This window comes from Talpa europaea, assembly GCF_964194135.1.
Source record: "Talpa europaea genome assembly, chromosome: 4".
Taxonomy (NCBI): domain Eukaryota; kingdom Metazoa; phylum Chordata; class Mammalia; order Eulipotyphla; family Talpidae; genus Talpa; species Talpa europaea.
In genome coordinates this window covers 49,195,019-49,304,562 of record NC_140070.1, presented here as the reverse complement: position 1 = coordinate 49,304,562, position 109,544 = coordinate 49,195,019, and the positions used below count along the sequence as shown (strand labels likewise).

Genomic DNA, 109,544 nt, shown 5'->3' with positions numbered 1-109,544 from the left:
AGCGAGAGAGCAAGGCCCACGTGTTTGGTTTTTATATCCAACCTGGCTGCCCAACTCCACCCTCAGGTCCCAGCCACCCTCCCTTGGTGGTGATGGGATTTGTCTTTCCCAATGTCCTGATGGCTTTAGTCTGGAGTGGGGGTGGAGTCCACAAAGCCTGTATGAGATTATCTCAGGACATCACTTCCCCCTAACAAGAGGAGTCTCGAGACTTAGAAAGTATGGCAGGTTTTCAGGAGGGAGGGAAGGGGCAGAGCGCAAGAGAAAGACAGTCTGGCCCTAAGGATCTTAGACCATTTTCCATTGCGGTGACAGAATTTTTAGGTCTGTAAGGACCGAGAAGTCAAAAGTGCCATGTTCCGGCCAGTGGGAGCCATTGTTCAATTGATACCGAGGCCGGGCCTCCCCGGTGGCGCAGCGGTTGAGCGCTGGGTTGCGAAGCTGCCCGCGGCCTCTGCTGCACCGGTTCGATCCCCGGCTGCTCCCCGGCCACCGGAGGAGGGTCCCACATGGCGCGCAGACCTCTCCTGCCGCCCGCTGCTCCCCTCAGCAGTGTACTTCGGTCCTTCTGCCTGCTCTGCTCCCCGCTCTGGCTCTGGTGAATTCTCTCACCCTCCCGCGCTTCTGACTGTACCCAGTGCATGTATAAACAAAAAACAAACAAACAGACCAGCAAACAAATAAATAAAGCATGCCTCTATACAAAAAAAAAAAACAAACAAAAAAAAAAAACAAAAAAAAAAAAAACAAAAAAAAAAAAAAACAATTGATACCGAGGCCATGCAGTGTTGCAGTAAAAGACCAGACGCTTAGGGTGTTATGTGGCCTTAGTCCCAACGGACCGAGGTTTGAGAGAAGGCATCCCAGTGGGGTGGCCGGGCTCGGCTTGGAATTTGCGGACCCCATGACTAAGTCGGCTCCTTTCCCAACTAACGGGAGCACAGAGTCAGGACGCAGCTTCCCACGAACCTGAACTGGCCGTCGGGGGCGCAGGCCCTGAATTGCGGCGTCCCCCGATTCGGTCCTGGCCTTCGGAACAGAGGCAGACAAGCGAGGGGGACGTCTCCATCGCTTGGTTGTGCCTAGGATTCAGGTACCTAGTATGGATGGGCGTCCCCAGATCCAGGGTCTAGGTGTAACGGGAGTTGGCTGACGTGGGCCCACAGATTACGGAACAGTCAACCAAGGTAGGGGGTCAGGAGAGGAGTCGAATAGCCAGAGGCGAGGGCCTCCCAGGAAGGAGGGTCAGGCAGTGACTTACCCCAAGGATTAAGGCCGGTGGTGGGTGTGAGGTGTCTGCAATGGAGAGGAGAGGTCCCAGGGACGAGAAGGCGGCCCCAGTGCCAGGGGACACAGCCTTCCCGGGTTTCGGCACCATGATGAAAGGTTCGGCACGGTAAAGAAAAGGAGAGCCAGGCTAAATTTCTCAAAGGGAGGGAAAGTTTATTGCGCTCCGGTAGGACCTCACGCACCCAAGGTGTGGGTCAGTGAAGCTGTGCACGTTGTTAGGGGGAAGCAGGGTTTTATAGGGTAAGGAGGGGTCAGGTGGGAAGTTGGGCTCCTATGGGGGGGGGGGCGGAAGTTTTTTGGGCGGGGGGGAGTTTCGTGGGGCAGGTAGAGGTTCTTTTTCTGAGAAGAGACTCTAGGGGGAGTGGGGAGGCTCACTGCCTGAATCCTCCAGGCAGGTATCCGCATTCCTGCCCCCCAGGTGGGCTTCCTGGTTGGCTTCTGCATTCTGGCCTCCTGCATGGACCTTTCAACAGATGAGACATTCTAAAAAAGCCAATGGAATTTTAGAAGAACAGATAAAGGAACAGAAGAGCAGACCAGTGGAACAAATGAGAAACCCCAGAGACAGATGTCCATATATGTGGGAACATACATATGGTGACTTGATTTATGATAATGCTGGCACTACAACCCAAAGAAGAAAGCACAAACTGTCTTGTAGATGATGCTGGGGAAACTGGTTTGCTATAGTGAGAAAAAGAAAAATCAAGCATGTACTCCAGATGGACAAATAAACTTAATGTAAACTGTGAAATTATCATGAGAAAAAGAAAAACATGTAGATTATCTTTGTGATTAGGGAGTGGGGAAGATCTCCTTCAGAAAGACCCCCCAGAGCACAAAGTGCTCAACAAAGTAACTGTGATATTTACCACATCAAGATGAGCATATCTGTTAGAGAACACTGAAGACAAATTAAGCCAGATGACATATTGGGGAAAGACAGTTGCCTTCTTAAATGGAGGGGTGGAGTGAGGACCCACCAACTGGGTCATCCCAGTTCTCTTGGTTTTGCTACATTTCACTTCTTCAGCCTGAAAATGGAGCCAGGGTCACAACTGCTTTATTGAGAACAATTATTTACTCTTTTCTCCCTGCCCTTTCTTTATATATCCACTTCCTTTATTTTATCTTCAAGTAAATTTAAAAAGGAGCCAAACTACATGTGCGAATATGGTAATTTTCAGAACAAATACAGAAAAACATTCTTCATAGCCTTGTAAGCATTTGTAAATAGGACCACTTTGACTGGCATGACTGAATGGAGAACAAAAAGTTGACTGCCAGAAACAGGAGGCTACAATCATTTTTTTAGAAATGTAGAACTATTTACATTATTGCCACAGGACAAGGGGATTTTTACTCTGGTGTTAACTCACTGATTTTTAGCAGATTATTTTTCAGGATTTAATGTTGATAATGTCACTTTTGCCATGCTTCAATTATTTTCATACTAAGCCATGGATTATTTCTCATTCTGCAGGAAATTGCCTCTGTCCAGCTATTTTCTCTCTGTTCATGTAAACTCAACACTCCAGTCTTTGTTCTAAATTCAGAACAGTGGTGAAAGGAATTGGCAATGTGATAAGATATCATTTTGTATATTGGTTTTCCTCTGTTAATAGCTGAATGCTTTAACAATTTTATCTGTCCCACTTACTTAATAAATATGTTAAAAGCCGGAACTATGGTTCCAAAGACTCCAAAGTAAATAGGTTAAGTATTGTTGACTTGAATATTTCCTTCTTTCAATAATTTCAGTTCAAAGAAGTTAAAGAATTAAGAGTTAAGCTGTTCGTGTATAATTCAATTCAACAAATATTTATTGTTAGAAATTCCTTTTGCTTTTTCTTCTTGATATAGTAGATCCTTTATGGCGAATGGACTTTAGTTCCAAACACTCAGCTATTTCCAACTGAGGCAACCAGATGTATCCATAAGACTGGTGAGTTGGGGATTTTACTGTCACTAGCTCACTGATTTTTTTTTTTAAAGATTTATTTACTTATGGATACAAGAACTGGGGTACAGGCTGTGTGTTGGGGGGATGAGAGGATTCACCAGAGACAGAGTGGGGAACACAACAGGCAGATTGACTGAAATACACTGCCGAAGGGAGCAGTGGTGGAGCCAGGAGAGGTCTGCTGCACATGTGGGTCACCTCCCTGGCTGGGGATCAAACTCGTGCTGCAGTAGCTGCAGATAGCTTCGTAGTATTGAGTCTTAACCTCTTGCGCCACCAGGGAGGCCCACTAACTCACTGATTTTTAGTAATATCCCCTCTAGGATTTATTGTTGATAATGTCATTTTTGACATACTTCAGCTATTTGTCCATGGGTTCTACTCTGGTTCTGTGGTTTTCCTCCCTTGGTGGCCTCTTCCTTTTCTCCTAACTTCCAGAGAACAGCATTGTAAAATAGAACACTGGATTCAGAGATTTTTTTTTCCCCACCCTGTTCACTTATTTGGGGCTACACCAATCCACATTTCCTAAGTTTTCATTAGTCAGCAACAATTACCCAACTCCACAGACCACTGCATTGACCAAGGCCTGCTTACATTATAATGGAGGAAGTAGGAACTCTCACATGAAGCAGAAACTCCCAGGAAAGTAGACATGCACATGTGGCTGTCACTACTATATTTAGACTCATCCATTGCTCAAAAATAAATAGCTCATTGTACGTTTCTACTCAGATGTCTATGTTGGCACTTCCTTGGGGGTGGCTTGACTGGTTGAAGGCCTGAGATTGGGAGATGATAACACTTGGAGAAATTTTGAATAGTTAATGTCATGGAGAGTTGAAGAGCAGGAACATTCCTTAAGGAAGGTGATATGTAGGAGAAGCTGTGGGTAAGTGGCATCCAGGGTAAAGGTACTGACTCAAGTGATGACTCTGGGTTCAGGGTTTCCTGAAGCCCTTCTTTGGAGGCTGTAGGGATCTGTGGAGTCCAGGATAGAAGCTGCTGTTTTGGCACCTGCCCACACAGACATAAAGTTATTGTGGTATGGACCAGGCTAGGCAGAAAGAAGAGCAGAAGGAAGTGGAGATAGTTCTTTCTTCACAACAGAGAGAAGGCTGAAGGGATGGCTCTGAGAACGCTTGCGGAGTCCTCACACAGAGGGTCAGATGACAGGAGTCACTGTGAGAGGTTCAGGAAAGACAGCAGGTGTGATTTCAGGAAGACTCCATTCCAGTGAACTGCTGCTGGCTTCTGCACAAGTCTCATCAGCTCTCACAGGGAACTGGGAATTCCTGATTAAAGTTTCACTAAGAAATAGATATAACTCATCTGGAAACAACAACAAAGTAATGTTTGTCATCAGGGAATACAGATACCACCTACAATAATAATATAGCGGGTCTTCAAATCGTGTTGTTTTGCTCAATGGCATTTTGTAATAGTGTAGATGAGGGAAAAAATCCCAGTGCACTTGAAGAAGTGACCTTATTTTGTTAGTTATTTTGCTTACAACATTTCTAAGAATTAATTGACAATGTTAAGTGAGGACTTACTGTAATCTACTTTCCCTCTCTTTTCCTTGGTGGAAAGCGAGAGTTGCCTTTCTGGTTTACAGACCCTCATTCTTACAAAGGTCAGTTAGTATTATTCTGAGGTCAGTTATTTCCAGTGTTAAGGGAGGCGAGGCACAGTTTAGGGTCTTGTTCTGGTCCCTCAGCCCATGCTGAGTAGAACCTGATTCCAGTTCAGTGCTCTTTATATCATTTCTTCTACTTGGTTCTTGGGCAGACACGTTCTACTTTTTATTGTTAGGATGTTACTGCATCACTTTCATCCCTTTCATTAATACCACCAATTACTTCCCACTGTCTGTCTCCAACTCTTGTTTAATGAATTGGTAAGTGACCAAACCAGGGCTTCTGCTAACTGCCCAGAAAGCCAAACTGTTAACCATGAGAATGTCTTTTGACAAAGAAATTTATTTGAAGTGACCACCAACAGAGTTGGTGGGACTAACACCCTAAAAGCAAGCTCCAGAATGGTGGGATTGCTATGATTGTGGGGGGAGGAAAAAAGGGAAGGTGTAGGACATGAATGGAGTAAGAGACTTCACATTCTCAGGTCTGAGGAGGTGTAACTAGAAAATGCCAGGGTCGGGCTTCCTGTCAATGCCAGAAGCCAACCTAACAGAGACAGGAATTGAATCTATAAGGTGTACTGTATTGTCAGAAAGCTGTCTGAGAGAACAGGGATATTTTACCCCCAAAACCTATTCTAACATCGCATCTCAAGCTGACCTTTTTCTAGTGAACTAAACAGTTAACCATAAGCAAACCTCCTATAGCAGCCTATCACAGTTGGAGCCCTGGTCTTCGTTGCCACCAGAGTTTGCTGCCACCTCCTTGGTCATCTTGACCCAGGTATATCCTGTTTTCCTGATGGCATCAGCATCCAGCACTTTTGATGGTGTCAATGTCTGACACTTCAAGTGTCACTGGGATAGGACTCTCTGTTCAAAACAAGAGTTTTAGTTCAAAGAAAACAGATTATTAGTCACACAGTGTTTGCACATAGCCTATTCTGTGTGTATATGCAGATGCCTATAGTAGGTATGATGACCTTCGCTTTTTCCCTAGCCCCTATCATTGGCACCAGACGACTGGGCATTATAAGTCACAGTGTTCCTTTGGTGCTAATCATGGGTCATCAAAAGGACACAAGAGATTTTCTGTTAGAGATGCAGCACAATCTATCATCAAGTTTCTTGGGAATGCATCTGGAGAAAAATGCATTATTTGTGTGTTAAAAGTTAATTGCAGGGAGGAGATTGGGGAAAAGAGAAAAAAGGGTGGCTAGAAATTCTAGTGAGTTTTACTTTTCTAATAAAAGTTTAAACTATAGGAGGGGTGGGGGAACTTGGCCACAGTTTGGGCAATTGTCAACTAGTTGGAAGTCATTAGAGCATGCAACTCAGCTGAAAAGCAGGTACTAGGAGCCTTAGCTGCCCCAGAGCAAGAAGCAGGAGCTATGTTCTCTCCTCCCCTCTGCAAGGAACAGCCAATGTATTCAGTGCCAGGGAACTTTGGAAAGATGCCAAGGCATCCTGAACCTAGATCCGATGAAGTGTAGAGACGAGGTTCAATTCCAAAGAGAAGTGTATGTGGACACCCGAGCAACTGTATATGGGGAGACTCTGGTACACAGAAAACAAGAAGACATTGCTGGGGTGGATCCTGCTATGTCAGGGTTCAAAGTCTGCTCAGGACACCATAGCACAGGGGGAAATGAGAATACTGTTCATGGCTGAAAGTAGGCTCTGGACTGAAGGTAGGTGACTCTCTTAGCAGAGGATGACCCCAAAGAGGATTACAAGTGCTCCTGTGAGGGGTAACAGGGAGCAGACCACAGGAGAGTGACTCTCTTGGGAGATGTGGGATTGCCACATTGCGGAGAGAGATAAAGTTGACCTCAGGATACCTGAAGGAAGCTCACACTGTACAAGGGGGACTTCAGGCAAAAGACTCTTCTAAACTGTAGCTGACATCAGGGAATCAATTTTTGCTTTGGAGCACCAGGGTCTTGGTCTACCTGGGGTTTGTCCATTGTTTATTTGTGGTGATGAATTTTCTTTTTTAAAAAAATCAAAACTTGTGTTGGTGAAGTTTGGGCCAATTTATAGGGTTGCCTGGTAAAGAAACTTTCCCAGATCTCTTTCCCATTATTTTGATTGAAGCTATTTTGTTAAGATGTGCTATCTGTTGCCTTCAGAGTTATGATACAACAGTTTTCTTTAGGAGTTTTCTTACAGTGCTATAATAGATCCACAGACTGGCAGGATTATTGTGTAAAACTGTGTGAATCCTTTACTGTCCCTGAGTCTCTGTGTTTTTGGGGGACTTAGTAAAGGGAGCAACTTCCTGGGAACTTCTTGTTTTCACATTAATCTGCTGCCAGTAATTTACTTTCCCCAGGGTTGCCGGATTGGAAGAGATTAAGTGGTGATTTATCAGAAAGCATAGCAGGAAAAACTTGCTGTCTTTACTAAGACCTCAAATATTGGCTAATGGCAAGTTTCTAGCTAGAAGGTAAGTGCTGATGTATGAGTTTTTTTTTCTTTGTATTTTCTAAAAGAGTTATACAAAATGTGAAAAATAGACCAGAGATTTCTGGCCTTATGGAGTTAGCTGGGACTAATGTTTGCAGAGAGGGAGTACTGCAGCTAACGGTTCAGAGCCTGGGCTTGGTTAGCAGGTAGATTGTAGTTAGTCATGGCTTTGCTACTCACTAACTGCATTATCTTGGCAAGTTGCTTAACTCTAACCTTTAGTTTGCTTCCTTGGTTGATTTCTTAGTTCTATTAGGTTTTTGTTTTTTTGTTAATTATCTTGGATTTTCTAGGTAAGCAATCATTTTTCCTGATATTTTTGCCTCTTTCTAATGTGTTCAGTAGAAATACCCTTTTCTTATTTCATTGCATTGGTTACATTTAACAGAATGATGTTGAATAGTAACAGTGAAAATGGACATACATATCCAATCACTGGTCTTCATGGGGATTTTCAAATATTTCATATTCAGTATGACGATTGCTATATGTTCTGGTAGACATCATTTGTTAGCTTAAGAAAATATCCTTGAGCTTTTTAAAAATCACGAATGAATATCAAATTCAGCCAAAATGGTCGTATGGCTTTTCTTCTTTACTCTCTTAAGATTATGTATTTCATTAATGGTTTTCCTTTTAATAATTTTCCTATTTTGAATCATCCTTAAATTCCTCAGCTCAACCAAAATTAATGTGTTTTTCTCTTTAATGTTGTGGGACTTGATTTGATCATATTTTATGTAGGGTTTATAAAAATCTAAGCTTCCAAGTGAATTCATTATTACCTTGTTACGTGCTGTCAGTTTCTGTGAATGTAATTTCTAATTAATTGTGTTGATTTAAAGGAGTAGTCCAGGAGAGAGAAATGAACTTGCTGAGGGAGTTCCACCTCTCCCTGTTGGTCTTCCTGCTGCTTGTGTGTGGCTTCCTATATCAGTTCAACCTGAAGTCCAGCAGCCTCTTCTCCTACCTACATTCCTACAATAAGCCCCAGCAGGGACTAGAAGCCATTCTGAGCCAGGGGCATGGCATAGTGTTCCTAGAGACCTCAGAGAGAATGGAGCCATCCTTACTGGCCTCTTGTGCTGTGGAGTCTGCTGCCAAGGTTTATCCTGAGCATCCTGTGGTATTGCTTATGAAGGGGCTCAACAATTCCACACAGCTGCCCCCAAACTCCAGTGATTCAGCCTTTTCTGTTCTCTCAACAATGGACAATGTTTTCTTCTTCCCATTGGATATGAAAAGACTGTTTGAAGACACACCATTGTCTTTGTGGTTTGCTGGTGTAAGTATTCAAAGTCTTAGAATGTTAGTGTTGGAAGGAAACACAGAAAATGGGTACAACCCATTTATAGGTGGGTAAACTGAGGGCAAAATCTCAGTGTTAGAGAGGGGACTGGACCTCAAATACTTTGATTCTTACTTGAGCTTCTTTCTACTGCCGTAAATGCCAATTCTAGTAAATGGGAGAGACTTAAATTATGCTTACCTGTAGCCTGGTATCTTTTGCTTTCAGTCTTATTTCTCAGGATTTAGGTTTGTTTTGAAATGATTCTTAACTGAATGGGTTTCTATAATTTTCCTAGATGTAAAACCACTTAATTTCCACTGAGTTTTAAAACTTATCTATGTTGGGCCTCCCCGGTGGCGCAGCGGTTGAGCGCTGGGTTGCAAAGCTGCCTGCAGCCTCTGCAGCCGGTTCGATCCCCGGCTGCTCCCCGGCCACAGGAGGAGGGTCCCGCATGGCACGCAGAACTCTCCTGCCACCCACTGCTCCCCTCAGCAGTGTACTTCGGTCCTTCTGCCTGCTCCGCTCCCCGCTCTGGCTCTGGTGAATTCTCTCACCCTCCCACGCTTCTGACTGTACCCAGTGCATGTATCAAACAAACAAATAATAAATAAATAAATAAATAAGACATGCCTCTAGAAAATTAAAAAAAAAAAAACAAAAAACAAAAAACAAAACTTATCTATGTTAAGTTTTTTTTTTTTTGCACGTGAGGGGAAACTAGGCAATATTAACTTGTAAATGATGTAAATAGAAAATTCATGAAGAATCAAGTGGAGGTGCAGCAGACCTCTCCTGTCTCGCCTGCTGCTCCCCTCAGCAGTGTTTTTCAGTAGATCTGCCTGTTCTGTTCCCCACTCTGTCTCTGGTGAATCCTCTCACTGTTCCTCTGCGCCCACCTCTGGCCTGTACTCCAGTTCTTGCATGCATAAATAAATAAATATTTTTAAAAAAGGACTAGAAAATATACAAAACAACCATAGGTATTTTAGTAGGATTGGATTTGGAATGAATTTAGTGATGAAAGTATGTTAATTTTATAAATAAAATTATTTTAAAAAATAAATAATTTAAGAATTGACATGAATTTAATGCCATTTGCTTGCCGTGTAAAGTCCTATATAAATTCTAATCATAGGCTAAACCAAGTGTTAGCAAAATTTTTCTTTGTAAAGGGCCAGACAGTAAATACTTAGGACTTTGCAGGCTAAGAGGCAAAATTAAGAATATTTTGTAGGTATTTATACTAGTTTGCTATGACTGCCATAACAAATAATCACAAACCTGGTGACTTGAAATACAGAAATCTATTCTTTCACAGTTTTGGAGGCTACAAATCCCAAATCAGTTTTTCTGAGTCGATATCAAGGTTCTGACAGGGCACCTTTTCTCTGAGAATTTTCCTCTAATCTCTGCCTCCATTTTCTCACCTCTTATTCCTTTGTGTAGGTGTTTAATCCCTTCTAGGTGTGCGTTTGTGAGGGTATGTGTTTGTGAAATTTCCCTCTACTTCTCTTTTTAAAGAACACTGGTCTTTAGGTCTAATCAGGGTAATCCAAAGACCTCCCACCTGGAGATCCTTAATCACATCTGCAAAGACCCTTTTCTCATATGAGATAACATTTACAGGTTCCAGAAATCAGGACCTGTTATCTTCAGCCTACTACAGTATTCAGATATTAAAAAAGAAGAAACTTTCCCTGCTGTCCCAATCTTTTCCCTGCTGCCTCAATCTCCTCGTGTCTGGGTGGGCTGTCCTTGGTGAAGGACACACTTAAGCCTAGTTGCTGTTAATTGGAGATATTTTTTTTTGATCAACTAGCAGGACAAATGGGGTGAGGACACTCACTGATGGAGGTTCCACCTGCCAGGTCTTGGCTGTTCCAGCACAGGGTTCCCAGTAAGTAGGTGGTTATCAGCATGGGCCCTGGGCAGTGGCAGGGCAGACAGGACCAGGATGGCAGGCGTGTGAAGTGGGGAGGGGGACACACTGGCATGGTCCCTGTGGCCCTCAGCACTAGACTGCTAGAGGGTGCCCAGTGCTGTACCACATCAGGTAGTGTGCTGGCTCTAGGCCAGCATGGGGGGTATAGGGGCAGGAATGGCCACTGAGCAAGTTTTCTGATCCCATGCAGACTGGGTAAAGGAGGAGTCAGAGTCCTCAGTGGTTTTTTGCAGGTCTTTTATTGGGGTTCACCAGGCATATGTCAGGCAGGGGTGCTGGGGGGCTGGCCGTCTCAGGGTTGAGAGAAACGTGCAGGGTGGTCTGGGCGTTGGCGAAAGAAATGACAAACAGACACACTTCAAGAGAGAGTGTAAATCTGAGTGTAATTTTCTTTGAGTTTGTGACCAGTATATATATGTTTTCCAAAAGCACAGGAACAATGAATATCAATGAAATCAGCTTGCTCATGGGCTCAGCCTATCACCGACAGGGCGGTGATCTACATCTGGACCCAGCCTCATTCCTAAGTAGATAGACCATTAGTTTTGTTTTTAAACTATATAATCGCATTTTTTACTAACTACTTTTTTACCTAAACTATATTTTTATTATTACAGGGTTTAGTAATGTTTCATTTGAGTCAGCCTTGTTTTAAGGATTTCAAATGATTTTTTAATTAACAAGCAATGACCTTTATAGAAGAAAGAAGGAAGTTTAGAAAGACAATAAGGGATTAAAGTTTGTAGTTCTAGAAAGACGGGATAAGGTTTTTTAGCATTCTTGTAGTGGTTCCTGGTGGTTGTTATCTTTTGATAAGCTTCTGTCTTTTCAGGGAACTTCGCTGTACTTCCCCTGCTTCAGGGTGTTTTGCTGTTCTCCCCCTGCGCACTGGTTCCTTGCCCAGCCGGACATAGGGATGGTGGCGAAAGCCATTAGCCCTAAAGGTCACTGCAGGGGGAGGTGCAGCAAAGAACTCTCTGGCCCCAACTCTCAGATGTTTCACCCACCCACTTTGTTTAAGTTTATTTCTTCATAATCCTTATCAACACTCATCATGTTATATACTTATTTGTTGATTGTCTGTCTTCTCCCAGTAGGAATTTTCATCTGTAGCTCACTAATGTATCCTTACCAGCTATAGCAGAGGTTGACCCACGGTAAGCAGGCCCTTAATGAATGCTATTAAAGGAATTAGGATAAAGAAAAATACCGATGATTTCACTTATAGTTGGAATATAGAGGAAACAAGCAAAAGGTGAGACAAAGAAAAATCTTGAAAGCTGATCATAGATCTGAGGCATCCAGGAGGGGAGGTGCCCTGGAACGGAGGGGTGGGAACAGAAGGAGCAGAGCACATTGGATTATGACTGAAGCTTCCAGAAGGGGCATGTGGTAGGGTGGGAGCAAAAGGGAGATGGGGTTCCAATGGAGGATTACTGGGGTTTTGGAGGTGGGTGTGGTGAAACAGCATACATTTGTAGAGGTGTAAACCTAGACCCATAAGACATGTATTGTGATGTAAATAAATATTACCTTAATAAATGTAACTTTATAAACACATACACATACCCACAAAAGTGTGATCTCAATAAATAATTTTACATTGAAAAAAGGAATTAGCGAATGAAGGCATGTAAGCATGCATACATTTTAAGAGTCTGTTACTAATTTCTCAAAGAGCATACATATTAATCTTTTCTATAGTTTCCTAGTTTATTTTTTCTTTATCAGCTTTTAGGACTTTGAGGACATTAAAAAAAACTCCTTCTGAGTTTCATGTTTGTAGTTAACATATGCCTTGATGAAAATGATTTATACAGTTCATAGTGAAATTCCTTCTAGGTTTCTTCTTTCATCTTTCCAATGATTTATTATTACTTTTAAAAACAATATCATGAATTCTTTAAAAACTGATAAGTTCTTCCCATCGATACTGAGTTCTATAAACTTTAGAGGCAGCTATAAACTTCTATAAATTCTATAAACTTAAAGGTCATTTTTTGATTTGGAGGTAAATTTGGTAAACTTGCTCAATTGGGTGTTTAGCAAATAGATTTTGGAGAAGCTGATTTGCTAGTTTGGGCCTGGCCCCCTGCTGATCCCTGATTTTTTTCCCCCCCCTTATACATTCCCCCAGCTGCTCTGACTGACTTACACCTGCTTCTGCAGGTCAATGTCAGCACACAGAGCAACTGGCTTCACGTCAGCTCGGACGCCTGTCGCCTGGCCATCATCTGGAAGTATGGCGGCATCTACATGGACACTGATGTCATATCTATCAGACCCATTCCTGAGCAAAACTTTTTGGCTGCACAGTCTTCTCGATTCTCTAGCAATGGAGTGTTTGGATTCCTCCCACAGCACCCCTTCTTGTGGGAGTGCATGGAAAACTTTGTTGAACACTACAATTCACGTATCTGGGGCAAACAGGGCCCTGATTTGCTGACAAGGATGTTGAAAATATGGTGCACACTTACAGATTTCCAGGATGTGAGTGACCTGAAGTGCTCCAATTTGTCCTTTCTACACCCTGAAAGATTTTACCCCATCTCCTATAGGCAGTGGATGCGTTACTATGAAGTCTGGGACACAGACCCAAGCTTCAACAACTCTTATGCCTTGCATCTGTGGAACTACATGAACCAGAAGGGGAAGACTGTGGTAAAAGGAAGTAACACACTGGTGGAAAATCTCTACCGTAAGTACTGTCCCAGGACTTACAGAGACCTGATTAAAGGCCCAGATGTGTCAGTGACTGGAGAAATGGGTCCAGGTGAAAAATAGAACCAATGATGGGTTGCTGCTGCTACGTCATGAAAGGGCTACACTTTCTCTTGATCTCCACTTTCCCCAGAGGCGTGGGGGCCTAGTCACGTATCAGGATCAACTTTCTCTGTCTATAATAGAAAAATCCCAAAGAACAATAGAATATAAAGTACAGAAGTTTATTTCTTTCTCATATAAAAGAAATCTGAAGGCAGGCAATTCAGAGTGAAAACAGTTGCTGCAATTATCAGGGCCTTAGTCTTCTTGTATTTTTCTTTTGTCATCCTTAGTATCCATAGCCCATGGTACATATGACTGCTTGATCTCCAGTCCATCATGTCTGCATTTCAGGCAACAGGATCAGTTATGAAAACTTCCTGCAAGTACCGTGTAATACTATTCCTTACATCTTATAGGCCAGAATGTACCTGTAAGGGAAGCTGGGAAATTTGAGCAAGATAAAATGGTTTTTGGGGTTGATAGCTAATAGTTTTGATACATGTTCTATATACAACTGTAATATTAATTCCAGGACATGTTAGAGAATTGAGGTGGGGAAATGGATTTGATTATTAATGCTGATTTTGATATTCATTAGTGCATTCAGTCGATAAACATTTAGCCCCTTGTATGTTCCAAGCACCGATGTAGGTGATAAAAATATGACTGGTTAACTATTTTGAATATCAGCCTTGAATTTCTCAGATGTATAGTTTTAAAAATCATAAATGGAATCCTATGATGCGTATTATTATGTCAGTTGTTTTTCACTCTAACCATATATTATGTCTTGGACACCTTTTTTCATTAGCGGATCAAGACATACTTTATTTTTCAAAATGGCTGCAGAGTATTTCATTGTAGAATATATTGTAGTCTATTTAATCTCATTTCAATTGGTGGACCTATAAGTTGATTCTAATTTAATAGTACAGGTAATACTCTAGCATTTTGAGGATTTAAAATTTTGATATGTGCTGTCAAATTGTTTTTTAAAAAGGCTGTTTGAAATTGCCCGTTTACCTATCCTTCACCAATGCCAAAAATCTATTTAATTTTGGTTATTAGCATAGTTTAAAATGTACTTAACTGTTGTGTTACTTTTGGTGAGGTTGATTGTTACATATGTCCAATCAGTAAAATATTTTTTCTTATTCTGTAAATTGCCTAGTATCTTTGGTCCAATTTTCTATTGGGTTGTCTTTTTTAGTTCTAATTGATTTGTAATCACTCTTTGCATATTAAGGACACTAACATTTTATTATTTGGTTGCATTATTTTTCACTCTGACATTTGTTTTTTAACCTCATTTGTTATCTTTTCTTTCTTTTTTTTAAAAAATGTTTTAAAACTTTAGATAAGCTAATCTGTCATTTTTGCTCATGGTTTTAGTGTTCCATTCCGTACTTTCATACCCTTTTATTATCCCTCACCCTTAAAATAATAAAATTTGGCTTTCCCAACCGGATAACTGAAACCATGAGGCTTCAGGTGTAGTTTCTAAGCTAAGTGCCATTGTTAATGTGCTTCTCTTGGTGATATTGGGCAAGGAATCCTAAATTGGGGGCTCTGTGAATAGATTTTGGGGATCTATGAACTTACATCTTAATTAAATTACATGTTAATTAAAATCTATTAACTCCTTCAACTATTAGTATAGGCCACAAACCACAGTAGTATTAGTAATCTCTGTGACTTTGTCATTTTTAGCCATCACAGATATTTCTATATCATATTAAGGTGATATTGCAGAGGAAAGTCCTTCAAAGTAATTTACTACATCAATGAAAGGATAGATAAAAAACATTTGATCATTTTTAAAAGAGATTTATTTATTTATATAAGCACTGGTGTATAGGCCAGAGGCATGGGAGGGTGAGAGTATTCACCCAAGACAGAGCAGGAGCAGAACAGGCAGAAGGACAAAAATACACTGCTGAGGGGAGTAGTAGGTGAGACAGGAGAGGTCTGCCGTGCCATGTGGGAATCTCCCTGGCTGGCCAGGAATCGAATCGGCACTGCAGAGGCTGTGGACAGTGCTGTGCTCAACCCGCTGCACCACCGGGGAGGCCCAACATTTGATCATATTAATAGATGCTGAGAAAGCATTTGATAAGATTCAACATTCATTTATGATGAAAATTCCAGAAAAACTAGTGATAGATGGAACATATTTCAACATAATAGACACCATAATGACAAAGTTACAACTCACATCACTCTCAGTGGTGAAAAACTGAAAGCTTTTCCATTAAGATTTGGAACAAGGCAAGGATATCCACTTTACTACTACTATTCAACATAGTATTGAAAGTTCTAACTAGAGTAACCAGGTAAGAGAATGGCATAAAAGGAATCTAAATTGGGAAAGAAGAAGGAAAGCTATCATTATTTCCAGAAGACGTGATAATATATAGAGAGTACCCTTAAGACTTCACTTAATAACTAATTGGAACAACAAAGCAGTTCAGCAAAGTGGCAGGTAACAAAATCATCACACAAAAATCAATTGCCTTCCTATATGCAAACAATGAGTTGGAAGAGGAAGAAATTAAAAAGAAAATCCCATTTACAATTATGTAAAAAAAAAATAATGAAACACCTAGCAGTATATTTAACAAAGAAAAGTTCCATAAAACTCTGAAACTGAATGACCTATACAAAGAAAACTATAAGACATTGTTAAAATAAATAGAAAACACAAAGAAATGGAAACCTATTCATTTTTCATTGATTGGAGGAAGTAGCATTATCAAAATGGCCATCCCAGCAGATCTTAGATCAGAGACATTTAGGAGTGGGAGGAGAGAGGTTAGAAGAGAGGAAGAGTAGAGAATGGGGGAGGGAGAGTGTGGTAGAAGACTGTGGACACTCTGGGAAAACTATAATGTGGAAAAAATAAACAAGGATGTTTAAAAAATAATAAATAAACAACATCCCACTGAAAGCAATCTACAGATTCAATGCAATGCCTATCAAAGTTTCAATGGTATTCTACAAAGATATAGAACAAACATTACTGAAATTCATATGGAACCACAAAAGATCCTGACTAGCCAATGCAATCCCAACAAAGAAGAAGAAGAATGGATGCACCCTATCCCCAACTTTAAACTATACCACAGATCTATAGTAATCAAAACAGCACAGTACTAGAACAAAAATAGACACACAGGCCAAAGAAATAGAATTGACAGCCCGGAAATAAATCCAGTCATATCTAGACAGTTAATTTATGACAAAAGAGCTGGGAGTATACACTGGTGCAAGGAAACTCGTCAATAAATGGTATTAGGATATTGGACAGCTGCTTGCAAAAGAATGAAACTAGATGACTATCTCAAATCAGACACAAAAATCAACTCAATATGAATAAATGACTTGGATGCAAGGCCTGAAACTGCAAAATACATAGAAGAAAATGTCGGCAAACCACTTCATGACATAGGCTTCAGAGATATCTTTGTGAGTTCATCTCCAATAGCAAGGAAAACAGTGTAGAATAGAAACAATTGGGACTACGTGAACTGAGGCTACCAGTGGGGGTGGGGAGGAAGAGGATTGAGAACAAAGTGGAGAGGGCTCACAATAGTGGTGTACTACAAGGGGTACCTTGTGGTAACACCACCTGAAGGGGGAGATCCTGAATTTATAAAACACAAACAATGTTGGAAACCAATGTTATCTCAATTAAAAAAAAAATCATGCTTGATATGTTTAAACATTTGTAAGTCAATATTGAGAATTTCAGCAGAAAAGTAGAAAATACAAGAAAGGAAAATTAATAAACAGCACTTAGATTATTTTGATTATAGAATATTGTTACTATAAAACCAATTTGTATCATTGGTGATAAAATAATTGCTATGCCTGTAAAACTGTGCCAATCAAATTGAAAATACTTCAAGAAAAAGAATAAATGAAATGTTTTTAAAAAAAGGTTATTGCAGAGATATTAAAACTTTGTTTACAACTTTACTATTTTTATTTTATTTATTTATTTATTATTTTTTTATAGAGGCATGTTTTTATTTATTTATTTGTTTGTTTGTTTGTTTTGTTTATACATGCACTGGGTACAGTCAGGAGCGCGGGAGGGTGAGAGAATTCACCAGAGCCAGAGCGGGGAGCAGAGCAGGCAAAAGTACCGAAGTACACTGCTGAGGGGAGCAGTGGGTGGCAGGAGAGGTCTGCGCGCCATGTGGGACCCTCCTCTGGTGGCTGGGGAGCAGTCAGGGATCGAACAGGCTCCGCAGAGGCTGCGGGCAGCTTCGCACCCCAGCGCTCAACCGCTGCACCACCGGGGAGGCCCCAACTACTATTTTTAGATTAGATGGTAGATTCTGCTATTTAATGCATTAATAAACAAAATGTGATTATCAAAAATCTTAATAATAATGTTTTGATAATCATATTTTCAATATATTGATGTCTGCTATAATCCTACATTTTATTTCAAGTATTTATAAAACATTCTAAGAAATCATAGGTTTCATCAAATTGCCTAAGAGGAATCCCACATAAAAAAGACAGAGCTCTAGGCTGGAAATCCTGGGGCAATTGGTTACAGATCTCCCTTATCGCTGCCAGACATAGAGCAGCCAGGTCACAGCTCACCTGCCAGGTCTTGAATTTGTGTCTAGACTCAGAAAGCAGCACATAGTTAAGCACATGGTTTTGCAGGACAGAGATTTTTCCTGAAAAGGAAGACTTTAATGTAACTGTACAGATTTCATTCAAAATGATTTTTTTCAAGGAATAGGCTCTGCTTAGGGCAGAGGTGCCATCTTTTCTCCAGACAATTCTTATGAGAGTGCAGACCCTTTGTTGCCAGAGTCTCAGAAATTTTGAGGGAAATCAATAAACCAGGCTTTTGTTGTAAACCCCCCCTCTAACTCCATGCCTGTCTACCTATACGTCGACTGGGGAAAATCCAATATGCCTTTGGCCTAAAATCACCTCAGGGACCCTCAGCACTAGGAGACCTGTCCCTCTTGCCTCAGTTGCCCTTCAGGAAAGTGGAACCTGGAGCTGGCTTCCAAGGTGTGATGTGAGCAGTTGGCAGCAGAGGGCACTCCTATTGGCTGAGATTACAATCCATCTCCAATCAGCAGAGGAGTCCCACTGTTTCCTGACACATCCTTGGAATAAGACCAGTCATGGTGGTGATACAGAACGCTGGCTTCAGTTTCTCTCATCCAATAAAAGGAACCAGAGTTTGAGGAAAAGGAAAGTGGTTTAATTTGTTGACAAATGCAGACTCATGTCTGAAAGACAATTGTCCTGCTCTTTGGCAGAGTTCAGCGGTATTTATACAAAGGGGAAAAAAGGGGAAGATGGGCAAGGGTCTGCAACAGGGAGGTGGAAGGGATTGGCATGGAAACAAATAGGCACCAGCTTGCTTTTTTTCAACAACTGCCCTTTAACTCCCTTTTCCTTGGAATGCAAGAAGACAAACCTGTTAAACAATGGCGAAATTGCAAGAAACATGGGAAAGACAAACTTGTTAATGCTTATCTGAGAGACCAGTCATTTGTAATTGCATCAGTGGTGTCTGCTACCGGGCTGAGGAGGGGTGGAGAGGCTATAGATTAGGTGAAACTGCAGATATTGACAGTCCACACTTCAGCCTCCACCCAACAGTTATGGCCTAGCTGCTCAGGGTGACAGGAAAGTGTTCTAGACAAGCCATTTAGCGTCAGCTCTGCTGGTCAGTTGCTACCAGGGGGGCAGTATCCAGTGCTAAAAGATCTAGTCTTCTGTAAATTTCGTTTCCTTGGGACGTAGAGCTTGGCACAGAGTAGGCACTCCATGACTCTTGACTGTGTTGAATGTTGAATAGTGGCCCAGGAAGGGAAAGATGAGAGGATTCCAGGCATGGAAGTGTTATAGGGTAGCCCCGATATTGATCGGGTTGCCTGGCTGTGGGTCCTCACCCGCGCGCTTAAAAGGGACTTATTAATACTCCACTACAGGCATACACAAAAGGTTAATAAAAGGTTTATTTACAAGGGAAAAGGAAATAAGGAAAATGTACAACTCAGGGAGAAAATAGGGAAATAAAGTCTTAAATGCGTCCTACCCGATCCGCAGACCTGGAAACCCAAAGGCACTCTCAGAGCTGGCCAGCCACTGCGAGCTGGCGGAGAGCCAAAATGGGGGAACCCCCCCAAGCCCACATGTCTGGCTTTATATCAACCTGGCTGCTTAACCCCACCCTCAGGTCCCAGCCACCGTCCCTTTGGTGGTGATGGGATTTGGAGTTCCCAGTGTCTTTGGCTTTGGCCTGGGGTGGGGGTGGAGTCCACAAAGCCTGTATGGAATTAGCTTTAGGACATCCTTTTCCCCCTAACAGAAGGTCTGGGTAAGCTGAAGATGGAGTCTTTAACTTTTGGTGTTATCGACAAGGTGGACCTGGGTGCACATCGAGCTCACTTTTTCACAATAATCCTGAGTAGTATACTATTTACACATGGGGAAATAAGGTCTAGAGGGTGTGACAAACACAGACACAGGTACCCCCAGAGCTACTTTCTGCTGCATGTTTCAGTGGGGAAGGCAATAGAGAAATGAATTCTCCAAGCCCCTCTCTCTACTTCCCCCAGATTCTACCCTAGACTGAACCTGGACTATCAGTGACTGCCAGGCCCCAGCTGAACCTTGAGAGGCTTTAATTTGGTTCTCATAATAACCTTGCAAGGTAGAGTTTATTTTTTCCCATTTTACAGAGAGGTTAAATGATTTTTCCAGATTTACACAACTTGGGAAGGTGTAGTGTAAATGTGTATTCACTCCCAAGCCTGAACTCTTCTCTCCTCTTTAGCCGGTGGCAGGAACCCTGGGGAGAGAAAGATTTCCCTGACCAGGAGAGGAGTGGAAGGATAACATTACCCAGCTGAGAAGAGGATTCACAGGCATGCCTGCCCTTCCACTTTAATTTTTTATACATTTAAAAAATAGTCATAAAATATACACACAAATTTACCATTTTAACCATTTTTTTAAAAAGATTTTTTTAAAAAGATTTATTTATTTATTTATACAAGCACTGGGTATAGTCAGAAGCGCGGGAGGGTGAGAGAATTCACCAGAGCCAGAGCAGGGAGCAGGGGGACCGAGGTACACTGCTGAGGGGAGCAGCGGGTGGCAGGAGAGGTCTGCGCGCCATGTGGGACCCTCGCCCGGCGGTGGGGATCAAACCTGCGCTGCAGAGGCTGCGGGCAGCTTTGCAACCCAGCGCTCAACCGCTGTGCCACTGGGGAGGCCCCATTTTAACCATTTTTAAGTGTACAACTCAGTGGCATTAAGTACACTAACATTGTCGTACAACCAGCACAACATCATCCCAGAGTGAAATTCTGCACCCATTAAACAATAACTCTCTATACTTTCCTCCTCCTGGAAAGTGCCATTCTATTTTCTGTCTCTATGAATTTGAGTATCAGAAGAACAATATAAAAATTTGTCCTTTTGTTACTGGTTTCTTTCCTTTTTTTTTTTTTTTTAAAGATTTATTTATTTATGCATACAAGAGCTGGGGTACAGGCCAGAGATGCGGGGGGGGGGGTGAGAGGATTCACCAGAGACAGAGTGGAGAACAGAACAGGTAGATTGACTGAAATACACCGCTGAGGGGAGCAGCGGGCGAGACAGGAGAGGTTTGTTTCGCCATGTGGGTTTCTTCCTGACTGGCCGGGGATCGAACTCATGCTGCAGAGGCTGCGGATTGCTTCATAGTGTGGTGCTTAACCCCTTGCGCCACCAGGGAGGCCCTGTGACTGGTTTATTTTACTTAGCATAACATTTTCAAGGGCCATTCATGTGGCTTATATCAGATTTCATTCATTTTTTAAGACTGAATAATATTCCAGTGTATAAAATATACCCAACTGAATGGGATAACATATTTGCACACCATACATACATCTGATGAGAGTGATATCCAAAATATACAAAGAACTCATACAACTTAACAAAAAGAAAACAAATAATCAAAAAATGGGCAGTAGAGCTAAACACTTCTTCAATGAAGAGAAGCAAATGGCCAATAGTCACATGAAAAATAATCATTATCACTTATTATCAGGGAAATGAAATCAAAACCACAAGGAGATACCATCTTACATGTGTGAGAGTCATCCATATCAAAAAGACCAGAAAACAAGTATTGTGAAGATGTGGAGAAAAAGGAACCCTCTTACACTGTTGGTAGGAAAGTAAAATGATGTAGCCTCTATGGAAAAGAGCATGGAGGTTTCTTAAAATATTAAAAATAAATCTACATGTGATCCAGCAATTCTACTCCTAGGTATCTCCCTGAAGAATGTAAAACACTAATTTAAAAAGATATATACCCCCCTTTGTTCACCGTAGCACTATTCATAATAGCCAAGTTATGGAAACAACCTAAGTAGCCAAGGACAGAGGAGTGGATTGGAAAAACGTGATACATATGCACAAAGGAATATGACTCAGACATAAAAAAGATGAACACTTGTTATTTGCCGCAATATGGAGGGAAATGGAACGGATAATGCAAAGCAAATAAGTGAGAAGGAGAAAGACGAATATGTGAAATACAAAGAAACAAAACAGAGAAAACCAAACTGACTATGGAATTGAGGCTATAATTGTGTGTGTGTTTGTAAGAATTGGGGGCATAGTGGGTGGAGGACTATGGGTGTCTTGGTGTTGGGTGTGGTGAGAGAACATGCAACTGAGGAGGTCTGATCTTATGCCTCAAATCACAATGTTGTAAACCAATTCTACCTCAATTAAAAAAAATATTTTCGAGTCCACCACATTTGTTTATCATTTTATCTGTTGATGGGCATTTGGGTTGTTTCTACCGTTTATCTTTTCTTTTTTATTTTTTAAAAAAGATGTATTTATTTATGTGTGCAAGAGCTGGGGTGCAGGCCAGAGGTGTGGGGTCAGAGTGTGAAGATACACCAGATACAGAGTGGGGAGCAGAACAGGCAGATCCACTGAAATACACTGCTAAGGGGAGCAGCGGGTGAGACAGGAGAGGTCTGTTGCCCCATGTGGGTCACCTCCCTGGCCAGGGCTTGAACACTTGCTGTACTGGCTGCTTATTGCTTCAGAGTGCCGTGACTTAACCTCTTGTACCACGAGGGAGACCCCTGTTTCTACCTTTTGGCTCTTGTGAATAATGCTGTTATGAACATGTGTGAACAAATATCTGAGTCCCTGCCTTTAAGTCTTTTGGCTACATACCCAGAAGTGAAATGACTGGCTCCTATGGTAATTCTATGTTTTATTTTTGAGGAACCGCCGTTCTCTTTTCTACAGTGGCTTTGCCATTTTACATGTCCACCAGCAGTGCACAAGGGTTCCAATTCCTCCATCTCCTTGGCAACACTTGTTCCCTAATGCTTGGCCTGCCCCAAGATATAGCCTGGCTATTGAAGCTGGGGTTGGGGGAAGGCCTGAACAACACCAACAAAAATTCCCGGAAATCTGAACATCAGTAAGGGAAAGACTGACTATGGGAAAGGATCAGGGACTGCTATCAGGAAAGAAAACCCTTTTGGTTCTGGGTTTGTTGGAGGTATCTCATCTCACCAGGCCAGGGACTCACCCAAAAGAGTAATATGGGCTTCAGTCCTTAACCAGAAATGTTTCATTAATTTAAGCCTAGTGGATCAGCGGCTGTGTGTGTGTGTGTGTGTGTGTGTGTGTGTGTGTGTGTGTTTCTCTTGCGGGCTAGAGAAAGGTTCTCAGGCATGGAATCCCGCCTGGCAGGCTGCACTGGGGTGGGCGGGTCGGTTTTGTTTCCCCGCCCCGCAGCGTCTGGGCCTCCCCCTGCTGAGGAAGCATCCCCCGGGTGGGTGAGGGTTCCGGGAATGGCCTCGCTGCAGTCCCGGGTGGTGCAGCCAAGTCGGAGGCGCAGCGGGGGCGACCTTGGGACCTCTGCCCACAATCCCCAGGCTCCGGGGCCCCCAGGTGAGCCGGGCAGGTGGGGAAACTATGCCAGGAATTCGATCCAGGAGGGGCGCAGTGGGGAGCGACCTTGCAGTCCAGTGATCGCGGGCCGCAGGAGGTTAAATGTTGGCAGCTCTTGACGCCCACGGAGGTCCAAGCCCGGGAGCTGCGCCTGGGCTCGGCCTCCAGACATCGGTTCTTGTGCCAGGTTGGCCTTCACTCTCAGCGCCTTCAGCCTGCGGTGGACTAAGTTCCAGGGAGGCGAGCAAGGAACAAGGTAAGACTGAGTTTCATTGGGAAGACAGCCGCGGTGGAGTCTTACTTTTTGAAAAAAGTAAAATGATCTGAGGGGAGGAGAATATGATACTTTGAATTCTGCAGGTAAAGAGGGAATCTTTTAGTAAGGAGATGATTTAAAAACAAAGGCACAGGCATGTGCCGTCCATGAGACGACCTACTCCTGGGCTGGAGTTTAGCGGGAGGCAGAAAAAGTATTTTTTTTTTTTTTTAATAGAGGCATGTTTTTTTTAATTAATTTATTTGTTTGTTTGTTTGTTTTTATACATGCACTGGGTACAGCCAGAAGCGCGGGAGGGTGAGAGAATTCACCAGAGCCAGAGCGGGGAGCAGAGCAGGCAGAAGGACCGAAGTACACTGCTGAGGGGAGCAGCGGGCGGCAGGAGAGGTCTGCGTGCCACGTGGGACCCTCCTCTGGTGGCCGGGGAGCAGCCGGGGATCGAACTGGCGCCGCAGAGGCCGCGGGCGGCTTCGCAACCCAGCGCTCAACCGCTGCGCCACCGGGGAGGCCCAGAAAAAGTATTTTCATTTTGAGGTGGCTACAGATGAAATTTCGTGGGGGATTTGCTTTACCTGTCGAGGGCCCGGGAGAAAGGGACAGAGAAGGGTCTCCAGAAGGCCTGGACTGGGAGCACCTGATACTGGAGGTGTCAGGCCTCAGCTCTCAGCATTCCATTGGACCTGCTACCCCTGCTGATGGGTTGTCTCCTGGATGTGATTCCTAACAGAACTTTGAAGTGCGGTCTGGTGAGTGTGAGAAGTGTGGCTTCCCACACCCCCATCTGCAGACAGGATGGTTGGACTCCCTCTTCTGCACTATCTCCCCAGCAGCCCTGCCCCTCCCACCTCCAACTGGGAACTGGTTAGTGAGACCCAGAGCAACCCCACCAGGTTAAACTTTGTTCTCCAGTAAGTGGCTGATAAGCAGTCTTTTGTCCATCTTTGTTCACACACGAAACATCTGGAGTCATCTTTCTCATAAAGAAAGTTTTTTGGACACCATTTAACTTGATAAAATGGCCCCATGAAAATTATATGCTTCAAGTTGAACAGAAACCTGAATTCATTTGTGCAAAGTAATCAGGTCCTTCCAGGGAACTGGTATTTGGCCAAAAGGCTTGTTGCTTAACTGGAACTGACAGGAGCAGGGAAGGGGACCACTTGGGGGATTGTTCTGAACTACCTCTGTGTCCCTTGCAGGTCAGCAGGGTTAACCACCTGCCACTAGGCCTGACACCTTCAGGGAGGGTTTTGTGGGGTCTGATGGCTCAAGCACTGAAACAGAGAGATTTTACCAAGAAGCCATGATTCTTCCATGGGAGGGAAACACCAGTGTATTCTAAACCGCTCTTCTTTTATTTTTATTTTTATTTATTTTTTAATTTTATTTTTATATTCTCCATACAATTGCAACCCCCTTATTTTGCCCCCAATCCCTCCTTTCCCCGCCCCCCAACCCCCATAGAGTGTCTCTGGTTCATAGTTGGTTGTTGATTTGATATTTTCTTTCTTATAGTTATTCTTTTTCCTGGTCCCTTATTTAGGTTTTCTAGATTCCTGCTATGAGTGAGACATCCGGTATTTTCCTTTTTTCTTTCTGGCTTATTTCGCTGAGCATGATCCCTTCCAGCTCCTTCCATGTTGCTGCAAATTGCATGTTAAACTGCTCTTCTTTTAGATGTGAGAAGCAGTTGTGATTTTGACAGTTCTGTACTTGGGAAGACAGGTCATGTCAGTACATAATTTTCTCCACTTAATATTCCTAAGAGATGCTAATCAAATTCCTACCCTGAATTTTTATTTTGAAGAAAGTCCTTTTGTGGTAAAAATGTAAATTAAGCTTTTTACTGAAGGGTGGACACTGTCTTAAAAAATATCTCTTTAAAGTTGCTAGGAAAGTTGTGTGCTTGGTGCTGTGGTTCTCTTTCTCTTGTTACTTGATGGTTCTGGAAGTGGGTCCAGCCTCCATGAAAGATAAGAATGGAAAGGGGGATTCATTTCTTTAGCACAATCGAATTAGAGAACAAATTCTAAGTCTGTTATGGTTGAGCTCGAGGAGAGCTCCTGGGTCACTGTCATCTCTGTTGGGGGTTCTAGCACTCCCTTGCCTACTGTGTAAGAGCAGCTTGTTTGCAAACTGTGCAGGGTTTCCTTGGCAGCCACAACAATTAGCACTAATGACACACCTGAGCTCCCCTGGGGCAGGCACAGCCGAATTTAGCTTGGGAGCCAGAACACTCTTGTAAATATCTAGCTGCCTTCTCGGAAGCTTGGCCCCTCCAACTATTCCTTTTATCTGCATTCTGTGGGAGCAGAAGAGAGTGAGGTTAGCGGTGGTGGTGTAGTCTAGCTGTCCGTTTATATTAAAAGATCAGGCACTATCTGTTAAAAAATCAGTTGCTTGGCAGGCTATGTGGAAGTTATCCTTGACAAATTATAGGTGGACAAGGTTTCAGAAGAACTGTAGAGTTCCCAGGAAATGTTTCCAGTGGATGGATGCCTTGTGAGGTGGTGACTACCCCATTGCTGGGGGTGGGCAAAGCAAGGGTGGTAGACAGGCTTCCTCGCCTATCTGAGATCGTCCCAGGTAGAAACTACCTCTTCAACAATGAAGTAAGTTTGATATGCTACCATAAATATTCTTTCAGGTCCAATGTATTTCATGACATTGGTCTAGGAAAGGGAAGTTTTCTGAGACCCTCATCTCATGTTAGAGAAGGTTAACACAGCTGCATATTTTCTAATGACAGTAATTTCTTCCTTGTGTTTATGTAAGAAGAACAGTGAGGATCAACCTCGGAGCCAGCTGCTGGTGCTCCTCAACAACAGAATGATAGAAGGTGGAGCTCTCCAGATTCCGCCCCCTGAGTGGGGCCTGATGGGTAAAAGGGGCAGAGTAGGGACTTTGACAGTGAAGCTTACTGGGGATTTGGTAGTTGAACGGCTGGTACTTTGGCGGTTGTATTGCTGAGGCATTGGCAGTTAACCACTGGTGAGGAGTAGTGACCATGGAGAAGCCGCCAACTTACCACATTCAGCTTTGGCTTGGCCTTCAGTCCCTGTGCAGTGGACATCTTCTAGGGTAGGACAGATAGCATCTGGTCAGGTGCCAACAATAAATTCTCTCTTCTTCTCTTTCTCTCTCCCTGTGTAAATAAATCCTGTTTTTTTTTTTTTCTTTTTCTTTCTCACCACTGCCTGCTTTTTGGTTGTATCTTGCCTTTGTAAATGCATTGGTGAAGACCCACCATCTGGGTCCAACCCTGTCTCCTGCATTTGTCCTGTTTCATTTATATTCCCAGAAGTGGGAAAATCAGTCTGCTGATAATTCATTCTGGAGAAAGCATGGTGTCCCTGCTCCCTGGAGTATATGGTTTCCAGGTAACCGCAGTACTCTCATTTGGCTTTGTCTTCTGCCTATCTTAACCAGAAGAAAACCATGGAGTGGAGTCCAGTTCAGCTTAGCCCTGCCAGGATGGGGGAAAGCTTAGTGTTTCCAGCACTGAACCTGTTGTGATTTGACAAATGCTTCAGTTCTTGCAGTTTGTTCAAGAAATCTCAGGTACTGTAATTTCTATAACGGGCAGTAGTTTATATTAATATGTCATCATCACCATCATTGGAGGATAGTTTAGCAATATTGAAAAGCTCTGGAGTCAGACAACTTGATTTGAACCCTGACTTCATGATGTAGTTGCTGAGTGACTTGGGGCATATGCCTAGTTTTTCTGACTCTCAGTTTCTGCATCTATCAGATGAGGCAAATCATAGTTACAAACAAGGCTAAATGACAGCTATAATAGAAATAGCACTTTTAAAGACCGGTATTGTCCTGGCACATAGATACTCAATAAGCGGTGTCTGCTGTCATCATCATCATCTTCAATTCCCACAGTTTTGCTATCTTTTAATGTCAGAGACCCATGACTTCTGCGATCTGGACCCTTAGGGTTCTATTGGAAGATGGGAGTGATACTCTGGAGTTCAGCAAAAGCTTATGAACTCAAGCTCCCCCTCCAATTCAGAATTCCATATAATTGGGAGCGGGGTGGCCACTTTCAGTGGTTAGAGTGCTCAGAATGTAAACTTGAAGGTTTAAAGGCTGCTGAGGAAGCAAGCTCTAACACTGCAGCCACATGTTGATAGTGGGCTCCCTCATGTGTCTGAGCCTGACCTCAGGGCCCCTGCACTCTGCTTTCATTAGTGGCCTGCTGATTGAGCTGTGGATATGGAGAGTCAGCCAATCAATGATTTTACTAAGTCTGAATAACATTTCTCTCTCATGAGTCCAGATTAATGACTTCATTCTTTTTCTTTATCCTAATTCTTGCTGCTCATAGCCTTACTCCTCAAGACCCCAAGAACATAGAAACTTGAAGCAGGTATTCTAAGATTTTTGACAATTCAGTTCAGTAGCAATCTGGACTGTAGGTAACATGTATGGAATGTAATACAAAAGATATGAGTAAACCACAGTCTTACCCCTTCCGGAGCTCCTAGCTGGGGGAGTGTAGAAGAGAAAGGAGGCAGAAATGTCCTGGTGTGGCACCCTTCTACCCACAGCACCCTGCCCTAGCTCCTACGCTGGTATTTACTTCTCTGCAGGGGGAATTTCTGTATTTTTTTTTCTGTCTTTTCTAAAGAATGTTGTGGACCAGACACCATCATTGACTAGTTAAACTCAACTAGTCACTTAAACTTTATCCGTATATGCTTTCATTATGATGGAAGAACTTGTTGCCTGGGTTTTTAAACTTTTTTTCTTTCTGGCTTATTTCTCTGAGCATGATCCCTTCCAGCTCCATCCATGTTGCTGCAAATTGCATGTTAAACTGCTCTTCTTTTAGATGTGAGAAGCAGTTGTGATTTTGACAGTTCTGTACTTGGGAAGACAGGTCATGTCAGTACATAATTTTCCCATAATTAGCACTAAGTGCCACTCTCAGTGTTTGGCACTTGTGGGAATTTAGTGGTCATTTGTTAATGGATGGATGCAGATTGCATAGCCACCCCAACGCAGACCAGAGTTTGGTGAAGGTGACCAAAGGAAGGTGTGCTCTGTGTTCTGGGGAACCCAGAGGAGGGTAAGAGCACCCTGGTTGTGGGCCTGGGAGGAATTTATTTTAGTCCTCATGTCTGAGCTGGACCTTGAAGTATGTTTTCACCTTGAGGAGGAGCAGAAGGAAGTGGCAGGGAACCATGTATTCCAAGAGGCATTATAGGCTTGTGGCAAAGAGCTCAGGCTCTATAACCAGGCTCCTGCCTTCTGCACCTTGGGCAAGTCTCTTCACTTTTTTGTGCCTTAGATAATTGTAGTACCTCTTCAAGGGATTGTTCTAAGGGTGATGTGAATTATTCTTTGTAAAGCACTTACAATGCCTGGAAAGAAAACAAACAGTCCAGAGATATGTAAGTATGGACAGCAAGTAACATGGTAACTGAGGATGCAGTTAGAAAGGTAGTTTTGAAACAGTTCATTGAGGTCTTTGATTATCTTCTTAATGAATTTGGAACTAGCCCATGAGGAACATATATAAGCCATTCCCTTATAGCTGAAGTTCAATGGTGTTACCCCTTTTAACCAGGGCATATTCTCTTCGTTTTGCTACAACCCGCAACACTCCCTACTGCTGTGCTTCGGAATCACTAAGTCTGGAGATCTGCATTTCTGATGAGTTTCCAGGTAATATGATATTGTTGGGACCCAACTTTGAGAGTCGCTGCCTAATTATATCTTAGATCCCAAGACGGGGAATCGGTTGCTATTTTTCATTAAACTTACACTGTGGCTTCTCTTATCCTTGACATGCTTCCTGTATTAACACTATCTTCCTGGTCTTGATGGAACTTACATCTGTAATTTATGATGTAATCACAATGCAAGGCTCAGTCTACAGGCCCCAAGAGATGGATGGGCCAGAGAAAAAGAGATAGGGGAGTGGCTGAGGCTTAGCTGAGGTTGTGAGCAAACAGCATAATATATGGGGTATTGGCGCTCTGTCTTAAGAAATAAAGGATATAGCTGTTAAAGAGAGTTCAGAGAAGGGGCTTCCCTGGTGGTGCAGTGGTTGAGCGCTGAGTTGAGAAGCTGCCCGCAGCCTCTGCAGCGCCGGTTCGATCCCCGGCCACCAGGTGAGGGCTGCTCCCCTCAGCAGTGTGCTTCGTCAGTCAGTCTGCCTGCTCTGCTCTCCCCTTTGACTCTGGTGAATTCTCTCACCCTCCCGCACTTCTGACTGTACCCAGTGCTTGTATAAATAAATAAATAAATAAATAAATAAATAAATAAATAAATCTTAAAAAAAAATAGAGTTCGGAGAAGGAGTGTTCAGAGAAATGGGGAGAGAACTGAGAGAGTTGCTGATAGAACGTTCTGGGTGTTATCATTACGGAGGCCTGTGGGCAAACATCTGAGACCAAAGCTTAAATAGTTAATCAGTGAGTTCTCAGGCCAGCTCCTGGTCTGTGGTCAGGCAGGAGTCAGGTGTTCTGTTACATTTAGCACGCCTGGTAACCTGCTGTTGCTCTAAGGCACAGCTTGTTGTGGCAATTGTCTCTGAGGCTCTGGTGATATTGTTGCAATGTGGAGCTCAGCATAGTGAGTATCATGTCCCCTACCTCCTCTTTTTTTTTTTTTTTTTTAATAGCTTGACACCTTTAGTAGAAGTTGACTGACCTTCTCCTCTTGGTGGTGGTAAGGTGCTTGTGGCTAGACGGTTTTGATTTTGGAGAATGTTTTGGGGAAAGGAAACTGAGGCAGGGAAGATAGGATCTAGCCTGAGAAGGTGGGTCAGTAGCATTCCACGCTAAGGGGTTTGGACTTGTCCTGTAATGGAGCCATGCTGAGCTCCCTGGTGGGGGTGGATGTGATCTTACTACTCCTTGGTAGCCCTCATGCCAGCCACCAGGCCTGGCCCAAGTAGGCAGGCTGTAAATGAGGGGGGCGGTGGGATGGGGGAATGAGTGAACAAATGAATGAGCTTAAGGGATAAGGGGCGATGATCTGATGAAAGCAAAGTTTTAAGACAAATGGCCTTAAGGATCAATGTTGTATAGTTCACAAGATTTGGACCAGATGCACCTCCAACTATACTTCTACTCTGGCATTCTTATCCCCCCAGGCAAGCTATTTATTCTCTCCAGACATGAATTTCCTTGTTTGTAAAATGAGAATGGCAATAGTTGCTTGTAGGTTTGTATTTAGAGTTTGTGACTGGCACAGAAGCTGGCACCCACTGCACTGCAGCCAGTGTTATTACTGCATGCCTTCCCTTACATCTACAAGTCGCACTGCACCCTGGGTGTAGCTAGGGCAGGCTGTCCCTGCCCGTCACTGCCTTTCGCAGATGAAGATAGACTCAGCTGGGTAAAGGGCCTTTCTTAAGGGCCTTGTCCTTCTTTTTCAAACCCAGCCCTACTGTTTCCTCCAGACCTTTTTCCTTCAGGAAGTTAATAACCTTTTTCTTCTCTGACCTATTGGACTAAAATGTCTGAATCACACATATATAAAGGAATGTAATTAAATAGGATCACATGTATGTCTTGTTGCCCTAGGCAGAATCTAAGTTCCTAAGGGCAGAAACTGTATTTTTTTAAAAAATTTTGATGAAAGTAATAGATGATGATGCAAAGAACTTTGAATAGTACAGAAGTAGCATAATGTGGAGAATAAAGTTCTATAACTTCTTTTTCCCAATGGTAACCATTACTAACAGCTTGTTTGTGTTTCTAGAAATAGTCTAAGCTGTTGAGATAACATATATAGTGAAAATATACAAAAAGAATAAATTAGTAAATTTTATTTATGATTATATGTGGAAAAAATGTAAATTATTTATTTATGTGTATGTATTTATATATGTGTGTGTCATTATCACCAATGGTGTAAGGCCTGTCTGTATATGTCTGTCTGTCCATCCTTCTCATACCTGTGCATATCTATTCATTTATTTATCTCCATTTAATATCGCCATTGTCTTCCTCCCTCATAGACAGCCATTGTAATATTGCCATTGTAATATATATATATATATATATATATATACACACACACACACATATGTATCCATATATATACACACATACATACACAGGTATATTCAGATATATAGATAGATAGATCTCAGTTTCATGTTGTGCTTGTGTTATTATTAAATGTGATTATATTAATATACCCTTTAAATGGAAATGGAATATGTATATGTGATCATTTTTCTATGTCAGTACATGAGATGTTTGCAGCATCATAGGATTCTAGAAGTGTTAATTGCTTACATTATGATGGAAGAGCTTGTTGCCTGGGTTACCATTAACACTGAGTGCCACTCTCAGTGCTTGGCACTTGTGGGAATTTAGTGGTCATTTGTTGATGGATGGATGCAGATTGCATAGCCACCCCAACGCAGACCAGAGTTTGGTGAAGGTGACCAAAGGAAGGTGTGCTCTGTGTTCTGGGGAACCCAGAGGAGGGTAAGAGGGTAATTCTTAGTAGTGGAATGCTCATTTTTAAATTCCTATTTGCAATTCACAGAAGTCATAGGTCTCTGACATTGAAAGGTAGCAAAACTGTGGGAATTGAAGATGATGATGATGATAGCAGACATCGCTTATTGAGTATCTTTGTGTCAGGACAATACCTGTGCTATTTCTATTATGGCTGTTGTTTAGCTTTGTTTGTAGCTATGATTTGCCTCATTTGCCTTATCCACAGCTGCATAGTATTTCATTGTATAGATATACCATTTGTATCCCCTATTCTAGTTTGTACTTTGCTTTCTTGTATTCCATTATTACAAACAATACTACAGTGAGTTTTTGCCAAGCACCTTTGCACACTTGTATCCATTTATCTGTAGATAAATTATAATTCTTAGTAGTGGAATGTTCATTTTTAAATTCCTATTGCTACTGTCAAATTACTGTTCAAAGAAAGATAACAACTTCTATGTCTACCAAGAAAGTGGGGAGTAAAATCTGAGTCTTTTGACAACAAGCTGGAGCTCTTTTTATGAAACATTAGGGTTGAATAAAAGAACACCATGGATAGAGCACTGCCTGAGTGCAGAGACCTGGACATCATTTCACTCACATCCCGCTAGAGATATCATATATATGTGATCACACCTGAAAGCAGGGAAACTGGGAGATGTAATTCAGCTCATCTCTGTTCTCTAGAGTCTTGAACTACAGAGCGTGTGGTATGGCAGACTTTAGGAATTTCTGCCACTCATGGCAAGTTACTGATTTTTAGCCTGAGGTCAATGTAGGGTTGCAGAAGGGCCCACTTATACATTTGACACCTCCTCCTTGACAAAGACCTCTGGCAGGCTGTCTTGCAGTGCACTTGAGCATCAGGGGAGAGTCAATGTGCCAGGGATTTTGCTGGGTGCTTCACCTGATTCCTTCCAAAGCATGAGCCTGCTCCCATTATTCCCAAATATATAGATGAGGCTTACAGATATGGAGAGACTTTCCCAAGAACGAGGCTCTGAATGTTTTGCTCAGTGTGATTGTAAGCCTGCACCCTTCCTTTCCACAGCTCTGGCCATAGCTCTTGCTAGAGCTGCTGCATAATTCACCCTACCCCACCTCACCCCACTTAGACTCTGGTGGGCCAGATGAGCAGTACATGCAGTCACATGAACCTTGCCTAACTTGGAGATTTTTCTCACTTTCCAGGTTCTCTCTCAGTTCCTTTGCCTGCTGCCGTGGCCTTTGTGGCACCCTTCCCTAGTAGTTATCCCAGGGCTTCCCCCACCCATGCAGTTTATTACTGCTGAGGGCTCCAGAAGCCCCCTTTCTGGACTCTATATATCCCCTGCTTTCAAGTTCCAGCCTCGTTGTGAGACTGTGGACTGGAGACGCATTAGTGCTGTGGATGTGGACCGTGTGATACGGGACCTGGACTTGGCCACCTTGCAGGAAAACATTGCTGGTATCACCTTCTGCAACTTCGACCGGGAGGCATGCAGACGCTGTGGGCATCCTGTGGACCCAGCGCTACTCAAGGTGCTGCGCCTGGCACAGCTCATCATTGAGTATCTGGTGTACTGCCAGGAGTGCCTGAACACCAACATTACCAAGCTGGAGGCACAGCTGCAGGTCAGTGTGGGTCAGCAGGAGCGTGGCCAGAAGGAGCTGGACCGCCAGACTGATGAACTGAAGGGAATGCGGGAGGAGTGTCGCCGACGCCACAAGATGATTAATACTTTACAGCAGATGCTCCTACAAACAGGCGCCCACAACTACCACATGGTGAGGAATCTCTGCAGGGTGGGGACAATGGGAGGGCTGTGCATCTAGCCACTGGGCCATGTGGACAGCACTACTGCCCTGGGCCCCAAGGTGGTTGCAGACCATTCTCACTGGTTAGGAAAAGATTTTAGAGATGCTTCTCATGGCCAGAGATGCTAAGAGCATCTAATCAGATGCTGCAGAATGTGTGTGTGGAGATTGTGCAAGTGTGGCAGGTGTGTGCATGAAGGATGTGTTTGCATGGAGGTGCTGCCTGAGTTCCGTCTCGCAGGTCTACATTTGATTCAGCAGAAGGAGGGAGGATGAAGAATGTCATGGCTTTCTCTAATGAAACCTTCCAGAATTTGCATGTACCACTTCTGCTTACATGTCATTGGCCAAAATTTAGTTGCATCGCCTCACTGGTTATAAGGGATACTGGGGCAAAATAGTGTTTATTCTCACTGGTCTCCAGGTCAGCAGAAGCATCAGGGTTTCTCTTATGAAAGAAAATAAATAAAATGGATTTTAGGGGGCAACTGACAATTTCTGTCATATTTGCTTCTGTGCAAAATAGTAAATAATCTTCCCTTTTACTCTAGTTGACTAGAAATAGCAGCTTGCAGAGCCGTGTTGGAAAAATTTTAAAGTTCTACAGTGCAAAGATGATGTGATAGATTGGCAGTGTCTGAAATGCCCAAGGAGAGGCAAGTGAGATTACAGATGTTATTAGCTGTAATCCTCTGCTCCGGTGGTTCTCAACTCTGGGGTGGGACCTGGACATTGGTATTTAAAAAAAAAATAAGCTTTTAATTACTGGAATTTTCCAACATATAAAAAAATGGAGTAATGCAATGAGCCTTCATCTGTACACTGTTTAGTCCAATAGTTATCAACTCATGGCCAGTGTTGTTTACTTTTCCCCCTACTTACATCCCTCACTTTTGGAGTATTTTGTAGCATACAAGTCATATGATTTTATCTGTAAATATTTCAGAATGTGTCTCTAGAAGGCAAGGACTCCCACTTTAAGACATAAACACAATATCATTAGCATACCTAAGGAACCAACAAAAATCCCTTGGGGTCATCAGATAGTGTTCACAGTTCTCCAAGAGCATTGGTTGTATTTAAAGCTCTCTAAGTGATTCTAACGTGCAGAATATTTTTTTTGGCCGGGGGGAGGGGGGGGCGGGGGGGAAGGAACAGGAGGGAAGGGTTTGAAGTCACTACCTTACTCAGTAAATCAAACCCTTCATTTCTGAACCAGTCTAGGGACCCCAAAGGAATGGGAGTTTTGATATAGGGATAATCCTAGGCTGACTCAGATGACCTAATCCTGCTCTTCCCACTACTTGCCTCTGTCTAGTGTCACCTGTGTGACAAGATATTCATGAATTCCACCTTTCTCTGGAGCCATATCCAGCGCAGGCATGGGAACATGGCAGAAGCTGGTAAGTCTGGTTGGCATTCTGGGGCCCTCCTGGGATGGTAGAAGGACTTGGGCTGGTTCACTGGGTGGGGGGAGGAACACATACACCACCAAATCTAGCCTCAGAACCTTGTCATTTAGTTGAGGATGGGATGGTACCACCATCTACTATGGCAGTGGGGGGCATCTCATAAGGGCAGACGGGCTGGTTGTAACACAGGTAGTTCCAATCTTAGCTTTGGTCTTTTCTATTGTGACCATGATCAGCACCTCCCACTATCAGTCTTAGTGGACTTCGCTGTGAATGGAGTGGTAAGACTTAGTGGCCTTGAAGGACCCCCACCTCTCAGTCTTCTGCAAATGTACTGTTGTCTGATGTTAATAATTGTTAGGGGGAAGTGATGTCCTGAGTTAATCCTATACAGGCTCTGTGTACTCCACCCCCATTCCAGACAAAAGCCATCAAGACTCTGGGAAAGACAAATCCCATTACCACCAAGGGAGGGTGGCTGGGACCTGAGGGTGGAGTTGGGCAGCCAGGTTGGATATAAAAAACCAAACACGTGGGCCTTGGGCTGGCTCTCTGGTTCGTGATCACTCGCCTCCTGGCTTCACGGCTCCTGGCTGGCGGCCAGCTCTCAGAGAGCCATTTTGGGATTCCTGATCGGCGGATCGGGTAGGACTCATTTAAAACTTTGTCTCCCACTTTTCTCCCAGAGCTGTACATTTCCTCATTTTCCCCTTCCCTTGTAAATAAACCTTTTATTAACCTTTCACGTGTGCCTGCAGTAGAGCATTGATAAGTCCTTTTAAGCGCGCGGGTGAGGACCCACAGTCAGGCACCCCGTTTTGTATCGGGGTTGCTCTACAACATTATGAGTGAGCTTCCGGAGGTTAATGAACAGTCAGATTGATTTTTTGGCTTCTTTATGTACATGTACTTATCATGGCTTCATCACTTTAATCTTATTGTTTCAACTTCCAAAATGAGTTGCAAGGGAACATGTTTTTCCCATAAAAGAGATCTGCATACTTTTAAGTACATTATTTTGAGGTTCACTAAGAAATAGCTGTTAAAACATAAAATAAGAATAAAAATTCCAATAGATGAAGATTAAAAAATTTCCTTCATTTTAACTTCCTTTTCAAAGAACAGACTGTTTCATTTATTTATTTAAAATTATTATTATAATTTTTTGAGGCAATATTGGTTTACAACACAGCGAATGTTTTAGCAACACAAGTTCACACTTTTTAAAGTAATTTTAAAACTTGGATTTTTTTTATTTACAGATGTATTTTTTTTTTTACATTGTTATTCTCCCAGGTGTAATCCCCATAGAATTCCCACCACCAAGAGAACCATCACCATAGTCTCTTGTGCTCTTCACTCCCCTGTTCTGATCCCCTTCCCTCCCTCTCCCCTGCTGAATGTCTCTGATTTATCTTTTGCCTGCTAGTTTTGTTTTTCCTGATCCCTTGCTTTGTTCTCCTATAGTCCTACTGTAAGTGAAACTATCCAATATTTTCCTTTTTCCTTCTGATTCATTTCACTGAGCATAATCCCTTCCAGATCCATCCACATTGCTGCAAATGGCATGTGTTTCTTTTTTGACTGCTAAATAGTATTCCATTGGGGTCACACTTAAAATGCAAATACCACACTACACCCATCATCAACCACCAGAGTACCAGTAGCCCTCTACCACAGTTCTTTGGACCCCTCCATCCTTTACTCCTACCCCACAGACTTAAGATTTTTAAAGCAGGGCCATTTACTTAGGTACTGTGCATTTACTATATTTTGACTTCTTCATCTTATATTGGAGGCTGCTAAAGAAAAACAAATTTTCCTACCTCTTAAATTTTTTTTCTGATAAAAATACACATCTTTGAAGAGATATTTCTATATCTATATTTATAGCAGCATTATTCATAGTAATTAAGGGGTGTGGAAGCAACCCAAGTGTCCTTTGACAGATGAATGGATATGAAAATACATCTATGAGGGAATATTTTGCAGCCTTAAAAAGGAAAAAAATTCTGACACACACTACAACATGGATGAACCTTAAGGATATTACGCTAAGTGAAATGTCAGTCATAAAAGGACAAATATTGTGTGATTTCACTTATCTGAGGTATTTAGAGTAGTCAGATTCATAGGAACAGAAAGTAGAATGGTGGTTCCAGGGTCTGGAGGTAGGAGGAATAGGGAGTTAATTATTTAATGGGTATAGAGTTTCTGTTTTATAAGATGAAAAGAGTTATAGAGGTAGTAGATGGCAGTGACTGTTGCACACCATTATATGAATATAATGTCACTAACTTGTACACTTAAAAATGGGTAAGATGGTAAATTTATGTTATATGTATTTTACCACAACAAAAAATTGGTGAAAAATGCCTTTGATATAGATAATTTAAAATCAGGAGGGTGGAAAAGAGAAAATAAAAACCATTGAGACTATCAATAGTAGTTCATATTTTGGTTAATTCCCTGTCATTATTCTGTGTACTTATGTAATCATATAGTATGCAGTTTTGACTACTGCTTATTTTCAATTTAGAGTAGATCACATTTTCCAATATCAATATCATCTTTGAAAACATGGTTTTTAATGACTGGGTAGTATTTCATCAGGTGGCTATCATAATTTATTTCACAATTGAATTATTTTATAATTTGTATGGGTTACTAAGAAGTATTCCTATTATAAAAGTTGATGATTAATATTCTTGTATGTAAATCTTTGTGCATATTCCTTGTTATCCCCTTAATGTAAAGTGTTGTAGGGAGAGGAAACATATTCTTAGGCAACCTTTGTCACTTTAATGGTCATGACCTTTTGTTCTCAGACACCCCAGCTCTCCGTACCACATTCACCTTAAATCACTTTTCTACTGAATCTAAAAATCACTTGTTTCTAGAGGGCTCAATCTGACAAAACTCATTTCTCTTTAAAGAAAGACTTAGAGTTTTAAGAACAGTACCATCTACCCAATAATCACTTTTAAAAGGTAACAAATATTAAAGCATGATTGGTGATTTTTTCATTTACTCTTAACTTTTGCTTTATTAGTATGTAGTTTCGAATGTTCTTTTATAATTCATTCCAAGTCTTTATTTTAACTTAAACAAATTTAAAGTATATGCTGAAAGCAACCTTGATTAAAACATGCATGTTGCCTTTTCTTTCTTGAAATTTAAAGTTATACATTTGTTATACTATATTATTGAAAAAAGTGATCCTAAAATTACAATTATTTTCATTATAGTAAGTGCCTCTCAGATGCCAGGATATGTAGATATACATATCTACATATTAGTGATATGTATAGTGATCAGTGTGTACATACTACTTGGCATTTTGCTGTTATTCTAGTAATTTTGTATTCACTATGTCGGTGCTGTCAGCATAGTTATTTTAGGCAATAATTGTTCCCATTTATTAAGCTATCGTGCCAGCCCTGATGCTAAGCACTTTGCAATTTCATATTTTATTCTACAACAATCTTCTGAGTTATGTATGATTATTAGCTCCATTAGGGAAACCGAGGGTCAAGGAGGTTTCTATCACTGGCTGAAGTGAATGTACAATGAAAGTGGCAAAGCTGGTCTCAGACTGTGGTGTGACTGCATCGGTGAGGAATTATACTCCACTGATTTTAACTCAAATGAATCCCCCTCTCTTTACTTGGACTGAGCAGGAAAACTGAAGAAGCAGGGACATCCTTTGGAGGACCAGTTAGAAGAGTTGCGGACCAAGCTGAAATTGACCCAAGGGGAACTAGAGGCCCAGAAGGAAGCTGAGAGACGGCGGCAGTGCCAGGTGGACATGGAAAGGAAATGTCAGGAGGCTTTGGAGACCCATCATGTATCCCACAGGGCCAAAATTTCTAGTGGCTTCCCACAGCTGGGAGTCAGAGTTAGAGTGGCATCTTCTTGTGACAAATAATTTTAGGCAATCTGGAAAGGAAAATTCAATTATTTTGTCAAAAGAAGAGCAGAGACTTGTAATTTTCTGCATTATTCAGTACCCTCTGAGGGCATTTGAACCTGAATTTTAACTTCTTACACTACACTGTTAGCTTTTTGAGGAGAAAGATCGGGTCCTGAAAGCTCTAGATCCAGCCCAGAGGAGGTATTGAGCAAGCATTTGTAGAATAAATATACATAAACTTGTCTCGCTCATTCCTTCAGTTATTTATATTTATCATTTATTTCCTTAGCATGCATTTTTTAAGCATCAACTATGCAGGCATCCTGAGGAATATAAACATTACAATGATGTGAACCCTATTCTCAAGTGACTTTACAGTTCAGATAAGACTTGACCCCTTCCAAGTTCAAGTAATGGGGGCAATGTTCTTTGGATTTCCATAGTCACTTGCATGGATGAGGGGCCCTTGCAAGTTCTCAGTAAACATTTGCCTTAAGATGGAGTTAATAATTCTGTTGTTTTTGTTTTTATTTGCAGGAAGCAGAGTTTGTTCGTCAGAGGGAAAGAGAAGCTAGGGAAAGAGAAACTAGGAAAGAATTTGATGGGTGGATAGAAAAAGAGCGGGCCAACCTACATATGGAAATAGACAAGCTAAAAAAATTATTTTGGGATGAATTTAAAAATGTTGCCCACCATAATGCTACACTAGAACAGGTACCCAACTTAAAGGTTTTTCAAAGTTCTTCTGTTGAAAATCTGCTTGTTTTCAAACTCCTCTTCTTAGTTTGTTCTAGTTTTATGTTATCTACCATTGCGGACTAGTATACTGTCAGTTCAGATACCAAGGGCAGTGCCTGTGATTGAATCCCTGCTCTAGCATATGCTGGTTGTGTGACCAAGGACAGGCTGCTTACCCTTCCTTTGTGTCAGTTTCTTTTCGGTAAGACAGGTTGCTGAAATAGTTAAATTAGCACATACATGGCACTTAACATTATCTGGCATATCTTTACTTTTGCAAGGGGTTTTATCACTAAATAAGAAATGAGGCAAAATGTAAATGAATGCGTTTTTCTTCCAACAAAAATTTGCTGAGTACTGTCTAAATGCCAGGCTCTCTGTTGGGATCTATAGAGGTCAAACATAATAGCTTATATTTACAGATTATATTTACTAATTCTAGCCCCTGGACACAGTGCTTTAAATACACTACCTTTTAATCTTCCTAATAACCAAAACAACCATAACAGTCTCAACATAGGTACATCATTAATTTATTAATTTTTTTTTAAAAGTTCTTTTTTTTTTAAGTTTAACAAAACTTCACAGGTGAGGACATAGTAACTTGCCCACAGTCACACAGCTATTAAAAGGTAGAGCTGGGATTTGAAACTTCAAATTTCTCCTATTGGATATACTATCAAGTTTGTTCAGGAAAACCTTATTAAAACTCTCCCTGGACTGTATCTTCCCATATAAACCTGTATGACTGAAACTGTATCAGGGGGAAAGTTTTGAGGAGAAATAGTTTTAGAGTGTGTTTATCTCTTACTAATTATCTAATATCAAGGAGAATTTTGTTTTTGAAAATGAACTAATAATGTTTTTCACAATCACTTCTCACAAACACCTAGGTAGTTTTTCCAGAAGGAGGTTGTCATAGGATATGCTTAGAGTGTTAGGTGACCTATCATCTCAATTGGAGATGGGAAACCAAGGGTGGAAGGTAGTGGAGTTGAAATGAGAGCTCTGTGTGTGTGTGTGTGTGTGTGTGTGTGTGTGTGTGTATGTAACCATCCCTGCTTACATGCTCCCCCAGCGCTGTCAGGGATGGTTTGTAGAAGATATGATATTGTTCCACCGTATGGACCACATGCTCCTGAGCGCTGGCTCCCTGCTCATCATTCCCAGCTCACCTAAATCTCTCTTGACGCCATGCTTCCCCTGACATGGTGCTAGCTGATTAGATAGCCAATGAATAGCTAATGGTTTAAATTTGGAGTTCAGAAACCACCTCATCAATGGCCAAAGCATTACTCAGGGTTAGGATATTCTGAGTTTTGGTAATTCTTAACATTTAGTTTCCTTTTCATTTGGATCACATTCTCCTAAGCTGGAACATCCAATTTTTTTTTTTAAGATTTATTTATGCATACAAGAGCTGGGGTACAGGCCAGAGGTGCGGGAGGTGAGAGGGTTCACCAGAGACAGAGTGGTGAGTAGAACAGGCAGATTGACTGAAGTACACTGCTGAAGGGAGCAGCGGGCAAGACAGGAGAGGTCTGCTGCGCTATGTGGGTAGCTCCCTGGCCGGCTGGGGATTGAACTCATGCTGCAGAGTCTGTGGATAACTTCACAGTCTGTGTTGTGCTTAACTCCTTGCGCCACCAAGGAGGCCCCCGATTCTTTTTTTATGTAGGATTACTTATGTACTTGTACTGTGTTTTTATGTCACTCTGGGATTTTCTTGTCTGATATTTTATTATTTTGCTTTTATTAAAGCATAGAAACCAAACTGGGTATAAAATTCTTCATATGGTTGGATAATTATTTTGATAACTTTTTTAATTTCTGGGGGAGAAACAAATGAGATTCCATTTAGAGTCACTTTGAAAAACACTGTGTAAGACAATCACTTTTCAAAATACAAGGAAAGGTTCTCCTGAATTACAGGAGGGCCAATGAGAGCTAAATGTGTTTTGAAAATATTTCCTCAAAATTTTCCCCCTGATGCAGAAGTCTGAGAGCTCTGTTTGGCTGGGATACCTGATTGAAGAGAGAATTTTAGATTAGTTGTAGATAAATCCAGCTGCCCAAGGGAGTCTCTAGTTGAATGGAAAATGCCACGAAGGTTTGTAATACAGGAAAGCCAGCTATCTGATGTGTTATAAGCAGCACTGTGAAGACAGAAGTGGCACATCAGAAATCAGAGTTTACAAACATCTGATAAAAAGCATTTGACTCTATGAAAATATTCAAAGAATTTAGAAATGGTTAACATTTAGATTCAATATTGCCTTAGCAGAAATTGAGAAGTTAAAGATTAGCAAAAATTTTCCAAGTTAAATTGGAAATTTAATAAATAAATTCAAAGCATTAATAGGGCTTATGAGTTTAATATAGTAATGGAGATGGAGAGATTTACTTTTGTTACTGCAATAGTGATATGTTTAGACATATGTCATTTTTTTTAAAGATTTATTTATTTATTTTTATTTTTTAATTTAATTTTTTTATTAATAAATTTTATTTTTATATTCCCCATACAATTGCAATCCCCCCATTCTGATCCCAATCCCTCCCCTCCTTATGTATATAAGAACTGGGGTAGAGGCCAGAGGCACAGGAGGGTGAGAGAATTCATCAGAGACAGAACAGGGAGTAGAACAGGCAGATGACCGAAAACACTGCTGAGGGGAGCAGCGGGCAAGACAGGAGAGGTCTGCTGCACCATGTGGGTATTTCCCTGGCTGGCCAGGAACCCGCACTGCAGAGGCTTTGGACAGCTTCACAGCGCTGCGCTCAACCAGCTGCACCACCAGGGAGGCCCAAAATATATCATTCTTGTTCAAAAATATACCACAAGTGGGTGGAAAGGCATCTTCTCTTTGATCCAGTTATTTGTGCCTTTTACTTCAGAACACACACTGCCAGCTCAGGGATCTCTTGTAACATGGCTCTGAGCCGTGCAAAGCCAGCCCTTCCTGGGGACATCCGGTCTATGTATGTGTGTGTTTGGAGGAGGGGTAGGAGTCCTCAGGGAATGGACTGAGGTGCCAGAAACCCTCACGACTGCCCTAAGAGTCTGATTCTAGGTATTCGAGACTGAGGAAGAAATGGGGCAGCTGCAGGGAGCTCCTTTTGGAGTACAGCAGACTTGCAGTGCAGTTGAAATTATACTCTTGGATTCTGTTCTTCCATTGGAACTTGTTTCCCTTCTGTAAGGGCTGAGCTCTTTCAGAAGAACACTTAGAGAAGGGGAACTGTGGACTTTTGTGAATATTCACAGATATCTGGATATCTAGTGGGGAGGAGCTTGGACTCTGTGGTGGGGTAAGGTGTACCCTTCTGACATTGCTCAAGGTATAAAAGAGAACTTCATGATTAGATTCTCATCTAATTAACCTCTGATCAGCCTTTTCAAAACCTGCAGGGACTTCAGACCCACAGCATGAGGGCTTCTAACCTTGGGTCACTTCAGGATGAGGAGCCTGTGGAGCGTCGTGAGCTGGCTCAGATACTCCAACTCCTCACAGATAGGATGAAAATTCAGGTAAGCAATTGCCCTGTACCTTTCTTCCCAGAGCCATGTCAAGCAAGTTCCAACAAAATCTTTGCTCTGTGATTTTAGGAAACTTGAAAGTCGTCAAACTGTTGTAGAGCAACCCCGATACAAAACGGGGTGCCTGACTGTGGGTCCTCACCCGCGCGCTTAAAAGGACTTATCAATGCTCTACTGCAGGCACACGTGAAAGGTTAATAAAAGGTTTATTTACAAGGGAAGGGGAAATGAGGAAATGTACAGCTCTGGGAGAAAAGTGGGAGACAAAGTTTTAAATGAGTCCTACCCGATCCCCCAATCAGGAATCCCAAAATGGCGCTCTCAGAGTTGGCCGCCAGCCAGGAGCGGTGAAGCCAGGAGGCGAGCAATCGCGAGCCAGAGAGAGCCCAAGGCCCACGTGTTTGGTTTTTATATCCAACCTGGCTACCCAACTCCACCCTCAGGTCCCAGCCACCCTCCCTTGGTGGTGATGGGATTTGTCTTTCCCAATGTCCTGATGGCTTTAGTCTGGAGTGGGGGTGGGGTCCACAAAGCCTGTATGGGATTAACTCAGGACATCACTTCCCCCTAACAAAACTTCTATCTATATTTTCAGACCGTCTGCCAATACGTGAGTGCAGAGAGTAGAGTTCTTAGGGTTCTTAGGTGAGGCTGGCGATAAGCATGCTTGTGATACCAGAGTTGCCTGGTATCTTTTCAAACTACATACAGCTGTGTCTTGTATTTGACACCTTTGTCCTCATTTTGATTCCACCCTGGTTGAAAACAGCTCCTAGAAAGTGCGGTGGTCTCTTGGATCTGAAGCTATTTGGGGATGGATCTAGTGGTGGCAAATGTTTAACAACCAGCTCTCTGGAACTAAGAAAGCTTTGATTTGTAGCATTCGCCATTTTGGGTGATGTATATCTTCCCACCAGGACTGATTTCCTTCTAGAGGTGTGAAGCCCCTGAATGTGGAATTGGGAAGACATGCACAATTCACTAGAGAGCCAGTGGGAGGCAGCTTGGGACACTTTGGGGTGAATGGTGTAGTTTATATGGTCTGAATAGTTGATAATTCTATGGTAAGAAAAGGAAATTGGCAGGGTCATTGAATCATGCTGTGTTACTGTTTCTGCTCTCCAAGATTGTTAAGAAAGAGCTAATGTGTAACTAGTAGTAAGCAATAAAGTATTTCTATTGCTTAATATTTCACATTAAAAAAGCCAGTCCTTTCTATGAAATCTGCTCATATCCTATGCCTGCTTTTCTTTTCTTTTTTTTGTAATGATTAAACTTGTTTTTGTTTTTATTTTATTTTAATTTATTTATTTTTAAACAATATTTGCTTCCCCCACCCCCTCAGATTGAGTCCCCATGGAATTTCCTTCCTCAAGGCACCCATGTACCATCACCAAGTCCTCTGCGCTCCTCCCTCCCTCTTCCCCCCTCCCTCCTCCCCTGCAGGAGGTCTCTGGTTTATAATTGTCTGTTTTTGCTTTGTTGTGTTTTGTGCTGTTGTTAATTATTTTTTTTACACTGATGTCTTATTTGGTTCTCCTATATTCCTGTTATAAGTGAAACCATCTGATAGTTTTCTTTTTCCTTCTGGCTTATTTCACTGAGCATAATGCCTTCTAGCTCCATCCACATTACTGCAAATGGCATGAGTTATCTTTTTTGATTGCTGAATAATATTCCATTGTGTGTATATGTACCACATCTTCTAGATCCAGTCATCTATTTTTGGGCATTTGGGTTGTTTCCAGGTTTTACCTATTGTAAATAGTGCTGCAATAAACACAGGTGTACATGTGTTCTTTTGAATCAATGTTTTTGTGTCCTTTGGGTAGATCCCTAGTAGTGGAATTGCCGGATTGTATGATAGCTCCATTTTTAGCAGGATGAGGAACCTCCAGACAGCTTTCCACAGTGGTTGGACCAGTTTGCACACCCACCAGCAATGAGGAGAGTTCCTTTTTCACCACATCCTTGCCAACATTTGTTGTTGCTTGTTTTTTGGATATATGCCATTCTTACTGGTGTAAGAGGTGGTATCTCAGTGTGGTTTTCATTTGCATTTCCCTGATGATAAGGGATGTTGAACATTTTTTCATATGCCTGTTGGCCATTTGCATTTCCTCTTTGGAGAAATGTCTTTTGAGTTCTTCTGCCCATTTCTTGACCGGATTGTTTATTTTGTTTTTGTTGAGCCATGTAAGTTCTTTGTATATCTTTGTGATCAGTCCCTTGTCAGTTGACTGGAGTGCAAAGATTTTTTTCCAATCAGTGGTGTGTCTCTCTGTTTTGGTTAATGTCTCTTTGGCTGTGCAGAAGCTTTTCAGTTTGATGTAATCCCAGGTGTTTATCTTTGCCTTCACTATCACTGCTTTGGGTGATGAGTCTTTAAAGATGTTATTGCAATGTATGTCTTGTAGTGTTTTCCCTATATTTTCTTCTATATATTTTATGGTTTCAGGTCTTACGTCCAGTTCATTTATCCATTTTGAGTTGATTTTTGTGTATGGTAAGAGGTAGTGGTCTAGTTTCATTTTCTTGCATGTGGAGGTCCAGTTTTCCCAGCACCATTAATTGAACAAACTGTCCGTGTTCCATTGCTATGCCTGCTTTTCTATTGATATCCTTACCAACTTGTGAGCTTGTAAAATACAAGCTCATGTATTTTATGTAATACATGTAATACATGTAAACGAACCCTATCTTTTATTGTGGCTATTTTCCCTGGCTTTATTTATTTTTTTAAAGATTTATTTATTTATGCATACAAGAACTGGGGTACAGGCCAGAGGTGTGGAGGGTGAGAGGATTCACCAGAGACAGAGTGGGGAGCAGAACAGGCAGACTGACTGAAATACACTGCTGAGGGGAGCAGCAGGTGAGATAGCAGAGGTCTGCTGCACCGTGAGAGTTAGCTCCCTGGCCAGCCAGGGATTGAACTCGTGCTGCAGAGTCTGCAGATAGCTTCACAGCGCTGTGCTTAACCCCTTGCACCACCAGGGAGGCCCTATTTCCCCTGGCTTTCTATTAGGCTTTCAACTTTATCATAGTTTTGGCCATATAAACATCAACTCTCTTTATGTGGTCCAAATGATCAAATTATCAATCTTTTGTTAATGGTCACTAAAATTTATTTGCCTTTTAAAAGAAAACTTCACTTTTGATACATTCAGATTTAAAAAGAAAACATTTATTGTTTTGGCGCTTTCATGGCATGATTAATCCATACATACCACCTTATTGAGGTATGATTGACATGTGAAAAATTCCATATACTTGCGTACCACTCAATGAGTTTGGGGATAAGTGTATCCCCATGAAACTGTCCCCACCATGGCTATACATGTATCTAACACATTCCAAAGTTTCTTTCTATTCTCTTTATTATTAATATTATTTTCTTTGTGTGTTATATATAACACCTATATAAGATCTACTTTCTTAGAAAACTATAAGTAAACAATACACACATATATCTATATATCATGCATAATTTTGTACCCTTTTATCATCACCTCTCCATTTTCTCCTTCCCCTAGCCCCTGGGTATCACCATTTTACTCTGTTTCTGGGAGTTTGACTATTTTACATTCCACATATAAGTGAGGCATCATACAGTGTCTTTCTGTGTTTGACTCATTTCATTTAGCATAGAGTCTTCTAGGTCCATACATGTTGATGTAAATGGTAGGATTTCCCTCTTTTTAAAGACTGAATACTATTCCAGTGTATGTATATACCATGCTTTCTTTATTTGTTTACATGTTGATGGACTGGTAGTGTTATTGTTACTGTTATGGTGAATAGCTCCAATGGGCATGAAGGTGCAGATACCACTTTGAGATTTTCAGATTCTTTTGGATTAGTACCAAGAAGTAGGATTGTTAGAATACACAGTATTTACAGAATACACAGTATTTATAGAATACACAATATTTCTATTTAAAAATTGTTTGACAAGAGTAAGTCAAGTTTATTAACATGTATACCTGGGAAGTACCCAGGAAAAATGAGTAACTCACTCTGTTTCTAATTTTTTGAGGAGCTTCCATACTGTTTCCATAGTGGGATACCAATTTATATTCCCAAGAATATACAAGGTTTCCTTTAATCCATTTTGAGTTGATTTTTGTGCGTGGTGTAAAGATAATAAACAATTTCATTATTTTGCACGTAGACATCCATTTCTCCCCACACTATTTATTGGAGAGACCATAGACTGTTCTTTTCCTTTTTTATATTCTTGAAGATTAGTTGACTGTGTGTTTGGGTTTATTTCTGGATTTTGGGTTTAATTCTGGCTTCATACTGTTCCATTGGTCTGTATGTCTATTCACATGCTAGTACCATACCGTTTTGATTTTATGACATTGTAATTTAAAACCAGGAAGTGCTGCCTCCCTGTTTTGGTTTCTTGCTCAAGATTACTTTGGCTATTGGGGTGTTTGTGGTTCCATGTGAATTTTAGGATTTTTTTTCAATTTCTGTGAAAAATGCCATTGGAATTCTGATAGTGATTGCATCTGTAGATTGCTTTGGGCAGTTTGAACATTTTAAATAATTTTCTTCAAATTCATGAGCACTAAATCTTCTCACTTATTTGTGTTGTCTGTAATTTCTTTCACAAATGTTTTATAGGCTTTATTGTACAGATTTTTTACCTCCTTGGTTAAATTTATTTTACTTTTGAAGCTATTATAAATGGGAGTTTTTTTATATTACTTTTTCTTGGGTAATTTGTTGTTAATGTATAGAAATACAACTGGTTTTTCACTATGTGACATGCACCTCAAAGACATCTTTACAGACACATCACCCAAAGCAGTTATAGTGAAGGCAAAGATAAACAGCTGGGACTACATCAAATTAAAGAGCTTCTACACAGCAAAAGAGACAATAACCAAAACAAAGAGAAACCCCACCGACTGGGAGATAATTTTTGCACCCAAAACTAATGATAAAGGACTGATCACAAGAATCTACAAAGAGCTGATGAGACTCAACAACAACAAAGAAAATAATCCAGTCAAAAAATGGGCAGAAGAGCAAAAAGAAACTTCTCCGAAGAGGAAATACAAATGGCCAACAAGCATATGAAAAAATCTTCAACATCACTTGCAGTCAGGGAAATGCAAATCAAAACTACAATGAGATACCATCTCACACCAGTGAGAATGGCACATATTAAAAAAACTAGCATCAACAAATGTTGGTGAGGATGTGGAGAAAAAGGAATTCTCCTGCACTGCTGGTGGGAGTGCAAATTGGTCCAACCACTATGGAAAGCTGTGTGGAGATTCCTCAACCTACTAAAGATAGAGCTCCCATATGATCCAGCAATTCCACTCCTAGGTATTTACCCAAAGGACACAGAAACATCAATTCCAAAGAGCACCTGCACCCCTATGTTTATAGCAGCACTATTTACAATAGCTAAGCTTTGGAAACAACCCAAATGCCCAAAAATAGATGACTGGATCAAGAAGATGTGATACATATACACCATGGAATATTACTCAGCAATCAAAAAAGATAAACACATGCAATTTGCAGCAACATGGATGGCGCTGGAAGGGATCATGCTCAGCGAAATAAGCCAGAAAGAAAAAGAAAAATACTGGATGGTCTCACTCATAGCAGGAATCCAGAAAACCTAAATAAGGGACCAGGAAAAAGAATAACTATAAGAAAGAAAAAAATCAAAATCAACAAACAACTATGAACCAGAGACACACTATGGGGGGTGGGGGGCAGGGAAGGGAGCAATTGGGGTCAAAATAAGGGGGTTGCAATTGTATGGGGAATATAAAAATAAAAAAAATAAATTCAATGTAAAAATAAAAAAAGAAATACAACTGTTTTTTTGCATGCTGATTTTGTATTTTGCCACTATGAATTGTTTATTAGTTTTAACAGGTGTGTGTGTGTGTGTGTATGTGTGTGTGTAGTCTGTATAGAAGATTATGTTATCTGCAGGCAGAGACATCTTCTTCCTTTCAAAAGCCAATTTGGATTCATTTTATTTCTTTTACTTGCTGGATCGCTCTGGCTACATCTTCTAGTACTAAGTTGAATAGAAATAATAAGAGTGGGCATCCTTGTCTTGTTCCTGAGCTTAGAGGAAAATCGTTCAGCTTTTCACTATTGAGTATGATGTTAGCTGTAGTTTTGTCATATTTGAATTTTATTGTGTTGGGGTACATTTCTTCTATACCTTGTTAGTTGATAGTTTTTTGTGTATCATTAAAGAATGTTGAATTTTGTCAAATGCCTTTTTCTGTCTGTTGATATGATCATATGATTTTGTCCTTCATTCTATTAATGTGGTGTATCACATTTATTGATTTGTATTATGTTGCATCCTAGGGATACATCCCAGGGATAAAGTCTACCTAGTAAAGGTATATGATTCTTTTAATGTGCTGTAGAATTTTGTTGGCTTGCATTTTGTTGTGGATTTTTGTATCTATGTTCGCTAGGGATTCTGGCCTATAATCTTTTTTTCTTGTGGTGTTCTTGCTTGCATTTGATAAGAGGAATTCTGGCCTCATGAGATGAGCTTAGATGTATTCCTTCCTATTCAATGTCTGGGAAGAATTTGAGAATACTTGGCATTAATTTTTTTAATATTTGGTAGAGAGCTTTCTTTGTTGGGAGATTTTTGATTACTGGTTCAAACTCTGTACTCATTACTCTTCTGTTCACATGTTTTTATTACTTTGTGATTCAGTCTTGGTAGGTTATATGTTTCTAGGAATTATCAACTTCTAGATTATTCAATTTGTTGGTGTGTAATTTTCATAAAAAGTTGTGATCCTTTGCATTCTGTGCTATCAATTGTAATGTCTCCTTTTTAATTTCTGGTTGTTTATTTGAAACTTCTTTTTCTTTTTTTAAAGATTTGTTTATTTATGCATACAAGAACTGGGTACAGGCCAGAGGTGTTGGGGGTGAGAGGATTCACCAGAGACAGAGTGGGGAACAGAACAGGTATATCGACCTAAGTACACTGCTGAGGGGAGCAGTGGGCGGCAGGAGAGGTCTGCGCGCCATGTGGGACCCTCCTCTGGTGGCCAGGGAGCAGCGCTGCAGAGGCTGCGGGCAGCTTCACAACCCAGTGCTCAACCGCTGCGCCACCGGGGAGGCCCGATAATTGATTTTTGGTGCCTTGTAGTTGCTTTGTTCTTTGCTCTGTCTGTCTTCCTTTGTGATTTGATTTTTTGTTTGTTTGTTTTGGTAATGGTAGGCTTTGGCTTCTTTCTTTTTCTCTTTTGCCTATTTGCTATAGGTTTTTTCTTTGTGATTAGTATAAGGTTTATATAAACTATCTTTCATTTATAGTTATAGTAGCCTATTTAAAGCTAATAGCAATTTAATTTTTATTGCGTACAAATACTCTACACCTTTACTTCACATTCACTACCTCCTGGTCTCCATAAACCAACCAGTAGGGTCTGTGGCCAGTTTTTGAAAGCCATGTGCAAGTGCTACAAGTTCTCTTCTTTTACTGTGTCCTAGTGGCCTTCAGATGATTTAGCTATGCTGATTTCTTCAGTTCTGGGTGGGGTGAGACAGAACTGGGCTTTCTGGGCACCATCCCCCAAGGCCGGGGCATTTGGGTTCAGTTGTTTTCACTTTCCCCAATGGGAGAAGTTTTAGGCCTAAGGGGTTTCTCTTTGTGTTGAACTGTGCAGCTTTGGGAGAATGGTAATGTAGGAAAATACTGTCCTTGTCACCTTCAATGTGTTGGATTTTTTTGCCTCACTGAGAACCTCTCATCTGGATTCCTGGGATCCCATAAAAGTATTCTCATTGAAGGGTGGTTTAAGAGCAGTAACCTCCTATTCTGCATTTTATTTTAATCACTTAAGTGTTTTTATGTTTAAAACTTTGACCCATCTAGAATGTATTTTGGTTCAGGCTATGTAATAAGGATCAAAATTCATATTTTTTTCCAAGCAGCTAGCTACTTGTTTGAACACTGTACGTCAATAATCCACCTTCCTCCAGACTAAAATTCCAACTATCCCTTCCTCTTCTCTCTCACACACACCTTTGGGCTTTCTTTTATTGTCACTGTTTTGTCTGCCTAATCATGAATCACTATTTTGTAATTCTGGTAGATTTATAATATATTTATTATCTAAAGTGGCTCACTTGATAAACTTTTAATTATTTTTCAGGAAACAGAGTGGACGAGAAAAACGAAAGAACTGCAGGAGAAATATGCAGCTCAGAAGAGAGAGGTAGCTCTCCTTGGGTGGTCTGGCAGGGACCTGGTTTTCCAGAACTTCCTCTCATCCTTCAGCACACCCATCCTTTACTTCGCACCTAAACTGACTGGCTTCCTGATTGGCAGATATTTTGATGTTAATGTTGTTTCAGCCTGCTGACCCTATCACTATACAGAAAGGATCAGCTGCCTGGAGAATAGTTTGTCTGGAACAGGAACAGGAACAGGGACCTCTAGGATTCTCTTCTGAACCCAACACATCATTTGCTCTGTGGTCCCCTCAGCAGTGATCACTTTCAGCCAGTTTATACATTTTCAGGCAGTGTGTAAACCTGAGATGAATTGTCTGTTGATTTCATGTTTAGGCCTTTCTCTAAAACCCCATCCAGGAGAGAACCAGGTGATTGTGGACCTCAGTGATAGTTCAAGGGGCTTAGAAAGCACTAGACTTCAGGGTAGAGAAAATAACTTCTATAAAATGCACTTGAGGAGGAAGCAAGTTGAGGAGGAAGGTTATTAACCAGAATCCTAAGTTCTGCCCACTAGCTTCAGGATGAGAAAGAGAGGCTGCAGGAGGAGAAAGAAGGGCTGCAGAAAGCTCAAAAGATGAAAGTGCTTATGGCAGAGTGTATAAGCACTCACCCCAGTAATTCCCATAGGATGATATTATTTTACCTGAAATATTTTAAAGCAGGAAATACATTCAGATTCACTACAGAAGTAGGAAAAATATAATTAAGATGCCCTGAGTAAAGTCTTACTACCACTCTGTCTTCATATATTTGTCCTAACACCCACTCTACAGGTGACCACTTTCATTGCTTTGTTAGATATTTTTCTAGAGTTTCTTTGTATAAATATAGTCTTATTTTCTCTTTGCTCTTACACTAGAGCTAATCTGTTACTATATTTTTTTCATCTCTTGTTTTTACCTAAAAATATCCATCTGATGATTTTTGAATGGTGTCAGCTTACCTCACTGACCTTCAGTGGGTGGTCCCCACTTGACAGAGAGCCCTTCAGTCCTCATCTTAAGGGGCTGTAATAGCTCCTTGGGCACAGCTTAAATACATCCCCAACTTGGAAAATAGTCAGTCTGGTTTGAAAGCCACCTGCCCAGGTCTGGAAACCCTCTATCCTGCTTCAGGTGAAATGTGGACCAGTGTTTCCTTATAGGTGCAGGTCCTGCACCTTTAGAGGTCACTTAGACATTTGACTGACTAAAACTCCTATGCCCACCAGCTTCAGGAGGAGAAAGAGAGGCTACATGAGGAGAAAGAAAGGCTGCAGGAGGAGAAAGAAAGCCTGTATGAGGAGAAAGAGAGGCTGACGGACACCCTAACTCAGGATAAGAGGAAAGATATTGCTGAGTTCCAGCACCAGATCAAAGTCCTCCATGCCAAGCTCAAGGAACAAAACAAGGTCATCATCTCCCAGGAGGAGCAGGTAGGTCTGCCCTCCTCCCAGCCATGCCGGTGTCACTAGGCTCCTTTTCTCTAAGAATCTCTTTAGGATCTTCTTGGTTTATTAGCACCAATATGGTTACTCAGGTCCTTTATGGAGAGAGAGGAGTCCTCACTCTTGATGGGCACACACAGGTGAGGATGCAGCCTCCCTCCAGCTGAAGATGTGCCCATGTTAGGCCCATGTTAGTGGGCTCATGCTAACATCAGAGACCATGTTAAATGCTGGCATCTGGTTGCTACTGTGCTTATTCCTTCATTTCAACAACATCTGCCATTCAAGGTAGACGTTACTTTCTCCACATCTCCATCTGACAGGTGATGAAATAGGCTGGAGAAGTTCCTCATTCAAGTTCACCCTGGACACTCTAGGCAGGCAGGGGTGAGAGTCACTTTTAGGCAGGCAGGGGGAATGCAAAGCTTTGCTCTTTCCCTATCTTCTCAGATGTGCTTTCTTACCCAATGTCTTCATGAATCACAGCCTCTGAGAGGCTGTCAGATAAGCTAGTGTGATGAAAAGGCGCTTACTCTGGAAGTACCCCTCTCCCAGAACTGGTTTCTGACTTTCTGCTGCTGAGTCTTTGCCCACCCTGCACTCAGCTACACCTTCTGGTTCCCAGGTCTATGGAGAAGTGTATCTTTTCCTGAGCTGGGCCCTTCTGGTGGCTGCAGGTCCTTGCCCCAGTTCTGACACCATCCACCTCTTGGGCCAGCCTCCGTGCAGCTTCCCTGGATTGATTTCACACAGTCACCTTCTCGTGTGCTCTTCCTGTATTCCTTGGGATTTGTGCTTTCCTGTTCTCCCATCCAGAATTCACCCAGTCTACATATCTAACTCCCTCCCTTGCTACTTCTCACTGTTCTCTCCCTCCCCCTGCTACCCTGTGCTTCACTGCTGTGCTACCCCAGGTCCAGCCTGGAGGGTTTCTCCTTGTCTACCCTAGAGCTGTTGTTTGCAAATGTTTCCATTAGGAACCCACTGGCCAAATGTAACAGAATAGGCTAATAGTGTTTATTTTTGTTATAACACCAAAAGAGGTGAAGGCACAGTCATGCCAGTGGAAATCCAGCCTCCCTTTATCTTTTCAGCTTCTTTAATGTGCTTACTTTATTTCTCATGCTTGACTCTTACCATAGCCCCAAACATCATAACCACATTCAGTGGAAGAAGTTGATGAAAAGGTTCCTTCCCAAGACTTATGCTTATATTTTACTGACCGAAGCTTTGTCATGTAGGCAGCACAGCTACCGGAAGAGTAGAAAGTGAATAATTAGTTGTACATGATCTAGAACAGAGTTGGGCAATGAAGGAAGCACTTGCAAATGGATGTTGGATTCATCAGTAGGTAATAAAATCTCAAGCTGAAGCAGGATAGGGACTTTATCATAAGGAGGGCCGAACTGGGGTCATACAGAGTCTGTTCAGGGAAGCAGCTGGATCTGGGACTAAATTGGAAACAGACATGAATGTGATGGGGAATTTTCTGTTGTGTGAGTCTCTTCCTCCTCTATATCTGCCTCAATTCATTTTTTTTTTTTCCTCTGAGATTCAGCTTCCATTCCACATCTATTGCACATGCAAAGCAAGCTAAGAAGCAATGAAAACCAAAACCAAAACCAGCTGGCTGCCCATAGCTCTTGACCTCACATGTTACTGCCTGGAATTCTCTGCCCAAGCCTGGACAGTCAGTGATGGCTGTGCTGTGGGATCATGTTGTCACACGTGGCAACTGTGTGGAAGCAGGAAGAAGAGGGACTTCCTGGAAAAGAGGGGTTGGGCAGACAGTTCAGTAAATGTTCTCATCATGCCTCCTTCTTCCCAGGGGACACTCAGCTCAGATGCCCACACTGCAGGAGGGGACCCCACCTGCCCTGGCTGTTTTCCACCATTATGTCAATAGCATGACTGTGTGTGTCTCACTCTGTTTCCACAGGGGTCTTGCCCTTCAAACCACAGTCCCTCTCTGAAGAGGGGCCATTCTTGTCTACCCGCTGTGGGAAAATAGAATATGGTACCAACTGCTATTCAATCCTTTCTCTCTTATGGACAAGGGGAGGTGTGTTGGGGGTTTAGGGCAGTGACTCTGACTCCTCCCAGTTCCCAGCGGATGGCATAGAAAGTGGCTGTCACTTCATCATGGTGCTAGGCAGACCCATCGCTCAGAGTTCCCTGCTTTAACTTTCTTTGTTCCACATCTTTGCAGATCCAGACCATATTCCTCAGGAAAATAGAAGGTAAGTTTGAGAGGGGGTGGTTTGCAGCAACCTAGCCAGTCACTTGGGGCTCTTCTCTCCTGTCCTCCTCCAGGTGGTTTATAGGATGAGGATGGGCAACGGCAGTCATAGTGATAGGGGGAAAGGATGTCCTGAGCAAACTCCATGCAGGTTTTGTGGCCTCCACCCCCACGACACTAGGAACTACAAATCCCATGATCACCAAAGGGAAGATTGCGAGGACCTTAGGGCGGAGTTAAACAACTAGGCTCTCGGTTTGGGTATTTTAACTGGCCCTGTGGCTGGGGGTCACCCCTTTTTGGCCATGAGGCGTGCTAGGTTTTTGACAGCTCAGCGGGTCATTGGGATTCCAGGTCAGCGGAATGGGTAGGACACATTGACAAACTTATATCCCTCTTTTTTCTCCCTGAGTTATTCATTTCCCCAGTTTCCCTTCCCTTATAAATAAACCATTTATCTGCAGTTTAGCATTAATAAGTCCTTTTAAGTGCATGGGTGAGGACCCACAGTCAGGCAACCCCATTTTATATCGGAGTTTGCCCTGTAACAATAGGACATGCGGTATCAGGCACTTGAGGTGAGAGCAGGCGTTTGCTTCTGGGACAGAAGGGCTCCAGACCATTGTTTGTGCTAAAAGCATTCTATACAGCTGGCAGCTTTTCTTGCCTGGCCTGCTCTTTGTAAGATGGGAGAGACTGTGCGGGAAGGATGAGTATCTTGTGGGTAGTGATTAATGGAGAAGGTTCACGATTAGGCTCTTTTTAATTTACCTTGCCTATGGTTTTGACTTCATGGTTGCCATAACTTTTAGCTTGTTCTCAGAATGTTACAAGTTGACCCAAAATTTATGTGAATGTGGCTTTTGGAGTTTGGAATGTCTGCTATCTTCCTTTTGGGTATTCTGGTATGCTGGTGTGTGTGCATGTGTGTGATAGGTTAGAGGTGCTGACATCTAAAGGCAGCCAGTAACCTATGGGGGACTGTTTCTGCTGCGAGGACTTTGGCCAGCCCCATAGAAAATATGGTCTTTGCTACTCTACCCACCCTCCCTTTCCTGGCCTTTTACCTGCCCTTCTGCCTTCCTTGCAAACCCACACGTCTTCTCCTATCCCTTGCCTTGGGATATTTCTTTCCCAATCTTGCACTAGCTCAGATGCTCTGTCCCTGTGGCCCTGAGCTTCCCAGCAATGGGGCTGTGACAGCACCATCAGGAACGGCTTTCTGCTATGTGTTTTGCCAAGCACTCCCCATTCATTGACTCATTACATTGTCCCTATGGTTTCAGGTGAGGTGGTGTGGTAGTGATAGCCTCCCTTTCTAGATGAGAAGAGAATTAGAGCAGCTCAAGAGCTTGCTTCCTGCACAACTGGTGAGGGGCAGAGCAGGAATGTCAACTCTCCTCTTTGGCCTCTAGTGTGTGAGGCTCCATCCTCTTCCTGTAATGTGTTGGAGGGCTTGCCCTTTCTGACTGGTGCTCACATGGTGCCTCACATTTCTCTTTAATCAGGGATAGGGGCCAGTGTTTTGGAGCCACTAACTGTTCCTCCTCTCCCCAGCATTGCAACAGGGCCCGCAGGCTGTGCACACACAGAAGGACTCTTCAGAGAAAGGTGGGACCTCATTTTCTTTTCCATCTTCAGAGGAAGGTGGGTGTGAAATGCATTGCTGCCCTGTGACCACTGCTCCATTCTCTTCTTCCTATAATGGGTTGAAGGGCTTGCCTTTTCTGACTGGTGGTCACATGGTGCCTCACACTTTAAGTCAGGGTTGGGGGCCAGGGTTTTGTTTTGTTTTTATTTTTTCATATATATTTTTTTAATCCTTTATTTTTTTATTTTAACATTTATCATTTAAAAAAATTTTTTAGACAATATTTGTTTCCCCCCACCCCCTCAGATTGAGTCCCCATAGAATTTCCTTCCCCAAGGCACCCATGTACCATCACCACAGTACCTTGTGCTCCTCCATCCCTCTCTCCCTCCCACGCTTCTCCCTCCTCCTCCCCTGCAGTATGTCTATGGTTTATAATTGTCTGTTTTTGCTTTGTTGTGTTTTGTGCTGCTGTTATTATTTTTTTTTACACTGATGTCGTATTTGGTTCCCCTATATTCCTGTTATAAGTGAAACCATCCGGTATTTTCTTTTTCCTTCTGGCTTATTTCACTGAGCATAATTTCTTCTAGCTCCATCCACATTACTGCAAATGGCACGACTTTATCTTTTTTGATTGCTGAATAATATTCCATGGTGTATATGTACCACATCTTCTCGATCCAGTCATCTATTTTTGGGCATTTGGGTTGTTTCCAGGTTTTACCTATTGTAAATAGTGCTGCAATAAACACAGGTGTACATGTGTTCTTTTGAATCAATGTTTTTGTGTCCTTTGGGTAGATCCCTAGTAGTGGAATTGCCGGATTGTATGGTAGCTCCATTTTTAGCAGGATGAGGAACCTCCAGACAGCTTTCCACAGTGGTTGGACCAGTTTGCACACCCACCAGCAATGTGGGAGAGTTCCTTTTTCACCACATCCTTGCCAACATTTGTTGTTGCTTGTTTTTTGGATATGTGCCATTCTTACTGGTGTAAGGTGGTATCTCATTGTGGTTTTCATTTGCATTTCCCTGATGATAAGGGATGTTGAACATTTTTTCATATGCCTGTTGGCCATTTGCATTTCCTCTTTGGAGAAATGTCTTTTGAGTTCTTCTGCCCATTTCTTGACCGGATTGTTTATTTTGTTTTTGTTGAGCCATGTAAGTTCTTTGTATATCTTTGTGATCAGTCCCTTGTCAGTTGACTGGAGTGCAAAGATTTTTTTCCAATCAGTGGTGTGTCTCTCTGTTTTGGTTAATGTCTCTTTGGCTGTGCAGAAGCTTTTCAGTTTGATGTAATCCCAGGTGTTTATCTTTGCCTTCACTATCACTGCTTTGGGTGATGAGTCTTTAAAGATGTTATTGCAATGTATGTCTTGTAGTGTTTTCCCTATATTTTCTTCTATATATTTTATGGTTTCAGGTCTTACGTCCAGTTCATTTATCCATTTTGAGTTGGTTTTTGTGTATGGTGAGAGGTAGTGGTCTAGTTTCTAGTTTTCATTTTCTTTGCATGTGGAGGTCCAGTTTTCCCAGCACCATTAATTGAACAAACTGTCCATGTTCCATTGCATATTCTTTGCTCCTTAGTCAAAGATTAGTTGTTCATATAAGTGTGGCTTTATTTCCTGGCTCTCTATTCAGTTCCATTGGTCTGTGTGTCTGTTTTTGTTCCAATACCAAACTGTTTTAATTATTATGGCTTTGTAATATAGCTTGAAGTTTGGAAGTGTGATACCTCCTTTCTCCTTTGTTTTCATCAGTAGGGTTTTGGCTATTCATGGTTTTTTGTGGTCCCATATGAATTTCATCAGTATTTGTTCTATTTCTTTGAAGAATGTCATTGGGATTTTTATTGGAATAGCATTGAATCTGTGTATTGCTTTTGGAAGGATGGCCATTTTAATAATGCTGCTTCTTCCAATCCATGAACAGGGGATGTTTTGCCATTTCTTTGTATCTTTTTAAATTTTTTTAACAGTGTTTTATAATTTTCTTTGTATAGGTCTTTCACCTCTTTTGTTAGGTTTATTCCCAAGTATTTGATTTCTTTGGTTTCAATTATAAAAGGGATGGTTTTCTTGATTTTGTCTTCTTCTGATTGATTGATTGTGTATAGGAAGGCTACTGATTTTAGTGTGTTGATTTTGTATCCTGCTACTATACTGACCTGGTTGATTATTTTGAGTAGTTTTTCTGTGGAGTTTTTAGAGTTCTTGATGTATATTATCATATCATCTGCAAATAATGATAATTTTACTTCTTCTTTCCCTTTTGGATACCTGGTATGTCTTTCTTTTGTTTTTTTGCCCTCGCTAGGACCTCCAGTATTATATGAAGAACAGTAGTGAGAGAGGACAACCTTGTCTTGTTCCTGATCTTAAAGTAAAGGCCTTCAGCTTTTCGCCATTGATAATAATGTTGGCAGTGGGTTTGTCGTATATGGCTTTTATCATTTTAAAAACGTTCCTTCTATCCCGAGAATTTCAAGGGTCTTCATCATAAATGGATGTTGGACTTTGTCAAATGCTTTCTCAGCATCTGTTGAGATCATGTGGTTTTTATTTTTCTTTTTGTTGATGTGTGGGATTACACTTATCAATTTTCGTATGTTGAACCATCCTTGTGACCCTGCGATGAATCCCACTTGATCGTGGTGTACTATCCCTTTAATGCATTGTTGGATTCTGTTGGCAAGGATTTTGTTGAGGATTTTTGCATCAGTGTTCATTAGGGAGATTGGTCTGTAATTTTCTTTTTTTGTGCTGTCTTTGGTTTTTTTTTTTTTTTTTTTTAATAGAGGCATGCTTTATTTATTTATTTATTTGTTTTGTTTATACATGCACTGGGTACAGCCAGAAGCGCGGGAGGGTGAGAGAATTCACCAGAGCCAGAGCGGGGAGCAGAGCAGGCAGAAGGACCGAAGTACACTGCTGAGGGGAGCAGTGGGCGGCAGGAGAGGTCTGCGCGCCATGCGGGACCCTCCTCTGGTGGCCGGGGAGCAGCCGGGGATCGAACCGGCGCCGCAGAGGCCGCGAGCAGCTTCGCAACCCAGCGCTCAACCGCTGCGCCACCGGGGAGGCCCAACTGTCTTTGGTTTTGGTATTAGTGAAATGTTGGCTTTGTAGAGTGTATTTGGTAGTATTCCTTCTTTTTTAATTTTTTGAAAAAGTTTGTGTAAGATAGGCACTAATTCACTGCTGAACATTTGGTAGAATTCATTTGTGAAGCTGTTTAGTCCTGGGCTTTTGTTTTTGAAGAGTGCTTTGATTACTGCCTCAATTTCGCTGCTTGTAATTGGTCTGTTTAGTAGTTCTATTTCTTCTTTGTCCAGCTTTGGATGATTATATCGTTCTAGGAATTTGTCCATCTCTTCTAGGTTGTTGAATTTGTTTGCATATAAGTGTTCATAGTAATCTCTGATTATTCTTTTGATTTCTACTGAGTCTGTTGTGATTTCTCCTCTTTCATTTGTAATCCTATCTATGTGTTTTCTCCCATTTTTTCTTTGTGAGACTGGCTAGAGGTTTGTCTATTTTGTTTATTTTTTCAAAGAACCAACTTTTGGTTTCATTGATCTTTTGGATTTTTTTTTTAAATTTCCAATTCATTTATTTTTGCTTTAATTTTTATTATTTCTTTTCTTCTACTGGCTTTAGGGTTTTTTTGTTGTTCTTTTTCTAGCTCTTTGAGATCTGAAATTAGGTTGTTTCTTTGAGTTCTTTCCTGTTTGTTGATGTGAGCCTGTATTGCTATATATTTTCCTCTTATTGGTTTTGCTTTTGCTGCATCCCATACATTCTGGAAAGTAGTGTCCTCCTTTCAACTCCAAGTATTTTTTAATTTCTTCTTTGATCTCCTCATTAGTCCAGTGGTCTTCGAGTAGTGTGGATTTCAATCTCCATGAAGTGGGAGGGGTCCTTGTTTTCTTTTCATGATTTATTTCTAGCTTGATGCCTTTATGATTAGAGAAGATAGTTGGAATGGATTTTGATCTTCAAGTATCTGTTGATGTTTGTCTTGTGGCCTAGTATGTGGTCGATTCTGGAGAATGATCATGTGCACTTGAGAAAAATGTGTACTTGGATTTTTTTGGGTGCAGTGTCCTATAGATGTCTGTTAAGACCATGAGTTCTATGTCTTTATTTAGGGCTCTAGTGTCTTTGTTTATTTTTTGTCTCGTTGATCTGTCCATTGACGAGAGTGGGGTGTTGATGTCTCCCATTATATATGTATTTTATTTAATGTCAATTTTCAGAGCTGATAATAATTGTCTAATATATTTTGGTGCCCCTTCATTTGGTGAGTATATGTTGATGAGTGTTATATCTTCCTGATGTATTGTCCCCTCGATCATAATGTAGTGTCCATCTATGTCTCTTTTTACCTTTTTTGAAGTCTATTTCATCTGATGTAAGTATGGCTGTTCCTGCCTTCTTTTTTGGTCCATTTGCTTGTAGGATTGTTTTCCAGCCTTTTACTTTCAGTCTATGTTTATCTCTTGTGGTTAAATGTGTTTCCTGGAGACAACAGAAGGCTGGATTTTGTTTTTTAATCCAGCCTGCCACTCTGTGTCTTTTTATTGATGAGTTTAATCCATTTACCTTTAGAGTTAATATGTTGGCATCTGTATTTGCCATTTTATTTGTCTTTTTTGTGATTTTATTCCTTGCTTTATTCTGTTCTTCTTGTTCATTTCTCTGTTGGCTTTGGCTTTAGGACTTCTTGTAGAATTTTTTGGAGTGGTGGTTTAGTTTTAATGAATTTCTAGAGTTTCTGTTTGTCTGAGAAGGTCCATATTTTTTCTTTGTAGAGGAAGGAGAGCTTTGCAAGGTAAAGTATTCTTGGTTGGCATTTGCTGTCTTGAAGTTTGCTGAATATGTTACTCCATTCTCTTCTTGCCCGTAATGTTTCTTCGAAGAAGTCTGAAGTTAACCTGATTGGTTTTCCCTTATAAGTTATCTGTTTCTTCCCCCTTGCCAGTTTCATTATTTTATCCTCGTCTTGTACTCTTGCAAGCTTTACTATTAGGTGTCTTGCTGTAGTTTTCTTTTCATTGTGGTGATTGGGAGTTCTTCTTGCTTCTTGTATGTCTTTATTCGTCTCCTTTTTCATGCTGGGGAAGTTTTCTTCAATTTTCTCCTTGAATAATTCTCAGTTCCTTTGTCTCTCTCCTCACCTTCTGGAATGCCTATAACTCTTACATTTCCTCTCTTCGTGGAGTCTGATAATTGTCTAAGAGTATCCTTATACTGCTTCATTTGCACTTCTCTCTCCTTTTCTCTTTTGGCTCTTTTTATTTCTGTATCTTTGATAGTACTAATCTGTTCTTCCATTTCATCGATTCTGGTTTCATTGCTTCCCCCTCCCCCCCAGTTCTTTATCTCCTCTAGTAATCTTTTAATCTCCTTCATTTTTTTTCTGTCCTTTCTTAAAGTCTCAATTTCATTCTTCAGTTCAGTGATTATTTGTCTCAAATCATTTTTTTCCTTTTTGTTTTCTTTCTGCTTTTTAATCGTGATGATCATTAATTCTCTATCTGATAGGCCGAGAAGTTTTTCCATGTCATTTTTGAGCTCTGGTGACTGTGTTTCTTTTTGTGGTGTGTCCTCCTGTAGGCTTGCTTGGTTATTTATGTTTTCCTTCTCCCTGTTGTTTGCTTTCTAATTAGTTCCATGTGTTGGGACGTTGTGTCACTGGTGTTGGCGGGCATCTCTTTGGAGTGCTCTTTTAGGGGTGCCAGAACCTGTTTACCAGACTGAGACCAGCGCTGGTAGGCCAAAACTCCACCAGGGTGTTGATGCTGTGTTGCTGGACACTGTCCCTTACAGTTCCCTCTCTCTGTATTTACTCAGTTCCAACAGGGAATCAGCTAGTTGGTGATTTTGTTCTGGTAACGAGGTGATGCCAGAGACCCGTACTTGCTGACCTGTGTTTTTTTCCAGTGGTTCTCTGAGAAACAGAGGGGTGGTGGGCAGAGGAGAGCACTCAACACAGGGGCTCTTAATCAAGCTGGGTTCTGTGTCTGCCCCATGTTCACCAGGTGCTGTGCCCACAGCTGTATGGGTCCCGGGCCCTGAATTCTGCACTCTAGGTCTCAGTTCCAGGGCTATCAGATCCAAAGCGCTGGCTATCACCCTGTGCAGTTCCTGCTGCTATGGCACGTCCCATGCCCTGGATCCTGTGCCTGGCTCTCAGTTCCAGGATGGGGTCTTGCTCCACGACTTATTTCCCTCCTTACCCCCGTTTGCATGGCCCACCCTCTCTCATAGCCTGAGTGTGTTTTTGGGATCCCTGGTTCCAATTATCAGGATGTTGGTGATTTTTTTTTCTGGTGGCTAGGTGGCACCAGAGATCTTTCCCAGTGTCCTTCCAGAACTGTTTTTTTCCTGTGGGTCTGAGGGAATAGAGTGAGAGTAGCATGGAGCACCTCAACAGCATAGGGGTGCTATATCTGCCCTGTGCCCCTCCGTTGTGGGGATCCCACGCCCTGAATTTTGTGCCCCAGGTCTCAGTTCCAAAGCCCTCAGATCCAGGACGCGGGCTGAAGCCCTGTTCAGTGTCCGCAGAAATGGCGTCTTTTGCACCCCACACCCATGTCCCAGCGCCAGGTTTCTGATTACTCAGTGAGGGACATTCACCTCAATGAGGGCTCCTGCACGTCTCCCCACAAGCCTAGGTCACAGGCACAGGGACCCGGGCAGCCATAATCCGTGATCCGTTTATGCTTTTCAAGCGTGCTGCTTTTCCGCACAAGCTTACCAGCTGGCCTTGGGCTATTTGTAGGTCTCAGTGGAATCCTTATCTTCCTCTAATGGCGCCCGAAGCCATTTGCTCACCTCTGTGGAGATTCCCACACCATTCTCCACAGTTCCAGTTCACAGGATGCAGTGCCTAAAATGGTTCCTTTCCACTCACAGTCCCGCTTGATGTGTAGTTTGTTCTTGTTGGTCGTTCTTGTTTGTTTTTTTGTTTGTTTTTTCCTCATTTCTGTTGTTCAGAGAGTGCTGACTTTGTGGGTGGGGGAGGGTAGCAGGGTTCTGAGCTTTCCTCCCTTCTAGTCCTCTTTTATGGCAACTTTCTTCTTCGGGCAGTTTGTCAGAGTCACCCGTTTATCTTCCGTGTCCCAGTTCTCGCAGGGACCTGCCACTTTTCCTCCCTATTCACTTTTTCTTATGGGAGGACTTACTCGCAGTATTTCCCCACCACCATGTTGATCTCTCTCCCGGGCCAGGGTTTTGGAGCCACTAACTGTTCTTCCTTTCCCCAGTGATCCATCAGGGCCCACAGGCTGTGCACACAAAGAAGGACTCTTCAGAGAAAGGTGGGACCTCATTTTTTTTTCCACCTTCAGAGGAATGTGGGTGTCCAGTGCATTGCTGCCCTGTGACCAGGCTCCATCCTCCTCTTCCTGTAATGTATTGGAGGGCTTGTCCTTTCTGACTGGTGCTCCCATGGTGCCTCACACTTTTCTTAAGTCAGGGAGGGGGGCCAGGGTTTTGGAGCCACTAACTTCCTCCCCTTCCCAGTGATCCATCAGGGCCTGCAGGCTGTACACACAAAGAAGGACTCATCAAAGAAAGGTGGGACCTCGTTTTCTTTTCCACCTTCAGAGGAAGGTGGTGTCCAGTGCATTGCTGCCCTGTGACCACAGCTCTATTCTCTTCTTCCGGTAATGGGTTGGAGGGTCTGTACTTTCTGACTGGTGCTCACATGGTGTCTCCCACTTTTCTTTAAATAAGGGATGGGGCCAGGGTTTTGGAGCCACTAACTGTTCCTCCCCTTCCCAGCGATCCATCAGGGCCTGCAGGCTGTGCACACAAAGGATGACTCATCAAAGAAAGGTGGGACCTCATTTCCTTTTCCATCTTCAGAGGTACGTGGGTGTCCAGTGCATTGCTGCCCTGTGACCAGGCTCCATCCTCTTCTTCCTGTAATGTGTTGGAGGGCTTGCCCTTTCTGACTGGTGCTCACATGGTGCCTCCCATTTTTCTTTAAGTTAGGGATGGGGGCCAGGGTTTTGGAGCCACTAACTTCCTCCTCTTCCCAGCGATTCATCAGGGCCTGCAGACTATGCACACAAAGAAGGACTCATCAAAGAAAGGTGGAACCTCATTTTCTTTCCCACCTTCAGAGGAAGGTGATGTCCAGTGCATTGCTGCTCTATGACCACAGCTCCGTTCTCTTCCTGTAATGGGTTGGAGGGCTTGCCCTTTCTGACTGGTGCTCACATGGTTCCTCCCACTTTTCTTTGTCAGAATGGGGGCCAGGGTTTTGGAGCCACTAACTGTTCCTCCTCTCCCCAGCAATCCGTCAGGACCCGCAGGCTGTGGACACAGAAGAGGACTTTTCAGAGGAAGGTGGGAACTCATTTTCTTTTCCACCTTCAGAGGAAGGTGGGTGCATTGCTGCCCTCCTCATTGTTTAGTGTGTATCTACCTAACTGTGGACGCCAGTAGCTGGGGTGAAGGGAAACAGTACTTGAAATCAGTATTTCTTAAGCACCTGTGTGCCTGGAGTGTTCCATGCAGGTACTGATGTGCAATCTTCTTGCTCACTGGTGGGGACAGCCAGGCTCAGAGGGGGCCAGAGACTGCCTGATCACAGAGGCAGCAGTGCTTGAGCCTGGATTTAGGTGGTGTGTGAGACAACGTCTATCCCCACGCCCCTCTCCTTGAATGGTCCAGAGTGGAGGGTAGCCTTTGCTGTTTTGCTCTGTGTAATGATCATGCTATAGACAATTCACACAGGGCTTAACTAATGTGCAGAAGTTGCCTTGACTGTCTTCAAAGTGCTGGTCACCTGCTATTTCTATTCACCCCATTCAGTGACTGGCTGTGATTTGTAGTGCTCTCAGCAAGTTGTTGCTAGAGGAGGCAAAAGAGAAATGAAAAACAAACAAACATTGACATGCTTCCTGGCCACAAGGAGGTCCCAGGCTTGCAGGGCAGAAGCTCCTAGGAAAGACCAGACTGTGCTCACAGCCAATCTGCTGACCAGGCCCTGGCTACCTCCAGACTGTGACTTGACAATTCGAAATGACCCAACAGATATACCCAGGCAAGGGTTTTGTGTCAGCAAAGACTTCCTCTATTTTCAGCAAATATTCTTCTTTACTATTGAGTAAAATATTATGTCAAAAATTTACTTTACAATAATAGATATACTTAGCAAAAAAAAAAAGAAAGAAAAAGAAAAAAAAAAAGAACAAAATACAGAGGTGTGTGCAGTGAGAAGTAGGTCTCCCTCTACTTACCTCTGTTAACAGCTCTTTGTAGGGGTATCAAACAGGGGAAATGAAGCAGGAAGTTGCTAGGTCTGCTGCTTGGAGTCTGCTGCTTGCTGGAGTGGAAATTTCCTGCAATGTGCTGCTTGCCCATACTAGTAGCTATGGCTACCTTGACCCCCTTCCCAAACAATAAAGAATACTTGTGCTATATTCCACTCCTAGGTATTTACCGAAAGGACACAGAAACATCAATTCCAAAGAGCACCTGCACCCCTATGTTTATAGCAGCACTGTTTACAATAGCTAAGCTTTGGAAACAGCCCAAATGCCCAAAAATAGATGACTGGATCAAGAAGATGTGGTACATATACACCATGGAATATTACTCAGCATTCAAAAAAGATAAACACATGCAATTTGCAGCAACATGGATGGCGCTGGAAGGGATCATGCTCAGCGAAAGAAGCCAGAAAGAAAAAGAAAAATACCGGATGGTCTCACTCATAGCAGGAATCTAGAAAACTTAAATAAGGGACCAGGAAAAAGAATAACTATAAGAAAGTGAAAGTCAAAATCAACAAAAACTATGAACCAGAGACAGTCTATGGGGAGTGGGGGGGCGGGGAGGGGAGGGATTGAGGTCAAAATAAGGGGGTTGTAATTGGGGAATATAAAAATAAAATTTATTTAAAAAAATAGAAAAAAAAAGAATACTAAGAATACTTGTGCTATGATGGATGGGGTGACAAGTTTCCTCACACAAACTGTATAAAACCTTACCATTCTGGCAATTCAGGGCTCAGACTTTTGGGAGCTGCCCCACTGAGCCTTCTAGAGTGACAATTAAATCTCTCCACCTCTCTGAGTTGTCGTTAACACTGTCTCATGTCTCTTTACAAAGATACTTGGTACAATACAACCACATACATGAACCATTCTTTTCTTTTCCCCAAGTGGAAATACACTGCAAATATTGTTCCCTAGTTATGTATTTTCTTTTTCTTTAAAGATTTATTTATTTATTTATTTTATACAAGAACCAGGGTACAGGCCAGATGCAGGGAAGGGTGAGAGGATTCACCAGACACAGAGCGGGGAACAGAACAGGCAGACTGATGAAATATACTGCTGAGGGGAGCAGCGGGCGCGACAGGAGAGGTCCGCTGCGCCTTGTGGGACCCTCGCCGGCTGGCCGGGATCGAACAGGCGCTGGAAAGGCTGCAGACAGCTTCACAGCGCAGCGCTCAACCACCTGCGCCACCAGGGGAGGCCCCAGTTATGTATTTTCTTAACAACCTTTTTTTACAAATTATTTCTATTCTTTTTGTAAAAATGCTTCATCATGTTTTCAGGACAATACTGCATTATTTCACTAAATGGATGTAACCAAATTTATTTAAGTGGTCCTCCCTCCATTAACCCCACCCCAACATGTGCATTTAATAGTGGGAGATAGTAGTGAAAATTAGAGTTACATGCACCTTTTGGGGAAGATATCTGTTGAGTGATATCACAGTGGAGATGATGCAAATCCTACTAGAGAAACACAGTTTGTAGAGGAGGAGACTGACAAGGGTAAGTCAGTGAAGACTCCTTGGGCCCCGCCTATTATAGGGTTTTGCTGTCAGGACTCAAGTGTAAGTTAAAAGCCAGGAGGAAGGGGCCTTCCTGTTGGTGCAAGGGGTTAAGCACTGCACTATGAAGCAATTCACAACCTCTGCAGCATGTGTTCGATCCCCAGCCGGCCAGGGAGCAACCCACATGGCAAAGCAGACCTCTCCTATCTCGCCCACTGTTCCCCTCAGCAGTGTATTTCAGTCAGTCTGCCTGTTCTGTTCCCCACTCTTTCTCTGGTGAATTCTCTTACCCCCCACCCCACATCTCTGGCTTGTACCCCAGCTCTTGTATGCATAAATAAATAAATCTTAAAAAAAAAAAAAAGCCAGGGGCAGGACTGAGAGCAGAGCTTGGAGGTCCAGACCAGCAGGGATGAAATCCTGAAGGCAGGTGAGGGGAGTGGAATCTGAGGTAGTGTTACTCAGAAACAGAGGCACCCCAGTTCCTGGCACTGGGATGGACACTTGGACCATGCAGATACCCCTGGGTTTCCAGGCAGAGTCACTGGCTGGACATAGTGGGACACTGAGGCAACCAGGCTGACCTTGGTGATTGTCTTGTGCCACAGATCTGGAGGACTCCCAAGATGAACAACAGAAGGTGCTGGCAACTCTGAAGCAAAAACATGTCTTGGTAGAGCACTTCAGGGTGATTCTGGAGGAAACTCTGCAAGAAAAGCTGAACAGTCTGGGGATAAAGCAAGTAAGTCCCAGAGCCAAACTGCAGGGCCCATACCTACCTTTCAGATTCCCACCATCTACTCTTCAGATGCAGATGAGTGCTGGGTTGTTCTTTGCCTTGTGTGCTTAGTCATATTATCTGTTCCAACTGGGCTGACTTTAATGTCTATAAATATAAAACTACACAACTTCTCCCCTCCCCTCACAGCATGGGTGGTCTCTTCTCTCTTTCCTCCAGTTGCCTCTTAGCTACGATGCTACCCTGCATCCTGACTGAGCCACTCATGGGTTACTTTCTTCTGTGTTTATTTTTGGACAGAGGGAATTGTATTAGCTCAATCTGGCCTCTGCATGGGTCCCTTGGGTGGAGTGTCCATCAGCTGTGGCATAAGCATCCATGCCCACTCGGCACATGAGGCAGGCACTGAAAGTGTCTCTGCTACAATTGGTAGTTAAATGCCATTGTTTTCCATGCTCTGTTGAAACAGCATTGGCAGCTTATTATTCAAGTCACTATGACATCTATTGTAAATAAAAACGTGCTATTATTAAGGTAGCTGAACATCATAATATTGACAATACTGTGTAAAGAGTAAAAAAATAAAGACACCTAGGTTTAGCTTAATAATGATGCTCTTCAACCTTTGTTTTTGACCACTGCTTAATCTCCACTTTGACTTTCTGTTCAGACTTGATTAAAATATGTCTTTCAATTCTCGAGTGAATGAGTCCTTATATTGGATTCAGGTACCTCCCCAAATCCTCCTATGGGCCCTGGGTGGATGTTAGAAACCCAAGCAATGCCTAACAGGTCTTGGGAGGGTACGTGGCTTTTGCTTTTGGCACTCAATTTTTTCAGACATTGTTAGCCATGTATCCAAGGTGTCTGACATCACATAGCACCTGAGGCATAAGGAGGAGCAAATTGAGGTCCCATCCTGGGATTCAGCTGCATGGTGGCGAGTCTATCCTGTCTAAACCCCAAATGCTGCATGGTCAATGCAGTTGTGTGCAGCCCCTCTGCAGCCCCCTGTCGAGCTCTTTGCAATGGGGCTCCCAGCACTGCACACCACGCTTCTGGCAGTGTGTGAAGATGCTGCTTCCCTGGCCCCACACTTCTCTCATCCTCTCCTGAAAAGCACCGGGTTCTAGTTCCAGGGCCTCTTAGGCAGCTGCAACAGGTTTGAGAGGCTTAAGGTAAAGAGGAAGGAGAGCCCTGCCTCCAAAGATGAACCTCTGTCTTTTTTAGAAGGCAAAGGGAATCAAAACTCAGGTTTTCAGAAGACTGAAGTCCCTCCTGAAAGTTGAGCGGGCGCAGAAGGCAGCAAATTTTCCTGAATTTCTGAGTGTGAGGAAGAAACTTGCCAAGGAAGTCGCCAGCAAAATGAAGGAGAGAGAGGGGAATGTGGGGTTCCAACGAGACAGCAGGTCTCCAGGTAAGCTGGCAAGAGGGCTTGCTTGGGGGCTGTAACTTGGAGGGTTTGGGCTTGTTGAGGAAATAATTCCTGCTGCCATGAGGGCATTGCTCTAAAGAACAAGATTGTAGGATCCTCACAAGTGACTGAGTTCAAAAGTCCTTTGTTGGGGAAACAGACTCAAGGGTGAAATGGGCACCAATGTCTCAGGGAAGTTGAGGAGAGCCATACCTAGAGCTTATGGTCAGCCCTAAATTTGTCCTACCTCAGACATGCTGCCCCACTCAGCAACTTGGGCCCACATTGCTTTACTTCCTTTGGCCACACATTTAACTTAGCTCTGACAGAGAGCAGCTCGTGCCATTTCTGGCTCTATAAACCAGGCATGTCAGAGCTAAATACAGTATTAAGGCTGAAGGCAGAGGCAAATATAAATCACATGAAAATTACCCGGGGGGTAAGGGGGTGATTGTGAGAAGTGGGTCAGTCCCGCAGATCTCAGGTTGTTCCCTGGCCGGTCACAGTAGCTGCTTTGCCATTGGGCATGGTGTCAAGGGAGTACCCTAGAGTTCTTGTGGAGGATTAAAGTTCTTGTGAACCAGCACTCTCCAGTCTCTGTCCTCAAGAAATTAGGGAGCAAGGGGACATGTATTTTTAGGTTCGAGAGTCCCCCAATTCTAGATCCACTGGGTGATTGGGCTTGGGCATACATGGGCTTGGGACCTCTCATGCAGCCTGATGCCCCAGCACATTTCATTCGTGTCCTCAATCCTGGACCTGTGAGGACAGTGGAAGTCAGCTCTGACCTCCCCCATGTCCAGGCAGACCCAAGATGAGCTCTGACTTCAAAGGAATTTTCTAGAGTGTTGTTTTACATATCTCTGCATATATGAGAGATGATTTTATTTGGAACATGGATGAATAATTTTAAAATAATTAATCTTTATTTTTCTTCATGTGCATTAGAACATATTGCTAGCATAGTAACTGTGAGTTCACAGAAATGATTACTTGGGCAGGAATACATTAGGTATTTTATGTTTAGAAATGGTATCACTTAATATAAAACATTAAATAGATAACAGGACAGTTGGTATGGGAGTATATGGGAAAAATTGTATTGATGATCTGGAGAACTCTATGCTGTTAATATATAAACTTTTGGTCCGAAAAGCTCTTAAGACAGGATAGTTCTTAGTCATGCTTAAAAACATCAGGAGAGATTTTTTTTTTAAATGTTATCTGTTCCCTTTATTGTTTTTCTATTGATAGAGAAATTCAAGTAATTCATTTTTTTACACATTTTTTATTTTATTTTATTTATTTACTTTTTTAATTTAAATTTTATTTTTATATTCCCCATACAATTACAACCCCCTTATTTTGACCCCAATTGCTTCTTTCCCCATCCCCCATCCCCCATAGAGTGTCTCTGGTTCATAGTTTTTTGTTGATTTTGATTTTCACTTTCTTATAGTTATTCATTTTCCTGGTCCCTTATTTAAGTTTTCTAGATTCCTGCTATGAGTGAGACCATCCGGTATTTTTCTTTTTCTTTCTGGCTTATTTCGCTGAGCATGATCCCTTCCAGCGCCATCCATGTTCCTGCAAATTGCATGTGTTTATCTTTTTTGAATGCTGAGTAATATTCCGTGGTGTATATGTACCACATCTTCTTGATCCAGTCATCTATTTTTGGGCATTTGGGTTGTTTCCAAAGCTTAGCTATTGTAAATAGTGCTGCTATAAACATAGGGGTGCAGGTGCTCTTTGGAATTGATGTTTCTGTGTCCTTTGGGTAAATACCTAGGAGTGGAATTGCTGGATCCTATGGAAGCTCTATGTTTAGTAGGTCCAGAAATCTCCACACAGCTCTCCATAGTGGTTGGACCAGTTTGCACTCCCACCAACAGTGCAGAAGAGTTCCTTTTTCTCCACATCCTCGCCAACATTTGTTGTTGCTAGTTTTTTTGATATGCGCTATTCTCACTGGTATAAGATGGTATCTCATGGTAGTTTTGATTTGCAGTTCCCTGATTACAAGTGATGTTGAACATTTTTTCATATGCCTGTTGGCCATTTGCATTTCCTCTTCAGAGAAGTTTCTTTTTAACTCTTCTGCCCATTTTTTGACTGGATTATTTTCTTTGTTGTTGTTGAGTCTCATCAGCTCTTTGCAGATTTTTGTGATCAGTCCTTTATCATTAGTGTTGTGTGCAAAAATGTTCTCCCAGTCGCGGGGTTTCTCTTTGTTTTGGTTATTGTCTCTTTTGCCGTGCAGAAGCTCTTTAATTTGATGTACTCCCAGCTGTTTATCTTTGCCTTCACTATCACTGCTTTGGGTGATGTGTCTGTAAAGATGTCTTTGATGTGCATATCACGTATTGTTTCCCCTGTATTTCCTTCTATGTATTTTATGGTTTCAGGTCTTATGTCTAGTTCTTTAATCCATTTTGAGTTGATTTTTGTGTATGGTGTGAGGTAGTGGTCAAGCTTCATTCTTTTGCATGTAGCGACCCAGTTTTCCCAGCATCATTTATTGAACAAACTTTCTTTGCTCCAGTGCATATCTTTGCTCCTTTGTCAAAGATTAGTTGACCATAGATCTGTGGGTTTATTTCTGGATTTTCTATTCAATTCCATTGGTCTGTGTGTCTGTTCTTGTTCCAAAATCATGCAGTTTTGATGATTATGGCTTTGTAGTATAGCTTGAAGTCTGGGAGTGTGATGCCTCCATTCCCTTCTTTTTTTTTCAGGAGAGCTTTGGCTATTCGGGGTTTTTGGTGATTCCATATGAATTTCATCAATAATTGTTCTATTTCTTTGAAGAATGACTTGAAATTTTTATTGGAATAGCATTAAATCTGTATATTGCTTTTGGTAGGATGGCCATTTTAATAATGTTTATTCTTCCAATCCATGAGCAGGGGATGTCTTTCCATTTCTTTGTGTCTGCTTCTATTTCTTTTAACAGTGTTTTATAGTTTTCTTTGTATAGGTCCTTTACCTCTTTTGTTAGATTTATTCCCAAGTATTTGATTTTTTTTGTTTCGATAATAAAAGGGATGGTTTTTTTTGATTTCTTCTTCAGATTTATTGTTTGTGTATAGGAAGGCTACTGACTTTTGCGTGTTGATTTTGTATCTTGCCACTTTACTGAACTGATTGATGAGTTGAATTAGTTTTTCTGTTGAGTTTTTGGGGTTCTCTATTTATATTATCATAGCATCTGCAAATAGTGATAGTCTGACTTCTTCTTTTCCTATTTGGATTCCTTGTATATCTTTCTCTTGTCTTATTGCTCTGGCTAGGACTTCCAGTTTCACCATTGAGAATGATACTGGCTGATGGCTTGTCACAGATGGCCTTTATGATGTTGAGATATGTTCCTTGTATCCCAAGAATTTCAAGGGCTTTTATCATGAATGGGTGTTGCACTTTGTTGAAAGCTTTCTCTGCATCGATTGATATTATCATATGGTTTTTATATTTCTTTTTGTTGATGTGTTGGGTAACGATTGATTTTTGGATGTTGAACCATCTTTGTTTTCCTGGCATGAATCCTACTTGGTTGTGGTGAATTATCGTATGGATACATTGTTGAATTCTGATAGCTAAAATTTTATTGAGGATTTTTGCATCAGTGTTCATTAGGGAGATTGGCCTGTAGTTTTCCTTTTTTGTGTTGTCCTTGTTCGGTTTTGGTATTAGTGTAATGTTGGCTTCATAGAACGTGTTTGGTATTGTCCCATCCTTCTCAATTTTTTGGAAGAGTTTGTGAAGGATAGGCACTAATTCATCTCTGAATGTTTGGTAGAATTCATTTGTAAATCCATCAGGTCCTGGGCTTTTGTTTTTGGGGAGGTTTTTGATTACCATTTCAATTTTGCTGCTTGTAATTGGTCTGTTTAGGTGTTCTACTTCTTCTTTATCTAGCTTTGGGTGATTGTAGAGTTGTAGGAATTTGTTTATCTCCTCTAGATTGTTGAACTTATTTCCATATAACTGTTCATAGTAGTTACTGATTATTCTTTTGATTTCTTCTGTGTCCGTTGTGATTTCTGCTCTTTCATTTATGATCCTGTTTATTTGTGCTTTCTCCCTTTTTTCCTTTGTGAGCCTGGCTAGGGGTTTATCTATTTTATTGATTTTTTTCAAAGAACCAGCTCTTGGTTTCATTGATCTTTTGGATTGTTTTTTCAGTTTCAATTCATTTATTTCTGCTTTGGTTTTTATTATTTTTTTTCTTCTACTGGTTTTGGGTTATTTTTGTTGTTCTTTTTCTAGACCTTTGAGCTTCGAGATTAGGTTGTTTCTTTGAGTTCTTGTTTCTTCATGTGAGTCTCTATTGCTATATATTTTCCTCTTATTACTGCTTTTGCTGCATCCCATACATTTGGAAATTGGTGTCCTCCTTGTCATTCAATTTAAAGAATTTTTTAATTCTTTGATCTCCTCATTAGTCCAGTGGTCTTCCAGTAGTGTGGTTTTCAATCTCCATGAGGTAGGAGAGTTCCTTGCCTTCTTTTTATGGTTTATTTCTAGTTTGATGCCTTCATGGTCAGAAAAGATGGTTGGTATGATTTCAATCTTGGTGATGTTTGTCTTGTGTCCCAGTATGTGATTGATCCTGGAGAATGATCCATATGCGCTTGAGAAAAATGTGTACTCCATTTTTTTGGGGTTTAGTGTTCTATAGATGTCTGTTAAGCCCAAGTGCTCTAGATCCTTATTTAGAGCTTTAGTGTCTTTACTTATTTTTTGTCTCATTGATCTATCCATTGTTGATAGTGGTGTGTTGAAATCTCCCACTACATATGTGTTTTCTCTGATGTCTGTTTTCAGAGATGACAACAGTTGTCTGATATATTTTGGTGCTTCTTCGTTTGGTGAATATATGTTAATGAGTGTTATTTCTTCTTGAAGTATTGTCCCCTTGATCATAATGTAGTGACTGTTGGGGTCTCTTTTTTTCTTTTTGAGTTTGAAATCTGTTTTATCTGATATAAGTATAGCTGTTCCTGCTTTCTTTTTTGGTCCATTTGCTTGTAGGATTGTTTTCCATCTTTTAACTTTGAGTCTATTTTTATCTTTTGTAGCTAAATGTGTTTCCTGGAGACAGGAAAATGTTGGGTTTTGTTTCTTAATCCAGCCTGCAACTCTGTGTCTTTTTATTGAAGAGTTTAGTCCATTTACATTTAGAGTTAATATTGATATGTTAGCATCTGTATTTGCCATTGTGTTTGTCTTTCCTTTGATTATATTTATTTATTCTTTTAATAATTTTTTTTTTTGGCCTTCTTTCGTTGTTATACGTCACTCTGAGGTTCTGGCTTTAGGACTCCTTGTAGTATTTTTTGGAGTGGGGGTTTAGTCGTAATGAAATTCCAGAGTTTCTGTTTGTCTGGGAAGGTCCTTATTCTTTCTTCATAGAGGAAGGAAAGCTTTGCAGGATAGAGTATTCTTGGTTGGCATCTGTTTTCTTGGAGTCTGTTGCTATGTCCCTCCACTCTCTCCTTGCCTGTAGTGTTTCTTCGGAGAAGTCTGATGTCAGCCTGATTGTTTTCCTTTGAATGTTATCAGTTTCTTCCCTCTTGTCAGCTTCATTATTTTTTCCTTGTCCTGGATTCTTGGGAGCTTTACTTTTATGTGTCTTGCTGTATTTTTCCTTTCATCGTGGAAGTGTGGTGTTCTTTTTGCTTCTTTCATATCAATTTTCAGCTCCTTCTTCACGTTTGGGAAGTTCTCTTCAATTATCTCCTTGAATATTTTCTCTGTTCCTACGTCTCTCTCCTCTCCTTCTGGGATTCCTATAACTCTTATATTTCCTTTCCTCATGGAGTCAGGTAGTTCCTGAAGTCTTTTCAGTCTTTTTCATTTGTAGTTCTCTTTCCTTTTCTGTTTTGGTTCTTTTTATTTCTGTGTCTTCAAGAGTGCTTATTTGTTCTTCTATTTCCTCTATTCTGTTACTGCTGCTTTTCCCAGAATTCTTTAGCTCTTCTGTTAATCCTTTGATCTCCTGTATTTCCTTCATTTCCCTCTTTAGGGACTCAATTTCATTCTTCTGAGCGTTGTTTTCCTTAATGACTTCCATCGGTTTTTTCATCACGGCAATTTTAAATTCTTTTTTTGGAAGGCTCAGAAGTTCTTCCAAGTCACTGTAGTTGCAAGCTGGTGGTTGGGGTTTTTTTTTTTTGTTTGTTTGTTTTTTTGGCGGTGTGTCTTTTTTCTGAGGCATTGCTACTTTGCTTGTAGTTTTTCTTTTCCCTACTGCCTGTCTTCTAATTTGCCTTATGCGTTGGGACACTGTGCTGCTGGTACCTACTGGCATCTTTTTGGTGTGTTCTTTCGGGAGTTTCAGAAACTGGCAATCCGAATGAGTCAAAAACTGTTATGCCAGAAGTTTAGTGAGGCAGTGGTACTTTGAGTATGTTAATGGTCAGTGTCACAGAATCTCTCCTCCTTCTGTGTTTAGTTACAAAGGTGCATCTTGAAGTCCCACAGACTTCCCTGGAGGGGGGGCAGCTAGATTGCAATCTGGGTTCCAAATCTCTCGATCCTCCTCTGGGCTCCAACCTCCTGCCAGGTGGGACCGGGCTTGTGGGGGCCTTCAGCTCACCTCTGACTGTGCAGGTAGCTTTCTGCCGGTTTCAAGCAGTCTTTATTGAAGAACGATCCCTATTCTAAAATGGTGATTCAGAGACAGGCACACCCTTCTGCGCCCCTGGTCTGCCCTGGCCGTGGGTGCCTGCTCCCCCTCTGGGCTCGAACTGCTGGTCAGAAGGGGCCTGGCGTGGGCAAACTTCCCAGCTCACCTCTGGCTCCTCTGGGAGCCTTCTGCTGGTTTCAAGCAGTCTTTACTGAAGAAAGGTCCCTATTCTATGGGGTGTTGGTGATTTTTTTCTGGTCACTAGGTGGCGCCAGAGATCTCTCCTAGTGTCCTTGGGGAGCTGTTTTTTTTTGCCCAGTGGGACAGGGGAACAGAGTGGGAGTGGTGGGGAAAGCCTCAACGGCTTTGGGGTGCTGTGTCTGCCTTGTGCCCCACAAGGGGGCACATCATGGGGATCCCACGCCCCGAATTTTGTGCCCCAGGTCTCAGTTCCGAAGCCCTCAGGTCCAGGACGCTGGCTGTAGCCCAGTTCAGTGTCTGCAGAAATGGCGCCTTTTGCACCCCACTCCCATGTCTGGGCGCCCGGTTTCTGATTACTCAGTGAGGGATATTCACCTCAGTGAGGGCCCCCACGTGTCTCCCCGCAAGCCCAGGTCGCAGGCGCCGGGACCTGGGCAGCCGAGATCTGGGTATCCTTTTCAAGGGCACCGCTTTCCCGCAGAAGCTTACCTGCTGGCCTGGGGCTGTTTGTAGGTCTCGTTTTTTTTTTTCTAATTGCGCTTGGAGCTGTTCGCTCACCTCCGGGGGGCGTATCCTGCAGGGTTCTCCACAGCTCCAGTTCATGGGGTGTGGTGGTTGAAATAGTTCCTTTCCACTCACAGTCCCGCTTGATGCGTAGTTTTGTAACAGGGTGGTCCCCAGGAAAGGGGGAGGTTCCAGGTTTCCTGCCCCACTCAAGGGAGGGTAAAGCTGAGCAGAGAGAGAAGAAGCTGCAGAAGAGGCTGAGGAAGGAAGGAAGCAGGATGGAGCCAGAAGGAGACCTGGAGGAGGCGCATGGAGCCTAGAGACACGTGAAGAGACTGAGCTTGCCTTTTGGTCATGGACTGGGTGACACAGATGTGGGTGACACAGATGAGACCCATGGGAAGGTGACAATGGCAACTTTTATCTTGATTTTGATTTTGTTCTTTTCCTTCCGAGCTTGTCTGGCTGTTTCTGACCCTTTTCTGTGGGTCCCCACTGGAAGATCCTTTAGACTTGTGGCAGGCTTTGGGGCCTTGCTCTGGGCCCATCGCATATGGATGGACTTTTACCCATGAGGGGATGGGTAACTTTGGGTGCTTCATTTAGAAACTAGATTCTTTGCCTTTCCTGTATTGCTTCCTAGTTTTATTAAAGTTCCTTCCCATTAAAGTCTCATATGTTTTGTGTTGATGCGGCGGATGGCAGAACCCATTTAGAATAGGCAGGTTTACAGGGTTTGGGCTGCTCCTTTCCCTGCCCTGTAACAGTTTGTTCTTGTTGGTTGTTTTAGTTTTTTTGTGTTTTCCTTCTTTCCATTGGTCGGAGAGTGCTGACTTTGTGGGTGGGTAGTGGGGTAGTGGGAGGGTAGTGGGGTTCTGAGCTTTCCTCCCTTCTAGTCCTCTTTTATGGCAACTTTCTTCTTCGGGTAGTTTGCTGGAGTCACCCGTTTATCTTCCGTGTCCCAGTTCTCACTGGGACCTGCCGCTTTTCCTCCCTATTAACTTTTTTTTAATGGGAGATCTTAATCGCAGCATTTCCTTACCGCCATGTTGATCCCCCTCCAAGTAATGCATTTTAGCATTATATAAGTTTCAGATGTGCATCATTAACAAATCAGTGTGTGTATACTACATGAAGTTTACCACTAAAAGTTCAGTTCTATCCTTCACCCTGCTATTGATCCCTTTTGTCCAATTTACCCACCTCTCCCATTCTTTCTGGTAACCACCAATTGGTCTTACAGTCTAAAAGGTCCTTTAGCTCATCTGTTTGTTTATATGCCACATGCATGAAGTCACATGGTATTTGTCTTTCCTGTCTGACTGATTTCACTAAGCATAATACTCTCTAGGTCTGTCATGTTGTTGTAAGTGGCAGGATTTCATTCTTTTTTTTTTTTTTAAGCTGAGTAGTAGTCCATCATATATATACCACATCTTCTTAATCCATCATCTGTGTGGTTCTTAGGTTGTTTCTTGCTCTTGGCTATTGAAAATGATGCTCCAATAAATATGGGGATGCATACATCTCTTTGAATTGGTGTTGTTGTACCTTTCAGGTAAATACCCAGAAGTGGGATTGTATGGAATTTCTATTTTTCATTTTTTTGAGAACTGTCTATACTGATTTCCAAAATGACCACACCCTTGTACAGTCCTACCAATAGTGTACGAGGGTTCCCTTTTTTCCACATCCTCTCTAAAACTTTTTTCTTGTCTTTTAGATGATTGCCATTCTCACTGGTGTGAGGAGACAGCTCACTTGATTTGCATTTCCCTAATGATAAGAGAGGAACACTTTTTCATGTGCCTATTTGCCATCTGTATGTCTTCTTTGTAAAAATGTCTATTTATTATTTTGCTTTTTTGTTGAGTTTTTTATTTTTTAAAGATTTATTTTATTTATTTATGCATACAAGAACTGTTGTCTAGGCCAGAGGTGTGGAAGGTGAGAGGATTTATCAGAGACAGAGTGGGGAACAGAACAGGCAGATTTACTGAGATACACTGCTGAGGGGAGCAGTGGGCAAGACAGGGGAGGTCTGCTGTGCTATGTGGGTCAGCTCCCTGGCTGGGGATCAAACTCATGCCGCAGTGGCTGGCATTGATAGTGCTAAGGCTTTTACACCTGTGCCACCAGGGAGGCCCTCTTTGTATATTTTAGATATTACCCCCCTGCTTGATGTGTGCAAATGCCTTTCTATTCAGTCAGTAACTTTTTCATTTGATGTAGTCCCATTTGTTTTTACTTTTGTTTCAGTTGTATATTCAAGCCTTTAATTCATTTTGAATTATTTTTATGAATAGTGTTAAGAAGTGACCTAGTTTCATTCTTTTGTATGACTGCCCAGTTTTCCCACAGCCATTTATTGAAGAGACTTTCCTTGCTCTGTTTTATGCTCTTGACTTCTTTATTGTAAATTAGTCGCCCCATGTGTATGGTTTTGTTTGGGTTTTCAATTCTATTCCATTGATCTGTGTGTCTGTTTTTAATCCAATACCATGCTGCTTTCATCACCATCACTTTGTACTATAGTTTGAAGTTGGGGAGCATAATACCGCTGTTTTGTTATTTTTTTTTTCCTTAGGGTTGTTTTTGCTGTTCAGTCTTTTGTAGTTCCAAATCAGACTGTAGAATATGTGTCCTGATTGGTAACTTTCATTCATACTTCAATTTAAGTGAACTGCCCTCTGCTTATTTACTAAAACATTCACTCATTCACTCACAGTAGTCATCTAGTATAGTCTTTACTGTGCCAGAGTCTGCCACCTCACCTGGAAACCATCCAGAACTGGGAGATGTGATGGAACCCTAAGCCATGGGTGGTGGGAACTTACAGGACCAGGGGCAAGACACTCAGGGAAGATGAATGGGAAGAAAGGTGTGCTGCTCTTCCAGCCCTCTTCCCTCCAGCCCTTACCCCTGTAGTCAGAAAGTGGGGAGTGAACCCCCTTTGCCACTCTCTACTCCCCTAGGATCAGAGTCCTGCCTTCTCCAGGGCATCTCACCCATGTTAGATGAGCATTGTGTTTTCACAACAGCCTGTATACCTCTCTTCCAAAGTCTGTGCTTGCTTCTCTTTCTAGATCTCATGAGTATGTCTGAATGCTCTCCTTCTGTCTCTGCTCAGACTGTGCCTCTTTTGTTTTGAGACAAACCTGGCATGTAGAAAGGAAGTGGCAATAATCTTAGCTATGGGATGACTGCTGACCTGGGTTTGCATCTACCATTTATGTCCATGGGCCTCAATGGAGTCCTTAGATCTCTGTGAATAGGGAAAAGTATAGACTCTGAATATCTGTGGCCACATGGATTTTGTAGGAAGCACAGGCTGGTGTCTCTGCACAGCAACTGTAGCTATTGTTATTATTCTCCCACTGCAAGTTTGCCCTCCCTTTCCCCTTTTCTTCAGTTTATGCTTTCCCAGAGGTCCATTTTTGAGTAAATGCATTTTCCAAGAGCATTGTGTTTTAGATGTTGTTTTGACATTGGACTTTAATAAGAGACACATTTAACACTGTGGCACAATCCACATATGTAAGAGTCTCATGGAAAAGTGCTTACTCTGACTCCTGGGATGCACTTTCTTTTTCTTAACACACACACACACACACACACACACACACACACGCACAGTTGCTGATCCTAGATGCCCCTCCCTGTAGTGATAGTCTTGGTGCAGTTTGGAAAACCAGGGACTGTGTCTAACTGCCTGCTTTAGCAGGAACAGATCCAGTTCCGAGAGGAGGGTGTGAGGAGCTTGATGGCCCATGTGGTCCTGCGGCGACCTCTAGTGGCAGTGAGGCCTTCCTGCAAGGCTGCCCGCTGCCGCTTGGGTGGGTAGAGATGGGCTGTGGTCTTGGGGAGGTCTTTCAGATCTGTTGGGGCCCTCCTCAGACCTGTTGCCTTCTGAGTTTCCTAGAATGATGATATGACCCTGGAACTCAGCTGTTGTTCCAGTCTTTGATAGAAACACAGTCCCAGTCCCAAGTGCAGCTGGCAGTGGACCCCTGGAGCAAGGGCAATCATTCAGTCATGGTGGTTATTATGGTGTACTGCAACAGAGCCACTTGTCCATTTCCAGCATGTTGGAACCTCTTTCTGCATTTCTTCAGGACTGGCGGCCCAGATAGCTATGTGGTGAAACTCATTCCTGTCTGTGTTTCTAGCCAAAAGGCAGCAGAGCTCAGTGGCATTCCAAAAGCCTCAGCCTAAGGCCAGGACTCAATATATACCATCCCCCTCCAAGCCAGCAGAGCCACACAAGGCAACTCCTCAGAGTCTCGGCAGCTGTGGCCCTGACCTGGCCCGGGTGCCCAGCTCTACTCGACACCACAAAGCACAGAAACGCTCCAACTCCTCTGCTGCCCCAGAACGTGGCCTGAGGTAAACCCTGGAATCTTCTCTCTCAGGGGATCTGTCACGGGGCTGCCTATTCTGGGCTCATCGCAGGCTTCTGCAAACAGGTGAGGGCAGAGACAAAAGTGAACAGAGGGGCCTCGGGTGAGTTCCAGCTCCAGAGAAAAGTCTCGGGTTGTTCGCTCCCAGGCAAGATGAATCTCTCCTCCCCTTCCCTACTTTGTCCCCAGTTGCCACACTAGAAAGGTGGGATGCTCATCTCCTAAAGGAGAAGCTAATGTGGCTGTTAAACATTGCATGATCCTATTACATGGCCCAAGGGAGGGTGTGTGTGGGGTTCTGGATAAAGCAAACACTCTACAACTTATTTCTTCTTTGAAGCAGCACACCGCCCTTCAGTTCTGAAGAGGACTTTGGGGGAGAATCCATGCAGCACATGTCTGGTCAGCCTCTGAAAGTTCCTCCCAAGAGGCGTCCCGATGCAGAGGATGACTGGGACTGCTCTGAGAGTGGGAGCTCAGAGGGGAGGCCCCAGGCTCCTGACAAGGGCTCAGGTGGGCTGGCTTCCTCAGGTGAGTGACCAGGACCACTGGCATAGTCTTTCTCCAGGCCACATTTCTCTAGGCCCTGAACACCCAGCAGTTTTCTTTAGGTTTTCTGATTCAACAAGTTGTCACTTGGAGAGAATGATCCTCCCACCCCTCAGATGTTTTCTTGGGATAATGCAGATATCAGGAGGAAGACATAATTTGAGGGCGGTTCATTTTGCCTCTTGTCATTTAGTTATTTAACTGCTGGATTCAGGGGAGCTCACTCCTTTCTCTCCTCTTCCAGGGTCTCACCCGTGGGAAGCATTGCTCTGTTAATGACAGGGGCCACTGGTACCAAAGGCATTGGCTTCCTGCTAGAGCTGATTTGACTGCTGAAGCCAAAGTGGGGATCCTTCTAGCTTCCCCAGATCCAGAAGCTGGCTATACCTGTGCACAGAACTGGCTTAGCAAAGTAGATGCTGAATGGGCAAAATTAGGCTTCCAGACTCAGACAACCTCCTATCTCAGTCACCAGTGCAGGGACAGGATTAGAGAAAAAGAAAGGCAGGCTGATGAACCTCCTCCAGCTGAAACATGGCTCTGGGGATACAGCAGCTGTGGGGACAGTGGGCATGTGTCTGGGGACAGGGAGAGGCTATCCCTCTATGCTTGCCCAACTGGAGGGTGAGCAGAAATTCCCTGACGCCACCATGTGGTAAGATTGTGCTTTCACATTGTCACAGATGTTGAAACAGCCTCAGAGACCTTCAGAGATTTGTTCAAGATGAGAGAACTAGCGGTAATATGTTGGAAAATTGATATTCTCTGTTATGTTTTTGAAATTAATGTGTTGGAATTATTATTTTCTAATTTTTAAAATTTGTTTTCCCAGAAAGTATTGTTTTCAGCCATTTTCTGAATTTTAGGATTGCACAGTTTTTTACATTGCTTGAGTTCATTAGCGCCAGATCCAGGGGGACATGGTCACTGCGTTAACAATTACCTGTTTACTATCACTGTGGTTAAAGTGGCCTCCAGGGCAAACCTAGTTTACAATTAGTCTCAAAGACAATGGACATTTTGACAAATATAGTTTCCTGTAACACACATAGTGAGTATAGGTTTTTATTAAAAGAGAACAATGAAAATCATGGTTGCCCAAGTAACCTTGAAGGCGAGGGTGACAGCCACACAAGGTAACAATGAAACTTTACAGCAGGCTCCCCAAGTTCTTACCAACAATCTTTGGGTAAAAGTAGCTTTTTAATCTTTCAGGAAAGTCCTTTGCCTGTCTCAGCTGAGATTTAGGCAGAAATCAAGTAGTTATGAAAAGGACATCATAGAAATTTAACTTGTTATAGTAACTAGAGCAAATATATTCATTAAACTTGTTTTCTGTCTAAGGAGTTATAATGCCCAATACACATTTTTATTCTTAAAGCAACTGAGTCAATCCCATTCTTTCAAGATTTTTTCTCTTTTTAATATCTAAAAATATTTTTATTCTGTTGGCTAGGCATAGAATTCCAGGAGGAAACTATTTTCCTTTCTAATTCAGAAGACATTGCACTGTCTTCAAGCTTCCATGATTCAGAAGATTTTTGTTTCTTTTTTCAAGGTTTTCTTTTCTTTTTTTTAAAAAAGGTTTATTTATTTATACAAGAACTGGGGTACAGGCCAGAAGCACAGGAGGGTGAGAGGATTCACCAGAGACAGAGCGGGAAACAGAACAGGCAGATGACTGAAACCACTGCTGAGGGGAGCTGTGGGCGAGATAGGAGAGGTCTGCCGTGCCATGTGGGTATCTCCTTGGCTAGCCGGGAATTGAACCCATGCTGCAGAGGCTGCGGACAGCTTCACAGCGCTGCGCTCAACCTGCTGCACTATGAATGAAACTTGGAGCTTCTTACTTCAGTTGCATTTTCTGGCCAAGAAGTTAAAGAATGTAGAACTTACAGTTTCATCTTTCCATGGTCAATAAATGGAAGCTTAGGGATGTGAGCCCAAGTTTGTGCCATCTGCAAAGTCCACACTCTCACTGGATTCTGCAGATATTCATCTTCTTCACAGTATTTTCCAAGCCTGCTGGTCCATTACAACCAACCAGAACCACATCTTTAGAAAAATATTGACGCCTCGCAGATGGGATGACGGAGTAGAACGATTTTAGAGCCAGGAGTCAGGAGTCCCTGGGACACAGCCCTCTGACTGCTGGCACTTGTATGAGGGCTTCCTCTGTTGTTAAATTAGATATGTGGGCAAGAGGGTAATAGGGATGAGAAACGCAGTGCCTGGTACATTGTAGGCTCTTAAACATTTCCCAAATGAATCAATGACCCAAGGACTGTTGTAGCTCCAGACTTCTGCTCAGGCCATTCGACATTTGAATCCTAGAAGGCAGTGCTTAGCTTCCTGCTTCTAAGCCATTCCTGAGGTCTGCATGTCCACCTTGGTTTATCACATCATTGTGAGTTTACTGATGATCTGTGTCATTGCTTACCCTCTTCTTGCATGGAGTTCTCAGAGAGTCTGTCTGGTTTGCAACCCTCCTGTGCCAATTTATATTTATAATATTTCTTTTTGTTTCTGTGAAGACATTGAAGGAGGATGTGTCTTCATGTTAGTCTTGCAGTTCAGGTACCAAGCTGAGAGGAAGTTCTGCCTCAGATGTTTATAAGCCTCATCCCTGGCCATGTCTCTAAGTTTGTACTGTTATATTTTCATGATATTAACCCCTCTTTTTGCCAGCACACGTTGGCTTGGGTTTCTCTCCTTGCCCTTCACCTTCATGATTGCCCTTCCTTCTGACCCTTCTTCACACGCTGTCTATCCATACTGGAGCCTAGATGTGACACACAGGCATGGTGCCTTCATTCTCTGGGCCTTTCTTGCTAACAGTCTCTGCTGACCTTCCAGAAACACTGGTGCAGTTGATGGTCAAAAGCCTGGAGGAAAAGCTGGAGGCTCCAGTGAAGAAGCCTGCTGGAGGGGTCAGTCTGTTCTCATTGCCCAAAACCAGGCCATCGACGGCTGCCTTGCGAAGGAGGACGTCTCAGGTGGGGTGCAAGAAGCTTGGAGGGTGCCCTGCCAGTCCTGACTGAGCTGGCTCTGAATTATGGGGGCCTGGGGTGGGGGCTGAGGAGGGTCCAGTGAGTGTCAGCCTTGACCCTAGTGGGGTACTGCAGGTGACCTCTTCCCTGGACTATTTTTCCTGCCTCTGTATGAGTTGAGATGGACACTTTCAAATGCTTGTTGTTTGAGCCCATGATAACATTAAAAAGCCATTCAGTTCTTTATACAAGTGACTACTCCATAGGTTGATTCTCCTGTCCCCCTCTTATTCCTGTTTCTGGTCTCTGGTAAAGCAGAGAAGTGGCCATGTGTCTGGCCCTGTGGTTGCTGCTCTTTTCAGCTCAGGCTCATCCCATAGAGAACCCCTCCCCACTCTTGCACTCTGCACAGGACTCCACACAAGGATGTGTATAGAGCAGGCTTCACCCCAGGGTGTGCTACTGGGGTGGCCTCACATAGCACACCAGAGTAGGCACCAGCATACAGGGGGGTGTTCTGATACCTTTGTTGTAAATACTCAAGGCTGTTGCTCATCACTAAGAAAGTCTCAATGACCCTTCCTCTCTCAGACACTAGCTGCCATCCAAGTTAGAGCTCGGATGCTCCATGTCCCACAAGGCGACCATCCTCCCACTCCTGTCAGGGAACAACTCCCTCATTCCTATTATTTTTTTAGGCAGAAAAATTGACAGCTCTCTTTACTTCATACTTCTGTTTCACCTTTCTCAATCAGAAAGCTGCATCCTGGAGTTATCAATTCTTTTGCCCTAAAACTCAGACATTTTTGTCCCCATGTTCATCCTGTGTTTCCATTTCTCTTGTCAGATGCCTTTTCTTCTCCCCCTTTTCTCTATGCAGCAGTCTGATGATGAGAGTGAGCTGGAGATCTCCTTCTTGGAAGATGCCCCACAGAACCTGGATGAGAGTGAGAAGCCGAAGAAGCCCGTATCTCGCTCAAAGCTTGCGGAGAAGTCTGGCACCACTGCATGGAGCCCTGGCCATCCCAGGGTCCCCAGCTGATGATCTGCGGACTAGTCTTGTCCCCTGGGGTCGGCTCAGGGCCCACCCCAACAAAGAGGCTTCTGGTCTTTTGTCTTCAGTAACCAAGAAGTCTTCTTTCCTTTGGTTATAGTCCCCATACAATTCCCACCCCCTTTTTCTGAACTTAATCCCTCTTCTCCCCCTGCTTCCTACTGTAGTGTGTCTCTGGTCTATAATTGCTTGTTGATTCTGATTTTTACTTTATTGCAATTAGTCTTTTTACCTGGTCCCTTATTTAGGTTTTCTAAATTCCTGCTATGAGTGAGACCATCTTGGATTTTTCTTTTTCTTTCTGGCTTATTTCGCTGAGCATGATCCCTTCCAGCTCCATCCATGTTGCTGTAAATTGCATGAGTTTATCTTTTTTGATTGCTGAGTAATATTCCATGGTGTATATGTACCACATCTTCTTGATCCAGTCATCTATTTTTAGGCATATGGATTGTTTCCAAAGCTTAGCTATTGTAAATAGTGCTGCAATAAACATAGGGGTGCAGGTGCCCTTTTGAATTAATGTTCTGTGTCCTTTGGGTAAATACCTAGGAGTGGAACTCTCCTGCACTGCTGGTGGGAGTGCAACATGGTCCAACCACTATGGAAAGCTGTGTGGCGATTTCTTGACCTACTAAAGATAGAGCTTCCATATGATCCAATAAATATCCAATATAAATGAATAAAAGAAATCACTTATGATTCCAGTAACTATGCTACATAATTACCCCTAAATATAGCGGCATAAAAATAAAAATTTTAGTCCCTTTTTTTCCCATTTGGTGTAATTAACTTTTCCTTGTTGCTATTTTCTTGATTGGTGTCTTATAGAAAATTTCAACATATATAAATTTTTTTTTTTTTTTACAGTAGGTTCTTTTAAATGTAGTTTCACATCTTTTTTTTTGTTTTTGTTTTTGTTTTGGAGAGGTTTTATTTTTATTTATTTTTTTTATAAATAATAAATTTTATTTTTATATTCCCCATACAATTGCAGCCCCCCCCCATTCTGACCCCAATCCCTCCCCTCCCGCCCCCGCTCCCATCCCCCTAAAAGTGTCTCTGGTTCATAGTTTTTTGTTGATTTTGATTTTCACTTTCTTATAGTTAATCATTTTCCTGGTCCCTTATTTAAGTTTTCTAGATTCCTGCTATGAGTGAGACCATCCGGTATTTTTCTTTTTCTTTCTGGCTTATTTCGCTGAGCATGATCCCTTCCAGCGCCATCCATGTTGCTGCAAATTGCATGTGTTTATCTTTTTTGAATGCTGAGTAATATTCCATGGTATATATGTACCACATCTTCTTGATCCAGTCATCTATTTTTGGGCATTTGGGTTGTTTCCAAAGCTTAGCTATTGTAAATAGTGCTGCTATAAACATAGGGGTGCAGGTGCTCTTTGGAATTGATGTTTCTATGTCCTTTGGGTAAATACCTAGGAGTGGAATTGCTGGATCATATGGAAGCTCTATGTTTAGTAGGTCCAGAAATCTCCACACAGCTCTCCACAGTGGTTGGACCAGTTTGCATTCCCACCAACAGTGCAGGAGAGTTCCTTTTTCTCCACACCCTCGCCAACATTTGTTGTTGCTAGTTTTTTTAATATGTGCCATTCTCACTGGTGTAAGATGGTATCTCATGGTAGTTTTGATTTGCAGTTCCCTGATGACAAGTGATGTTGAACATTTTTTCATATGCCTGTTGGCCATTTGCATTTCCTCTTCAGAGAAGTTTCTTTTTAGCTCTTCTGCCCATTTTTTGACTGGATAATTTTCTTTTCAACATATATAAAAATTTAACGTCTAACGGTTTTGACATTATCTTCCTTGCTCAGTTTTCACAATTCTCAACGCAAGTTGACTCTTGATTCCGTAAATCACTTGCCAGCCTCCTGCCTAATAATACTATCATAGCTACAAATATTTCCATGTGTCTCTAAAATATACTTTCTTTCTGAAAAAAATGATTGTATCACCAATGCTTGAACAAAAAAATAATATTCTCTAGCCATCATCAAATGTCTACTCAATATTTTTATTTCTTCTATTTTCCTATACAGGTGTAAGCCCTATTAATCTGCAGATTCCTCTTCCACTTTTCCCTCCTTCTTTTCTGTCCTCCTCCTTTTATCCCACACAATCTTATTATTTTTGTTGTTGCTGAAGAAACTGAGTAATTTGTCTTACAGAATTCCCCTTTGTCTGAAGTTTACTAACTGTATGACCATTGTGCTGTTAAATATCTTCCTCTCTCCCCTGAACAATCTGTAAATTTGTAATTAGATCTACATACTTGATCAGGTTCAATTTTGATTCTTTTTTGTTATTTTATTTTATATATTATTTACATCATTTTTCTACAATATATACATTTTCATCTCAGTTATAGTCCCCATAAAATTCCCATCACCCATTCACCCGTGAACTATCACCATGGTCCCTTGTGCTCTTCCCACCCCTGTTTTGATCCTACTCCTTTCTCCCCTGCCCCTGCAGAATGTCTCTGGTTTATAGTTACCTGCTGATTTTGAGTTTTACTTTATTATAGTTACTCTTTTTTTTTTTTAAGAGGCATGTATTTTTTTTATTTATTTGTTTATTATTTTTTTTTATTTGTATGTTTGTTTATACATGCACTGGGTACAGTCAGAAGCGCGGGAGGGTGAGAGAATTCACCAGAGCCAGAGCGGGGAGCAGAACAGGCAGAAGGACCGAAGTACACTGCTGAGGGGAGCAGCGGGCGGCAGGAGAGGTCTGCGTGCCATGTGGGACCCTCCTCCGGTGGTCGGGGAGCAGCCGGGGATCGAACCAGCGCCACAGAGGCCTCGGGGAGCTTCGCAACCCAGCGCTCAACCGCTGCGCCACCCGGGAGGCCCTATTATAGTTACCCTTTTTTTCCCTGATCCCTTATTTGGATCTTCTACATTCCTCCTATAAGTGAGACCATCTAATATTTTTCTTTTTTTCTTCTGGCTTGTTTCACTGAGCATGATCCCTTCCAGCTCTATCCATGTTGCTGCAAATGGCATGAGTTTATCTTTTTTGATAGCTGAGTAATATTCCATTGTGTATATATACCACATCTTCTTGACCCAGTCATATGTTTTTGGGCATTTGGGTTGTTTCCATAGCTTGCCTGTTGTAAATAGTGCTGCAATAAACATAGGTGTGCAGGTGTCCTTTTGAATTAATATTTTTGTGTCCTTTGGATAGATACCTAGGAGTGGAATTGCTGGATCATATGGTAGCTCCATTTTTCAGCTTTGATTCTTTTTGACAAGATACTTCATAGGCAGGGTGGTGGCATGGACATCAGGAAGTATGCAATATCTTTTTCCCTCTTTTTAGGGTGTTTATGTGACATTAATGATAAACAGGGTGCTTCATTCCCTAAATCCATTTATTAATTAGGAATTTCTAAAGTTGTGGTATCCATTGTTCCTTTGGCATACACTAGCATGAAATGTCTGTAAGAAGAAATTCTCCATATCAAATTGTCTGTCTTTAAGTACAATTTATAGAGGTAAGGAAGCTAAGGGTTTGATTTTTTTAGTAACTTTCATTGATACCATATAAACTCATATATTTGAATAAAGTTGACTGTTAAAATCAATTTGTAGTTGCTATCCTTACTGATGCTGAAATTCTCATCAGTGTCAATGGATACCTCCCCAAGTGGTTTCCTGGGTCCTTTTGACCTAGTCATCTGATACTTTCCTGGCAATCTAGTGTGAAAAATGATCCAGGCTAACATTCTACATTTCCTGCCCCAGAATTGTAATTTCTTTGGGAAATCCTAGTTTCTTTTAGAGGAAAATGGTAATTACATTCACAATCTGGGTGCCTGGTCTTGTCATTGTTTCTAAGCCTGCCCAGTGGACAGAGAGAGGAAATATAATTAAGAAATACAAGTTTGTACTGACACTTCCCATTCAAATTCAGGACAAAAGGGGTTTTTGCTTTACCTCATTGATCTGGCATCTATCTGCATCTCTTCAACACCCAAAGTCCTTGTTCTTCACATCACAAACACGGCCTCGGAATAGTAACACCAACACCATTGCCCATGATATGAACATGGAAAACAGTTTAAGATTTTTTTTTAAAGATTTATTTTTTATTTATACAATAGCTAGGGTATAGGCCAGAGGCTCAGGAGTTTGAGAGGATTCACCAGAGACAGGGTGGGGAGTAGAACAGGCATATTGACCGAAAGCACTGCTGAGGGGAGCAGTGGGCGCGATAGGAGAGGCCTGCCGTGCCATGTGGGTTTCTCCCTGGTGGGCCGGGAATCAAACCCATGCTGCAGAGTATGCGGACAGCTCCACAGTGCTGTGCTCAACCAGCTGCACCACCAGGGAGGTCCAACAGTTTAAGATTTTACATATTTTTGGGGAGTTCTTTCTTTGCCTTAGGATATATCCCACTAGGAATCACATTTTAATTACAGTGTTAAAATCATTTCAAATGGCTTCTTTCTGTAGCTATGCTGCCAAATGGACACATAATTAGGTTTGCTTTTGTGTTTTACTTTTGATTTTCAGAGATTGAATTTGTTAATTCAATTTGTTTCGTATTGCTCTTAAGGATTATTTGTATATGTTGACCGTATCAATCCATTGTCACATGTGCTACTTTTTTCCTACTACTTATTTAATCATTTGCTCTTTTAATTTGTTCTTTCTATAGGAAGGTTTTAAATTGTTATATGTCTAATAAATCAATGTTTTATTTTTACTCTCTTTGGCATCAAAATTAGGAAGACTTCATTCCAATATTTAAACATGTTCATCTGTATTTTCTTTTAGTTCTATCAGAGGGTTTAAAATTTTAACACACATTATCTTCATTTTGTGGGGGCAATGTTAGCTGTGATTTATGGACTTATTTACTTCAAAACACCTTACTGTTTAGTTCTCTCAACATCATTACTTGACAATATATTCTTTATTCACTTAAAAAGATTCCCTTTTATCAAACATAAATTATTGTATGTGTATGGGTCTGTTTCTGGACTTTCTATTTATTCCATTCATTGACTATTTAGCACCGGTAATGTCATTGAAATTTTATCGTAAATACCCTGGTTATTTTTTTCAAAATTTGATGCTGGCCATTTTTCAAAGTTGAAATTATATCGTATTTTATGAAGGCATCCCAACCCCCATGCATGGATGAGCAAGTAAACATAGTTCACTCTGCATCTGCCTTTATGAATTCTTATTTGAAGCAGGGTTTTGACAAACTTCTATCTTGGACCTTAGTTGGGTTATCTTTTGAACACTTCTAAGTAGACATGATTCTTTCTGTTTTGAATTCTCATCAGACCAATTCTTTGTAGAGTGGAAGTGGGAAGTTTTGGTAATACGGGGTGCAAACAAAAAGTTTATGGGTCATCTGAGGTTGCCATCTTTAATTTTGACAAAAAAGAACCTAGAAGAAAGTATGCAACAGTCACTGACATTATTTTATAAAAGACATTTTAACATCAGAAGATAGTAAGATAGGTCAGATTTGAGTTAATTTTGCAATGAAAGACAGAATTTTCCAAGAATAGACTGGTCCTTCACAATGATATACCACTGGCTTCATTTTGCCTTGGGCAAATGAAAACTTATTTGTGGATCAGTTCTGGCCCCCAGCCCAGCACTTGGTAGCCATCATCCTGGTTTATACCTCTGGACAATATCAGCTTTCATGTTCCGTGATTGCATGACTCAATTTGGAAATAGGATGTTTATTTCTATCTTTGAGGCAACTTTAGTAACAACTTATAGAAATGCCAATGATTGGAAATTTCTAATAGGTCTCTGGTTACAACTGAAAAATATTTTTTGTTATTTAAAAATTTGAATCTTTGATATAAGAAGTTGATACCTTGATATTAAGGCTGGAACTTGATAGGTTTGTGTAATTGAGATAAAGGTTGGGACCATTTCAGTTTTGGAAAATCTTAAGTGCAATGACATAATAAGTTGGTATACACACTATAATAGAATTCTAAATTTACCAGGGATCTAAGGAAAGCAAACACTGGAGTCAACACAACCTCAAATGTGATGACACTTTTCTTTTTTCCTTCTTTTTTGGTGGCCTCCCCCTGCCAGTATCTGATTCATCCTAAGTCCTCTCTGAATCCTGGAGGAAAAGATATGGGAGGAATCTTGCTACACATACACAGTTGTTCTGTCTGTTTTTGTTGCTTTTGTTGCTTTTTGTTACAGATGGTTATAAACCTGTCTCTGTGCTGGAGGTAATGGTAGAGGCTCAATATTCAGAATGATAGACAGAAAAAGGAACTGCCAGGCATAACATTTGCTGAGTACTTAGGGAGGAGGTTGTGTTGCTGGTCCTTGTATTACTCCTGTCTGCATTGAGCAGACACTTGCCATCTTTAAGCTGAACGAAGACAATTCCAAGTCAATTATTGTGCAAGAAGTGTCTTCATACATTATTCCACCTAATAATAAGACAAGAAAGATGAATAAGCCAAGCAAGGAGCAAGAAAGAAAAATATTTCCAAGAGATAGAACTCAGAATAAAAGTCAGGGGTGGTGATCCAGAAACAAGATGACGAGCTGAACTGCTCTGTTTTTGGAAGTAGCTGACCATTGTGGAAGACGAAGCTGCATTTTATACTCGACAGAGCTCATCAGAAAAATGGATCAAGTGAGTGGTCTGAAGGACCAGAGGGCTGGCCACGGCTTTTGGCTCCATGATTCTGACCATAGTTACAGGTCTTACAGAGGAGATTGGAGAGAATTTGCCCTGATAGCTGATCACTAAGGTCCAGTCTTTTCTTTGCAATGGTACTGTAAAGGGCAGCTTCCCTCTCCCACCCATGGAAGGGTAGAGCTGACCAGCCTGGAGAAGCTATTGTAGAAAGACTGGGAGAAGGAGTGGGGAAAGGAGGTGAAGAGAAAATCTGGAGGAGGCACAGGGAGCAGAGAGACAAGTGAAGAAGACATGCTTGCTTCTTGGCCTTAGACTTGTACCAGGGACTTGGGGGACATGGAAAGAGACACTTGAAAGAAACAGAGTCGTGGGTGACAGACTGTGGGGAGATTGACAATGGCAGCCTTTATCTTGACTTGGGTTTTGATTTTGCTCTTCTCCTTCCAGACTTGCTTGGCCCTTTTTGCTTCTTTCCTGTGATTCCCTTCCAGAAGATGCCTTAGACTTGGGGCAAGTTTTCAGGCCTCAGTGGCCTTGCTTTGGGATGACCCTCTTCGGCTGGGCACTTACCCACAAGGGCATGGGTAACTTGGGGTGTTTTATAGGGAAACTATTTTAACTATATATTTTTTTTTTTAATAGAGGCATGTTCTATTTATTTATTTTATTTGTTTGTTTGTTTATACATGCGCTGGGTACAGTCAGAAGCGCGGGAGGGTGAGAGAATTCACCAGAGCCAGAGCGGGGAGCAGAGCAGATAGAAGGACCGAAGTACACTGCTGAGGGGAGCAGCAGGCTGCAGGAGAGGTCTGCGCGCCATGTGGAACCCTCCTCCGGTGGCCAGGGAGCAGCCGGGGATTGAACCGGGGCCACAGAGGCCGCGGGCAGCTTCGCAACCCAGCGCTCAACCGCTGCGCCACCGGGGAGGCCCTCCTCTATTCTTTTTACTGCAACTAATTATATTGAAGTTCTTTTCTATTGAATGTATTATGCACTAAGAGTATATTTGTCTTTATGTGGTGGATGGCAGAAGCCATTGAGGGTAGGCAGGTCTGGGGGTGCTGCGGTGCCCCTCATTCTGCCTGCTAACAGCTTCTGTTGTAAAATGAATGGGAAGGGCTTGAGAAAGGGAGTCAAGAACTTGGTTGGTATCCTGTCAGTAACAAAATTGTTTTGTGACCTTGGGAAAGTCACACCTTCTGTTTTTTCATCTGTGAAAGTGAGGAAGTTGGCAGAGATGATCTCTTAGACCTACAGTAATCTACAATTCCATGAAGGGCTGAGGCTTTAGAAATTCCCTTTTACCTTTAAAAAGGTTAGTCAATTTACTAATTATAACCGGAAAGTCCTTTTGATATTTCAAAAATGCTCTTGCTTTCTCTTTGTTCTCTGAAAATTTAGAGCTGCCTAATTTCATAATGCCTAAAGCCTATATTTATAATCAGCATCTATTTCATGGTTCTGAGCCATTTATCACATAATTGTCTTTTTTTTTTTTTTTGCTTTAGAACTAGGGTTTTTTTTTTTTTTTTTTTGTGGTTAATATATGGCAGAAACACAACGACATTTGAAAATGTCCTTTAGGAATTGTGGGGCTCATAGATGTATCATTAAAGGCCCACACAACTCAGAGAGAACTGGGCCTTTGAAAGAGAAGGAGGCCCCCATTCTGGGGAGTGAGAAAGGAGCAATTGTAGTGAGAGGCAGCTGGCATGCATCTGCAGTGCTGTAGACAGTGTTTTGGGAGTGGCCTGGAAGAAACAAAAAAATGGCATTGTGGACTCCACAGGGGAAGGAATGAGCTGCCTCTAGTGAAACCAGCAGGGGGACGGAGATCAAGGAGCACAAGTTGGGCCGGAGCTGAGGGAGGGTGCATGCAAGTGTTCTGTGTGTATGTGGAACATTCTGGGCACTCTGGGTTGGGACATGACCTTACTAAGGACAACACAGAGAGGCAGTTCTAGGTACATTTGGGTATCACAAGTGAAAACTGAGAGGCCTGAAAATTTTGTGAGGATACCACAGCAAAGAATGGGACTTCCTGTTGGTTAAGGCTGGGGCATTAATATTTGGAGTATGGCTCTATATAACCTATCACATAATTTTTACCCATCGGCTACTGGTCAATGAATATAATTCACAACCCAGATACTTAACAACCCATTAAGCTTGTATAGAATCAGTTATTCTCAATAATCATTTTCAATCACATTGGTGGCTGTGATTTCTATGTAGAAGGCGTTTATGACAGTCTAGGAATAGGAGGTGAGGGCTAGAGGACCACCTGAAGTTTCATAAACTTTGGAACACTGTGCTTTTGCTTGGATTGTGTGCCATCAGAATAAGTGAAAATAGAAAGAAAGACCACTTTCATTCTTAAATGATACAATATTTAGGTATATAATACTAATACTTTCCATTATTACTTTAAAGACATGATCTCACTCTGTTCTGGACGAGACTGTGGTCTTCCAAATGCTGTTGTTTTGTAGTGAATTTTATTTCCTGATTTAAGTTTGAGATGTTCTCTTTATCTGTGCAGTATTAAAATTGGATTTATTTATTTTTGTTTATCCTTATTGAGACACTTATTTTCAACAGGAGGATTCATACCTTTAAAAAAAATTGAAAATATGTTTATTATACTAAATACAAAAATAACTGGGATAATTAACTGGATTTTATAGAAGCAGATCTAGGATTTTTTTCCACTTATGTTTGGTCAATCAATTCTGCAAACAATTAATAACTACTTACACTGATCAAGCACTTATTGTACCATAAGCACCTGATGAAAGGTACTACCATCCTTCCACTTTACAGAGTAGAGTACTGAGACTCTAGGTCACATGGCTATAGATGACAGTGGCAGGGTTGGGACCCAGGACAAATGGCTTTAACTGCTGTCGTTCTTAATTATCTTCTATACATCATCTTGATATTAATATTTTAAAGCTTTTAGTCTGCTCATTTTTTGTTTTAAAATTTATATTTGGGAGACTCTGGGGGCGGTTAATGAAGGTTGTTTAAAGGCTAATAAGGATTATTTTAAATGAAGATTATTTAACATGAGCCTCCACTCTTGTTAACCAGGTTCTTCCATCCTCAGGTTTGCATGTACTTCCCTATGCATGCTTCTACCAGCTGCTCCCCACCAACCCCACTTCTCTTCCTCAGAAAGATGCACCCTGTCCAGGGTACCTTGAGGGAATGCAGGATCCCAAGAGAATATTTTTCACTGGCTGTCTATATAAACAAGTTGTTTCAAGCACATATAAAATTCATGGGATCATGTATGATATTGTTATTTATCAATGGCAATGTAGAAAAATGTGTGGAAGGAGGCACATGGGATTTGTTTGTCCAGTCAGTGAATGTGAAGACTCTTTATAGTCCTGCACCGTCTCATCCTATTCAGATCCAGGAACCATATCTTTGTGTTCTTTGGTATCATATGCACCATTTCTGACTAGATTCATATCCCTCATTTTGAGGTAAAAGTAGCAATGCTCCCAATTTTGTGGCTGCTTGTATTGAAACAATACAGATATGCGTGTCTCTGAAATACCCTGATACCCATTATTTAATGCTGGCCACACCATTACTTAAGGTACAATATCTATCTACATCATGCCACCTAAGAATATTGGATCCAATGATTTTTCTCAAATATTGTTGGAGTGCTTCATTGTGGATGAGTGCAAATACACATCTTACCTTAAATATAAAGGGAAATGAAATGGATAATTTTCTGGTCTTGTTAAATTTATCATTTGGAATTTTATAATGTAAGTGTGAAATGACACATCTTCTGACCATATCTTCTCTGGAATGTTTTAGCCTTTAATCACTGCATTCCTAGCGTATCACCTTTTTAATGTTGACACCCCTTTGCCTACGGGGAAGATAGGCAAGGGGTTTGTGGAGGCTGAGAAGCACAGGGCATGTACATATGTCCTCCACTATGGCTTAAGATAGACGCAGGAGCCACCACATCAAGTGGAAGCAAGAGAAGACAAAGATTGGAAGGACCTACTTCTGTTTCAGAGCTATGGTCTTCAAAGCCTGCAGAGGACAGTGGGGAGACCACTGCTAGGCCCATAACGTGGAGCCTGTGAGGGTATGAGACACTGCCCTTGGTGCCAACAGCGGGGGACCCCCAGGATAAACGACACATGCTGCTCTCTAGTGTTATAGCCCTGATGTGGCAGTGAGGATACAATATGAAAGTGAGTATCACCCAAAAAAGCATGTAAGCATGATTTTGCATGGTCCCACAGAGAAATATGACACCAACTAGGAATGATGGTCTGCCTGCCTGGCTGCTGTCCTGGAACTGGGAGTAAATAGGCACAAGTCCCAGAGCTCTTCTGGGCATTTGAGCAATATCACATTCAGGGTAGAGAGAGAGATCCCTGAGATGGGGAAAAACAGGGACTGAGTTCTCCTTGACCTGCTTTTGTTAGCAGACAGAAATGTCGGGCACCCAAACCTGCCTCCTAAAGACAAACCTACTCTTAGTGCGTAAGACCTTGAGTAGAAAAGAACTGTAACACAATTAATGTGCAATAGAGAGAAAAGGAAGTATATAGTTAAATAGTTTCCAGTCGAAATACCCAAAGTTACCCGTCCCCTCATGGAAATGCCCAGGCAAACAGATTTTGCCCAAAAGAGGGGTCTCTGAGGCCTGAAATCTTGTCATAAGCCTAAGCAACCTTCTGGTGGGGATCCACAAGAAAGGGGCAGAAGGGGCCAGGCAAGTCTGAAAGGAAAAGAGCAAAATCAAAATATAAGTCAAGATAAAAGTACCCATTGTCAGCCTCCCCATAGACCTCTCGCCCACGTCTCTTTCAAGTGTATCTTTCCATGTCCCCCAAGTTCCTGCTACACGTCCAAGGCCAAAAAATAAGCAGTTTCTTCTTCATATGTCTCTGCTCCATGTGCCTCCTTAATTGTGCTTCTAGTCCTTTTCTTTCCTTCCTTTTTTTCCAAGTCCTTTTCCCACTCTTTTCCAGCTTCTACTTGCTGCTCAGCTCCACCCTTCCATGGGTGGGGCGGAGAATCTGAAACCTCCCCTTTCTATGGATATCTCACTGTTACAGTCTGGCCTCAGGATATCTTAGATGGCTTGATAGACCCTACCAGTTCCAGCCCTGGAGTCAAACTTAGAAAATCTCAAGGAAGGTATGTTGAAAAGCAGGGCCCCAGCAACCTTGCTTGTGTGGGTCTAAACACTGTATTGCTTGTACCCTTCTCCTTGTTACTATAACTGCATCTTTTTTTTTTAAAGATTTATCTATCTATCTATCTATCTATCTATCTATCTATCTATCTATCTATCTATCTATCTATCTATTTATTTATTTATACAAGCACTGGGTATAGTCAAAAGCTCGGGAGGGTGAGAGAATTCATCAGAGCCAGAGGGGGGAGTATAACTGCATATATGTAACAGTTGTAGAGTTGAAAGATAGGCCTCAGCATAGTGAGACCTGAGAGGAGTGAGAGAAGTGAGACCTGAATTCCAGTTGGGTGGTAAGGATGGACATACATTCTCCAATTTATTCTCCTGGTTGATATGATGCTTCTTTCACCAGTTAATCTACTAAAGTACTGTCAGAACACATTCATTTTGTTCTTGACCATATGATTTGAGTCCTTAATGGGAATAGGACATTCCTTTCATCTATAGGAGTCTCTCCTAACCTTGGCCTCAACAGGTGGAGGAGCTTCTGTTTTCTTTCTTATACTATCTAGAGGCAGTCCATTAAATTCTTGCTTTTTGACCATCTCCCTCTTGGGTAAGTCCTGTCAATGATGGAGATACCCTCTAAGGAATATAAAAGTATAATTGGTATTTTAGGGTTTGTTGTGACTATTTATTTTTGCAAATTATTCCTTGACTTTTCTGTTCTGGTTTTTTTTTTTTTGGTGCATATATATATATATATATATATATATGTACTAAATATATATACATACACATATACATACACACATACATATATACATATATAAATACAAATTGTTTTTGTTTTTATGTGTATATATACACACACATATATGTATATAGATGTACATGAATATATCGTTCATTTTTGTACAATGTATACTTTCTCCTTTCAGGTCTATTCCCCATAAAATTCCCACCACTAATCCACCTGTGAACCATCTATGTTTATTGCAACACTATTTACAATAAGTTAAATGTGGAAACAACCCAAATGCCCAAAAACAGATGACTGGTATATATACACAATGGAATACTATTCGGCAATCAAAAAAGATAAACTCATGCCATCAGCAGCAACATGGATGGAGCAACATGGATCCAGCAACATGGATGCTCAGTGAAATAAGCCAGAAGGAAAAAGAAAAATATTGGATGGTTTCACTTATAGGAGGAATAGAGGGGAACAAAATAAGGGGATCAGGAAAAAAAAGTAACATAATAAATAGAAATACAAAATTAGCAGTCAATAATAAATCAGAGACATTCTGTTTAGGTGGTGTGTTTTGATGTTGGTTTGATGAGGCTTTGGGTTCAGTGAACGGGGTCTTTGGGTTACGTCTAAGAAAAGTTTCAACAGAGTTCCCCTTTCATTGGCACATGGCAAGTTTAACCAGCAGAGGAAGGCATTTGAGTAGACACAGGCAGAGGTTACATTTTAAAAGGACAGGTTTATTAGGAAAAGGAGAAAGGAAATGAGAGGTACCTGCATAAAAACCTGTGTAGGCAGGTGGGAGAGCTTCATTTTTCCAATGCAGAAATTGTACTGATAGAGTGTTTTTCATTTGGGAGAGGGATTTATTCCTTTGTGGAATTGTAAACTGTTATTTAACTAGTCACTTTTAGGGTGTGACTAGGTAGATTTGGAAGGACTGGTGATTGTCTACAATGGCCCTCCATCTCCATATCCCCACCTCTGGTCTGTGCCTTGAGATACTTTCTATGTGGTCTGATACTTTTTTTAAAGATTTATTTATTTATGTATACAAGAACTGGGGTATAAGCCAGAGGTGTGGAGGGTGAGGGGATTCATCAGAGACAGAGTGGGGAACAGAACAGGCAGACTGAAGTACACTGCTGAGGGGAGCAGAGGGCAAATCAGGAGGTCTGCTGCACCATGTGGATAGCTCCCTGGCTGGAAATCAAACTCAGTGCTGTAGTGGTTACGGATAGCTTCATAGGATGCATCTTAACCCCTTGCACCACCAGGGAGGCCCTGGTCTGATAATTTTGTGCAGCAGTTGGTGGTTAAGTATGTTTCATTTCTGTGGCTGGTTTAATAACTATGTTAATCATTTTTATCCCCACCTCCAGTTTCTGGTCTTGTGACCTCCATCCTTATTATTTGTTTTTACTTTAAGCCTCCCTCAATACCCACTGCAGGTACTGAGAATTTGTAGAAAAATGACTCCTGCCTCCTTGAGAGTAATTTACATATCTGTGAATAAAAATAGCTATTCTTTACAAACACAGTGCCACATTCTAGATGTTTTACACATATTGTCTTTAATCTTCACAACAACCTTGCAAGGTAGGTGTTAGTTCATGCTGACTGTGTTATAGGGCAATCCCAATGAGAAATGGATTGGCCTGACTGTGGGTCTTGTTCAGGACAACCTTTTCTCCAAACAAATGTGCTGCCGAAGCTAAGAGAGGTTGGTAGGAGAGAATAATCCACTTTCTTACAGATTGCTAGGAAATTTTCTGATGCCAAATTATTCACAGTCCCTCCTCCCCCATCCTGTGAACTGTATTCCTCATTGGGTCCTATATTATGGTGCATAAACATACCAAATTCAAATCCCAGCCCCACTAATCATTAGGTGAGGGACTGAAACCTCCTTGAAACTCAGTTTCCTTCGTTGTAATTGTGTTAATGATTCTCTGGGAGGTTGTTGTGGGAATGAAAGGAGCTAAGACCCTTCAATGTTCCCAGCATTTTGTACAGCACAGCAAAGTCTCAACAAACGATATTTCCTGTTCTTTTTTTATCTCTGTACCTGCCATGGTATCTGGCACAGAGAAAGTACTTAAGAAATAGTTCTGAAAGTAATTCAAAGGATTCTCCATGGCCTTGTTTCATAAGGACATTGTAATGTTGGACCTTCTCCAAAAGCTCCCTGAAAGCACAAAGAAGTTTTGCAGCGTGTCATAGCTACTCATGGTTAAGATCTTTAGGATGAAGCAGGGAAACAAGAACAGTTCTAAAAATAACAATAGTACTAAAATTCTGAAGTAAAATTCACTAGGTGGAGTACTGTTGCTCTTCAGGAAATAGCAATAGTTGAGTATTGTTAAGTACCCTAAAGGATAGAGGACAACAACTGTGATGAGGATAGCTCTTGGGTTTCGTGGATTGTTCGTTGCAAGTGTATCCTTTTTTAAGAGTAGACAAAAAGTAAAATATAAGATTTTGGAATATGTAACATGGGATGTTAGAGGTGATGGAGGAGAGTAGAAAATTTAGGATGGAAGTATCACAAAACCAGGAACTGGAGGTGGGGTAGAAATGATGAACACAGTTGTTTACTCAGCTATAGAAATGAAAAATCCTTAGGCTCCAACTGCTGCAGCAAGCATCAGAGTGTTATAGAAAATATCTGGAATGAAGGTTGAGGTCCATTGTAGAGAATCACCGGTTCTTGTAAATCAACCTACCCACACCCTAGAAATAATTAGTTTAACAATAGATAGCAATTCAATGAAGGAATGAGCCCTTCTCAAGGAGTAGAAGATGATATTAGGGTAATTTCTGCTCTAGCAAGGGGCAGCAGCTCTCCTCCCGAGACTGCCCACCTGTGTCTCATACAGGGTCTTTTAACAAGTCAGTCCCTTCCAAACATAGCTCTTTCTGCCCATTTGTATCTGTGCAAACATCCTTTTCTGTCCTTTCTGTTTTTAAAATGTAATAAACCTGCCCATTTGGATATAACTAACTGCTTCTGCCTTATGGGTAAACTCACCGTGTACTACTGAAAGAGGAAATCTGGTGAAACTTTTCTCAGAGGTAACCCAAGGATCCTGTTCTCTGAACCCAACACCTCTCCAAGTGACATCAGAGGGCATAAATCCTCACTGTGATGCAGGGAGTGATTGGCTCAGGTCCAGCCTGGAAGGGGTTCAGAATGGCAAGTGTACCGCCATTCTCCAGCTAGTTCCACGAGAGACGTTGTTTATTGATCTTGGCATTCTCCCTGCCGAAATCCGACTCACCTCATTTGGAATCAGTCTGAGTTCTCATTTAAGATCCAACTATTTGTTGCCCCTGGCTCTAAGCAGGGAGAATTTTGTGCTCATTTAATATCCAAGATTCAGAGATTCCTCCTTCTCTCCCAAGAAGTTTCAATCTAGTCTCCCGTTGTGGCTGGGTCATGGCACCACAAATATTAGCACCGTCAGTAATCATGGAAATTTTAGTGAAGTAGCCACTACTGTTTTTTGCTCTTTTTTTTTGCAATGTACTTGTCGTGAACTCAGACAAGTCTCCACACACTAGAATGGAGGACAATTAAAATGACAACCATCACATGGCATCCAAAATCATCCCTACTCATCTTTGAAGTAAACTTGTTCTTTTTTTCCCTTGTGATGGGGTTTCCTAGGACATTCTTCAGTCCACATGCTCTCCAAGCACACTTTGGATATTTCTGTGGGAGCTGCTTCCTCTTATGTTCTCAGATGACAAACAGGCCTGGGTGTCCATGTTTGTTTTGATTAGGATGCACTGGTTTTAAGTAATAGTACAGTAAATACAGACTAAAATCAGATTAAGCAATAAAGAAGCTGATTAACACAGAAAATGTTCAGAGATAGGATATCTATTGGTGAGGAACATACTAGAGTAATGACTCCACTTCCTGAGGCTTCTCTTACTGTGTCTGCCTTACGTGGAGGCTTCATTCTCTGATGGGTAGCAACGTAGCTATAGTACTTCCAGTCATCGCAGTTCGTCATGATGAGTCTTTGTGTGTGTGTGTGTTTGTGTGTATGCGTGTGCACATGTGTTGGGGAATAGTGCTGTCTTCTCATAAAGAATGAGACTTTCATTTTTGCACAATGTGTGCATTTTCATCTTGGTTATATAAAAAATATATAAAATTAAAAAATAAATTTTGCAAATCCTCTATGAAGTAATGAAAATAAGACTATTTTTTAAAATGATTTCCAATTATTTAACAACTATTAAATAAATAATTAAATATTGAATGTTAAAAAAAAAAAAAGAATGAGACTTTCCTGTATGGATCATTAATCAAAACTGGATCATATGCTCCACCCCTAAACCAATCACTCATAAGAGAATGAGTCCTGTGATTGATTTAGACCAATCATCATTTATCCCTTGAGCTGGCATAGGGCCTAATATGGTTTTTTAGAGTCAGGATGGCTTCCTTTGGCAGAGTTCCAGAAATGGGCCTACTGGATGATAGGGGGTGATCCAGGTAGAGTCTTGGTATATGTTGCCCAGGGGTAGTTCTGATGCCAACTCTCTGTGAACCCTCCTTTGGGTGCCTGCCCCCTTGGCTGAGTTCCTATGCATACTTATGGACTGTTCTGCCTGCAGTTACTGGTGGGAGGTTCTGTGAACCATCAGGGGAAGACAGTCACTGATGCTCAGTGCTTACATCCCAAATATCTCCACCCACATTCTGAATCCCATCCTACCCCTCAATATATTTGTTTGCAATTAGACATTTTTGTTTCTCTCACTCTTTCTTAATCATGACAACTCCTAAGGCTTGGGCAAACACTCTCAGGTTCATAAGGGCTGACTAGGTGGGCAGCCTGCGCCCTGTTATGGCATCTTATTCACCCTTCAGCCAGACTCCATCTCCTCTCCAGAGTCATTGCCATAGCAACCATCCTTCTTTGAGCAATAAGTGTGGGCAGCAAAGTCTTACATGCTTAATATGTTTGATATTTTACCTTTCAAAACATTCTTTGGGGGAAATTCAAGTTGGCTGGTTGAACAAAATAAATAAGCTTTTTTATTGTCAACAAAGGCAAAGGGCGGCAGCTTTGATAATAGGGAAGTCCTGGCCTGTTCAGAACTGGAGACCAGAGTGAGCAGGTCACATCCAGCGCCACTTGAGAACAGAAAGGAATGGGGAACCTCTCAAGAGCTGGTGGAACTGATTCGGACTCTGGACAGCGTTGAGGAGCTCCAACTGAGGATTCCTGCCCAACTGAAAGAGCCTTGACACAAACCCCATCTCAGTGACCTTTGGGTAGCTTTTGGCTCCCACGAATGGAGGGATCAGGGATTTCACCTCATATTGCATTATGGGGGTCCTGCGTCTCTCTCTGCCTGTCCAGGAGACAAAGTCTATTTAGTTGCTAGGGTCTATTCAGCCAGGAACTCCTTAAATGGGCACACACTTCACACAGCACTGAGAGCTTTGAGTGGCTGACTTGTCAGTTTAGGACAGACCAGCCAGCCTGGTGTCTTCCCGCAACCCTGCCCTCTGTCCGTCTATTATTTACAACAGATTTACTCTTGTCTAACATTTTTTTAAACTTGAGAATTAAAGATTGACGTTTTACACTACATTGTTTTAAGTATTATGCTTCTTGATTCCTAAGTGATTTTTTTTTTTAAGCAGTAGATTTAAATCTTTCTTCCTTCCTCCTTCCATCCTTTCCTTCTTTTCATTGAATGAATGTATGAATTTTGCCTTTTTAAAGGGATTCGTGGTAGTGTAGAAAAAAGAGTGAGGTATGGAGCAGACAAACCCTGATCAGAGTCCATGCTTTCCTATTTGCTTTATAGTCTTGGCATAGGGTAATCAACTGTTCTAAATACCTAGGGGCTGAGGAGTTTCTAGAGTTCAGGACTTCCAGTGCTAAACCCGGAGAACAGTTAGTCATCTTACTTGGCCAAGATACTTAACCTCCCTGACCTTTGTTTCTTCATCTGTGAAATGGGAATAATAAGACAGATTCTGGTTAGGCAGATAAGGTAGAGGCCTCACGGAGAGTGGAAAATTGTCAGCCCTGTCCCTCAAACAAGAATAGCCTAAAATGCCTGGTAAGAAGACAGTAGAAGCAGGGGATAGTGGTCCCACATTCTGAGCTGCATGGGTTAATCTTTAGCAAGCTGTGTTTTAGCTCCCTGTGTGTTTTCAACACTCTTTAGCAAGCTACTTCCCCATATATTTAGCATAAAAGACCACGGACATCAGCACTTCAGTGGTAACCCTTTTGGACCCCCTCCTTGTTGCATGGAGATTTCCTGTCACTTAAATAAAGAGCTGGTCCCTTTCTGGTCCCTGTTCTCAGTGTTCTTGGGCATGAGATAAGGACCTGGCTGAGATGGTGTGACTCCCTCAAGTGTAACTATCATACCTGTCTCATGGGTTATTTTGAGCACGCACCATTGTGAAGAAAAAGGACCTTAAGCTGTCTGAGACTTGCCAGATCTCAGTTGATGATAATGATAGTAATATTAATAATTACATTTTTTAAAGGTTCAAGGTGATTTTTTTGGCCATCATTCACTTCTACAATCAACACTTTTCAATTCTTGTGTCTTTCAGGGAAGGGGAATTTATTATGTTTTTTTCATTTTTATGTAAGCCTGAGTTTCTAAAACCTTGCTTTGCCCTGTTAAAAAAAACTAGCAGGGTGGGGGGAGGCATATTCACAGTGAATTCTCAGTTTTTCTCTTCCAGAACCCTTTTCTCTTCAGTATCTTTCCTCCAGAATGTCATAAAGTTCAGATAAAACATGTCTGGAAAATATGACTCCAGGACCACTATATTTTCTCCAGAAGGTTGCTATGCCAAGTCTAATATGCATGGAAGTGACTGGACATGCATACTGGCACCTCTTTGGGAATTTTAGCAAATCATAGAGTTTTGTTTACTCCTGAGAGGCAACATACACAAGCTTCTTGATGAAGTCTTTTTTCCCAAAAGAATTTATAAATTCAACGAGAACGAGGTTTGCAGTGTGGCAGGTATAAATTCTGATATAAATGTTCTGACAAGTGAACTGAGGTTCAGTGCTCAAAGGTATGTATTACAGTTTCAGCAGCCTTTTCCTTGTGAGCATTTGGTTATAGCACTGTGTGATACTGAACAAGCTCATACAGTTTGGAGGAAAATGTTCCTTTGGGCTTTCATTGTTGTAATATTGACTGATATAAGTGCTAAGGCTTTTGGCTCCATCATAGTGATCCTAGGGGAAACGATGGGGTGGGAAAGCCACATGCATTGGAAATAATAGCACTGCAGCTGTGACAGTGCTAAACAAGACTGCCAAGAAGGAGAAGTGAGTTTGAAGTCAGCAGTTGCTTTAGCTGTCAAAGTTCTAAATAAGACCATGGATGTTAGTAAACTGCGGAAAAAGTGGAAATTGTCACACTGATGAGAGAATGGAAAGACAGCATCAGAGTTCTCAAATAAAAGGAAGTGGAACCGTTGATCAAAAAATACGAGGAAGAGGCAGTGAAGGCCGAATGAGAGAAGAAAGAAAAAGAACAGAAAGAAAAGGATAAATAGACAAAATCAGAGATTTTCTAACTCATTTTGCACCATTTAAGAGGAAAAGTTGTCCTCTCCCACACTGAGAAAGCTTTGACTTTCTTTTTTTTTTTAAAAGTGGGAAAATAGGGCCTTACCAGCTGAACTTGGTCTTTGTTATTTCTGTCCAACTGAATACTCTTCATGGACTTCCTAATCCCCTGTCATGTTTTTTTTTTTAATTTTTTTATTTTTTTTTGCAGACGGGGGCAGAATAAAAATTGGAAAGGAAAAAAAGAGTGTTGAATTTTTCTTGATTGCTAACTCTGGGTAGAGTCAAAGGGTAACACATTTACTAAGGTTAAGATTGTTTCTTAGAAACCCTGAGAAACTTAATGAGGCCCCCAAAATTTTCCTCTTTAGATACAAGACACAGCTTTTACCAACTCCCTTCTTACTGCTGCAGGTCTGATGTGTCCCAGGTACGGAATGTGTGGGAGCGGAGGGTCCATATTAACCATTTTAAGTATCCAGTTAAGTAACGGTTAAATATATTCACATTGTTTGTTATGTCTAGATGTAATTTTCTGTGTTTTGATTCTTCATTAATTTTTATTTGTATTTTTCTTCTTTAGGTAGTAAAAAAAGATATTCTCATGGGAAAAAATTAGGAAAGTACTGAAAAGTACAAATTAAGAGAAAAAAGTATCATTATATCCCCAACTTCCCTACACAGGGGAAGTGGAAGGCCAGGCAACTGCTCAAAGCTCACCCATCTTAACCCTTTTAGTTTGACTTACCTGGCTAGATAAGGGAGTAGGGAAATGGGGAGGAAATGGGATGAGAGTGAAGAGATGGGGTCTGTGTGGCCTTATGGAAAAAGTAAGAGGTTAAATCTGGGTGTGGACTCCAGTCCTTGTTCTGACTGCCCTGACATGCTAGAACACGGTCCTGAGCTTGTCCTGGTCCTTGTGATCCTTGTGGGATCTCTGCTTTCCCACCTTCAGAAGTGAGTAGGGGTAATTAAATGGAAAAATGAATGCCAAATGGTGTCAAAGGAGAAGAAAAACTAACACATGTGAGGCTAGTTTCTGGGTGCATGACCAGTAGAGCTCTTTGTTGGTTCAGAGTAAACAGAGACTCAGTCGTGACTTATCAATATCCTCCTACTAAGTTGCCTGAGAATGTCAGGTCTCCAGGTTGAAAGCAGAACCTGCCCTGTGGATTTTGTGTCTGGATGTTATTATTATTTTAAAATCATGCAAAAAAAAAAAAAACAAAAACCAAACATTTTACCATATTAACCATTTTAAGTATCCAGTTAAGTAACGGTTAAATATATTCACATTGTTTGTTATGTCTAGATGTAATTTTCTGTGTTTTGATTCTTCATTAATTTTTATTTGTATTTTTCTTCTTTAGGTAGTAAAAAAAGATATTCTCATGGGAAAAAATTAGGAAAGTACTGAAAAGTACAAATTAAGAGAAAAAAGTATCATTATATCCCCAACTGGAAACAACTTTAAATATATTTTGGAAAATATTTCTTTCCAGGATGTATTTGAATGTACCATTTAATACAATTAATATTTTTAAAAATCTTAATAATTTAATGACTGTATATTATTTAACTTATGATAAACTTAATTATAGAGGTCTAGTCCTAGTTGGATTTTTAAGCTGACCTAGTTTCACAATTCTCAAGTGCTGGATCAGACCTAGTTGATTCCCAAGCAGACAGGCTACTGCTGACTCTGCAAGAAGAAACATTCTGCAAAGATGCACTCAGCTTTTTAAAAATTTTCAGTGAGGGCCTCCCCTGGTTGTGCAGCGGTTGAGCACTGGGTTGCGAAGCTGCCTGCAGCCTCTACAGCACCAGTTCGATCCCTGGCCGCCAGCGAGGGTCCCACATGGCACGACAGACCTCTCCTGCCAGGCACGCTGCTCCCCTCAGCAGTGTATTTCGTCAGTCTGCCTGTTCTGTTCTTTGCTCTGGTGAATTCTCTCACCCTCCCGAGCTTCTGACTGTACCCAGTGCTTGTATGAATCTTAAAAATTTTTTTTTTTTCAATGAAGTACCATTTTCTTCAATCCTTGCTAATTTTTGACAGTATAGGATCACCACATGCACTATGCACTCAGTTTGGAGGTACTGTGACTCCCACTTTACTTCCTAAGCTTGGAATAAAGAGCAGAAACTATTCAAATGTAAGATAACAGCATTTTTAATATTTAAGTAACAAAACATGCAGGTCAATAGTTCAATGCATACACAATAAGAAGGAGAAACCAAAAATTACAAAGCACAATCTAAATATATGGAGGTGTTCAAACAATTATGTGTTGGGCAGAGAATGTACTAATTCAAAACCCAACTGAGCTGTATTTTAATCTCAAACTGACCAGGGACTTAGTGGTGGTAGGAGGGATAGCTATGATACCCCACGATCTTTGACTTAAATCTTGAGAACACTTAACACTCTCCATATTCCCACCCCCTACTTTCTTTTTCTTGATTAATTTGTTTCTCTTTTATTCCATTTCAGGCAATGAGCTCCATGAGTGCCCTAACTGATTTGGCCTAAGTCCTTTCTGTCTCACTTAGAAGGGTCTCTGACGTGACTGTCTTGGCTCTTAGTGAACACATCTCTTTACAGTTTAATGGGACACGGTCTTTCCCCCGGCAGTCTGTCTAGCCTGAGGACCCTATGACCATTTATCCATTCTCTTGGAGGCCAAATTTATAGGCACTGTTCATATGATACTTTTTTTTTAATCCACAATAATAACCCAATGGTCAGATTCCTCCAGGGCCAATGCTGCTCCTTAATTTGGTAGGTTTGAGAGACTGTCCTTAACTCAGTTTCCCAGGGGGTCTATTCTAGTTTTGGTGCTGGAATGGGATCCTGGCAGCTTGGAAAAATGCATTTTGGTTTTCTGCAGCAGTGATGTAAATAAAGGGAAGTTGTGTAGATGCAAAGTCTTAAGTTTTTAAGTAGCCAAATCTTCCAGGTGAATTGAGTGAGAACAAACTTTCAGAGTAACCAAGTTAACCACAGTGCCTCTTAGTTGCTACAGTTAACTGCCTGTAGCATGT

The 109,544-nt window shown here is 41.8% G+C and overlaps 2 protein-coding genes and 1 pseudogene across 3 annotated transcripts; all 3 read left to right on the top strand.

Moving 5' to 3' along the window:
• Positions 1–8,021: 8,021 nt before the first annotated feature.
• Positions 8,022–13,378, top strand: A4GNT (alpha-1,4-N-acetylglucosaminyltransferase; the record flags this gene model as incomplete). Its single annotated transcript, XM_084231469.1, has 2 exons — positions 8,022–8,646; positions 12,764–13,378. The coding sequence occupies exons 1-2, from the start codon at positions 8,227–8,229 to the stop codon at positions 13,376–13,378; spliced, it is 1,035 nt and encodes a 344-aa protein (XP_084087595.1). The 5' UTR covers positions 8,022–8,226.
• A 9,848-nt stretch (positions 13,379–23,226) lies between these two features.
• DZIP1L (DAZ interacting zinc finger protein 1 like) lies at positions 23,227–86,287 on the top strand (the record flags this gene model as incomplete). Its single annotated transcript, XM_084232605.1, has 16 exons — positions 23,227–23,326; positions 26,043–26,215; positions 26,379–26,549; positions 33,278–33,853; positions 35,202–35,286; positions 38,973–39,097; positions 39,746–39,922; positions 43,359–43,478; positions 53,065–53,163; positions 55,385–55,415; positions 65,318–65,371; positions 68,426–68,635; positions 81,476–81,692; positions 82,047–82,237; positions 85,112–85,251; positions 86,126–86,287. 16 exons carry the CDS (start codon positions 23,227–23,229, stop codon positions 86,285–86,287), a joined length of 2,631 nt encoding a protein of 876 aa, XP_084088731.1.
• Positions 86,288–105,796: 19,509 nt separating this feature from the next.
• Positions 105,797–106,486, top strand: LOC311170216 (proteasome subunit alpha type-4-like; annotated as a pseudogene). The gene has a single exon. The product of its transcript is annotated as a proteasome subunit alpha type-4-like (transcript).
• Positions 106,487–109,544: the final 3,058 nt, after the last annotated feature.